Source organism: Vombatus ursinus, unplaced genomic scaffold, assembly GCF_900497805.2.
Source record: "Vombatus ursinus unplaced genomic scaffold, bare-nosed wombat genome assembly UNPS02014909.1, whole genome shotgun sequence".
Classification (NCBI taxonomy): domain Eukaryota; kingdom Metazoa; phylum Chordata; class Mammalia; order Diprotodontia; family Vombatidae; genus Vombatus; species Vombatus ursinus.
The window spans coordinates 17,927,505-18,071,683 of NW_020954687.1; the positions used below are offsets into that span (position 1 = coordinate 17,927,505).

General features: G+C 36.5%; 1 protein-coding gene and 1 pseudogene across 1 annotated transcript; both read left to right on the forward strand.

The window, feature by feature from the left end:
• Positions 1–52,505: 52,505 nt before the first annotated feature.
• Positions 52,506–92,206, forward strand: LOC114029082 (pyruvate dehydrogenase E1 component subunit alpha, mitochondrial-like). Its single transcript, XM_027843420.1, has 3 exons — positions 52,506–52,712; positions 53,151–53,285; positions 90,857–92,206. Exons 1-3 carry the CDS (start codon positions 52,506–52,508, stop codon positions 92,204–92,206), a joined length of 1,692 nt encoding a protein of 563 aa, XP_027699221.1.
• A 50,805-nt stretch (positions 92,207–143,011) lies between these two features.
• On the forward strand, positions 143,012–143,632 carry LOC114029083 (annotated as a pseudogene).
• The last annotated feature ends 547 nt before the right edge of the window (positions 143,633–144,179 follow it).

Here is a 144,179-nt window from a genome sequence, read left to right on the forward strand (position 1 = left end):
AAAATGAATAAATACAGAATACTATTGAAAGTACTTGAAGATGTTTTAAAAAAACAAACAAACCACAAAGGAAAAATTGTTCTCATTCAACTTGGTGCAATACACTTTAAGGTTGGAAGACATACCTTTAAGTTAGAAAATGACTATAGAATGAAAAATAATTTTTAAATATAGAATTTCTGAACCAACCATTTAGATCAGCCATCTTGCTCTTAAAGAAAACAATGTGCCAAAAGGCTAAATTATTGGAATATAATGAATAACGTAAATTACACATTAAACATTACTTTATAATTGCTGAGCCAGTATTATTAAAACAGGATGGAAATTAGTGAAGTCTTAAGTAGGGAATGAATATGCAATGTCTCAAATTTTGCTGGTGCCACAAAAATCTAAATATTTTTCTTAAGATCACTGCTTTCAGAAATGCCAATTTTAAAATATTGTATATTTCATAGTTTTCATGAGATATTACTTTATGACTGATTCAGAAGAATAATTTTTATTTTAATCCTAACTACATTTCATAGTATGTGAATTATGAATTTGAAAATGGAATCATGCTACCAGCAATAGATAGTATTGTTGAATATACCAATAAGGAACAATCCCCTGTTCCAGGAATAACTTTTAAATCCTAAACTAAAATTATTGGTACAGTAGTAATCACAAATTTGGTTTCTTTTAATATTTTTTTAATCCTGTAAAGAATGTTTTTATAAACATCCTTTTTATTAATAGTTAATCATAACATGGAAAATGTTGTGTAGTTGCTGTATCTGAAAAGTGTTCCATAGTCTACACCCACAGATCATGAAAAATTCTTACAGAATTTTGTATTGAGTATACGTGTTGGGTTAAAGAAATTTTATAGTGATGATGGAGTGCCATGAAATTAATACTTGCAATCCAGATTGCTGTAGTTTACACTTTTCTGTATATCAAACCAGGTGTGTACCATTTGTATTGAGCACACCACAGTATGAGAATTATCCAAAGTTCATCGATTTTAATGTGTTTTGGTTTGTAAATAAAATTATAGTAATTTCTTGCACATTTTTGGAAAATAATTGTATAAGAACTTATATATCTGCTTCTAAATATAATGTGTAAATAAAAATTTCATTCACAAAAAAAAAAGTCAGTCCTTGGATCAAATTATAATAGGATGATAGAGCTTAAAGACTAGCAAGTCAAACCCCCTCTTTTTACAGATGCCATTGTCACAGCAAAAATAGAGAACTCAGATGGCCAATCCATTATTTCTTACTCTACGTAATTCAGTGATATCCCTTATACTATTTCATAACACAGATCATTACTGGAAATATGCCATAGCTTCCTGTACTCATCATAAGTCTATCCATTCAACTTTGGATCACCTGCAACTATCAGTCCTTGAAGATGGAAGTGTTCCAAGATTCATGCACATTTAGCAATGTCTACTGAAAATATAGGTCTTTGCACTAGAGAATAATTGGTGGTTGCTTAAAATATTACACAATTTCCTCAAATGCAACATAACACATTCTTTTTCTCCTTTTAAATTCTGAGCCCTATTAAGTATCCATTAGCATTGTTTCTTCATATGTGTATGTGTTCATTATCTATACTAAATATGTTATAATTTTAGCTATGAGCTCTTTTTATCAATTAAGTTTTTTTTCTACATGGACTAATAGGCCAATATATTTTTAATAATCATGAATCTCACTAAACCCATGTTATTTTAAGGCATGATGTCATTACTCAAAATGGAGAATCTGGAGGACTTTATCACCTACAGGGAATATTATAGAGGGTATTCATAGTCAGATATAGGTTGGCCTATGATGACTCTTGGGTCTCTTTTAATGCTGTGATATTAGATGATACCATGGACTTATGACCTTTAAATTAAATCTCACAAATTTACTATTTAATTCTCAATTTATCAAAATGACTTCCTAAATGCAATCTTAAAATGTTTAATCACAGGGGAAATTAAGAAAAAATACATATTCCTTCATATCATATTTCTCCTGTGGTAGTTCTTTTATTTTTGCAAAAATGTAGGGATTGTATTTGGAATTTTTATGCAACCCTATATATTTTAACATTCTGATATATTAAGTACATATCTCCAAGAACAATGTAAATAGTACTAAGAGTACTAATCATTCAGACTGAATGTCAGCAACCATATACTATAGGATGTATTAAAATCTGCAAATAGTTTGGGATATATTTCTGAAACATAAAATTCCCTGAATGTTTTTATTTACAAATACTTATTCATTTATGCTATTCTTTTCCACACTCACAAGAAAACTATGCCATGGCTGTTATTACTGCATTATGGGGAAAAAGAGTCTGCAACAAAAAATGTATTACCAAAATATTTTAATGAATATATCTATTCATTGCGTTTAGTGAAAATAATATAAATTTCAACATTAAAGAAAAGTAAATATAGCAGTCCCAAGGAAAAACAAAGAAATGCACAAAAGAAGCCTCTTAGCTACATGAACAGATGTCACAAAGTTTATACAATAAAACTTATGCACTTGATTCAGAGAAGAGTCCTTCTGTACCAAGCTCAGACTGTGTTTACTCTGATTTTGCCCACTTCTAACAAGTTTAGACATCTGGTTTTCAAGCATACGGTACATTCAACCACAAATTACAAGAGGGAAGAAGAGTTTCTATAGGCAGTTACATCAAGATATAATAGCTTATAACCTGACAGGAAAGGAAAATGCAGGGGGAAAAATGCTACAAAATGCATAAGAATTCAAAAGGCAGAAAAGCATCATGTCATTTAATATAATGACAAACAACACTATAAGCTTAATGACCACTGAGGTCACTGCTGAAGTATCAGGGAGCTCATAATTGATGTTCATAATGATTACCTGAGCTATCAAGAAAAGGTTAAATTGCATTTGTAATATTCTATTTAAGGAGGCTTAAAAATATGCAACACATTTTAAATAGATTTCCATCCTAAACACTTAAAAACATTTTATTTTGCCGTTTAAAGGGGGTAAATTCTCAGTTACACAAAAAAGATGACTATTTAAAACAGCTAAATCTGCTATGTATCTGGTTAACTGATATTCCTCACATTTCCCTTTAAGTTGTCAGTGGTCACTTTCACATTATCATAGATTATCAGAGATCAAAGAGAAGTTAAGCAAGACAGAGGTAGACAGACAGACTGACAGAGAGACAGAGACAGAGACAGAGAGACAGAGACAGAGAGACAGCGACAGATAGAGACACAGAAAGAGACAGAGAGAGAGATCCAGAAATAGAGACAGAGACAGAAACAGAGAGATAGAGACTGAGACATAAACAGAGTGACAGAGACACAGATCCCTTTATGTTATGTCCAACATATGGTCACCCAGTTCAATTTTCTACTTGTTAAAAATCTTTTCGAATCTTGACTCTGTTATCCAATGTGTTAGCTATACTCTTCAGGTTTGACAACATGACAAGTAAGTTCTTTTTTGCATTTATCCAAGTTACCGATGAAAAGGTCAAACAGTACGGAACTAAGCACAGATGCCAAGAATATGCCACTAGAGACTTCCTTCAAAGTTGACATGGAACAATTAATTAATGACTACGCTTTGCATTCAACTATTAAACCAGTTTGAAATCCGTCTAATTGTATTAGGTGATTTAGTCATCACCTTTTCATTTTGTCCACAAGAATAATATAGAAGAATTTGAAAATAAACAAACAAAATAACTGTAAATATATAGTTAAATTTTATAGCATTTCCCTGACCTATCAATTTAGTAAAATTATCCAAAAATGACATTATCTAACATGATGTATCCTTCATAAAGCTATTCTGATCCTTTGTGATCACCATTTTCTTTTCTAGCTATTCTAAAACCATTCATTTAATAATTGGTTAACAATTTTTGTCCAGAATTTAAATCAAGCTTATTCGCCTATTGTTTGCAGACTCCATACTATTTCTGCAAAAAAAAAATAATAATAATAACATTGACTCTTCTTTGATCATATGATCATAGATTTAGAGCTCAAAGAGACCACAGAGGACATTTATTTCAGCCCCCAATTTTATAGATGAGGAAACAGACTCTGAAAATGTAAGTGGCTTGTCCAGCATCACACAGGTAGTAAGCATCAAAAGAAAGATGGGAACTCAGGTTTCTTTACGCAGGATTCAGTGCTCACTCTACTGTACCACATGACTTTCTTGTTCTCCAGCCCTTCAGGACTTCTCCCAGTTGCTGCGGTCTTTTAAAAATCATTGAAAGTGATTCAGCAATTGCATTTGCCAGTTCCTTCCATAGACAAGGATATTATTTTACATCTGTCCAAAGTGAGAAACAAAAATATATAATTTTAATGATCAAAGCAAATAAAATATAATTTTATCCTAATAAATATGACTGCAGGCTGAATCCAGTGATTTTTTTTCCACTCTGTTCATTTGATAACAGCCGTTTGAAAGGATGTAATGGAATTCAATGGTTTAATTCTAAGCTTTTCCTATCTGTCATTGAAGTTGAATGGTTACCCTTGTCTAACAAACAAGCCCTATCTACTTAAAGTTCTCTCAACTCTTCAAAAATACAGGCTTCAAAATGTGCCTTTGTGAATTGACAGATGATCTTTGTGAGTTTTTGTAGCCAAAATTTTCATCATCCTAGGGCCTAACTAGTAATGAATTTCTCCAATATTACCTAGGGTTAACCTCCAATAGTAGGCATATATTATCACTAGAGTCATTCTTTAAATCTATCTAGCCTGGTAAAATCTGTAGATGTTAGTCCCTGTTGGTATAAACTTAAGGACCTCAATGTTTCCTCCATATCATGGTGAGGTTGTCTGTCTTAATAAACTTATTCATAAGCTGTTCTTTTTGAGCTTTACTGTAGCATTTGAGGGTTACATCAACAATACTTTGAGCCATGTTTCAAATATTTTATTACAAACGTATTGCTATTTCACAAAGCTTCGATAAAAGGGAGAAAAGTATGGTGTTTCAGAATTGTTCCCAACACTCTACCTCACATTTGTCTTTTACATTGCTCTTGCATCTATTAGACTCTAATTGCATTTTGTTTTTCCACAGAGTAATTTTTTTCCCTCATCGGGTTTAACAAAATCTAACTATCCGCTCTACAGTAAAATGTTAACAATTTTGTTTTTAAATGAATACTTTTCATATGGACTACTAATTTTAGTAGTTCCCAAATTCTGTGTTTGAGCAAAAAAATTAACATTTTTTTTCATGGATTTATTATTCACACTTGCAATCACACTTCAGTTACTGCTTTTGGAAGTCTCTATCCATAATGACAATGGTTAAGTTTATTAGATGTGCCTCTTTCATATTTACATATTCAGAAAAACTCCATTTCTATTTTCACAATTAAAATTCTTCTTCTGTTTTTCATGTTAATTGTTATTTAACTATCCAAAATGCTTGCTGATAAAACTATATTCACTTTCTAGTAAGATCATCAAATTCCCTTATTAAGATTAATAGTTTTGTCTTTCTTCTTTTTTCAGATTCAATATAATTTTCCTTTAAATACTACTGACATATTTCCTTCTAAATTTTAATATTCTATAATAATTAACACAATAACCATTTCATAAGTGTCTATTATGTACCAGGAACAGTATTAGGTAATGGAAATAAAAAGGAAAAAAGGAAATAGACTCTTATTCAAGTAGCTTCCATTCTTATCAGAGGGATACAATATGAACAAAGATAAATACTAACATAAACAAAAAGATATGTTTTAATTGTTTTGATTAAATTCTGGCTCAAAAATGATAGACCAATTGTACTGCCAAACTGATCAATAGCAATTTTTTAAAAATAATTTTCAGGTAAGAACACTTACAGAATGAATATCAGGAAAGTTCTTGGGTAGCAATTAATGCCCAAGCAATGTTTTGTATGTACCACCTTTCCCCTCTGTCTCTTAGAATCCTTTGTTTCCTTTCATGATAGCTCAAACACTACCTTCTTCATGAAACCTTTCCTGTTCTCCCAGTTCTTATGGCCCTCCCTCCCAAATGTTCCTTGTATTTATTTCATATATTTATATTTATGTACATATCATCTCTACCTTTAGAATGAAGTTCCTTAAGGGCATTCTATTTGTACACTCCTCACCTAACGCAAATACTGGCACATAGTTGCATAGTAACTGCTTTTTGATTGATTGATTGCTTTGATGAAAGATAGGAATTCTCCAGTGTGAAGGTGAAGAATGAATGTATTTTGGACATGGAAAATAATATTATGCATTGGAAACACCTAGCATATAAGTATGAATTGAACAGAATGTGTGAAGTGAGAGTAACTTGAAATCAAACTACAAAGTCAGATGGGATACTGGCAAATGTACCCATACTCCCAGTCTCTGAATTTGGGATCATTTCATACTTTTTTTTTAATTTATGATTTCTTTTCCAAAGACTTTCCCTAATTGTCCTACTTTGTTATAGGTACTCTTTAGCAGTTTCCAAAGGAGAGGCAGACTAGCCAATGATAATAAAAGCAGGAAACTTTTATTTGGCTCATTTTCATTCACAAATAGGTACAAAGCCTATTTTGATACATATGGAGAATGAGAAGGGAACATGGGGAGAGGAGGTAAGGACTGGATCACAGACACTAAAGAGACAAGAAAACAGCTGGATTTCTGTAAGGAACAAGATACACCTGCTACTTAGCCAACAGTGCAGAACTAGAACTTAGGTGAGATAATCTTTAGGCTACAGTATGAAGAAGTGATTCAGCAAGGTTTATCTTCCTGCCATAATAACCTAGATTATGTCAGGTGTTCATTAACCCTATAAATATGGTACAGCAACATCTTGCCCTCTGACACTACAGGACATCATGGAGATTTGCACAAGGATGAGAGGATTTATAACAAGGCATGTGGTCCCTATCAGGTATGTATGATAAATTCTCCACCTCTGCTGTCATCGGCAGGAAGTCACCAGAGATTCAGCAAGCTGAAAGTGTCCAACATGAAATATTCCACATATAGGGCTTTCAGAAAAATAGACAAGTGTATCAGGAAAAAGGAGGGAGAATGGATAAAGAGAACATAGCAGAGTAGAATCCAAAACAAAAACAAACCCCACCAGGTTTTTTTTAAGATTACCATAGTGCCTGATTTATTCTTTTGATACTGGGTTAATGTGAAAGATTTGAAATATATGTAATAATTAACATGGATTTGGTATTGAGTTAATTTGAAATGTGAAAATTGAAGATTTGCCGTAAGTTCAGAAAAGAGAAAATCATACCTTTAAAATCTATCTTTAAGATTTTAAGTTGTAAACTGAATGTTACTATTAAGGACTATAATGAGATTTAAGTTGCTTTTGCATATAAATTCAGTAAAACAGAATGAAGGACATTTTTTGTCAGAACAGTTTGATAAATTATAGACTGACTTACAAAATCAATCAACAAGCATTTATTATGTTGTATCAGACTTTATGCTGAGTGCTTGAGATACAAAAGAAAAAGTGAAAACAAATCCTTATCCTATTGAATACTTTATGTTGTATATTATAGTATTTGCAAAAATTATTAAAATATAATACATACCTATTAAGAAAAAATCTTAATTTAACAAAAGAGTTTACTCAATTTTAACAAAAGAGTTTACTCAATTTTCTATTAATCTAGACAACTTATGTTAAATATTATGAGCAGTACAAACAAAAAAGGTATAAAATTTCATAGGAGGGATAGTGAGCACTTCTGCCTGTGGTGATCAAGAATGAATTCCTGCAGCAAGTTACTTAACCCCAATGCCTAGCAAAAAAAAAAAAAATTCTTGGAGGAAGTGGCATTGTACATAGATTCTAAAGAATAGGTACAAATTCAAACAAATGAAGTAGTGGAAGATATTTCTGGGTGTAGAGATGGCATAAGCAAAGGCATGGAGGGATAAAAATGAAAGTTACATATGAGGAAAAAACACACCAACCAATAAATAAATCAAATATTTATGAATTGTTTATTCCAGTATCAGGCACTAGAATGCAAAGACAAAAGTAAAGTAGCCCCTGGTCTCAAGGAGCTTACACTGTGTTCAGGGGAGACAATATGCACATATATAACTATATATAAAAGAGGAATGAAATAATTTGACAGGAAGGCACTATCAGCTAGGGATGTTCATGAAAGAGGAAGACAGACCATGTAAATGTACAGAGCTAGAAGATAGAATGCCAGGTATGAGGAATAGTTACAAAAAAAGCCAGGTTATCAGGACCATAGTGTGTGGGTGTATGTATGTATGTATGTGTATGTATGTATGTATATGTATATATGTGTACATATGTATGTATGTATGTATACATGTATGTGTGTATAGTGTGTGTGTGTATATATTTATATATATATATATATATATATATATATATATATAAATCTGGAAATGCAGGCTGACACCAGATGGTGAAGGACTTTAAATACCTAAAAGAAGATACCTAATCCTAGTGTAATAGGAGCTGTACTATACATGCAGACCTCAAAGTTTATCTGATGCAACTTCTCAGGTGGAAGATGCTAGAGAGTTTGTTTCTAGTAGAATTATGATGATTTGTAAAGGGAACTCCTTGAAGACACTGGAATATGCATAGAAATTCCAACCTAGTACCATTGGCTAACTATATGATGAAGGAGTGACATTTTGCTGGGCTTTGAAGGCAATCAAAAGTCCTGATGGCATCAACTACAACTTTTCTTTGCCCTCTCTTCATTTCACTCAGTGATTCCTCCTCTCACAATACCAGCGAGAGAACATGCTATGAGGGTAAAGGTCTTAAAGCCTTCTCCCCTCCCTCTGATGTCATATAATCCTAAGAAGTAGATCTCACTTCTTGGTCTTTCTTTTTCTTTTAGTTTTTATATTCTAGGTGAAGAGAATAGAGCCTCACTACAGAAAGAGTGCTCTGCCATCCTCTCATTCCAGAGTCTGGTCTGCAGAGCCAGGGTGGCATGAATGCCCTGAGGAGCAAGGAGCAATCTTTAGCAGTAACCTCTGGGTTCCCAAACCAGTGAAAGGCTTCTCCTGGATATGAAACTGGTGGAACCAATGCAGGAACTGAGCTAAGTTACGAGACTAATATGCTTGACTATCTCCCCACCCCCCCCCACACACATACCATTGCCTGCAAAGATTGAAGTGATATAAAGAAAATTTCCCCAAAGTATTGAGGAAAATGTTTTTACTTTGGTCTTGCTATACCTTCAAAGAAAATATTTCTTCAGTGTTAAGTGGTTCAATGTAACAGGGGTATTATTTATCAAGGGTAGCTAGGCGGCACAATGGATAGAGTACCAGGCTTAAAAAGACTCTGAGAGAGAGGGAGACAGAGACAAAGACAGGGAGAGATAGAGACAGAGAGACAGAGACAGATAGAGACAGACAGGGACAGAGAAAGACAGGGACAGAGACAGAGGGAGAGAGACAGACAGAGACAGACAGAGACACACAAAGACAGACGGAGAGACAAAGACAGAGGGACAGAGAAAAAGAGAAGAGAGAGAAATAAAGTGAAAAATTCTAGGAGTGTGTGCGTGGGGGGCGATTTTCCAACTTCTATCCCAATACTGGACTCTGTCAAGAAAAATGTTTCCACTGGTCTTCAAAAGGAAAGAGCCTCAAAGATAGTGTCCATAAGCACTGGGGTAGAGTGGGGTGGGGAGGGAAGTGTAAAAGGTGAGTTTGGATTTTCTATGCTTGTACGAACTGGGCAGTCTATGGATAAGAGACTATTTTTTTCCGGGGTCTGAGGGGGGAAAAATGCTAGTACATGTGTGATGTGTGTAATTTTTAGGTTGGGAAGGCTGAGGCTGATGAATCACTTGAGCTCAGGAGCTCTAAAATGTGATAAGTTTAAAGCTGATCAGATTGGCACCAATATCATGGGCCCACAGGAGTCAGGGGTCACCAAGCTGCCAAAGAAGGGGTGAACCAGTTCACAGAATAAATTTTTATTGTTCATTCATTTCAGTAGTGTCTGACTCTTTGTGACCTCATTTGGGATTTTCTGGGCAAAGATAATGGAGTGGTTTACATTCCTTCTCCAGTTCATTTTACAGATGAGGAATTGAGATAAACTGGATTAAATGACCAGCCTAGGGTCCTACAGCTAGTAGGTGTCTCAGGCCAGATTTGAGCTCAGGAAGATGAGCCTTCCTAATTACAAGCCCAGTCCTCTATTCACTGTGCCACCTAGCTGCAAGTCAAAGCTTCCATGTTGATCATCAGTGGGATGGGGTATGTGAAGACAATCATCCCTTCCACATCATAAGAGTTAGTGGGACTGCACCCACCACCACCACCACCATCACCACCACTATAACCACCCCACGATCTGAAAAATTTACATAAAATTTTTTGTTCCACCTTTGATACCAGAGGAAAAGATCTGAAGTCTTTTTTTTCCTTATTATAAAATTTGAGTTGATATTATACAACACTATGCATATATTTTATGCATTTTTGAGTTTCTAAACTTCTTTGTATCTTCTGCTGGCCTTCCTGTGTCAGCTGCAGTTTCTGCAAAAGTCCCAAAAAATTCCCATTGAATTTCTTATGCCAACCCACGATATATCAAAACCATGATGGGGAAAATCTTGATGTGGAAGGGATAACTGTAGTTGGTACATTTAAAGTCTTGGTGAGACAAAGAGACCCAATCTCAAAAAAATAAAAGAGAAAGAGAGAGGGAGAGAGAGAGAGAGACAGAGAGATAGAGACAGAGAGAGACAGAGATACAGAGACAGACAGAGTAAGAGCTAGAAACAGAAAGGGGAGATTTAATTCTTGCCTCTGACACATATTTTCTAGGTAACTCTGCTCAAGTCATTTTTGCCTGTTAGTACCCCCAAACAACTCTGTAAGACTAGAAATTAGAGTAAGTGCTGATTTGCACAAGTAAAATAAATTCCAGGGGTGAAATACAGATAAACCAAACATAGATAACTACATATATGTGTACATGCAGGTACATACACACATACATGATACTGTAATTGGAAAAATAATATTTCAATAATTTTGAGTTAATTTGAAGCTGTTTCCACTCTGACTTGGAAGCTGAAACAGCAGACAAGAGCAATTAGCTATTGGTACTGACTTTTTACTAGAAGAATGGCCTATGAGAACTATGACCTCTCCTTTTTACATAAGCTGTTCAGTTTGATTTGGCTCAACTACAAGTTAACAATGAAACCTTCTGGCAAGTCACACATCATGCATATTTGTGAAAGCCCACCAGTTTAGTTTGAACTATGTGGTAATTTGTGCGTGACTCTGAGAAAATACCAAATTAATTAACAGGGAAAATGGCTCCAAAACGCGTTTAGATTAAGTCAAGGTAAAATTCTGCTTTCATTGTGTTAACAATTTTGTTCAACTATAGAGTACAATTTCCATCTCATTTGGATGTAAAAAAAAATGAAATGTAGGAATATATTCACTCAGCCATCATCGTGAAAAGAATAGCAGGAACTGTCTCCTTCACCTCTTGCTGTCCTTTTATGAAAAGGACAAAGGCATAATAAATAAGTATTGATCTACATCCAAGACTGCAGATACACGTAATCCTGATATCATAACAATTAACACCTTGGCTGGCAGACCTACACCTGCTAAAGAGTGAACACACATACAAATTAAACCACTCTCACCTTGCCTACCACCAACAGAGTTTTATCTTTGAGATTTTATTCTCCAAAACAGTTAATCTGGTAACTCTCATGAAAATCTTATTAACTAAAGCAGGTCAATTTAACAAATTTTAATAATAAAAAGAGTGATTTTCCCAAAATTGGGTTCATCATTTATAAAGACCATACATGTATAACTACTTAGAGCAACGGAAAGGTTACTGGATTTAAAGTCAGAAATTCTAGGCTAGAATCATAATTCTGCTACTCATTACCTTTGTCTGCCAAGTCACCATTCTGTGTTCCTCATCTCTCAAATGAAAGAATTGAATTGGGTGATCTATAAAATACCTTCTAAAGTCAATGATTCCTATAAACATTTATTTTTTTTTCAAATTGCAGTATAAATCAACAAGATGAAGATGCATTTTTGAATAACACATTCATATTTATATAGCACCTGTCTTCTAAGGTCATAATTGTCTTGCTTAAGTATTAGAACATCACCCTTTTGAGGATCCATGTTTTAAAAATATGACAGGGACTGATTTTTTGCAGGTGCAGAAATTAGTAGATTATAGAATGGTTTAGTAAGTTAAAAAGAAAAGTCACTCTACAAGTGAATAGAAGAACTTGGCAAAGGAACCTGTTATCTGAATTTCAGTCTATTATTTGAGACCCTATAGTCTTTCTATATGGCATTCTGGTTGGAAATTTTACACTTAAATTGTGCAGATGATATAGAGATTGACTACACTTCTTTGTCTATAACTATACTTTTCTTTGTAAAGAGAGTGGGAAAATATTTACATGTACTGTCATTTATTTTTTTTTATTATTAACCTTAACATCAACAATTATGTTTAGGATTTATATGAAGACCTTTAAGGTTCCGAAGTGCTTTAAGCTTGCAAAGTACTTTACATATGTGATCTCACATTGTTCCCCAACAACTTTTTGAGGTAGGTTCTTTTATCATCCCCATTTTATATATGAGAAAAAAAATGAAGCTGAAAAAGGTTAAATTAATTCCTCAGGTTCACACAGCTAGTCATGGTCTGAGGCAGGATTTGGACTCAAATCTTCTTGACTCCAGGTCCAGTTCTCATGTTATTAAGCCAAAGGTGTCAAATAGAGAGCAGGCAGCACTTGGTCCACAACAGTACTGAGTGCTGTTAGAGCCAGATTAATATGGAATTGGAAAGTATTTTTTTAAAATAAATAAAAACACAATAGAAATAAATGATGCTAATATGTGGTTTAATGGTACCTGTTTCTATTGGAGTATGACATCACTGCTCTAAGCCACTTAGTTACCTCTTAATATATTCTGATTAGTGTTATGACTAATAAGCAGCTGTTGAAAATAACACTCATTTTTATTGATGAGACCTAAGAGCCTAATGGCAAAAACAGTAGGAATTTATAAAGCACTTCAGGGTTGCAAAACATTATCTCAGTTGTGTTTATAACAATCTTATCAGATAAATGCTAAAGTAATTATCATCCCCATTTGACTGATGAGGAAACTGAGGAATAGAGATGTTAAGTGACTGACAAATAGTTACAAAACTTGAAACTATCAGAGGCAGGATATGAACCTGGGTCTCTCCTATCTCCAGATCTGATCCTCTTTCATACTACCCCATGCTACCCTCCAAATTAGTGCTATTTCAGGTCCAAAGTGAGAATAAATATAAACAATTAATTTCTCCTGCCCATATTCCCCTACTGCTTAGCAGCAGATATTGTTCTAAATTAGTGGAGCTTTTTGTCTGTTTGGTTTGTTAAATCTGGGCCTACAACATGATGGAAGCAAGCAAGCCCAATAACAAAACTTAAATTCCCAAATGAGATATATTAGAGAATATGTGTATATATATATATATATATATATATACACACATATATATATACACATATGTGTGACTATGTATATATGTATAAACATATATACATACACACAATTGTGTACACACATGCACACACTCATATACACACATATATATAAAACAGAGATCCTAGGTAGGCTGAAGACAAGAAATAGTGCAAACTGTCAAGTCTGGCATCTATGGGGTAAGGAGGGGAACTACACTAGCTTTCTGGGCTCAAATATCAGATCATTTTGAGATCAATTTAATATATATGCATATATATATACACATACATCTGTGCAGGCATTCAAGCTGTCTCCTTCATTAGAATGTAAGATCCTCAGTTTTTAATGGTTTATTATTAAAATTATGGACTTTTCATCACTTGAATGCTATTGTGTGGTTGAGAAACATTCATATTGTTCCTTTTGTGATCAGTCATAAAGTATGTTTTGTCATGAGGTCTTCGTGCCCATCAAATTCATAAAGTAAAGTTTCCCTGTGTTCTTGTAAATCTCAAGGAAGCAATGGATAGCACTTGGTTTCTTTTCTTTAAAGTCTTGCCATTCTCTGGACTTCCTTGATGTGTTTGTTGTTGTTGTTGTTGTTTTTCCCTAACTGAGCCTTTTTTTGAGTTTGCAACATTTTCATTAGACTTGAGATTTGCAGGGATCCATTGGGGAAATGTTTGGATTCCATTTGGAATTGAGACCTAGAAAGAATTTGTCTGTCTAAGGGAATTGCCTATGATATGGGGAATCCCAGAGAAATTTTTGCATTCCCTATGTAGATTGAACATTTAGAAAATTTTATCTAGACTTTTTGCAAAATGGGTGATCTTACGCACTGAGGTAATCATGTTAGTGTTTTCACCCAGGACAGTAGGTTTCTCAACAGAAGGTGAGGGGGGTAACTTAGAGTTGTCCACCCAAGGTCCATAAGCCCTGTGTGGAAAATACCATGTGCTCCAGGATTGAGGTAGTGACCCCGTTTTCCTAAGAAACTTCCTTATGTGGTGAATGATTGAACCATTTGAGCCAACAAGTGCAGTGTGGGTGAGAAGGAGGGAGTTCTCCAGTGGAACACAAAAAGTGACATGCTCTAGCCCCCAAGATACAGAGCAGTTTGTAGAAACCAAGCCCAGTTGATTTGGTTTATTGCTGAAGGGTTGGTATTTGGTTGAACCCAGCTTATAAATCCCTGTTGGGATAGTGCCAAATGGTCTGGTAAACTCTGTATTGAAAAGTCAATTTTCTTTTTGTTTTGTTTTGTTTTGTTTTGTTTTGTTTTGTTTTGTTTTGTTTTGTTTTGTTTTTAAGTTGAGGAAGGCCACTGGAGGACCATATCAAGCATTTCTTGATAAGTAAGCAAGCAGGGATATTTGGTAAACTTTATGAAAACGTTGTTTGCTGAATAAGAAAACCTTGTATTTTGCATAATTGTGATTTTCACCTGTGTATATGGGACTATAACATACGACTTTTGAGACTCTTTCTTATAGCACACTGAGGAAACACATGAAAGCACAATGCTTATTTACTCCAGAAGAATGTTCTAGATTGGATACATGGACAATGTGTTCAAAATGCACCCCAGTCTATTTTGCAGAGTTGGTTAAGTTTTTAAATAGGGTGGAGGGAGTGTATTTAAAGTCTTTTGCATATGTCAGACCCTATGAGCTTTCACAGATGGTATCGCTCCACCTGGAGAATAGTAGGAAACAATTTCTGGAAGAATCATGATGATCAGTAAAGGATGGGCTTTAGAGAGACTACAGCATGTTTGTACATTCTATAACTCATTGTGGTCAGCTAACTATACATTGAAGAATATGTTCTTGGATTGGCTGTCAGAGTATTAAAAAATTCTCGTCAGATTCGGATGTTCTTTGCCTCATTTGCTTCTAGGGAATCTCAGTCACTCCTTTATTTATGGTATCCAGTGAAGAGAGTGAAGTTTCTGCCCTTCAAAAGGTCAAGAAGGTGAGCCATGGGAATCTGAATATCAGAGCATAGGACAAGCCAATTCAATATTAATACCCTAGGAGCAAGAAGCAACCTTCAAAGCAATTGCTGGCTCTCTACCCTGTGGAAACTGAGACAATAATTGATCTGATAGAGATACAGCCTTTGAACATGAACTAGGTTGATCTTATTCCCCTTCAAAGAGTGAGGTGGTATAGGATAGAAAATGTCTCAGAAGCATTGCAGAAAGTATTTACATCCTTGTTTTTGCTAGGTCTTTAAAGTAAATATTCTTTTATAAAAACTAAGTAGTGTTAAATGAATAAACATAACTAGGATGATAGTCACTGACCCATTAACAATGAATAGGACACAGCTGTTTTGAGACCATATCAAGACTACTAGACAAAATGACACCCCAAGCCCTTCAGTATACATTGGAACCTTGAAGGGAAATGTAGCCCATCGGTCTTCGAGAGAGTGAACTGGAGCATACATACTACAAATAAATACTTTTTGATTATTTTTTTGATCAGTTTGCAGAGTGTGCGGAGCTGAGGGCTTCCCAAATTTGCTTTGTCATAAACAAAATTTCTTAGATCAGTGGTATTTCACTAGTTATTCCCAATTTCCAGGGTTCCAGGGCAGGAATTGGTGGGGAAGCAATTTGTTACTTCCACTCCCAGACCTATAATTTGTGATCTTTAAGCATCTGAATTGATTGAAAGGAAAAAAAAAAAGAAGGGGAAAAAAGAGGGAGGTTGATGAGGAATTCTGGCTTACCCCATAGCTAACTTTGATATTATTTTGTGTCTGGCTTCAAAGAGTCCTGGAATCCTGGGCTTTGATAAAAGAGTCACCCTGTCTTGAGTAGGACCAGGCCACCATACCACTTCTCATCCATTTCCAAACCAGATGCTCCACTTTCCAACTGTAGTTTCCCTTTTTTATGTTGTCTTTTCCTTGTTAGAATGTTAGAATGCTCTCAAAGAAAGCACGAACTATGCTGCTTGTTGTTTTTGCTTTTTTATCCATTTTTCATTCATTCATTCAACTATTCATTCTTTTTTTTTCTTCATTTACTATCTAGCAAGGCAGAAGTACTCAGACAAGTAAGAAAGTGAAAATGTATAGAAGAAAGTGACACAATCCCTGACTCTAAAGAGCTTACAGTATTATAAGAATATGTGACATGTATACACATATGTATGATAAAACATAGCCTGTGACAGTAGCAAGGGATTAATCCAGGCAAAAGGTTGTAAGAGATATTGAGAAAAGGTCTTTCATGTTTGGCTGAGTGGATCAAGGAGAAAGTGACATCTGAGCTGGATCTTGAATGAAGTGAATTATTCTTCCAGGTAGAGATAAGGAAGATAAGGAAGGAACTCATTCTAGGCATAAAGCACATGCAGCCTGCACAAATATATTGAAACAAGATCATTGAGAAGGAAGTCATGGAATAGAAAGTAATTCAGCTAGGCTAGAATGCAGATGTGAATATAGGACTCCACTTTTTATCTCACCCACATTAAAGTAATTTCCTCTATTATTTAAGAGCCTTTAAGATTTTAATCAATCAGAACCAAGTGTGGATGAGGTACATAAACTTCTCTGAATCAATCAAAGCCATTGTGTCAGAGAGTTGGTCTTGACCTAAGAAATCTCTATAAAAGAAAGGCACTATCTCAGAACTAGATAGGGCAGAATGAAGGGAATAGGAATTTATTAATCACCTACTATATGTCAGGCACTATGATAAATGCTTTCCAAATGCCTCATGTAATCCTCACAATAATCTTGGGAGATAAGAATTATTATTATCCCCATTTCACAGTTGAGGGAACTGAGGCAGAAGATTAAATGACTTGCCCAAGATCACTTGAGTAAATGTCTGTGATCATATTTGAACTCAAGTCTTCCCAAATTTACTCACAGTGCTCTATCTATTACACCACATAAATGATATTCCTAAAGTCTGACTTTAAGTGATTAGAACAAGTGTGGCTTTTGCATGGACAAGCAATGGTAAGAAAGAGTTGTGGGAAGGAAAGGGCTTAAGAGGATAGAGTCATTGGCTCTATAAGCATATTAGAGCAGAAGGACTTAAAAGAAATCTTTCAGAAAATCTCAGCAATTTCCTCACTTATATCTACAGACACTGTAATATAATGTTCTCTTTCATTTCCTGAATGAATCCAATAAACTACATTTTGTCTCAATCACAAAGAGGCCAAGGATTAATTAAAGATAGATATCAACATAAGGTTAGAGACCCTAACCTTTGGCTAAATATTATGATATTTTTAACTGGAAACCTGAGGTTATTGTGACTAAACTTATAAACTTCTCACCTAAAAGAAACTACTTAAAGCAAAAAAGGAGGGAACCACATAGACAGTTTTGTTTTGTTTTGGTTTGTTTTTGGGGGGGTATGTTAGCTCTTAGCTTTTAAATGAATTAATTATAATAATGTGTTATATACAGTACAAAAAGGGGAGCAGTGGAAATTACTAGAAACAGGTTGGAAACTTATACATTCCTTAAATGATAGACTAATTTCTATATGAAACTACATTATATGAAATCCTTTAGTTATTTGATGGCTCTCTGGGCTGCATTGATATAAAATGAATTCCACTTAATAAGGAGCATAACTTTGTCATAAGAACACCCTGTATGTATGTGGTATACCATATGCTACAATTTAAGGCTATTTATTTTTGCTCCTCCTTAGAATTAGGGAAGAGCTAGTTGTAATCTTATACAAAAGATTAGCAATCCTCCAGAAAAAGAAGCTACAAAGACATAAACATATGTTGACATTTTTAAGTAATATGCTTTTGAAGTAGGTACTGGATGATCTTTATTTGGGACGTGTTCTGTTTGGGTATATAGGTTGTACTAGTCTGTTAATGTTTCTTCAAATTCTGAGATTCTTTTGTGCCATATGAAATAATTTTTAAGTAATAAATAAAAATTATATGCAATATGTGTATTATATATTAATGTTTGCAGATGTTTTCCCTTTATTGACCTGTCTTGTTTCATACTTAAGTATTTTGTCACTGATGTTAATTGTGTCTCTCCTAAGACTTACTGTAAATGTGTTTTCCCTGTACACTCTCTCATTGTGCTATGAATCAACATTGTTTGCAATCTTCCATCATCTTCATTCATAATATTTTATAAGTAAGCTATATTCTCAATTGGTATTGCGCCTCACTGTCATATCATTCAGCTTGCTAATGAGATGAGGGTTCTTTTGTTCTCATGGTAGCAATTGATTTATACCAGTTTAAAGTATTTAAAAAATATTATAGAATGTGTTAATGTTTTCTGTTTGTTTACTATTGTTTGGCACAGACAGATCATTTAAATATTTCAGATTGTAGTTGTTTCAAGTACAATATGTTTTCCATTTCTATTCTTTTTCTAATTTGGTATAAATTTTTTAAATATCCAAAAGTGAAGTGGTACTGAACATTTGAAAAAAAAATCATGAATCTTATTCTTATTTTTTAAAGAAGGTATGTCAGTAACTATAAACTCATGGATTCATTTTCCTTCACATCTCAATAAAACATTTATGAGATTAATATCTATCTGTATGATGGTCATCCTTGATGAAGGTAGGAGGAGAGCAGCGATTTTCCAAATTGTTTTTTACAGTAGACTACTTTTTTTTACATTCATATAACCAATTGAAAGGTACAAAAATTACAAAATTCCACTGTGCTTCCTTGTTTGTTGAAAATAATAAAGGATTTCATTTAATGGAGCAAAACATATCTCAGATGACTCTCCTCTGGCACTGTCACCACCCTAGTATAGGTTCTCATCACTTCATGCTTAGTCTTCCCCTTGATATTAGGGTCATATATTCTTGCCACAACTATCTTTAGTGTAGCCCACAGAGGGCCTAAGTTTGAATTTTGTCACTAAGATACACAGATCCACAAACTGGTAGCAAAAGTAACTTTTTATTGAAGAGATAATTTCACATTACCAGCAGCAGGACTAAAGATCCTATGAAAATGGACACTTCTAATCAATCTTTCACTATCAAATTTCCACATAATCAAGATGGAGGCTTCAAAATTCCTAATTATGGTAGTCTTTTTTTAAATTAAAACTGTCCATAGATATGCCTTGTAGAGAGTCATAAATTTGTTGACAGTTACAGATAAGAGAATTCACCTTCTCATGTTCATGCCACTACCTGGTGGAGGTATTGCACATATTTCTTCATGTTGGAATCAAACAGCAATCATTGTAACTGAACCAAGAAAGACACTGCTCATTCTGTTTGTATAAGCTCTCCTGCAGATTTCTATTCTCCTATATTTGTTCACCATTTTTCTGGATAATATGGAGTTCAAATGACTGCCAATATTGTTCTTGAAAGAATTATGATTCAAAAAACCTCAAGAGGCTAGAGTGTTGGGCCAAATCTAATAAAAATGAAATATAATAAATATAACTATAAAAGCATGCTCCTGGATTTTAAAAAATCAACTGCATAAATATAGTTAGTATAGCATTTGGGAAACCTAAGTAAACAAATTCATGTGAAAAAAAAAAACAACTTTCAAGTTTCATTTACTATACAAGCTTCATTTGAAGATATAGTATGATATTTCAGGAATGTAAATGAAATAAATGTACTCCTAGGCTGCATTAACAGATGTGTGGCATCTGAGATTAAATATGTGTTAATTTCAATGTACTAAAATCTGGCCAGCCTACACTTCAAATGTTGCTTTCCATCCTGGATGCAACTTTTAAGAAGAAAGTTAACAAGCTAGAGTTTTCTAGTAGAAAACAATTAGAATGATGTGAGCACTAGAAAATGTGCCACATATAATATTGGTTGGCAAGAATAGTAATGATTACTTAGGAGGAGCGAAGATAGAAGGGAGTCATGATAGATAATGTATTTGAATGTCTTTCATGTGGAGAAAAAGATAATTAATTAATTATTCCTGACCACAGCCACTAGATCTTGGAGCCATGGGTAAAAATTGCTGAGAGGAAGATTTCCATTCAATATGATGAAAAACTTTTTAAACAAAACTGCCCAACTATCAAATGGACCATTTTCAATCACAGGATTTTGAAGTAGGTACTGGATGATCTTTATTTGGGACACGTTCTGTTTGGGTACAGGTTGTACTAGTCTGTTAACGTTCCTTCAAATTCTGAGATTCTTTTGTGCCATATGAAATAAGTGCCTGAGCAAAGGAGTTAAGGTGGATCATTGGGAATAGAAGTTCTAGGGGTGGGGTGGAGATTGTCTCAGAGCATCTATGTATGGAAATTAGAAGATGTAGAACAGCATTAGAAGGGAGACAAGAGACACCCACTTTCTTTGCGTTCTTATAGCTTCCAGGATTGAGAGAGAAGACACATGGGATTTCAACCTCTCTTTAGCATAATGAAGGCAGAAAGACTCTGGGAAGAAACCAATACATAGAACTTAAATCATATCTTTATTCTCAGCTTACTGCACTAGAAACTTCAGAGAATTTCCCCCTTGAGTGAGATCTAAGACTCTCTCACTTGGTTGAACTGAGATATATTGCTCCCAATGAGGGGGCTTTTCCAATCTGTATTAGCTGGCCTATATCCTCATACTTAAAGGTTTTCTGATTTCTGTTTTATTTCCTATGTGTGTTCATTGTGGAACAAATAACTGTTTGAAAGGCAGCCAGGCTTTGGTTTTAAAGTTTGGGGTCTGGAGTTGTGAAATGATCCAACCATTTTGGAGAGCAATTTGGAACTATGCCCAAAGGGCTATCAAAATGTGCATACCCTTTGACCTAGCAATAGCACTTCTAGGGTTATATACCAAAGAGATCATACAAATGGGAAAAGTACCCACATCTACAAAAATATTCATAGCAGCTCTTTTTGTAGTGGCAAAGAATTAGAAATTGAGAGGATGCCCATCAATTGGGGAATGGCTGAGCAAGTTGTGGTATATGAATGTAATGGAATGCTATTGTGCTATAAGAAATGATGAACAAACAGGCTGATTTCAGAAAAACCTGGAAAGACTTGTATGGTCTGATGCTGAGCGAAATGAGCAGAACCAAGAGAACAATGTACACAATAATAGCCACGTTGTGTGATAACTAATATTGATATACTTAACCCTTCCCAGCAATACAAGGATCTGAGACATCTCCAAAGGCCTCGTGATGGAAAATGCTATCCACATCCAAAGAAAGAACTATGGATGTTGAATTGCTATTTTTTTTTCTTCTGTTGAGTTTTGTTTCCTCTTTCTGGTGGTTCCTCCTATTGGTTCTAATTTTTACTTACAATATCACTAATGTGAAAATATGTTTAATAGGAATGTATACGTATAGCCTATATCAGATTGTGTACCGTCTTGGGGAGGGTGGTGGGGAGGAAGGGGGAGAAAAATTTTAAACTCAAAAGCATATGGAAGTGACTGTTGATAAATCAAAATAAATTAATACAAAAAATTACAAAAAAAATTAAAAAATAAAGTTTGGGGTCCTCCTTTATCTGCTAATTGTGACCAGAAGTTTGGCTTGAATCTAAAAACTTATATATCCCATGGGCAAATAATAATTTAGAAAACAGATAGAAATAATTCTGGCATAGCACCCCTGTCTCTGAGGAAATTAGAGTGGCCAAGATCAGAACTCAACTTCCTTCTTTTCCTTCTTTTCCTTCTTGCAGGAACTGAAGTCTCCCTTGGAGAAGGGTAAGGGGAGGAAATATTAGAGATATCTATCCTTTCCTCTATGTGAGCCACAAATGGCATGCCTTACTACTTAAGCAAATAAGAAAAGAACAAAAGTGAGAGCACTATTAACTATGCAAGAGATAGAGGCAATTAGAGAAGGGAAAATGGTTAATTTGAAATTTTAAAAATCTTCACAAAAGGAATCAATACAAATAGATTAAGAAGAAAAGCTGCCTAGTGCAGAAAAAAAATCTTTACTTAAAAATATCATTGATAAAAATCTACTATCTAAGCTATTTAGAGAATTAGAATAAATATAGGAGACCAAGAGACATTCTTCAATACATGCGTGGACAAAAATATAAACAAAAATTTCTCAAAAAAACTGAATGATGATTTGAGATCATACTTTACCAATTAAGTAGAAAATGCAAATTAAAACAAATTGTTTTCCATTTGAGCTCACATCCTTAAAATTGGCATTGATGATAGAATAGAGCAGTTAATTTCAGAAAGGGAAGACAAGAGTTCTAATATGCTAATAATGAACCTGTGGATTGGTCCAACTGTGCTCCATATCATTTCAAATTTACACAAAAAGGTGATTAAACTACGAATACTCTTTCGCCCATTGACCAATACACATACACACACTCTACATGGAAGGCAAAGACATAAAGATAACACTACCAAAATAACACTACCAACAATCTTTGTGGTAAAAAAGAATTGGAAATTTAGGGGTTGTCTATTGATAGGGTAATGGTTGGGTAGGTGAACCTTTTTATAACAGTATAATATAATATTACTGTGCAATAAACATTCCAAATAAGGATTTAGAAAAACATGGAAAATATGTATGAACTGATGATACACAAAGACATAATCAGAACTAAACATTAATGAAAATGACTCCAAATATATAGATGAGAAGATTTCTAAAAGAGATATATCTCTGAGTAATTAAAAAAAATCATTGTTTCAAAGAACAGATAATAAAGCATACTTCCTTTATCATGGTAAAGAGGCAGAGTCCTACTAGAGAAGAATACATTAAATTTTATAAGGTGAAATCACAGTAAATGGTGGTGTGGGTTAATATTTTTATTAATTTTATGTATTTATTTTTTGGTGAGGCGACTGAGGTTAAGTGACTTGAGTCACACAGCTAGTGAGTGTTATGTATCTGAGGTCGGATTTGAACTCAGGTTCTCCTGAGTCCAGTGCCGGTGCTCTATCCACTGTGCCAACTAGCTGCCCCCAGTTTGGGTTAATTCTTTTTTCCAATTAAATATCCAATTATAAGGTGACATAAAATGGAGACTTATTTGCTGACATAATTTGATATGAAAACAGAAGGTATTAATGAAACATTTTAAAATGTCCTCAACAATTTAATAACACTAGAAAGATGGGTATTATAAAAACCTTCCTCACTAACCTGTTTTGATGTTTGATCATCTTTGTAGATAGTTAATAACAAAAATAATAGTCTAGAAATGCTGTCTTCATCTAACCAAATTTTCTTCTGACGCAATTTGAATCTATTTCTTCTAGTTTTTTGCCTTTGTAGTTATGGAGAACAGCTGGCTATCCACTTGCTTAGAATAATTAGCCATTATTTTGAAAGTAGCTCTCCAGTTTTCTATACTACAAGTAAATAGCCTCATTTCTCTCACAATTCCTCGTAGATTCTGTTTTCTTATTCTTCATTTTTCTTCCCTATACTCTTTGAAATTTTCCCATGTTCTCATAAACCTGGAAAATTTTTCTAGTGGGAGAAGTTCCCAGTTCATCCAAGTTATACCCTTCCTGGATTTTTTTTAACAGTCTATTCAGAACATTACATCTTTCTCTCTTGCATAAACTAGTTTATTTAATAGTTCGTATTTATAAAGAGCTTTTAGGTTTGTGGAGTCTTTTCCTAATAACCACCTTGTGTTCAAAATAGATGGGGTCAATATGATTTTCTCCAATTTAAATATAATCTAATTAATATGCCAAAATATCTTAGAATATTAGCCCATTGTTCTAAAGAATTTCTCTCACTTTTTGTGTTCTATTATAGCAAAAGCTAGAAATTCTCTGTGAGCAGATGCTCTTTACAAGATGTGAAGCCAAGTTTCATAACTTGAAGAGAGGAGGAAGAAAATGTTTGGGGGTCCTTATATCTAAAAGGAAAATGTTGAATTTGATTTTTAGAATTTAATTTTTGCCTTCAGTTTTTGTGCCTGTGGCAGAACAACTGAAACTTTTTCAGGCTCTGAACTGCGCTGAATTATGAACATCTATTATTAATTGCTGGGAGAAGAAGAGTGGGCAGCTGGCAGGAAGAGTTCTAGACAAAAGAAAAAGTACATCATGGAAAAAGGAGGCTAAGAAAGACAACAGGTTAAGTTTCTTAGAAATACCTCAACAGAAACAATAGTTCTAATGGTGGATATATTTTTTGAAACTCAGGAACCAAAGAAGGGCGTTGGGGGCAGGTCACTGAAATTATCAGAACTCTTTCTTAAGAAGACTGTACTGGCAGTTGAATATGTGTCTGTATCACCTCCATGAATGAAGAAAGAACTGGAGAAAGGGAAAAACTTGTTGAAAGAAGTGCTGTCAGAAGAATATTAGAATAATTCATGGAAAGCATGTTGAATATGTAAACTAGAGTGGCAGTTGTATAAATATACTGTTCCTTATTCACTTACTTCAAAGGTCAACTATTCCATAAATCTATATGATTCCACCACTTGGAAGTAGTCTTTCCTTCTTCAAATTTTCAGTCAGCTCCATGAACAAGGACATCTGGGCATACTAGAATATTTCCGCTATTTGGATTCTACACAGGATACCTTTCGTGACAATGGTGAATACCTTGGAGAAGCATGAAATCCAAAATGTTAATAAATGAATACAGTTGCTTTATATGAAAGAACTAATATAGATACTATGATCTGTGTTAACTAGACACAATTTAGAACTTTCTGAGGGAAAAAGGAAAACCATTGAGGGAAGAAGGAAAACATTGAGGAAGGAGGAAGTCAAGAACCACAACTAATATATCTAGGATAATTGTCAATGATGTTTGGAAATGTTAATCACGTGAGCAAAATCAGTAAATTACAGTGATGTATAGAGAGATAATATATTGGAGTCTTCAGAAATGTTTTCCATGTTCTTTCCTTCCCTTTTCATCAAGGCTGACATAAGAAAATTAAAGCAATGCAAGGGCATCCCAATTGTTCTGGACTCACCTTCATGTAACCAAGACTCCAGCTAGGATAATAAAATGCAAATGACATGGTGAAACAGAAAAAGAAAGTTTGATATTTCATAGATTGAAGACTATAATAAATAGAATTTTTATCTGGAATATCTCTTGATCCTTGCTAGTTAGTCAGACAGTTCCCAACAAATGGTTGCAGATATATTATGTAGAATAAAAGAAGTAACTCAGTGTAGCAAAGAGAACTTCAGATTGAAGAGAAGACAGATATTTGGAATCAGGATTATGTCAGCATCCAGGATAATGTGTACTCTATGTAAGATTGTGAAAGGTCACTCAACCCCAGGAGCCTCCATTTTCTCATCTGGAAAATTAGCATAATACTTAAAATATGTCCTGCCTGTCAAGGTGGTTGTGAGAACTGAGCTTTGTAAAATTGAATATTATTATGATGATCATTTTATCTACAATGATATGAGGGTTTCTGCTAGACAAAAGTGAACCTCTCAGAAATCAAATGTTCTGAGACTCCTTCCCCTAAACCCATAGCACATATATTTCAAGCAATTACTAAAGTGCCACTTCTCTTTCTCAATATGTTCTTGCAATTTTACAGGAGATCAATCTTTAGAATATACTTGTGACTTAGATAGGAATCTGAAAATTCATCATTGCATATATTACTCTAACAGCAGTGTCAATTTTTTAATTTAAAAACCAACATGATTTTTATTTAACAACAAAGAAGAAGAATGTATAACTTGCCAGAATTTTAGACAATTGTGGTAGCAGGACAATTTTGCTTTTAGCAATCAATGTTTTTGTAAATGTCTAAGGAACAATAAAGGAAGAGAAGGAAGGAAATAAAAGAGGAAAGAAGGAAGGAGGGGATAGGGTTGGAGGGAAGGGAGCAAGGAAAGAAAAATCTTCATTATTTTTCTTCCTTGTTATGTTTGATCTAGTTGATGAATGATAGAAGAAGAGTTAGTAGTTCCATGGAATGTTACCTTTTTTCCCCTTGTATCTATTCAAAATGCACTTAAGAAAAAGACATTACAGCCAAGAAAATGGCATTCTTTCATAACATTTCCTAGCCATAAAAAAAATTGCCATTCATCCAAGTTACATATTTCAGACTGCTTTAATATACTACAAAATGTTCACCTGTCAACCAATCCCTGTATAAATTGATTCATCAGTCAATCACAACCCGGAAATACCTAGAAAAGATCATTTCATACCAGACAAGTCTGTGTATACAATTCTTGGCTTTATAAGATTCATAACATGATAATGAAACACAATACTTACAATCAGGGTGTTATTACAATTTTAGAAAAGAGAATTTTAGGTTCCATCATTGGTTTTGTTACCTTGCTATGGAAAAACTCCAAAATTTAGGAAATTATCTGATTGAAAATTGAAGGAAAAAATAGGAGAGTTGTAAGAATAAGTTAATTTTAAAAGAAACCTTTTTGGCCTTTGGATACTTAATTATCATGATTTTTTAAAAAACATTTTTCAGAAAATCCAAGGGAAGAAAAATGGGATTGAAATAGAATTGTTATAGATAATAGCTTCTCTTTATCTCTTTGTCCTGCTGAAATATCTTGATCTAATTTCTCTTTCCTCCTCCTCCTCCTCCTCCTCCTCCTTCTCTTCTTCCTCCCTACCTTTCACTTCCTCAGAGAGTTGTGAGAATTCCAAGAAAGGCATTTTTGTTTGGCTATCAGCTTTTTAGCTTTCCTGATATTTTATACAAATATAACAAAGCAGTCGGGAAAATTCTCATGATATTATAAATTGATAAATCATTGCTGGGAGTGGTAGGCCATAGTTTTTCCTTCTACAGCTCTGGACAAGTAAAAAAAAAAAAATCAAAGTATCTCTATGGAAATCAAATCTCAAAAAGAATTAACTTATTTATTGTATATGTATTGATTCATTTATTTGTTTATTTATCATCCATTTGTCTATCCATTCATTCATTTCTTTATTTGCTTAATATATTTGTTTGTTTCTTAAATAGCATGGAGGTTAAAATTTGAAGTGCCACTTTCATTACCTCTCCTCAATTCCACATCAGCTGAAGGAAGAAATAAAACATCTACCTCAGAGATATTATGCATTTAAAATGCAATATGAGACATTTTAGAGATAGCTAATGTGGGAATTTGTTTTGCTGAATTAAACATATTTATATGTGTGTTGGTTTTCTTTTTTTCTTTTTTTTTAAATTGCTCAGTGGTTGTAGACAGTGAGAAATGAAGAGAATAAATGCTTGTAAATATAAATAATATATGTTTAAAAGAATGTCTCTATGACTAGCTAATATAATATACCATAGAGTTTCTAATATCTTTTCTAATGAAGTTGGTAGTCTGAATATTAGCAGGAAAATTATTTTATGATATCCAAGTTGCCTTAAAAAATGCCTTTCCTTACTCTGGAGGACAGAACCAAGATGGCAGAGTGAAAGCAGAGACTTGCCTGAGCACTCACCCAAATCTCTTCAAATACCTCTAAAAAGTGACTGAACAAACTCTAGAGTGGCAAAACCCACATAGAGACAGAGCGAGGCAGATTTCCAGCGCAAAACAACCTGAAAGGACAACAGGAAAGGTCTGTTGCACGGTCTGAGAGAGAAGTGTCCAGCATGCAAGACACAGCGTGGACCAAGTCTGAGCAAAGCCAGAGCAGGCTTCAGGGGACTGAATTACCAGCAGCAGTGGTGCTTTCCAGTTTTCTCAGCCCACAGACAACAGAGACAACTTAGAAGGTCATCTGGAAGGGTCTGTCAGAACTGGGTGAGAGAGAAGCAGTCCAGCACAGGACTGTAGGGTGTGCAATAGAGCCCCAGCACCAGAAAACCAGGAACGGGCTTTGGGAGTGACTGAATAAGGAGTAGTAGTGGTGGTATCAGCAGTAGCACTGCTCCTAAAGGTATTAGCCTACAGACTGCATGTTTGAAAGTCACCTATTTCAGGTGGAGCCAAGATGGTGGAAGGAAAGCAGTGACTGTCTTGAGCTCTCTCCCAAAGCCCTCCAAATACCTAAAAAAATGGCTCTAAACAAATTCTAAAGCAGCAGAACCCACAAAAAAGACAGAGTTAAACAAATTTCTAGCCCAAGACAGCCTGGATGGTTGATCAGAAAGGTATATCGCATGGGGCTGGGAGAGGAGCACAGTTCGGCGTGGGCGCACAGGCTGCAGTGACCCTGAAGCAGGCCTCAGAGGACTGAATTGCAGGCAGCTATGGCAGTTTCCAGACTTCTCAACCCCTGAATGCCAAAGATAACTTAGAAGGTCAATGGGAAAAGTCTGTGACTGCGGTGAGAGAGGAGCTAGGTCTCAGCTGCAAGTCTCGAATGTGGCCTCGGGCCGCGGCTTTTTCCAGAGCTTTTGGCCCACAGACTGAGGGGAAATTGAGTGGCTGATCAGAGGGGAATTGCAGGGATCTCTTTGCCAGTGCTGAGGCAGGAATCTCTTGCTTTATCGGTGCTTGGATCTGGGTCACAGTAGTGAGGGGTGGTCCTGGGGCGAGGAGAAATGCTAGTGTGGTGGAGCTTGTTGTGGTGGTAGAGAGAAAACACCTCACCCCTTATCATAGTATCTTGGAAAAACTGAAAATTCACAGGTCCCTAGAAGTGCCTCTGAAAACAGCTGTACAAACCCCTGAACCTTGGGACAGTACACTTTTCACATTGGAAGCAGACTTTTACCTTAACAAAGAGTTTAAAACTCAAGTAATTGGCCAAGATCATGAGTAAGCAGCGCAAAAAGAGTAAGACTATATTATCTTACTTTGGTGACAAAGACAATCAAAACATACAACCAGAAGAAGACAACAAAGCCAAAGGTGCCACAACCAAAGCCTCCAAGAAAATTGTGAATCAGTCCCAGGCCTTGGAAGAGCTCAAAAGGGATTTTGAGAAGCAAGTAAGAGAAGTAGAGGAAAAACTGAGAGTGATGCAAGAAAATCATGAAAAACAAGTCAACAGCTTGCTAAAGGAGACCCAAAAAAATACTGAAGAAAATAACACCTTAAAAAAATAGCCTAACCCAAATGGCAAAAGACGTCCAAAAAGCCAATGAGGAGAAGAATGCCCTCAAAAGCAAAATTGGTCAAATGGAAAAGGAAGTCCAAAAGATTACTGAAGAAAATACTTCCTTAAAAATTAGAATGGAGCAATTGGAAGCTAGTGACTTTATGAGAAATCAAGACACTGTAAAACTAATCCAAAAGAATGAAAAACTAGAAAACAATGTGAAATATCTCATTGGAAAAACAACTGACCTGGAAAATTGATCCAGGAGAGAGAATTTAAAAATTATTGGACTATCTGAAAGCCATGATCAAAAAAAAAGCCTAGATATCATCTTTCAAGAAATTATCAAGGAAAACTGCCCTGATATTTTAGAACCAGAGGGCTAAATAGAAATTGAAAGAATCTACTGATCTCCTCCTGAAAGAGATCCCCAAAGGAAAACTCCTAGGAATATTGTAGCCAAATTCCAGAGTTCCCAGGTCAAGAAGAAAATATTACAAGTAGCCAGAAAGAAACAATTCAAGTATTGTGGAAACACAATCAGGATAACACAAGATTTAGCTACTTCTACATTAAGGGACTGCAGGGCATGGAATATAATATTCCAGAGGGCAAAGGAGATAGGACTACAACCAAGAATCACCTACCCAGCAAAACTGAGTATAATACTGCAGGGGGAAAAAATGGTCATTCAGTGAAATAGAGGACTTTCAAGCATTCTTGATGAAAAGACCAGAGTTGAATAGAAAATTTGATTTTCAAATACAAGACTTGAGTGGAACATGAAGAGGTAAACAGGAAAGAGAAAATCATAAGAGACTTATTAAGGTTGAACTGTTTACATTCCTGCCTGGAAAGATGATATTTGTAACTCATGAGACCTTTGTCAGTATTAGGGTAGTTGGAGGGGAAAAAATTATATATACGTATATATAGAAATAAATAGATAGAGGGCACAGGGTGAGTTGAAAATGAAGGGGTCATATCTGGAGAATAAAATTAAGGGGTGAGAGAGGAATATACTAGGAGAAGGAGAAACGGAGAAGTAGAACAGGGTAAATTATCCCACAAAAAAAAAAAAAAAACCCAGAAAAGAAAAGGCTCTTCAGTGGAGGGGAAACAAGGGAAGGTGAGGGGGAGTGAGTGAATCTTATTCTCATAGGATTTGACTTAAGGAGGGAATAACATACACACTCAATTGGGTGTGGAAATCTGTCTTACCCTACAGGAAAATAGAGGGGGAAGGGGACAAGCGGGTAAGGGAATGATCGAGAGGGGGGCAGATTGGGAAAGGGAGTAATCAGAAGCAAATACTTCTGAGGAGGGACAGGGTCAAAAGAAAGAATAGAATAAATTGGAGGGCAGGATAGGATTAACAGAAATAGAGTTAGTTTTTCACAGCATGTCTACTATGGAAGTGTTTTGCAGAACTGCACATATATAACCTATATTTAGTTGCTTTCCTTATCAATGAGGGAGGGTGGGGAGAGAGGAAGGGAGAAAATTTGGAACCCAAAGTTTTAAAAACACATGTTTAAAAAAAATGTTTTCATATGCAACTGGGAAATAAGAAATACAGGAGATGGGGTACAGAAATCCATCCTGCCCTACAAGAAAATTGAAGGGGTAGAGTATAAGAGAAGTGGGGGGGGGGAGATAGAAGGGAAAGCATACTAGGGGAAGGGATATTTAGAATGTATGCCATCTTGGGGTGGGGGAAGGGGCGAGATAGGGTGAAAATTTGGAACTTAAAATCATGTGGAAGTAAATGTTGAAAACAAAAAAATAAATTAAAAAAAAAAGAAAGTCATCTAATTCAACTTCTGGTAGCCAAGATGGTGCAGAAAGCAGTAAGTAGCTCTCACCCTCCTTACTGACCTTGAAAAACCCAGAAAATACTGCCCCAAGAAAAGTTCTGAAATAGTAGAGTCAGCAGAAAGATTAGATACACAGTATTTTAGCTCCTGAGACTAGGGGGATTAACAGGAAAAGTCCCTCTTGCTGTGGCTGAAGGGAACCAGTATGGGAAGGGAGACATCCCAGTAAGCCAGTGACAGGCCCCACCTCAGCAAACCAGTAAACAGGCCCCTAACCCCCAGCACAAGAAGCCTAGGACAGTACCCTGTGTCCCAGAAGCAGAGATGAACTTTAAAAGCTAGAAAAAAGGCACACAATGTGAGCAAGAATCAACACAGAAAAACAATGACCATGGGAAAGAATCTTGGTGACAATGAAGATCAAAACACAAATTCAGGAGATGATAACATTGTCAATATACCCACATCTGAAACATCAGAGGGGAATATGAACTGGTCTCAAGCCCAAAAAGCCTTCTTATAAGAGTTCAAGAAAGAATTTTTTTTTGGCTAGGCCATGGAGTTAAGTGACTTGCCCAGGGTCACACAGCTAGTAAATGTTATGTATCTGAGGTCAGATTTGAACTCAGGTCCTCCTGAATCCAGGGCTGGTGCTATATCCACTGAGCCACCTAGCTGCCCTTTCAAAAAGGATTTTAAAAATCAAGTAAGAAAGGTAGAAGAAAAATTGGGAAAAGAAATGAGAGGTATGCAAGAGTCAATAGCTTGGAAAAGGAAGAACAAAAACTAATTGTAGAAAACAAGTTCTTAAAAAGTAAAATTTGCCAAATGGAAAAGGAGGTACAAAAGCTAACTGAACAAAACAATTCATTGAAAATTAGAATTGGGCAATTGGAAGCTAATGACTCTATGAGACATCAAGAATCAGTCAAACAAAATCAAAAGAATGAAAAAAATGAAGAAAATGTTAAATACCTTATTGGAAAAACAACTGACCTGGAAAATAGATCCATGAGAGATAACTTAAGAATTCTTGGTCTACCTGAAAGCCCTGATTAAAAAAAAAAAAAAGCCTGGAAAGCATCTTTCAGGAGATCATCAAGAAAAACTGCCCTGAGACCCTAGAACCAGAGGGTACAATGGTCATTGAAAGAATCCACTGATCATCACCTGAAAGAGGTCCCAAATTGAAAACGCCAAGGGATATTGTAGCCAAATTCCAGAATTATAAGGTCAAGGGGAAAATCCTACAAGCAGCCAGGAAAAAACAATTCAAATATTGTGGAACCAGTCAGGATTACACAGGACCTTGCAGCTTCTACATTAAAATATCTGAGGGCTTGGAATATGATATTCCATAAAGCAAAGGAGCTTGGATTACAACCAAGGATCAATTACTCAACAAAATTGAGCATAATCTTTCAGGGGAGGAGATGAACATTCAAAGAAATAGGGGATTTCCAAACTTTCTTGATGAAAAATTAAAAATCCTCAATTAAACACCAAATTAAAAATATTGAAAACTAAAGGAGAGATTAATAGAATTGAAATTAAGAAAACTATTGAACTAATAAATAAAACAAAGAACTGGTTTTATGAAAAAACAACAATAAAATAGATAAACCTTTAGTTAATTTAATTTTTAAAAAAGAAAGAAGAAAACCAAATTAACAGTATCAAAAAAAAATGAAAAGGGTGAATCCACCACCAATGAAGAGGAAGTTAAAACAATAATTAGAAACTATTTTGCCCAACTGTATGCCAATAAATTTGGCAATCTTAGTGAAATGAATAAATATTTACAAAAATATAAATTGCCCAGATTAACAGAAAAGGAAGTAAAATACTTAAATAACCCCATTTCAGAAAAAGAAATTGAACAAGCCATCAATGAACTCCCTAGGAAAAAATCTCCAGGGCCAAATGGATTTACAAGTGAACTCTATCAAACATTTAATTAACAATTAATTCCAATACTATACAGACTATTTGGAAAAATAGGCAAAGAAGGAGTCTTGCCAAATTCTTTTTTATGATACAAATATGATGCTGATACCTTAACTGGGAAGAGTCAAAACAGAGAAAGAAAATTATAGACCACTTTCTCTAATGAATATAGGTGCAAAAATTTTAAATAAAATATTAGCAAAAAGATTACAGAAAGTTATCATGAGAATAATACACTACTAGGTAGGATTTATACCAGGAATTCAGGGCTGGTTCAATATTAGGAAAACTATCAGCATAATGATCTTATCAACAATGAAACTGACAGAAATCACGTGGATTATCTCAATAGATGCAGAAAAAAACTTTTGACAAAATACTACATCCATTCCTCTTGAAAACATTAGAGAGCATAGGAATAAATAGAGTCTTCCTTAAAATAATGAATAACATCTACCTAAAACCTTCAGCATACATTATATGCAATGGGGATGAGCTACAAGCATTTCCAATAAGATCAGGGATGAAACAAGGATGTCCATTATCACCCCTGTTGTTCAGTATGGTACTAGAAACATTAGCTTTAGCAATAAGAGAAGAAAAAAGAAATTGAAGGTATTAGAATAGGCAAAAAAGAAACAAAGCTATCACTTTGCAGATGATATGATGATATACTTAGAAAATCCTAAACAATGAAGTAAACAACTGCTTGAAATAATAAACAACTTTAGCAAAGTTGCAGGATATAAAATAAACCCACATAAATCATCAACATTTCTATATATTACCAACAAAGCCCAACAGCAAGAGATAGAAAGAGAAATTCCATTTAAAGTTACTGTAGATATAATGAAATATTTAGGAGTCTACCTCCCAAAACAAACCCAGGAACTATATGAACACAATTACAATCCACTTTTCATAGAAATAAAGTCAGATCTAAATAATTGGAAAAACATCAGTTGCTCATGGGTAAACCTGAGCTAATATAATAAAAATGACAACTTTACCTAAGTTAATTTACTTTTTCAGTGCCATACCATTCAAACTACCAAAAAAATGTTTATAGAGCTAGAAAAAAATAGTAACAAGATTCATTTGGAAGAACAAAAGGTCCAGAATATCAAGGGAACTAATGAAAAGAAGTGCTGGGGAAGGTAGCCTAGCCGTATGAGATCTTAAATTTATTATAAATCAGGAATCATCAAAACAACTTGGTATTGCCCAAGAAATAGAGTGGTGGATCAGTGGAATAGGTTAGGTATGCAAGACACAGTAGTCAATGACTATAGTAATCTACTGTTTGATACACCCAAAGACCCCAGCTTCTGGGATAAGAACTCAGTATTTGACAAAAACTTCTGGGAAAACTGGAAAAAAAGTATGGCAGAAACTAGGCATAGACCAAAATCTTACACCATATACTAAAAAAAGTCAAAATGGGCACATATTTTAGATATAAAGTCTGATACTATAAGTAAACTGGGAGAGCAAGAAATAGTTTACCTGTCATATTTTTGGAGAATAGAACTGATGACCAAATAACAGTTAGAAACCATTATGAAATGAAAAATGGATAATTTTGATTACATTAAATTAAAAAGTTTTTGCACAAACAAAGCCAATGCAACCAAGATTAGGAGGGAAGTAGAAAACTGAGAAAGAATTTTTACAACCAGTGTCTCTGATAAGGGCCTCATTTCTAAAATATATAGAGAACTGAGTCAAATTTATAAGAATACAAACCACTCCCAAATTTATAAATAGTCAAAAGATATGAACAGGCAGTTTTCAGATGAAGAAATTAAAACTATCTATAGTCATATAAAAATGGTCTAAAGCATTACTGATTAGAGAAAAGCAAATCAAAACAATTCTGAGGTACCACACCACACCTATCAGATTGGCTAACATGACAAAACAGGAAATTGATAAATGTTGGAGAAGATGTGAGAAAATTGGAACACTAATGCATTATTGGTGGAGTTGTGAACTGATCCAACCATTTTGGAAAGCAATTTGGACCTATGCCCAAAGGGCTCTAAAGATGTGCATACCCTTTGACCCAGTAATAGCACGTCTAGGGCAAAGAGATCATAAAAATGGGAAAAGGACCCACATGTACAAAAATATTTATAGCAGTTCTTTCTGTGGTGGCAAAGAATTGGAAATTGAGGTGATGCCCATTAGTTGTGGAATGGCTGAACATGTTGTGGTATATGAATGTAATGGAATGTTATTATGCTATAAGAAATGACGAGCAGGCAGACTTCAGAAAATTTTGGAAAGACTTGTGTGGACTGGTGCTGAGTGAAGTGAGCAGAATCTGGTGAATGTTGTACATAGTAACAGCCACGTTGTGAGATGACTAATTTTGATAGACAGCTCTTCTCAGCAATACAAGGATCCAAGACATCTCCAAAAGTCTCATGATGGAAAATGCTACCCACATCCAGAGAAAGAATTATGGAGTTTGAATGCAGATCGAAGCATACTATTTGCTCTTTTTATTTTCTTCTGTTTTGTTTTGTTTCTTCTTTCTTGTAGTTCCTCTTAAGGTTTCTAATTATTTACAACATGACTAATGCGAAAATATGTTTAATGGGAATGTACATGTAGAGTTTACATCATATTTCTTTCTGTCTTGGGGAGGGAGGTGAAGAGGGAGGGGGAGAAAATTTAAAACTCCAAAACTTTTGGAAGTGATTGTTGAAAACTAAAAATAAATAAGGTAATTAAAAATAATTCCCTCCCTAATTTTTCCAAGATAAGGGGTAATTACATGCTCTTCCACTGCCACTAGTTGTACCACAAAGGAGGTAAAATGTATCTTGCTAATGTCTTTTCCCCCCACAAGAAATATAAGTAAATCAAACTGATATACTGAACAGCTTTCATAGGAAAAAAAATACGCTATTTCTTCCCAATAAAAATGCCTCTTTATAGCTGTAGTTCCTGCCAAATCAAATGTTTCTAAACCACCCAGAGAATCCTAAAACAGCTCCTTTACACAACATTTCTAGGATGGGTTTTGCACATAAAAGGCAATGCATTACATTGCGAATGAAAATTGTTTTTCACTTTGAGATGGCATACTCCATTTTATATCAATTACATATGGCAAAAAAATATTGTTGACAGTTTCAAACAGCCAAAAATTAAAAGTCAAAAAAAGACACCTCTTCAAGTCCATTTTTTAATCTTATTCATACTAATGAATTGACTTTGCATGGATTCTATATTCAAACTCTTTATAAACAAAACAAGAATAAAAATCCCCTGAAGACTGAATACTAATTATAAAATTCAAATGATAAACACTTATTGTTTGGGGATTTAGAAGCTTACAAGATTTTAATGTACTTTCAGGTTTAAACATAAAAAGTAAAGAATCATTACTAAGCCAGAACCTTTTCTCTAGAGAAATAATCTTATTTAATCAGTTAACAAAACCAGGCTAGAAATATGGATCACAGATTGGTTTGAAAGTTAATGATCTTTTTACATGACCATTATCTTTAATCCCTTTAAAATTCACTAATTAAAAATCATTTCTGGACCTCTTTAGAGGAGATCTTTCTCAATTTAAGTTTTAATTCAAGTTTATAGCTTGGTCTTTAAAAAAAATGTATTTCTTTTTTCCATTTGCATGTAAAACGGTTTTTTAACATTCATTTAAAAAAGAGTTCCAAATTCTCTCCCTCCCTCCCTCCCCTATTCTCTTATTGAAGAGGCAAGCAATTAGATATAGTTTATACATGCATAGTCAAGAAAAAACATATTTCAATTTTAGTCATTTTGTGAAAGAAAATGCTGAATAAAATAAGATGAAATAAAGTTAAAAAAAAGGATGCTCTATCTGCATTCAGTCATTCCATAAATACTTTCTCTGGAGATGGATAGTATTTTTAACTAAGTCCTTCTAAATTTTCTTAGATTATTTTATTGCTGAGAATAGCCAAGTCATTCACAGTTGCTGTTACAGTATTTACTGTTATGGTTCTGCTCACTTCACTTTACATCAGTTCATATAAGTTCAGGTTTTTCTGAAAGCATTCTGCTCATCATTTCTTATCCCACAATGGTATCCCATCACAATCATATAGCATAATTTGTTCAGCCATTCCCCAGTTGATGGGCATCCCCTCAATTTCCAGTTCTTTGCCATCACCAAAAGATCTGCTGTAAATATTTTTGTGCATATAGGTCCTTTTCTTCATTCCTTCTCATTCCTTCCTTCTTTCCTTTCTCTCTTTCTTTTTTCTTTCATCTCTTTGGGACACAGACCTGGTAGTGGTATTATTTGGTTAAAGGGTATATACAGTTTTATAGCCGTTTGAATATAACTGTTCCAAATTTCTCTCAAGAATGATTGGATCAGTTCACAAGTCCAACAGTGCTTTGGTGTTCCAAAATTCTCACATTCCCTCCAATATTTGTCAATTTTCTTTTCTGTCATATAACCCAATCTGATGGGCATGATGTGGTATGTCAGTTACTTTCATTTGCATTTCTCTAATCAATACTGACCTAGAGAATTTTTTTTCCCATATTACTGTAGATAGTTTTGATTTCTTCATCTAAAAACTGCCTGTTCATGATGCTGAGTGAATTGAGCAGAACCAGAACATTGTACACAGTAATAGCAACATTGTGCGATGGCCAGTTTTGATAGACTTATCTCTTCTCAGCAATGCTGTAATGTAAGACAACTCCAAAAGACTCATGATGGAAAAAATGGTATCTACATCCAGAGAAAGAACTATGGAGTCTGAATGCAGATCGAAGAATATTATTTCCTCTTTTTTTGTTTTTTGTTTTTTTTCTTTCTCTCGTTTTTTCACTTTTTATTCTGATTCTTCTTTTACAACATGACTAATGTGGAAATGTGTGTAATATGATGGTACATATATAGTTTCTATCTGATTGCATGTTGAAAACTGAAAAATAATTAATTTTAAAAAGAAAAAGGGAAAAAAAAGAAACACTACCTATTTAATCTTTTTACCATTGCTCATGAAAGACTTGTATTCTTATAAATTTGACTCAACTCATTGTATATTTGACAAATAAGGCCTTTATCAGAGAAAATTGCTGTAAATTTTTTCACAGTTATTATTAGTAATGTATTTCCCTCCATCCTATTTTCCCAATTTATTCTTTTCTCTTTCTTCTTTCACCCTGTCCCTCCTTAAGAGTTCTGACCACTGCCTCCTTCAATTTGTCCTCCCTTCTATCAGTCTTCACCTTCTCTTATACCTTTTCCCTGCTACTTCCTTTTAGGGTAAGATAGATTTCTATTCCCAAGGGAGTGGGTATGTTATTCCCTCTTTGAGCCATTTCCAATGAGAGTAAGATTCAATTGTTGAATGTCACCCCTCCCCAACTTCCCCTCCACTGTAAAAGCTCTTTTACATCTCTTTTATGTGAAATAATTTACCTCATTCTACCTCTCTCTTCCCCATTCTTCCAAATGCATCCCTCTTTCTCACCCCTTAATTTTATTTTTCAGATATCATCCAATCATATTCAACCTACATCCAGGCCCTCTGACTATGTATATTCCTCCTAACTTCACTAATAATGACAAAGTTCTTAGGAGTTGCAAGTATCAAACTCTCATCTAGGAATGTATCCTTATTTAATTTTATCCTTATTGAATTCCTTATGATTTCTCTTTCACGTTCACCTTTTTATACTTCTCTTGAGTCTTGCATTCAAAGTCACATTTTCTATTTAGCTCTTGTCTTTTCATCAGAAATGCTTGAAAGTTCTCTATTTTATTAACTATCTATGTTTTTCCCTTGAAGGATTAGACACAGTTTTTGGTTGTAATCCTAGCTCCGTTGCCCTTTGGAACATCATCTTTCAAGCCCTCTGATCCTTCAGTATCTTGACTGTGGCTCCATTTTATTTGAATTGTTTCCCTTTGGCAACTTGCAATATATTTTCATTGATCTAGAAGCTCTGGAATTTGGCTACATTAATCCTGGAAGTTTTCATTTTGAGATTTCTTTTAAGAGGGAATCAGTGGTTTCATTCAATTTCTCTTTTATCCTCTGGTTATAGGATATAAGGGCAGTTTTCCGTGATAAACTCTTATAATATGATGCTGGGGCTCTTTTTTTTTTATTTTTTTTTTTTGGTTAAATCTTGGCCTTCAGGTACTGCAATAATTCTTAAATTATCTTTCCTTGATATATGTTTCCAGGTCGGTTGTTTTCCATTGAGAAATTTCACGGCCTTTTATTTTTTTTTTCATTCTTTTGATTTTGTTTTATTTTTTTCTTGATGTCTCATGAGTCCTTACTTCCACAATTCTGATTTTTAAGAAATTATTTTCTTCAGTGAGCTTTTGCACCTCCTTTTCCCCTTGGCCAATTCTTCATTTTAAGGAGTTCTCTTCAGTGGATTTTTGTGCCTCTTTTACCATTTGGCCTATCCTGTTTTTAAGGTGTTATTTTCTTTAGCATTTTTTGTGTGCTTCCTTTACCAAATTGTTGACTCTTTTTTCGTGATTTTTTCACATCACTCTCATTTCTTTTCCCAATTTTTCCTCTACTTCTCTTATCTGTTTATTTTTTTCAAATCCTTTTTGAGCTCTTCCAAAAAAAGATTTTTGGGGGGTGCTGAGATGAATCTACCTTTTTCTTTGAGGCTTTGGATGCAGCAATTTTCACTCTGTTTTCTTTTTCTTAGTGTGTTTTGATCTCTCCAGTCACCATTGTAACTTCCTGTAGTCAGATTCTTTTGTTGTTGTTGTTTGGTCACTTTTCCAGCCTATTTCTTGACTTTTAAATTGAAATTAAAGATGGGCTCTGCTGCTGCTGTGGAGAGAGCATTGCCCGAAGTGTCAAGTGTCTCGTGCTGCTGTTTTTAGTGCTGGTTCTGGGAGTCTGTAAGTTTCATTTCTTCCAAGGTAGTACAGCATAAGGAGAGATGTGGTCTCTGTTCTCCTAGCCTGTACTCTGCTCTGTAAGTGACCACAAACCCTCATTTTCACCCTAGAACTATGACCAAGGTCCTCACTCCTGTTAGTGCTCCTCCTTGCTTTAGAACTGCATCCCAAAACCACGTATGGGCAATGCCACAGAGTCCTGTACCCAGTAGCACCCTTTAATCTCCTTCTGACTAATTGAGCAACCCCTTTAGCATCTGTGGCTCTGGGAACTGCCACTGCTGATTCAGCCATATATACACCCCCCACCCCCTACCCAAGACCTGCAGCTGGCTTGCCAGGACAGGGCCCACACTGCCAGAGCCTATGCTAGACTGTACTCCACTGTCACTGCAGTAAGATGATGTTTCTTGCCAAACTTCTTATTTTGGGCTGGAAAATTGTTATTGGAGATAATCGACAAAGGGAAGGCAGTGTTTTAGGCTCTGCAAATGCTAAAGCAAAGTTGAAAGATTCCCTTACCTTAAAGAGCTTACAATATCCTCAGTTAGTCAATGAGTATACAAGCATATATTAAGTGATATGTGCTATGTGCCAGCCATTGTGCTGAGTCCTGGGGATGTACATAAATGGATACATGCAAAAATAGAAAATAAGATCATTTAGGGGAGGATGCGTTAGCAGGCTAGAGGATAAAGAAAGATGAGCAGACACTTGAAGTAAAGAAGGCAGAGGTGAATAGGGAATATGTTCCAGACATAGGGAACGTACAGTGCAAAGGCAAAGAGATACAAAGGCACAAGGATAGAACAGTATGTAAGCTGGGTTTGCCTTGCCTGTATTGTGTATCAAGCAGAAGTATATATCATCAGGTTACGTATGTCAACATGGGCCTATGCTGTAAAGAGTTTTCATTTCCAAGCAGACAATTTTATATATGATCCTAGATGTAATAGGGAGCCACTAATGTTTAGTGAGTAGGAAGGTCACATAATTAGAGCCATGCTGTAGGAAAATCATTATGACACAGTTGCCTCTGCCTTGCACTGTAACAGATGTTTAAAGTTCATTCAGTTGGATCGAAAAACACTCTAGAGCCCACTCTAAAGCAACAGCTGTACAATGCTGGGAAATCATCACAGGCAAGAAGAGGTTATACAATGGGCCTTTTGTAGTAAAAATATCTCATAAAATAAAGATCCGGAACTCTGAAATGACTCTACAATCAGACAAAATCAGACCTCTCATTTGAAACCCTCTGAGAGTTAGTTAATAAGCATTTATTAAGTGCCTACTATGTTCCAAGCACTATGCTAAGAGCTGGATATACAAAAAAGGCAAAAATATAATCTCTACCTTCAAGGAGCGTACAATCTAATAGGGGAGACAAGCAAACATATGTACAAACAACCTATAAGTAGGATAAAAAGGGACTATGGAGGGAAGGCATTACAGTTAAGAGGGGCTAGGAAGGTTTTTCTGTAGAAAATGGGATTATATTTGGAACTTAAAGGAAGCTGGGAGGCAGAGGTCAGGAAGAAGAACATTCTAGGCATGAGGGACAGCCAGAAAAAAATGCCCAGAGTCAAGAGATACTAATGTCATTTGTGAAATAGCAAGGAATCCAGTGTTACTGGATCACTAATTACCGTAAGAGAACATAAGCAAGACGTTTGCATGAATAAGACCTTGAGAGTCAGTTAACATATTCCTTTAGCTATATGTCTAGTATGATTGTTAAAGGCAAGAGAAATTATCAGTTTGACTCCACAAGAACCTGGAAGTGAAAGTAAGCAAGTGGAAATATCTGACTGAAGTAGGGTCTACGTAGATAAAAAGAAAGGCAAAATTTGCTCAGCAGTGGAATGGACTGTCTGAGAAGGTATTAAGTTCCTCCTTACTATAGGTCTTCAAGTATAGGATAGGTGACCAGTTATTTGATATGTTATAGAGGTAATTATTTTTTCAAAAAATGATTATTTGGCCTTCGAGGGGTTTCCAAACTCTTAGACCCTATGTGATCTTGTGATTGGGGCAGCTAGTCAGCACATTGGATAGAGTGCTGGGCATGGAGTCAGGAAGACTCAACTTACCAAATTCAAATCTGGCTCCAAACACTTAATAGCAGCATGACCCTGGGCAAGTCACCTAACCCTGTTTGCCTCAGATTCTTCATCTGTAAAATGAGCTGGAGAAAGAAATGAAAAAACTATTCCATTATCTTTGCCAAGAAAACCCCAAATGGGATCACAAAGGGTCAAACATGACTGAAATGACTAAATAACAATCTTGCGATTCTGTGCTTGCTTTATGACTTGGACAAATCACTTCCCTCTCTACACCTCAGCTTTCTCGGCAATCATATTGGGATAATGATACTCCTATTATTTACCTAACAGGGAGGGTTGTTAGATGGAAAAGCACCATGATAACTGTAAAGTGATTTATTAATTTGAGCTTCATTATGATTCAATGATATGGTCACTTCAAGTGACTCTAAAATTGTATGATTGTATAATTAATGATCATAGCTAGCTATATCTCCCAAATTATCATCTCTTTTAATCTCCAATTCCTTGCAGTACCTAACCCATCTGGCTTCAGACATACATATGATCCTATGATCTGCTTCTTTTCTTGCTTATTTTTTAACTGAGGAGCATCAGGGAATCACTGTTTCATAAGGAACTAGTGGCAACAGTGACAGGATATTGAGGCACATGTAAAACAACAGGGAAGCAAATAAGTTTGCTCACCAATATCCAAATATATCATCTTTTCATCTTTTCTCTAGCTAGTTAGAATATATTGATTTCTTAATTGTGGAACAAATATGGGCTCACAGTTCCATGATAATATTTATTTGAGAGTTTCAAAAATGCTGAATTTTAATTTATTTAAAGTGAAGGATGTGATATAATTTTTGTGTGAAGTTAATACCTGCATAATTAAAAATAAAATTATTACACAACTTTCAGTTGCTAAACTTTAAGAAATAGCATTTCTATGGAGTAACAAATGTTTGTTCGTTAACCCAACATTTTAATAGTTTAGATATCAAGCTAAAGAGTAGTACTGCTATTAACAATAAATCAAGATGAAAATGCTGTGCTAATTATGGTAATTGAGTTTGTTTGTTTTTTTTCCTTCACACTAGATTTGTGAAGTGCCCTAAGTGTAGGGCACTTCCTTCCTAAAAAGAAGTTAAATTCATCTTGCAGAATAATGAGTTTCTATAAAGCATGAAATATAGGAGATCAGTTGGGTGGAAAGTGATGAGAGGAATTCTTTGGGTGGACTCCTGAAACAGGACTTGAAAGAGTTCCCTGATGTATGTCCTCTACCCTAACCAATCAGAGGGAGGGAAAGACCCTAAAGGCAATACGTGTGGAGGAGATGTGAGTTTCAAAGTTGATTTCATCTTGCAGAACAATGAATTTCTGGAGATTATAAAATCCAGAAGACACATGAGACTCCAGATTCTCTTCTTGGAGAGACTCATGAAGAGAAAGAGCAGACTTTGGAATTCAGATATTTGGGCTAGCTTCACAATTTATCCCTGAATTCCAGCATGAATCCTAGAGACTTTGGGGAATTTTTCTTAAGGTAAGATTTGGAACTCTCTCTAGTTTGAACTGAAATATCTCTTTGGATTGGAGTTGTTAGGGAAGTTCATTTATGTATTTTCTGATCTATATAAATGAATAAATGTATTTGCTCATTATTCACTATTTGAGATTTTTGTTCTTGTTATTGTTTAGAGAGAGGGTAAAATGTTTTGCCTAATCAAGTCTTTCATGTGAAGGTACAGCTACACCCTCCTAAAATGAGATGATTTACTTAATGTGAAAAGTGTTACATACTTTTTTTTTGGACATATCCAACAAAGGAATTTATTTTTCATGATTAAACAGATTTGTTATAAGGTTTTTCTTTTTCTTTTTATCCTTTCTCAAAGGGGATTGAAAGGTTTAAGGGAGAGAAAGCAAATGCTTTTTAATTGAAAAAATGCATCACCAACTTCTAGAAAGGCTACACACAATATCATTCCTTAGAAATATCAATTGATAATTTACATGAGCATCCATCTTCATGTGTTGTGGAATTTTATAGGTGAGATTCTATTTACATGTCAGCTCATGCTAAGCACCATGATGCATTCCAGTTGGGTGTTGAAAAGTATTAAGCCTTGGGCCAGCCAAGGAGAATTGAGTTCAAATGTGACCTTAAACACTTATTAGCTATGTGAGCCTGGGTAAGTCACTTAGCCTCTGTTTGCATCAGTTTCATCATATGTAAAGTAAGGAGAATAGTAGCACCTACCCCCCTCCAATTGTTATGATGATCAAATGAAATAATGAAGCGCTTAGCACAGTTTCTAGCTCATAGCCAACACTATGTAAATGTTAGCTATTAGTGTTGTTACAAAAGCTGGAGCCAGCTCATCCAGTCTATTGAGAACAATTGTTCAATTTTCAGTAAGAACATTTAAACCTCAAAAATCGGCAAATATTACAGGTCTAGATGTATTGTTCTGTTAAATATGTATACATACACATACATATATATATAAAGTTATAGACAAATGCTAACATTACAGATTGAACTTAAAAGTGAGCTTTGAACATTTTGGAGGAAGGGAGGAGGAAAGTGCTTGTTATACATTTACCAGCATACTGTTAATATGTATATAACACAATTACAAGATTATTTAAAAGTAAGGCCCTATTATAGGAGAGGGAGATCATCCAATTTACCAATCAATCAATCATCTCTTATTAAGCCCTATGTTCTACATACTCTGCTAAGTGCTGGGGATATAAACACAATCAATGAAACAATTCCTACTTACAAAAACTTTAAAGCTTCATCTAAATTAACATGGTGCTTAGACTCAACCTTAAAAGGAAACAAACAAAAACCTTAAGAATTTAAGAGATGTTCTATCTTGGACCTGACCACCTTTACACAGGTCACTCTCCTTACTAGCATCTGTCCTAGTCCATCCTATCTCCTGCATAAGATCTTTCCTGATTCCCCTAGTTGCTAATTCACAGATGTCCTCCTTCAAATTTATTTCCAGACCATTCCTTTGACTGAGGCTACTCCTAAAACCAAATCACTCTAGCTCTCATTGATTGACCAACAATAGGTCACAGGCCAAGCCCCATTTAGTCATTATTTGGGCCCAGATTGGCTCAGAGTGAATATGAATAGCAACTGTTTCTGTTTTGGCCAGAAACCCTGAGGGGTTTCCTCTCCCAGATATTTTTGTTTTTGTTTTTGTTTTTGACTAGGAAAAAGGCCATTCTCTGCCTCACTTCTTACCTAGCTTAATTACTGAATGGGTTGCCTCAATCAAACTGAGACCAGTTAAAGACCTTAGTTTAAAAAGGTCAAGATCTCCTACTACATCCAGAGCTATCTCCAGTTATCCCAATCTGTATCTTGCCACTGGATCCAGGTAGCTCTGGAAGAGAAAGTGAGGCTGGTGACTTTGCACAGCCCTCCCTCACTTAAATCAATTCACTTGAATGTCCAGGCACTACCTTCCTGAAGTCATGGTCCTCTTCCAGAATGAAGGACAAACAGCAACAGTAAGGACCAACGGATCTTAAAAGGTAGGGATAGAATTTGGAACTCAAAACTTTAAATAAAAATCTTTAAAAAATTGAAAAAAAACCTACAATAAAATTAAAGTCTCTTCATGTGTCTCAATTACAAATGCATTTCTTTTTTAGAGTTGTATGAATGATTTATGTAATAAATCTGAAATAGATACTAGTTCATATTACCCTTCTCTCTGACTAGTCTAGCTCACCAATTCTGAGAGGCATGCTTGTAGATCAAAGTTTTTTTTTTTTAATTTTACACTTTGTCATTAATGAGATTTCCCTGAAGTTGATATATTCATGTGTTCTAGAAATTCCAGAGTCTCTTAGCTGGTACTTACTTAGCTGTGTGAGGAGTGAAAAACAGCAAGGGCAACAGTAACCTTAGAGTTTTTAAACTGCCCATTGGATATGTTTAGAATAAGGAGTGTTTTTTTCTTTCCTTTTTAAAATTTAAAAATGGTAAATTTGCTCACTGGGAAATAATGGGAAAAGGGTAGTATTTTGAGAAAATGGCATCCCTTAGATGTTCATTTTGTTCCTATTTGGAAATGATGTGGTGCTGGTGCTTGGGCCCCAGACATGAAACCATGTCTCTGGAAGTAAATCAGCCCCTCTGTGAGAAAATCTTTCCCTGTTGCAGGCACACACAGACCTGACCCTGTAATTCCTCAGATAAAGGTTATTGGTACAGGCACAGGTGTGCCTGGCCCAAGGACTTTGTCTCTGCCATCTGGCCCTCAAGAACCATGCCTTGGGCAAAACCTTTATATAAACAGAACTTTCTTGTCCATGAAATAAAGCTATCTGTGTTGATTCCCCAAATTTTCCCATCCACCCTAGGATCCCAGATCACCAATTTCTGTTCCCAGGACATTTGGATTTCTTGCATATTCCTTTGAAGACCCCAAAACACCTAATTAGCATACTTGGCATTCTTTTCACCATCCCTTTTCTATATAAACTTTAGCTTTACTCTAGTTAGCTTGCAGGTTCTCTAAGAACTTTGGTCTCTTCTACAAGCATCACAATAAACTTTGCCACTTGACTAAGAAATGGCTTGAGTGCATGAATTCATTCTAGGTGACACTGTCCTGTACCCTGACATTTTGGGGGTCCCAGCACCCCTAAACTGCATCAGAAATATTCAGACCATGTGTAAAGGCTTCTATTAATGATCAAGCTGAATTAAATTGCTTATCAGATTGAATCATTATGTGTAGGTCTAGTTAGAAAATGCCAAAGAGAATTTAAAATATTTGGGAAGATAAAAAGCTATCATGATTTCAGCCAAAGGAAAAAAAAATACAGTGCCAAACAAGCAAACAACATTGGAAAAATGGGTTAAGAAAATAGGAAGTTGATCTGTTTCAGGCAGCTTTACATATCTTCAACAAGTGTTGCTGTTTGTCCTTCATTCTCAAAAAGCAATCAGGAAGGTTATGCCATGACTTGCAAGTGAATTGGATATAAGTAAGAGAAGGCTGTGCAAAATCACCAGCCTTACTTTCTCCTCTGGAACCATCTGGGTTCAGTGGCAAGATATAGATCAGGAAGAATGGACACGGCCTGCAACAAAAGCAGCTAAATTATGGAAAGATTATGAAAAATATTTGCAAAGAACATAAGCTATGTACTATTTATGTACTACTTACTATTTATGAAGATCAAATGAGATAGTTGTAAAGCTCTTAGCACAGCGGTGTTTGGCACGTAATAGATGCTATATAAATATTATTATTATTATAATTAAACAGTGGTATTGGGCAATAGAATATTGAGACAACAAGAAGATGACAAAAATACAGAGAGCAAGAGCATATGCCTTAACTGGAGAGAAAACATAATAGAGTTGATAGAAAAATGGACTTTGAGCTCAGAACACCTAGGTTTGAACCTTGCATCAGATGCTTACTAACGATGTAATCCTGAGCAAGTTGCTTAACCGCTCTGCAAATACTTGCAATGTTCCATACCCATGAATCTCTGACATCTACAAAAGACTACTTGGGGTAAGTGTGATAGACCCTCCGTTAGGGACCCAGGGGCACCACACCCCGGGGCCTCTGGCTCAGCTTCCCCTAACGGCTGTTGCAACATCCTGGGTGAGATCCTCAAGGGTGGGGTGCAACATCCTGTTCTGTAAATAACCTGATCTGTCTTCCCGGCACCCCACCGGACCCTGTTCTCTTCCCGGCACCCCACCGGACCCTGTTTTGTAACCGGACAGTATAAATATTTCAGATAAAACCCTCGGCGGCGTGGCCCCTGGGATGCACGCCTGGGGTCCATTGCCGGCCGGCTCAAATAAACGTGCTCACAATTCATGTCAATCGGGTGCTGTGCTCTGATTTCTCTCGGTCGTCCAGTTCACTTGGAGGTCCCACCGAGATCGCCCTTTGGGCCAGCTGCTTCGGCGTTGCTGGAAGGCCGGGGTGGGACGTGTTCAGGGGATGGCCACCGGGAAGATGTGCCCAGGCCCCGAACACTGACTTATCCCGTGCGAACCAGCCCGCCCGTATTCTTCCTCTAAATTTCTTAATTGGGCACCGAGCGCTCTGGTCTCAGTCTGATCGGTGAGTACTCAACGGAAGTAAGTGGCCTGGCTGGATGCAGCTGTAACGCCCTTACTGACCTCCACAGGACGCTGTGTGAGAGTCCTGATTATCTGTAGTCTGGCTCTGCATGTTAATGTCTGGAGTGTTGTCTTAACTGTTTATGTCTGTCTTATATGTTTTTGTCCTAATTGATTCGCCTCTTCCCGTCCGTGATGGGTCAGGGGCCGTCAAGCCCCACACCGGGGACCCCTCTCTCAATTGTCCTACAGAACTTCAAACAGTTTCGGCGTATTGCCAAGGGATATGGGTTTCAAGTTACCAAAGAAAATTTGTCCACTTTTTGTCAACAAGAATGGCCTACATTTGGGGTTGGGTGGCCCCCGGAAGGGACATTTGACGTGACCATTACTGGGAGGGTCAGGAAGATTGCTTATGGGACCCCTGGCCATCCCGATCAGATCCCATATATAACTGCATGGATAGATTTTAAACCCCCATCAAAGCCACTCCGGGTTCAAGCTTTGTCCAAAGTCGGGGTGCACTCGGGGCCAACATCCGGCCAAAAGGTTCCCGGGACTACGCAAGTAGGAGCCAAGGTCTTACCCCCTTCCGATTCTGACCCCCTGGACCCGGCTGAGTCTCGACCCCCACCATATCCTGTTCAGGGGTCGAGCCACCCTTCGGCTCCTTGGAACACTCCCCTGTTGCCGGTCCGTAAACCCGGATCCGGAGATTTCCGCCCAGTCCAGGACTTGCGGGAGGTGAATGCCAGGGTGGAGACGGTCCATCCCACTGTGCCTAATCCGTATACCTTGTTGTCCTCTTTGACTCCAACCCGCTCATGGTACACTGTCTTGGACTTGAAGGACGCTTTCTTTTCCATCCCGCTGGCCCCTATCAGCCAGCCTATATTCGCTTTCACATGGACCGACCCCTCAACTGGAACGTCCTCCCAACTAACCTGGACTCGATTGCCTCAAGGGTACAAGAACTCTCCTACTCTTTTTGGCTCAGCCCTGGCCTCGGACCTAGCCAGGTTTCGCGTATCCCACCCCGAGGTCACACTCCTCCAGTATGTGGATGACCTGCTGTTGGCCGCTTCATCCGAGACGACCTGCCGAGATGCTACGCTGCACCTCCTGCAGCTATTGGACAAGTCGGGCTATCGGGTTTCGGGTAAGAAAGCTCAGCTGTGCTTACAATCTGTTATCTATCTAGGATTCACCCTGCAGTCTGGACAAAGGCTGCTTTCGCGGGAACGTGTGTCAGCTATCCTGGGCATGCCGGCCCCAGCAACCCGCCGCGGGCTCCGTGAATTTTTGGGAATGGCCGGGTACTGCCGACTGTGGATCTTAGGATTTGCGGAAATCGCTAAACCACTGTATGAGGCACTGTCAGGTGAGCCTGCCAAGTTCCTGTGGGGACCAAGGCAGGAGGAGGCTTTTAACAAACTGCGCGGAGCGTTAGCTAGTACCCCCGCTCTTGCCCTGCCGGACCTGACTAAGCCGTTCCGCCTCTATGTCTCAGAATCTCAGGCAGTGGCCAAGGGAGTGCTAACCCAGCCTTTGGGGCCCTGGAATCGCCCAGTGGCCTATCTTTCCAAGCAGCTTGACTCGGTCGCTGCTGGGTGGCCTACATGTCTTCGAACCGTTGCGGCTGTCGCGACCCTGGTCAGGGAGGCAACAAAGCTGACCTTCGGCCAGCCCCTTGAGATTTCTGCATCTCACCACCTGGAGCAGTTGCTGCACACCCCTCCCACTCGGTGGATCTCTAATTCTCGTCTGACTCACTACCAGTCCCTCCTGTTAGATCCAACCCGCATAACCTTCTCTGCGCCCGTGACCTTGAACCCCGCTACGCTGCTTCCCAACTCCCCGCCGGCATCACCGCTGCATGATTGCCTGGACGTCCTTGACGCCATCCACACCTCCCGGCCCGGCCTTACCGATGTACCTATGACCAGTCCTGACATGATCCTCTTCACAGATGGCAGCAGCTTCGTGGAGGATGGGATTCGGAGGGCCGGGGCCGCAGTGGTGACCCCAACCGAGACCCTCTGGGACGCAGCCCTGCCGCCTGGTTCTTCTGCCCAGCGGGCAGAGCTGGTTGCCTTGACGCAGGCATTCCGGCTCGCGAAGGGCAAGAGAGTCAATATCTACACTGACAGCAGGTATGCATTCGCGACTGTCCATGTTCACGGATTCGTGTACCAGCAGCGCGGCCTGCTAACCTCAGCAGGGAAGGAGATCAGGAATAAGAGGCAGATTCAGGATCTCCTGGATGCTGTCTGGCTTCCCAAAGAGGTGGCAGTCATCCAAGTCCCAGCTCACACCCGTGGGACGGACCCCCAGTCGCAGGGAAATGCAGCCGCAGATAGAGCCGCCCGTGCGGCCGCAAGGAGGACGCCTCTCCCCGCCTTCGCTGTCCAGACGGAAAACTTATTGCCCGCACGACCTTCTTACCAGTTCGGCGATCCGGATGGCGTGCCTGAAAAGGGGGGATGGAGAAGACACCCGAACGGTCTGTTAAATCTGCCCAAAGCCCTCCTGCCCCCTCTATTGATGACCCTCCATGACCTCACCCATTTAGGCGGAACCAGGCTCTACGACCTGGTGAGTAGGCATTTCTACAGCCCAGGGATGAAACAGGCAGCTGAGGAGGCGGCCAGGAGATGCAGTACATGTGCAAAGATCAACCCCCGGCTGGCGACGAGGGTGCCGGCTGATAGACCGCAGGGGACCTTCCCCGGGGATCACTGGGAAGTTGATTTCACCGATATGGGACCTGGACAGGGGGGGTACCGATTCCTCCTTGTATTCATAGACACGTTCTCCGGGTGTCCAGAAGCCAGTAAAAGCCGAAACCGTCACAGTAGTTGCAAAAAAACTGTTCTTTGAAATCATTCCCAGATTCGGCTTGCCAGCTTCGATAGGGTCCGACAATGGGCTGTCATTCGTATCTGCAACAATTCAGAATTTATCCAAGATGCTGGGACTGAAGTGGAAGCTACATTGTGCGTACCGGCTTCAGAGTTCAGGGCAAGTAGACAGGATGAATAGGACTTTGAAGGAGCACATTGCTAAGCTCAAACTGGAAACTGGCGATAACTGGGTTAGCCTCCTCCCTTTCGCTCTCCTTCGGGCTAGGTGTACTCCTAACTCTTCCACTCTCTCTCTCTCCCCGTATGAGATTCTTTATGGGGCGCCCCCACCTGTCCTACCAAAGGTAACGGGGGCAACCCCAGCCCCAGATTTTACTAACCCCACTCTTCTTAAGTCCTTTCAGGCACTCTGGGAGGTCCAAGACGCGGTACGATCGGTCCTAAAGGCTGCAGGGAGAAGTTCGGATCCTGCCGCTACCTCGGGGGCCTTGACACCTGGAGATTGGGTCCTCACCCGCAAACTGCCTGCCGGATCGGCTCTGGAACCGCGGTGGACTGGGCCCTACCAAGTGATCCTCTGCAACCCATCGGCCGTGAAAGTCGCGGGTCGAAAGGCTTGGATACATCGGTCACACGTCAAGAAGACTCCGGCGCCTGAGCCCGCGAAATGGAAAGCAGAGGCGGTGTCGGATCTAAGGCTCCGGCTCTCCAAAACTTGATTCTTTCGCTTCTCCTGTTTGCTTATAAGGAATATCCCGCAGTCTGTAACCCCTACCGCCCCACCCCACATAGGTGGATTCTATCCCGCACCAATGATGGCACCATCATACAGACCTTAACTTGCTATGGCCCACCTACCTTCAGGTTTGACCTCTGTGCCCTCTTAGGATTGGGATGGAATAGAGATAGGCACCTGCAGGACCCTGTGACGGGAGGGGGCGGGCACTGCCCTACTATTCCCATACCAGCCACCCAACATGGAGCAGGACAAGGTGAATATAATATCAGGGGCATCCAGTTCTATGCCTGTCCTGCCACCGGAAGCCCCTCTTGCCATGGAGGCGGCAGTTTCCACTGCGCAGAGTGGGGGTGTGAGACAGTGGCAGACTGGATTCCTGGGGGTGGAAAAGACCCGCTCATCACTTTGGAAAGACAGTCACCTCTCCCGTATTCCTGCTGGCCTGGAAAATGCAACCCCATGATCTTAACGGTCAAACAGTACACGGATGACTCATGGAATCTTGGGCATTCATGGGGGTTGAGGTCGTATATGACTGGATGGGACAACGGTGTCCTTTTCACAATACAAAAGGTCGCCTTACCCGTTCAGCCCCTTCCCATAGGCCCCAACCCTGTCCTCAACCCACGGGCCAAGATAGACCTGATTCCGTCTGCTGAGCCCTCGGCTACACCAGGATTGGCGACTCTAGAAACACCCGGTGCCCCTGGGGCCTCCATACTTGACACCCTTACTGCGGTCCATGCATTCTTGAATTCCTCCGACCCCAATGTCACTACCGCCTGCTGGCTGTGCCTAAACCCGGCTCCCCCATACTTTGTGGGGATCGCTTTGGAGTTAAACAGTTCATTTCTGGGGAACTTGTCCATGCAGAACCCCTCCTCCACAGCAATCCCCGCCCGCTGTAACCCAAATGGGCCTAAATTGACGTTGGATGACGTCCAGGACACAGGGACGTGCTTGCTTGGACCTGACTACCCGTTGAGAGCTTCCCCATTTAATTCAACCTGCACTTCTGTTATCTTAGTCACACCCTCGTCCAATAGGCCCGGCTTCCTGATAACCACCCCACCCGAGACTTGGTTCGCCTGCACTCTGGGCCTCACCACCTGTATACAAGATCGCCACTTCCTCAGCCCCACTGAGATCTGTGTGATAGTTAGGGTGTTCCCACAGGTGTATGTGTATTCCGAGGAGGGGGCCACCGAACACTTTGGCCTACCCCGCTCCAGAAGGGCAGCCCCTATCTTAGTGCCCTTGCTGGTGGGGCTCGGGGTGGCCGGGTCTGCAGCCGTGGGAACAACCGCCCTAGTGCAGGGAAAGGCAGATTATGCGGCCCTCAGTACCCAGGTGGATAAGGACCTACGAGCTCTGGAGGGACTAGTCTCCCACCTGGAGACTTCCCTGGATTCCCTAGCGGAGGTGGTGCTTCAGAACCGCCGCGCCCTTGACCTGTTATTCCTGAAACAGGGGGGGCTGTGTATGGCCCTGGGAGAGACCTGTTGTTTCTATACCAATCGTTCAGGTGTCATCCGGGAATCCCTGCAGGCATTAAGGCAGCGGTTAGATGATAGGGACCGAGCCCGAGCCCGCGGCTCCTCCTGGTACCAGAACTTGTATAACTGGTCCCCCTGGCTCACCACTCTACTTTCTGCTATAATGGGCCCCTTGGTTCTTCTCCTCCTAGGATTATTGGTCGCCCCTTGCATCATGAATTGTCTCTCCCGCTACATCCAGCAGCGTATACAGTCTCTGAAACTGTTTGTCCTACGCAAATCCTATACACCCCTGGATTCGGATGAGTCAGCGCCCCTGGACTCTGTTGAGTCCTCTGTATAACTTGCTCTTGAAAAGGGGGGAATGTGATAGACCCTCCGTTAGGGACCCAGGGGCACCACGCCCCGGGGCCTCTGGCTCAGCTTCCCCTAACGGCTGTTGCAACATCCTGGGTGAGATCTTCAAGGGTGGGGTGCAACATCCTGTTCTGTAAATAACCTGATCTGTCTTCCCGGCACCCCACCGGACCCTGTTCTCTTCCCGGCACCCCACCGGACCCTGTTTTGTAACCGGACAGTATAAATATTTCAGATAAAACCCTCGCCGGCGCGGCCCCTGGGATGCACGCCTGGGGTCCGTCGCCGGCCGGCTCAAATAAACGCGTTCACAATTCATGTCAATCGGGTGCTGTGCTCTGATTTCTCTCGGTCGTACAGTTCATAAGATAGGGGTGCTATTGTTTGTGTATCTTTCTTTGGGTCCATGTTTGTTCATTACAATTTTACAGCATTCACTTTCAATTCTTTTCTTTTATGTTGCTTTAATTATTGTGTATATTATTTTCTTGGCTCTTCTTATTTAACTTTGCATCAATTCATCTAAGTCTTCCAAGCTTCTTTATAGTTGTGTTTGTTATTTATTACAGCACAGTTTACATTCAACTACATTCATGTGTCACAATGTATTTAGCTGTTCCTCAATTATTGGGTATCTATTTCCTTTTCAATTCTTTACTACCACAAATAAATGCTACTATAAATATTTTGTTGTATATGGGAACTTTCTTTTTTATTAAAGACCTCCTTGGCATATATGCCCAGCAGGGAAAAGTCTGGGTCAAAGGATATACATGTTCCAGTCAATTTATTTCCCTACTTCAAAATTACTTTCAAAATATTTTACTGATTCATGGTTCTACTAATAATGCAGCAATGTGTCCACATTCTTGCGATCTTTCTCTATATAGGAAGTGAAACCTCAGGGTATTGACTTGCATGAACTTAATATTAATGATGTGGAGCTTTCTATCATATTAATTAATATAACATCAAATGAATAGTTAATATAATCATTGTATTAACAGTTAAAGTATATATCCATTGATCTGACATATTAGGGAATGACTTTTGGTTATATGGATATGTATTATGTAAATTAGTAATGCTTCCACAATTTGAGTAAGGAGAAAACTCTTATAATAGAAATTTGATTCAAAATTTATTTTTTTCCAATTGACCCACTTCTCTACTTATTCTGAATTCATTAATTTTGTTTGTGGAGAAGCTTTTCAATTGCAAGTATTTATTTTATCTTCTGCAATTACTTTTGTTTCTTCTGTGAATAAGAACACGTCTACTTCCTATACCTTTGCAAGGTATATAATTTACTTCTCTTCTAATTTGTTTTTATGGTAAGATCTTTCATATTCAGGTCATATATTTATTTAGAATTTATTGTGGATTGTTGTATAAAATATTTGTCTAATCCTAATTTCTATCAAATTGTTTTCCAGTTTTTCCAGTAGATATTTTTTCTAAATCAAATAGTTTGTTTCTCATCAATTTAAGTTTTAGCGTTTATCAACACTAAGTTATTGGATTCCATTGTTTTTGATTCTCCTTTTTCTAGTCTTGTTCCACTGATTTACTTTATTTTTTAACTGATATCAAGTGATTTTTATGACTACTGTTTTATAATGTAGTTCAAGGTCTCATTCTATTCTCTTCATTCCTACTTTTTTGTCATTATTTTTGTCATTATTTCTCTTGATATCATAGAACTTTTTTCAACAAAATAATCTTGTCATTTTATCAAGTTTTATATAATATCTCTTTTTAATTTGAATGATACAGCTTTAAAATGTAAATTAACTTTAGTAGTGTCATTTTTGTTATCCTGACCTGGCTGAGCAAACAGCACTGAATATTCTTCCTGCTATTTATGTTACTCTTTATTTGTTTAAGGAACTCTTTTTTTTCCCTTCCTTCCTTCCTTCCTTCCTTCCTTCGTGGTTTGTTTGTTTATCATGATTCAATCCAACCAATATTTATTAAGCACCTATTCTGTCTTGAGATTTTTTTAGAAGGTGAGTATATGAAGAAAGGAAAAAACTAAAAATAATCTTTGTCCTGGCCCTTACAGAAATTATACTCTTCTGTCTAAATGAAGTTGAACTAATAAAGAAACATTTTCCCTTGGCTGGAAAAGGTTGAAATATTTACAAGTCTCTCTCTTATTATCCCTTTTTATAAAAATCATGGAAGTGAAAAAAAAATCCCTATCCTAATCATATTACTTCTCCTACTCCCTGCTCACTCCCAACCCTACTTCATTCCCTCTATTAGGACAGGCAAAGAATAGACTAATAAAACTATTAAAATCCTGTGATCAATTTGTGTTTTTTTTATTCAATTTTATTATTTTCCCTACACTTTCAACAATGACTTTGTAAAATTTATGAAGAATATGATTAAGATGATAGATTTTATTTATCTCTGCTGGTTAACAAAGCTTAAGAGATACTTTGTAACTGAATTTACACAATAATGACACTCCCAAGGATTTTATGTAATTTGTATTTATTTTGAATAGAATTTCCCTTTCAATTATTGGCTCTTGGATATACATATATATATATATATATATACACATATATATATATGTGTGTGTGTGTGTGTGTATTTGTGTGTGTGTGTGTGTGTGTGTATATATATGGAAACTTTGTTGATTTTTTGTGGGTTTATTTTGTGTCATCTAACTTTACTGAAACTATTAGTGGTCTCATTTAACCTTTTTACTAATTCCCTAGAATATTATAAATAAAACATCATGCTATAGCTAACACAGATAGCATTATCTCCTTTTTGCCCATCTTAAATATTAAATGTCTTTCTCCTGTCTTTTTGCCATTGCTTGTATATCATCTGGTAAGAATATACATCCTAGTTTTACTCCTATATTTATTGGGAATGTGTCTAGTATATTTCCATTGCATATAAGGCTTAATCTGCTTTTTTATTTTAAATATAGTCTTTAATTTAAAAAATATTTCTAAATACTTATGCTTCATGGAGGTATATTATTTTTAACATAAATATTTATTTGATTTTGTTAAAAAATTCTATAGCAAAACAATTATGTAGTTTTGATTTTTTTACATAATTAGTTATGATTGCTCTCTCTATGTATATATTTATGCATGTGTGTATATATACATACATGCATACATACATACATACATACATATATACGTATCCCTGAATCCCTGGCATAAATTCAATTTGGTTGTAATGAAAGATTTCTTGGATCAGCTGTTGCAGTATGTTTGGGAGGTTTTTATTTCCACATTTTGAATCAATGTTAATGATATTGGTTGCTACTCTTCTTTTTTTTTTTTTTGCTTTTTCTTTCGCTGGTTTAGATAATAGTTTATCTTATAAAAAGATTCTGATAGAGTATTTTCTTAATTTGAGGAAGTAAATTGTCTAGGGTTGTGATTAATTATTCTTTTAAAGTTTAATAGAATTTTCATATGTATCCATCAGGACCAGGAGCAATATTGTGTTGTTGTTTTTATTGATGTTTTTTGTTGTTGCTCCCTTTGGTAGTTCCAGTATAGCTAATTCTGTTTTGTTTTGTTTTGTTTTTTATGAGAATGGATTCTTTATGATACCTTTTTGATCTTCTGTTGGCTTAGGTATTTTACTTTTTACATAGCAAAACACTAGTTATTTTGTTTTCTCAGATTTGTTTGCATATAACTGTGCATAGTAGATTATGATATTATTTTTATTTCTTCTCGTGGTGTTGTGATTTTACCTAGTTCCTTTGCTATCTTGTTGATTTCATTTTCTGCTTTATTCATTTTAATCAGGTGAAATAAAAGTTTAGCAATATTGTTAGTATTTTCAAAGAACAAACTTCCAGTTTTGTATGCCATTTAATATAATTATTTTTCTTTTCTACTTTTTTCTATTTCTAATTGAATTTTTAATATCTCTGCTTTTGTACTTATTTTGTATTTGTTTATTGTCTTTCTATTTTGCATGAATAGTATGTTCATTAATTGTTTCTTTTTCTAATTTTAATATGTGATCTAGAGATATAATTTTTCCTCTAAGAATTGCTTTAGTTTTATCTTAAAAACTTTTGTATGACATGTCATCATTATTATTTTCTTTTGCATAATTATCAATATTCTTATAATTTGTTCTTTGACCCTCTCGTTTTTTACAATGAATCATGTTACATTTGAAAATTAAGGTAAATAATGATCTGAGCATGATCAATTTATCAGCCTATCAGTAAATAAATTGGGTCAATGGCCTCTCTCAATGACCAAAGACCCCAATGTAAGGGACCCCAGTCTAAATATAGTTTGGGTAGTAAAAGATTGAGTAGGTGGGGAAAACAATACAATCAGCTACAGGGTGGACAGCATAGTGGGGATGAAACAACATGATTGGTTATTTTAAAGAAAGTGGGCTAACATATCCATTTGACACCCCTCACCCCTACAATTAAGGAATATTAATTGTTTTATGGTACCCATCAATATTGTGTAGACCTGAGTTAGACAACTCCCTCACTCCTAGAAGGAGTTGTTATGGAGAAAAGACTCAAGGACAGGTAAGTATGGGATGACTGATCATATGATCACAAAAAGTTGTCAAGGCAATTTGGACCTGTTAATACTTTTTAAAAAATAAGTATCTTCTAGAAGAGGAAGTGCACTTACTTTCTATGGCTACAGAGAGAGAACTAAAAATAATAGGTGACTGTTATAGAGAGGTAGATATTTGCTTTAACATAAAGAATTTCCAACTGTCACATTTCAGAATGAAATGTATTAATAATTTCCCCATTTTATCTCCAAGGTCTCTTTGTAGTTCAACGTTCTATAATTCTGTAAAGAACATGACTTTTGTTGCCTATAAGTTGTATCTTATGACTATCTCCTAACATTTTTGTCATGCTCTGGTTAAAATCTCTTGAAATCTGGTTGATGCGGTATTTCTAAATTTATCTGAACTTATTTTCACACATCAGAATTGTCTAATAATGATACTCTATTCACCATTTCCAGAGGAAATTAACACTCTGTAAGAAATGTGCATTCTCTAAAAACTGACAGTTTAAAATGTCAGTGAGAGCCATGCTGATGTAAATTGGATTAAAAAAAATAGCCATACTGTGATCAAAATGGCTATTTGAAATAATGTGGCATGTAGTTATTTTTAAATGATGCTTAAAAACATAAATGGGCCTAGTGTTGTTAAGCATTAAGGGATCTCACTTTCAGAAAGAGATATGTATTTTCCTTAACTTTCAGAATTAAATTTTTCCAAATATCAGTTATATCATTAGCATTTAAAATAGATGTCTGCTCTTGACTGATAATAGATAGGTCCCAAATGGTTCCTGTCACTTTGAAAATGTCCAGTATATTTAAGAATCTTTTTGTAATCACTATTTTTTTCATTCCTTTTAGATTTATATATCTATATACACACACATACATACAAATATACAAATGAAAGCAAAAGCATCTATTAAGTGATTCCTATGAAAAAGATTTATTAAACATTTCCTGTGTTCTAATGTGGCACAGTGGATAGTGCTTGGCCTGGAGTCAGGAGGACTCCTCTTCCTGAGTTCAAATTTGGCCTCAGATACTTACTAGCTATGTGACCCTGGACAAGTCACTTAACCTTGTTTGTCTTGGTTTCTCCATTTGTAAAATATGCCAGAGAAGGAAATGGCCTACTATTCCAGTATCTCTGCCTAGAAAACCCCAAATGGGATTATAAAGAGTCAGATAAGACTGAAAAATGGAGAAACAACAACGTTCCAAACAAAGTGTTAAGTGTAAGAATTCAAATACAAAATTATTTTGTCCTGTACCAAAACTTTACCTTCTAATGGAGGAGATAACTGTGGTATGCTGATAAATGTTTAACAAACATCTCCCCCCCCAAAAAAAAGCAAACAAACAGACAAACAAAAAACATATACAGATCATACTTTTAAGTTTTGTCTGTATTAGCATTTTTGAATCACTTTCATAAGGCTACACAATCAACAATCCATAAATCAAGCTCTGATTTGTCCAGTTTACAGATTTCTGAGGGGTAAATGCTCACAGTGAAAATTTAACAGTGAGATATCCATATCCTTTCTAATGGTTTTAGCATATTCCTAAATCACAAAACAGATACAGAAGTGGTGGCCAGGAAAGTCCTCTTTGGTCTAGAAAGTTACAGGTATAGTAAGCGGGACCTTCTTGAATAGATTAACACACTTAATTCTGGAGCTAGGGTAGAGTTTATTTGGTCATTTGATGATGGTTCTCAAATTGAAGGTGTGTGACAGAGGGAGGAAGGAGGAAAGGATATTGGAAGGGCAGTAAAACAGCTATCCAGGGGGTTGTAAGGGAAGTAGCTAGAGAGGAGAAAGTAAAGTGAAGTTTGGCTGGGGCTTTATTAAAATAGTGGTCCAGGAATAGAATCCATTGATCTGAAGGATGGGGGCTCAGAATGGAAGTTTCCCCAGGGTCAATTCAAGTTAACAAGCATTTATTTACCACCTCTTACATGCCAGGCACAATGTTAAATGCTGGGCACACAAAGGAAGACAAAAATAATCCTTGTCCTGTGTAAATGTAAATCCTTGACCTTATGCAAACAATTATGTACAAATAAGATATATACAGGGTAATTTGGAGATAATCTTAGGGGAAGGCACTACTATTAAGGGTGATTGGAAAATCATGCAGAATGTGGAATTTTAACTGAGATTTGAAGAAACCAACAGAAACCCGGAGACCAGGAGGCAGGGAGGAGAAAGTAGTGAATTTCAGGCATGGAAGACAGCCAGTGAACATTAAGAGTCAGGGAGATAAAATGTCTTGTCAGCAGAGGTGAAGAGGTTGTCAGGAAGGGGGGAAAAATGTGGGAGAGAAAGATAGGGGTAGAGATAGAAATAGAGATAGGGAAACCGAGAGATAGACAGGCAATGTAGTATTGAGGTGCCTATTCTTATCTATTTTAAATTGGATGTACTATAGAAATCAGACTTAAGGTATCTTTAGAACATAAAGTCAAATTTTTTGTATTTATCTGTGCAATTTGCCTATTGAATCAGATATAACACAGACTATCCTGGCCTCTTCTTTCTGAAGGTCAGGTAAGTTAAATTTCACCTCTCTTTCCCCAAGTTTCTCTGATACCCTTATGAGGGTCCTGGTGTACTTGGAGGGCTGATCCCATGTACCCCAATTCAATAGCCACTGACAGTCAGATTAGCTTTTCACAGGTATATTTATTTCAAAGGTTCATTACAAATATACAGACATTTTATCTCAGTTCCCATAGTGCAAAGTTCTAAGTTCCAATTACCCACTCTCCCCAACCCCAACCCCCAGGAACCCTTATTTTTCAGGGTTTCTTTGCCAAGCTGTATGGCTGTAACATGCTGTCTAAAATCTTGATTCCTAAATTGGTATGGCTTTAGTCAGGTAGATCCGGTGGGGTTCCCCCTGATCACTGACAGCAGAAATGGAGAGAACAAATGAAACAGAACAGAAACGCACAAGAACTGTTTCTTAGGGCCAGCAGGATAAACATATTTCCCCCCCCCCCCCCCCCATTCTGGTTCAGTTCCTGGCATCCATGCTGTGGGTGATCTGTGTGGGAACTTCACCCTCTGGACAAAACAGGAAAGAGTACACAAGAAAGAGACTCTCTCAGTCTGGCTAGTTTTAAAGACTCAGCCTGCAAGCAATCAAAAGAGGCTTCCTAGTAGGTAAGGGGCAAGGAGTGTTCCTTCATCTTAGGAGATCTGGGCATACCCAGAGAAGTCATTTTACATACAGATGAGGAAAATGAAACCCAGAGAGATTAAAAGATTTGTCCACAGTCACTCAGAAAATAAATGACAGAGGCAAGACCTGACTGAAGGTTCTCTTCCTCCAAGCCCTAGATCATGGGTGGGAACCTGCAAACACAAGGCCACGTATGGCCCTCTAGGCCCTCAAGTGTGGCCCTTTGACTGAATCCAAACTTCACAGAGCAAATCCACACCCCTATCCTAGATCCCTTCTACTGTACCATACTGACTTTGTTGAGTATGTCTTCATGGGAATCAATCTTAGGGTATGGTTTATACTAGATTGTCCCTACTAATTCTGAAATTCTGTGGTTCTATGATTTGTCTCCCTCAGGATGCATTTACTCTAGCTTGACAATGTCCTTATTAAAGAGTATGACCTAGAGGTACTTCTCAGTTCCAATAGTTATTTATGCTTTCTAAAAAGTAGAAAATTTTCAAAAAGAAAATAGGGCTGCAAATTTGATTCTCCTCATGCCTATACATTGTTTTCTCTATCTTTCCACCTCAAGATATGAGGACTTAAAAACAGCAATAAAAAACTTATAATTTAATATCCATAGAAATCCAACTTGAATCTACTGATAGGATTTTCTCCAAATACTTCCTTTAGTACTAAATCCCCTACTTGATTTTTTCTGGAGCTTTTGGATGTTAACCTGTTACCTCAGGGCCACACTTTCTGTTCTTAAGTACTTCAAGAGATAAAGGAAGATTGACAAAGCTAGGAGGAAAAGGCTGCAGAGAAAATGAGGTCTTTGTTTTTTAGTTTTCATTTCTTACTTGACTTAATATTTTCGGTTTTGTTAATCTCAAACCTGAAATTTGAATCAAAATAAGAAAATGATAAATGTTAAAGGATAATAGAAATTGGCTTTCATTCTAATATAATCTACACTTTTCTTTAAATAAAATGACCTTGTATGCAACTCAAAATTCATAAAAAATTCTCAGTACAAAATTCAAGCATCCCCAGAACCAAACAGGGTATGTTTAGTGACCTTAATTTTCTTAATGAATTTTAGTCATGTCATTGTCCCAAAAATTGAAATAATGTATTGCTAAGAGATATAAACAGAAAGTCAGCTTAACTCCAAGTTTTTTTTTAAATTTGTGTGACTACTTGGTATTCACAAACTATTTGCAGATGGAGACACTAACTTTATTTCATGCATAGAAACAGAGTTTAAGGATCTGGCAAAACAAAAGTAGAACGCATTTCTATAACTAGACCCAATAAAACACAATATTTAGCTTTCTTGACTTTTCCACTGAACCTAGCATTTTGTCTTATATTTGTAATGCTGTCAGCAAATTCTGTACTACCAAATAAATTGTAAATGCTAGGATAAAGTCTGACCAGACAAGTTTCTAGAGTTGATCTGAAAAAAGCACTTTGTAAAATACAAAGGACTATATAAGCATAAGCTGTTATTGTTATAGTAAGGGTTATTATAATTTTATATACTATGTTCAGTAATAACTTCATATTAATTTTAACTATAAAAATAGTTCCTGCCTTGGCAATTCAGTGGATTTGTGACCTCTTGCTGATTCTAAAGCAGAATATTGCAAATCATTCATACCTACCCACTATGGGCAAATATTTAAAATAGAATACTATTGTAATTACACTGCCCAAAATCCCCCCAGCCACCATATTTCCACCTGCTCTGTCAATGAATCACTCTCCCTTCATAACAAAGAATTTTCTAAAAGAAGAAAATAATAAGAATAATAGTTAGCCTTTATATAGCACTTTAAAAGTTTGTAAAACAATATAGGTTATCTTATTTGTTTCTCACAATAACTCAGTGAGGCAGGTTATTATTATCACCATTTTATAGATGAGGAAAATGAACCTGACATTGTTAAATGATTTATTCAGGGTCACAAAACTAATAAGTAGTATTTGAAGCAAAATTTGAACCTCAGTCCTTTTGACATTGAATCTAGCATCCTTAGCCACTAAACCACCATTTAACCATTCCTATTCATCTTCTTCCTCTAAAAGCAGATCTGAAAATATTGGAGATTTCTGCTTCCAGAGGTGTCATAACAAATGGCCCAAAACTGGATTGTTGAAATCTTTTAGGTAAGTCCAATTAGGCTATATTAGTTTAGACAAAATTGGAACATTAAGTAACCTTTAGGTCAAGAGATTCAACAGCAACAGGTTTAGAAGAATATAAAACAAGCTAAAGAGACTGGAGAAGAGCTCCTTAGAGATTTTTACTTGAAAAGAGCTAATTATGGGCCACAAAACAAATCAATATTTTGTCAGATATACAAATTCATCAGCACATTTGTATTGAACTCTAGAGTCTTTAAAAAAGGATCTCATAATCTTGTTGTTAAAGTAATGACATTTTATAACTACCTTTTTAAAAACATTTTCTTACTTCTTCCATATGGAGACATCAAATGAACTATGTCCAATGAGACCATATTTAGTTGATCATTGGTTATTAACACATTATTTATTTTGTAGGTCTACATTTAATTGTAACTATAGACAAATGCCAATTTTAAAGTATTGAAGTGATAAAACAATGTGATAGCTTAATATATTCCTCCTTTTTAAAAGAACAATTTTTGGAATCATACACTTTTCCTAAGGATGCATGATTTTATGAGAACAATAGTTGCTATATTTATGGAAATTACATTTGAGATTTCCCCTTCTGGATCACTGTCTTCTCCTGGCAGAACAGCTTGCATAACTCAATGAAACTATGAGCTATTTCATACAGTGTTACTCAAGATGGATAAGTCATAGTGGAGAGTTCTGACAAAAGGTGATCCACTAGAGAAAGAAATTGCAGACTACTCCAGTACTTCGCAAAAAAAGAAAAAGGATAATATTAAAATGATAAAATAGATGACCTCGAAATTAAGCCCCTCAGGTCCAAAATTATACAATATGCTACTGGGGAAAAGTGAAAACCTACTACAAGTAACTCCACTGCTAATGAAGTGACTGAGCCAAAACCAAAAGGAAACTCAGCTACAGATACATCTGGTGACAAAATGAAAATCTAATGCGGTAAAGAACAATATTGCATAGGAACCTAGAATGTAAGCTCTATGAACCAAAATAAGGTGCATGTTGTCAAACAGGAGATGGAAAGATTAAACATCAACATTTTGGGTGTCAGTGACTTTAAATGGATGGGAATAGCAAATTTAATTTGTGTAAACATTACATATACTACTATTAGCAAGAATCCCTCAGAAGAAATGGAGTTGCCCTCATAGGTAATAAAAGGGTAAGAAAAGTAGTACTGGGGTATAATCTCAAAAATGACAGAACAATATCTATTTGAATACAAGGCAAACCATTCAACATCACAGTAATATAAGTCAATGTTCCAACCACTGATGCCACAGTTGTCATTCTATGAAGACCTACAAAATCTTCCAGAAATAACAAAAAAACCCCTCATATTCATCATAGGGGATTGGAATGCTAAAGTAGAAAATCAAAAGTTATTGGAATAATAGGAAACTTTGGCCTTGGAGTACAACATGAAGCAGGGCAAGGACTAATAGAGTTTTGTCACAATATCTCAATCATAGCAAACACTTGGTTTATCATATTTTGCCCGATCCACTCTAGTTAGTACTCTGCCAAAATTATTTTTGTGTGTATACACACATGATGATGATGAGGATGATGATGATGATGAGCATGAGCATGAGCAAGTGCATGATCATGATGGTAAAGCAGTATGACACTGAAGATAGAGAGAAGGCCTCACAGGAAGAAGCTAATTCAAGCTCCAACTCAGACATATTCTAGCTCTGTCCTCCCAGACAAGTAATTTAACCTTTCAGTGCTATGAGTAATACTTTAAGATAGTAAATTACATAAAAGGTGATAATATGCATTGGTAAAGAGAGTTTACTCACCTGAGAATTCCCCATACTAATAAAATGTGAAATCACTGGTAATTAGATAGATGATAGTTAGATAGATAGATAGATAGATGGATGAAAGAAAAAGAAAAAAGAAGGAAAGCATTTGTTTGTGTATGTATACACCTATGATATTTGTGTAAATATATATGTGTGCCTATACACATATGTGCATATATGTGTAATGTGTACACACATCTACATGCATATAGAACTGGAGAGAGTTTATATTCTACTGGAGGAAAGGGGCATAGGTGTGCATATATACATATACATATATGTATCTATGTAGCTACATAAGTCTGTGTGTATACATACATTCACATGCACTTTTCCTCCAACAGAATAAAAACCTTCTCCAGTGCTTTGGGGCTTTATATTACCAAAACCTAGCAGAGCACCTGCTAAATTGTAGGCACTTAATACATTATTTTTCTAAATTACTAAATATGTATATTAAATATTCAGAAATGATCACATGCTGACAATCTATTCACATGGTTGATAGTAGAAGACATAATATTTTCTCTTGCCCCCTTTGTCATTCTTTATTCCATGGCAAGGGAGTTGTCCCAAAGGATCATACTGTTTGTGTAGAGACTATGGAGGCAATTCTTCTGTCATGTTTCAATTTAATATTTTATAACAGCAAGACAAGTTGTAATCATTAGCATCAATTTTATTCCCAACATCCAAAGTAACTTTTAAGTAGCAGTTGGTTATCAAATAATTCTTCTTTATCAAAATTCAATAAATTTCTTATCATTCTTTTTACATTTTCATTGTCCTTAAACAATCTCTTCTTTAAATTTCTCTATGCTAAATAAAAATGATGAAATTAACTTTGAATTACTTACATGTCAAATGATTTGTCAAGAAATACAAGTTGTGATGTAGGCAAGTTTGCATCCCATATTTTATCTATCATACCTAAAAGTATATTTTTTTTTTCAGAGAAATCTTTCTATTTGAATCAGAAATGTAGAATGTTTTGCTGGAGCCTAAAGTGTCATGGGGGAAAGATGAAAAAGCGATATTTGATTAGAAGAATAAAAAGTAGACAGTAGGAAAGACAGCACAGAGGACAAAAGATTTATAGTAAAAAAAAAAAAGAAATTTGAATAACTTACCATCAAAAAGGAAAGAAGGTACCAGGAAGAATGGAGTTGTGTGTGTGTGTTGGGGGGGAACATTTTAAAGAAAGCAGAGAAATATATCTTTCTCATTAATTCATTTATCTGTACTCTCACTGCAAAATATTCTCTAGACATGAAACCAATCAGGAATCTTATTTAAAGCTATATCAAGAATGAGAAATACAGAAACTCACAAGTATCATAGATTTCAAAGGTAATGGTCATTAGAAATAGGCAATGGACAAAAATCTGGGGAATTATTACAAATGAATGAAAGTACCAATAATCTAGGCTAACAGTTGACTAAAAAAAAAAAAACCCAAAGAAAAACAACAAAAAACCAAACACCAAAAGGCTGATTATGGAGCAAAAGGTGTTTTCCCAAGGTATCTTTATGCTTTATTTTCTTTCTTTCAGGCAAAAGACCATGCTAAAAAAGAAAATATGAAGGCTAGGGCTATGGACTGGGGGTAAGAAGACATTGCTTCAAGTGCCTTCTTTGCTATTCTTTGTAAACTTTAGACTACATCTTGCACCTCTGGATTTCAGATTCAAGCATGATTTTACCTGAAAAACCTGCTATTTGAAGGTAGAGCAGAGGAAACATTTGGAATGTGCATTTTAGGAATCTGGGACAGAAAAGGGATCCAGAATTTAAAAAGCCACAATGCAAGGACAAAAGTCAATGGGTAACCATCATCAGAAAAAAAGAGGTGTCCAGAAAAATCACAGTAAGGATCAGAAACTTAAGCAGGAACAAAGATTAGGGATATATATGGAGTTGGGTATCGGAAAGGAATCTTGACAAGGATCAGGGAGTCCTATGTGGAAATCAATAAAGTTTTGATCAGGCCTAATTATTAATCAGGAATTAGTATAACGTTAATCATCTATTAAGATAAGTGCCAAATGAAGCTAGAAGCATGTGACCTTGCTCGAGTAAGTCATTTCATCTCTGACTTAATTTCCTCATCAGCAACATGTAGACACTTATTAAATACCAATTATGTGTGTGGAATTTTGCTAGTCTCTGGGGACCCAAAACCAAAAATGAATGGTCCCATAACCTCAAGAAGCTTACATTCTGTGGGGATACCCCTCAGGTTCTTTTGTAAAAGGAAGTAAAAGTTTAGGTAGGAGATTGTTTACCACCATATATAAATCTAGAGGATTAAAGACACATTTTATATAACTAAACTAGCTTGCTATTGTGTGTGTGTGTGTGTGTGTGTGTGTGTGTGTTTTAACCTTGCTCATTTGGCCTCTTTCAGAGGGATTTCTATGAATTCAAAAAGCCTACAAATTACATGATTTTGCACATTGGCTCAGTTATATGAGTATAATCAGTGTGAATTTCTTTCTGGGCTTTGACTTTCCCTAAATTGTTCTCACCTTTCCAGGATTTGTCATTGAGGTCTCTCTCTCACACACACAGACACACACACTCTAAAATTGCTTTAGAGTTCAATGAAAACATTCCTTTCAGATCCTTTAAATTGCTTCTCATGATGGCAAGCAAAAACCTGCCAAAGGATTTGCAATGATAAAGCTGAACAGCATTGAAGACATTTGCCAGGGTACAGCACTTTGTTTCTAAATGTGGGGATGGTACAGAAGCAGGCTTATCCTTTTTTCAATAAGAAAATGTCAACATAGCCTTTCTTGGAATTTACTTAGTCTTTTCATATGGTTCATCTTCAAGATTTTACATGTGACAATTATCTGAAGAACTAATGGAGTTCAAAGACTGTGTAATATGCTCTTATTTTCTTACATAAAATTTATCCTGAAGGCACAAATTGTCTCTGCTCTTCATGAGTCCCTATCCCATCCTATCCCATCTCTGCTTGTGGGTCCTATCTCAAGCTTTGGGAAACACTAGAGCCTTGTCCTTGGAAGAGAACCTAGTGTCATTGTTCAATTCTGGGAGAGATGATGTGTTTCTGATAATCCAAGTGTTAGAATGCTAAATAAATGTAGATAGATAGATTATATGTATGTATGTATGTATATATTCCCCATGTAAACATACATAAATATGGTACAGTTTCATAGTAATTTGTTCCATTTGGATTAAATACACTTTTGCAGGTCAAACAGGGTACCTAAGCATCATCTGTCACATATTATTTCTGTGGGAAAATGTGTTTCAAGTTTCAAACCATTGACTTTAAAATGGAATTTTGGAACTTAACCTGTTCCAATGTTGGAGGTTATAAGATAAATGCTATTATCTAGAAATGAATTGGAAATAGGTCCATGTCTCACAAGAGAATCTACTGTTCCTATTTCTCTTTCGTACTACTTGCAAAAAAGGGTAGCTGATACTCTTTGGTGGTCAACTGTCATTCCTGAGCAGGAGGCCAAAAGTAGCAATAACAGTACTCTCAGATTTTCTCAATTTCGCACAAGTACAAATGTTCTCCACGTCCCTAATCACTGAGGAATATGGTAGTATCCAATAATCTATAGACGTCCCAAAAGCCTGAACTGTTTCAAAATCTACACTTATCACATTGACTTACCGAATTACACAGGACCATGGCCCTCAGTATATATTATTTCAATTAGTTGCACTCTTCATTGCACTTCATATTATTTGAATCATTCCCAATTTTCCTGTTTGGCAAGAGCTTGAAGCTGCATTTCTAAATGCTGTTTTGTATGCTTTGATCTAATCTAGAAGCCTTATGGTGATTACTTGTTTGGCTCTCTTGCAGTTAAAACACCACATGTGTTCACCTCCTATGCATATTACCTCATCAACAGCACCTATAATATACCTGAAGAACATTGCTAGTGCTTTGTCTGCCTTATTCAAGATCTAAAATGCCGATGACTAAAACGCTTGAAATGCTTGATCTTTTGGTGATTTAAACCCCAGAGAAACCATTTTAAAATGATGATTTACTATATTACGATGAATAAAATCTATCTCTAACTGCTCATTTCTTAAAAGGGAGCTAGAATGCTTGAATTTTTTAAAAGAGAGTTTAGGAATCTATAACTGATTTTTTAAAATATTTATTCCTAATCTATGGGCAGCTAGGAGGCATAGGGAATAGAGAGCTGGGCCTGGAGTCAGGAAAACTTGTCTTCCTGAGTTCAAATTTAGCCTTAGACACTTACTATCAGTGTGATCCTGGGCAAGTCATTTAACCTCCTTTGCCTTAGTTTCTCACCTCTAAAATGAGCGAAGGAAATGGCAAACTACTCCAGTAACTTTAGCAAGAAAAGAAAAAAAAAACTATAGAGCATTTGTTATGCTAGAATTTGCTAAGCACTGGAAAAACAAATGCAAGCAAAGTATAGGACATTCCCTATGCTCAAGGGACTTACATTCAAATGGGGGAAGACAACAAATAAAATTTAAACTGAGAGGAGTAAGAAAGAGAAGAGAGGAGGAAGGTAACAATTAATCTAAGGAGTTATGGGCTGGACCATGATTGGAGTAAGGATGGCTGACAGATGCTTCCTCAAATGGAGTTTTGGGGCATGAATTCACCAATCAGAGAAAGAGTCCATAAAGGTGAAAGCAGTGGTAGATTGAAGAGGGGCCACTGGGTAAAGATGCAAAAGGAAAGCAGGGAGACATGGCCTGAATCAGGATAGTTTACATTTTCTTTTTTATACCAGCAGTGCCCAGCATTGTGTCTTGCAGGTAGATTGTACTTCATAAATGCTTGTCCAAATGGATTAAACTGAATGGAGTGGCACTGGTTTGGATTGTCTGATACCTGGCCTAAGTTTAGACAAACTCATCAACAGAATTTGGGTCACCAGGACCATATACGAAATAGCCAAGCATTGAAAAACAAACAAACAGTAAAACGAAACAAAACAAAAACACCGTCATCTTTTTAATGAAATGACAATACCTACAACATTTATTTGACCTTTGCCATTTCGTCACTCTTTAACAGGAACCCTTCCACCCACCAATAGTTCTACAAGTCGTGCCTTGCTTGCCCATTTCCATTATGCTCTCAGGACATCTACAGCTCTATTAGGCTTGCTAGCCTTCCCCCCATACCACTTTCTAGTCACACACAGTTGCATCCTAGGATAATTCCACCCAAGGCTTAACAGCTGTGTAAAGAATGATAACCTACTTGAACTCATTCTTAAATTATTAACATGTATCTATTCCATGACACCCTATCCAAATGATTCCGAACCTTCACTTGCCACTCTTCAAACACCATTTTTCATCTCAATTAACCATTCCTTTTTTCTCATCTCTCTGAACACAATTTCCTACTTTAATGCTACCCAACCCTTCCACGGTGCTCTCTGGAATGCCTGCTCCATAAATAACAAACTATATTTCCCTTTATTTTTTTTCCTTGCTTGCTTCCTCCATCTTCTTGCACCCATTGAGACTTGGTTTGGTACCTTTTCCAACACTGATTATATTTTTACTCATACCTCTAATCACTCCTTGCTTCCTATTGCCACTTCAAGGTTCTGCCTCTAGTGATGCCTCACCATCATTCTCCTTAAGTTTTACTCAGTCTATATTTATTATCCAATAAAGATTCTGGAAATTATAGTCTATGGGCCTCCTGCACACTCCTTTCTTCCTCAATGAATTCAATGCCAGAGTTACAGTCTTTTTCTCCTCATTTACCTTCAGACTACAGGACTTCATCATATATATCAATTCTCCTTCAAATAAACTAACCTCACAATTTCTCAAATTAATCATTTCCCATTACCTACTCCTCCATTCTTCCCATATCCATAAACATGATGATCAAATCCTTGATCTTGATATCACCCACAAACGTTGTATATGAATGCTCATGAATTCTGAAATTCCTTTATCTGATCATATTCTGTTGACATTCTACTTCTCCCTCTGCCTTGCAATTCCAAATACTATTTGTTCTCACCATGACCTCTAATTTGCCCATCCTTCATTTTTCCCTAGGTCATCAACCTTGCACTGGGTTGCACTCTTCCCATCCCCCTCTTGATCCCTTGGTGAATCAGTTAAAATATGTAATATCCTGTTCTCTTTAGTCTCTTGTTCCTTGATCCTATTGATATCTTGCCCTTCCTAAACCCCAACTCTGGATAATTCCCATTAGCTGGCTTTGTGCCTACTTACCTCTTATTGAACAAAGCTGGAGAAAATCACAAAATAGTGCTCAGTCCACCACAAATTTATTTTTCAGAACTGTGCCCTCTCTATACTGCAAGACACTTCCCAAATTGATTCACTATCTCACTCACCACATTTCCCTTTTCCAACATTTTTATCCTTTCTCAAAACTCTCATAGCTCTCCCTCCTCCCACACTCTCAGGTAACACTGAAAAAATTGAGACTATTCAGAGTTTCATCTTCTCCCCTCATCTCATATCATTAGAGGTCTTCTGCCTCTATTTCTTCTTTCACCCTTCTTTTAACATGAAGAGATGACCTTTCTCCTTGCCACGGTAAAAGTGTCTACATGGACCAGGGATCCCCTTCTATCCTGTCGTCTCCAGCAGATTCTCCATCTATCATCCTACTCTCTCACTAATCTTCAAGTGCTCCTTAGCTTCTGTTTTTTTTTTTTTGTTTACTGCTTAGAAACATGCCCATGTTCTTTCCTATCCTCAAAAAAAACCACCCCCCCAACAAAACAAACAAACAAACAAACAAAAAAAAAAACCAAACACCCTCACTTTTTTATCACAGCTAGTGATTGTGCTATATCTCTCCTGACTTTTGGCTAAATTCTACAAGAAGGCTATACCCTTCTTTGTCTTTCTTTCTCTTTTTAACTCTTTGAACTATGGTTTCCAATTAGCATTCAACTCAAACTGCTCTTTCCAAAGTTACTGATTATCTTGTAATTTCCAAAACTAATGCTTTTTCTTAATCCTCATCTTCTTTGACCTCTTTATAGCCTCTGACCCTGTTAATTATTCTCTTCTTGATATTCTCTTTTCTTCAGAGTTTTGTTTGTTTGTTTGTTTTGAGGTATAAGAAATTGAATTGGAATTTTTGAGAGTTTTGCAGAAGCCAGCAGATGACGTAGAAACAAAGTTTAGAAACTCAGAAATGCGTAAAATATACATATTGTATTATATAAAACCAACATGTTTTAACTTTTAATACAATAATAATTCAAACTTCTCCTCTGGTACAAAGGGAGGGCCAAAAAATTTTCCAGGGATTTTCCAGATGGGAGGTGGAGTGGGGAGGTAGGGGGGTACCATATCCCTAACCTTTGGATGTAGAAGAGATAACTGTATTTCCCATCATAAGTTCCCCACAGTCATCTCCATGCAGATGACACTCATGAGGATCCACTTGTTTAGTTGTAATGTCTATCCTGATTTACTGTCTCACATCTCCAGTGACCTTTTTTTTTTTTGCCTAGGCAATGGGGTTAAATGACTTGCCCAGGGTCACACAGCTAGTAAGTGTTATATGTCTGAGGCCAGTTTTGAACTCAGGTCCTCCTGAATCCAGGGCCAGTGGTCTATCCACTGCACCACCTAACTGCTCCTCCAGTGACCTTTTTGACATCCTAAATTGCATGTTCTGTAGACCAAGGCTTCTTAAACTTTTTCCACTCATGACCCCTTCAACACTTCTTAAACTGTGGGTCACAACCCTACATGGGAGTCAAGATGCACAGTTTAAGAAACCGGCTGTAGACATCTTAAAATACAACATAACAAAATTCAACTCATTATCTTCCCACAAAACTTTCCCCTATTTCTAACTTCCCAGACACATTAAGTATCATCTTCATCTTCTTACTCTCTCACCCCCAATACCCAATCAGCTGTTTCTACTTTCATAACTTCTCTTACATATGGCCCCCATCTCTCCTTTGATACTGCCAACCCTGGTGCAAGCCCTTATCATTTGACATCCAGACTACTGCTGGTTAATCTCTGTGCCTCATCAATCCACCCTCAGTCAAATTAATCTTAAAATGTAGGGGTTACCATATTCACCTCCATTTAAAAATCTACAGATTATCGCTATTACCTCCAGAGTCAAATATGAAATCTTGTTTGGCTTTTACATTCTTTCATAACCAGTCATTAGTACCTTTCCAATCTTTTTAAATCCCACTCCCTTCCACTTGCTCTGTGTTCCAGTAAGACCAGCCTCTTTGATCTTCCTCATATATAACACTCCATTGCCTTAAGCAAAGCGATGAACTGTAATTCTCTCCCTCCACATTTCTGCTTCCTACCTTCCCTGGCTTCCTTCAAGTTTTCAGTTAAAATCCCACTTCTACAAGCAGGCTTTACCAATTTTCTTTCATCTTAGTGTCTTTCCTTTGAACTACCCTCCATTTATCCTATTTCTGTATCTTGTTTTGTATAGTTTGCATGTTTTCTCCCTCAATGGATTGTAAGCTCCTTGAGAGCCAGGACTGTCTTTTGGTGCAGTGGATGGAGCTCTGGGCCTGGAGTCAGGAAGATGAGTTCAGATGTGGCCTTAAATATTTACTAGCCATGTGACCCTGGGCAAGTCACTTAACCTATTTGCCTCAATTTTCTCATCTGTAAAATGAGCTGGAGAAGGAAATGGAAAACCACTTTAATATCTTTACCAAGAAAACCCCAAACGAAGTCACAAAAAGTTGGACAAGTCTGAAACAACTAAACAACAAAAAGTATCCCTAGTGCTTATTACACTTCCTGGCACATAATAGGTACCTAATAGTTTCTAGTTTGCTAAATGTTAGTCATAAGCTATGCCAATGATCCAGAGTAAAGGCAATATAGTGGAAAGAACCCTGGCCTAGAATTCCAGAAACCTGGATTCTAATCTCTGTTCTGCCAAGAGTTATACAGTTTCATGATAATTGGAACTTCTCAAAACTTATTTTCTTCATCTGTCAAATGTCAAGGATGAGCAAGGCGATAGCTCATGTCCCTTCCAGGTCCAAATTTATGTGCTTCCAAATGAAACAGATATTTGTGATTCTATATTTTTTATTAAATTTTTCCCATTGGCTCATTATATTAATCAAGTAAAAGATAGTCACCTCTCTGCTTTCTGTTATATTGGTCAAAAAGCCATTAAGCACTTGAAAACACTGAAAAAAAAAGCCACCCATCTTAAAGTGATAGGACATCTTAAATGTAAGGAAATTGCACTCTCAACAATGAAACTTAATAAGCTTAAGGTTCATAAACTTGCTGGAAAAAAGCCTGTAGTCACCATGGGGCACTCAAGTTGGACTGTGAAAGCTATATTTGCTATAAATGCTAAGCAGGGACCAAACAAAGAAAATAATTATACAGTATAATAAAACTTTGCCAGTCTATAAAACACAATTCTTCTTATTCACTCAAACAGTAATTTTACCCTATTCACTAGATATTTATAGCAAGGGCCTGTTTTATGTTGCCATGAACACTTAAATGTAGGTTCTATGAAGCAGTTTTTTATCTTCTGAAACTACTTCTCTCTCAAAAGATAATATCAGTCAAAAATTGTTATGGATACTACTGAGAATGAAAGGTAGTTGTTATTTTCAGCTCTGTGGAAAGTTTTGGAACAAGAGATGCATTATCTCTGTCCTTCATGGCATGACATAATTGCATGTTACTCAGTTTAAAAAGACGGTAGGCCTGGGAGTCAGAAGATCAAGTTTTTACTAACTGAAAGATGATGATTCATTCATTCAAGCACCCATTCGATCAATTCAAGTCATTCTAGTCATCTTTTTGTTAAATGTTTACTATATGCCAGACACTATGCTAAGTGCTTGAAACACAAATAAGAATAAAAGAAATACAGTCTCTGGTCCCAAGAAACCATTGTAATGAGGGATGACAATGTATAAAACGGTGCTTGAAAAGTTGGGTAGGGAGTGTATAGTGAGAAGTAGCAGAAACCTAGGTAGTCAGAGGGTAGAGGAATGAAAGGTGGCTAGCCTAAGAATTTCTTCAAAATGAACATTCCAGCAAGAACTCATCAATAGGAAGATGGAGTCTTAGAAACAGAACAATTTTTCAGAATGAGAAAGCCTCAGGTGTGGAGAAATCTTCCAGGGTGACAAGACAGCTGAGGAATTAATTTATTTATGCATTCACTTTTGAACATTAAGTACTTACTTCCAAGCATCATGAGTCACTCATGCCTTTTCTACTGAGTAGTCATGTGACTGGACAAATAATTGAAATTCTCTGAATCTCAGCTTGCTCATTTATACAAATAGAAATAACACCTGCTCACAAGTTTATTCTGAGATTCATCTGAGATAAAGTTCATGAAAATGTCTTACAAAACTGAAAATACTAAATAATTATTGTTAATAATAATACTTAACATTTATATAGTATTTGCTACGTAGGTTCCCAAAGTGGGCAATACCGTCCCCTGGGAGACTCTGAAACAATGGTGGCTGGGCGGAGCAGTTGAGCCTCGGAAGTAATTGGGGGCATTGAATAAAAATAAGGAGGCAATGGAAGCATAAGGAAAGAAGATAAGAAAATTTTGAAAAATCATTTACACGTTTCACCTGTTGTGTAACAGAGTTAAAGTCATAGTGATTACATTATTTTCCAAGTAAAAACACAAATTGCAAGTTATAACCAATCAGTGGTCATGTCCACCGATGGGTCTTAACATACAAGTGTTGACAGGCGAGCATGTTGGAAAGTCCAGCATCCATAGACAGGAAGATATGCATGTAATGACTTGTTTACAATACGATAGTATACCATTACATTACTCAATATTGCATCATCAAAATTTCAATGCGGGAAAAAAAACCACAAACTTACAATAAATTATTAAATTTAAGATGTCATTTAAATTTTTTTTATTTTTTTAAAATGATGCAAATTAAAAATACATATATTAAAAGGTTAAAGAAAGTAAATTTCCAGGGGGGAGTTTAGTAATTTTTTTTAAAAGGAGGTGGTAGGCCAAGTAAGTTTAGGAACTTCTATACTAGGCATTGTACTAAGTACTTTATAATTATTATCTCATTTGATCCTTACAACAAATAACCTGGGAGGTAGGTGTTGTTATAATCCCTACTTTACAGATAAGGCAAACAGAGGTTAAGTGACTGAGGCTGGATCTGAATTCAGGTCTATATGACTGCAGTCCTAGTATTCTATACACTGTGCCATCTAGCTGTTCTCAATAAATAGTGATGGTGATGATGATGATGATGTGATGATGATGATGATGATGATGATGATGATGATGATGATGATGATGATGCTATGGGGTATATGAATCAATCTTCTTATTTACTCATGATTTCTTCACTGAGTATCAGATCACTAGTGTTAGTGTGTATATCCAATTTTCTCTGTATTCCAAGGTGGCATGGAATAATAGAATAAGCACTGGACTTGGAGTCAGAAGAACAGGCTCTATTTTTTTTTAATTTGAATTCAAATCCTAGCTTCATTAAGCTCATGCTGTATTAACTAAAACAACTTATTTTGCCTTTCTGTGTCATGATTCACTCCTTTATAATGTAGGGATAATTATTAACTATTTCAACCTCTTCATTGCAACTTCCACATTTGTGTATTTGTTCTATGAGCATTGTATATTTTACTGATTTTTTGTAACAAATCTGGTAAACAGCTAATTATTATCTGGTATATGTGAAGTCTAATCTGGCTTCTAGTCTAACATCTTGAAACAAAATGAGGACCTATTTTTTTATTCAAATAACACATCTATAATGCCAAAGACACTGCTCAATCAAGTACTGAGTTGCAATTAGATACATGAGTATCTGATGCAGAGAGATATAATTATATTCAAATAGGTTGAGAATTCACTAATACCCAAATCACTCATCCTACATGAAATGAATTGAGGATAAATAAGATGATGTGCAAAACTCTTTTAGTTCTCTAGAAAAAGCATAATAAATATCCAAAATATCATCATTTCTAACATGTATTATATCTAAAATAGCATCTTCTTTCCTGTGATCACTTATCATCGTGGACAAAGAAAGGAGTTTTATTCACAGGATGCTTCATGCAATTCAGTATTCTCTTTCTATATAAAGATAAACTTCCAACAACATTGAAAATTACTACCTTGACTACCTAAATATTATATATAAGATAAATCTGAAAAGCCTTATATGATGTCCTATTATGAAGATAAGACCATGTAGCTTTGTAAATCAAAGAGGATGGTAATGACTAGAAGGTATTCCATGGGAAAATCAATTAATGAAATAATTTATTAAGCACTGAGTATCTATCAAGCATCATATTGAGTGTGGAGGTTACAGATACAAAAAATAATAGTCATCTCTTAAAAGACCTTACTTTCTAATAGGGAAAGATAATGCAAACCAAGGAAATATAGTTGGAAAAGGGAAAGAGGGTTTGTGGTTTGTTTTGAGGTTGGCAAAGAGATGACATGATGAACTTGTTCCAAGAAAGATAAGAAGAAAAACATCACCTGTAAAAGCCCAGGGTTCCAGGGAAAGGAGTTTTGAGATATGGTAGTTGGAGATGATTAAATACAGCCTAAGTACAGGAAGGATGCTTTGGAGATTGCCGGGAAATTTGTTTTGGAATATTATTGTTTTGGTATGCCTGATTCACATCAAAGGCAGGAATTGTCTTAGAGGTAGGCCTACATAGAAGAAGTAATTTCTGAGCCCTGGACCATCCTCACCTGGCGTACAACTCTCCACTTATATACTTTCAAAAAGCTTTGGAAGCTGGCCAAGTCAGACAACTTTTACTTGATGGCTGTAATAATTGACCATTTTCATTAAATAAAAAGTAAATCAGTCATAGAGATAATGACTAAATAAGAGTTTCATTTTGAAATACATGTCCTTGATAGAGAAAGGATAAAGCCTAAAGTTAAAAGACTCTATCTCTGACCATTTTGTTAATTTACCTTTTAATTCAGTCTCTATTTTCAATTATTTACCTTCCCTGGCAGGAAACTAATAGCATTTGGTCATTATTAGGCTTAAAGTTTTTTAATGCTGAGAAAATAAATGCTCCTCCAATCAACAAACAATTTGCTAAAAAGAATAATGATACAAAATGCCAACAGTACTTTGTAATCTAGTCTACTTTTGGCTACACACTTCTTTTAAGTCTCATTCTTATAGAATAAGGAAAACATTTCATAGCACACTGCTCACAATTATCAAAAAAAATTATATCTTTAGCCTTATATCTTGTCTTGATACATTGATATCTTTTGTTTTTTAAACTACTTTTATTTTCCATTATAATACTCACTTCCCCATCCAAAGAATTATCCATTAAATCAAAGCATACGTAAGAAAGTAGAGAGGAAAATGTTCAGCAAAACTAATCAATACAGAAATCAAGTTAAAAGATATACACAGCATTCTTATGTCAATACTACCAAAATTTTAGCATTTTTGGCTTTCATAATGGCCAATTTCTATAGTGCTCTGCCTCTATCAATAGTTTATATATAGATATATTTTGCATCTTAGAATTTTGTAATCTAAAGTCCTATCCTTTTTCACCATGAGGAATATAGGTGAATTGATATTTATTACTGCAAAATATATGCAGATGCAATGTTAGTTTTCTCTGTGGCTCCTATGGGATCGATGCTATTCTCACTTTTCCTCCCTTCAGTTAACAGGGGGAAGTTTTAGCCTCTACGACCTGGGTTCACACCCTCAGAAGACCTATGCCCTAATATCTCATTTCTTTAGGAGAAATCTAAATGAGCCCTGAATTCAAGTCAATAGAGTACTGCTTAGAAAATTATTGGATCATTCATAAAACTACCCTGCAACTCAATAGCCAGCAGAGAGATCTTTTAACCTCCCACACTAGAATTGGAAGATCCTAGAACAGAATTTTGAATGCATTTTTTTTTATCTATCCCTCCATGTATACTCTTATATCAAATAATTAGATACTCCAAAACAAGGGAATGGACTCATTTATAAAAAAAAGAGAACCATACTTACAAAATATGACCAATACTGCTGCCAAATAGAGCACTTTCCCCCCTTCTGCTAACATTGGTGGAACAAGTAGAAAAAGGGAAGAGAAAGAGGATACCCTTCAGCCGCTCTATTTCACAAGTAGGGGTAGAATTAACAACCTCTCAAGACACTTCCTCTATCTGGGCTGCTGAAGTCCTACTTGCTATCGATGATGACAGTGATGGGAAACTGCATCACCTACATACCAAAATAGACACAGTTTTGTATGTCCACGGCATTCTACTGACATCTCCAGCTGACTGTACCGGATATAATTTAATCATTTTCTTTTGTTTCTATGTCTTTTACTTTCCCCTCCTTTTTGTGGATCCCAGACTGCCACAAAATGAAGTAATTGAAAGAAACTGCATTGAGAGAAACTGATAAAATGTCCCTTTGTTTTAAACCCACTGGACCTAGGAAACCCTCATTCTGATTGCTGCATTAAATGAACAGAATTTTCTTCCACATCTATTTCCCCAGATCTATGGAAAAGGAGAAAGATTCATTCTCTTATCTTTTCTTCAGAATCAAGCTTGGTCATTATAATTAAAGATAATTTCATTTTAATTGTGGTGTTGTTCTTTTCATTTAGATTGTTGTTGTTGCTTGTCCTTAGTTCTTGACAAGGACCAAAACATCAGGGAGGTGATACCATAACATGCAAGTGAATTGAATTTAAGTGAGGGAGGGCTGTGCAAAGTCACCATCAGTTATCTGACTTGCCTTGTTCAATACAATTATGTTTTAAAAAAAAGGTTTCTATGTACATTTTTTTCAATTCATCTTTTTTGTTATAAAAATCATCTATGTAAATCACTTCTTGTCTCTGACCTCTGAGGAGTCAAGTGATTTGGTTTGATATGCAAATGCTAGCTTTGCAAATTAAATCATAAATGGCTCAGTAACTTTGTCCTCAGTTTCCTTTTTAGTTCAGATAAATTTTAGCACAACTCCAATGACCTTTGAAACAAAGAATATAAAATTTGACACTGCTTCCATTTCTTCTCCTCTGTTGACCAGGAAGTGATAGGACCAGTTACCAAGATCTTAGTTTTCTTTTTTTTGTTTGTTTGTTTGGTTTTTTTTTATCTTAAGCTTCAGCTTTTACACTTTTCTTTCACGTCATCAAGAGGCTTCTTAATTTCTCTTCACTTTCTGCCATCAGAGTGGTATCATCTGTATATCTGAATTTGTTGATATTTCTCCCAGCAACCTTCATTTTGCCTTTTGATTCCCTGGCATTTCACATGATGTAGTCTGCATATAAATTATATAAGGTGACAACATACAACCTTGTCATACTCCTTTTCCAGTGTTAACCTAGTCCATTTTTCCATGTTTGGCTACAACTATTGCTTCTTGATCTGCATACAGGTTCCTTAGGAGACAAGTAAGATGATCTGGTATTCCCATCTCTTTGAGGACTTGCCACATATTGTTGTGATCTAGACAGTCAAATGCTTTATTGTAGTCAATGAAGCAGAAGTAGATGTTTTGCTGGAACTCCCTTACTTTCTCCATAATCCAGCCTCTTTGAAAACCAGTCTACTCTTCTTCTAATTCTCAGTTAACATATTGCTGAAGTCCTAGTTTTCAGAATCTTAAGCATAACTTTGCCGGCATGTGAAATGAGTGCAATTGTTCAGTAATATGAACATGCTTTGGCATTGTCCAATCCAATGACCACTGTTGAGTTATACAAATTTGCTAGCATATTGAGTGCAGCACGTTCACAGTATCATCTTTTAGATTTTAAATAGCTCAGTTGGAATTCTGTCACTTCCACTAGCCCAGAGGTGGTGAATCTACAGTCTCAAGGCCATATGCCACCCTCTAGGTCCTCAAGTGTGGCCCTTTGACTGAATCTAAACTTCACAGAAAAAATCCACTTAATAAAAAGATTTGTTCTGTAAAAGTCAATTCAGCCAAAAGGCCTCACCCAAGGACCTAGAAGGCCACAGGTTCCCCACCCCTGCAACTAGCCTTATTGTTAGCAATGCTTCTTGACTTGGTCTACTTGACGTCATTCTCCAGTATGTCTGGCTTTAGATCAGTAATTACACCATCATGGTTATCAGTGATATTAAGATTTTTCTTGTACAGTTCCTCTGTATATTCTTGCAACTTTTTTTCTTAATCCCTTCTACTTCTGTTAAGTCTCTACCATTTCTATCTTTTATCATGCCCATTTTTGCATGAAATGTTTCCTTGATATCTCTAATTTTCTAGAAGAGATTTTCTTTTATTTCTTTGCATTCCTTATTTAAGAAAACTTTCCTATTTCTCCTTGCTATTTTCTGGAATTCTGCATTCAGTTGACTATTTCTTTCCTTCTGTCCTTTCCCTTTTGCCTTCCTTCCGTCCTTGGCTATTTATAAAGCCTCACCAGACTGTCATTTTGCTTTCTTGCTCTTCTTTTTCTTTGAGATGTTTTCTGTTACTGCCTCCTGTTACAATACTGCAAACCTCTATCCATTGTTCTTCAGGCACTATACCTACCAGATCTGATCCCTTAAATCTAATCTATTCATCACTTCTACCTCATATTTATAAGGAATGTCAGGTAGGTCATACCTATATGGTCTAATGGCTTTCCCTACTTTTTTCAATTTAAGTCAGAATTTTGTAATAAGAATCTCATGATCTGAATCTTTGGCTGCAAAGTATATAACCAATCTGATTTTTATATTGACCATCTGGTGATGTCCATGTGTAGAGTTGCCTTTTGGGCTGTTGAAAAATCTTGTTTTGCTATGACTAGCAAGATATCTTGACAAAACTCTGTTAGTCTCTGCCCTGCTTCCCCACTCCATGGCCAAACTTGCCCATTATTGAAATAACTTTTTATTTCCTATTTTAGCAATCCAATCCCCTATAATGAATCAATGTCTTTTGTTTTTGTTTTGGTTTTTGGTTTTTGGTTTTTATTTCTAAAAGATGTTGTAGGTCATCATAGAATTGATCAACTTTGGGAGTACAGACCTGTATTACTGTGCTGTTGAAAGGTTTGCCTTAGATTCAAACAGATATCATTCTGTCATTATTTTTAGATTATACCCCAGTACTGTTTTTTTTTCCACTCTTTTATTGACTAAGAGGGCTACTCCATTTCTTCTAAGGATTTCTTGCCCACAGTAGTATTTGTAGTCATCACTTGAATTAAATTTACCCATTCTCATCATTTTAAGTTCACTGGCACCCAAGATATCAATGTTTAATTTTTCCAACTCCTATATGACTACATCCAGCTTACCTCGGTTCATAGATCTTACATTCCAGGTTCCTATGCAATATTGTTCTTTATAGCATCAGACTTTCCTTTTGTCTCCAGATGTATACACAGCTGAGCTTCTTTCTGGTTTTGGCCCAGCCTCTTCATTAGCCCTGGAAGTACTAATAGATGTATTCCATTTTTTCCCCAAAGAACACTTTTGGACCTGGGGCTCGTCTTCTGATGTCATCATTTTAAAATTTTGGTACTGTTTATAGAGTTTTCTTGGCAAAGGTACTGGAGTGGCTCGCCATTTTCTCCTCCAGTGGATCACCTTTTGTCACAACTCTCTACTCTGACCTGTCTTGGGTAACCCTAGACATTTTAGCTCTTAGCTTCATTGAACTACACACACTTCTCTTTCATAACAAGGCAATGATCCAGAAGGGTACAACCTCCTTAGTCTTGGACATTATGCCTTGACAGAATAAAGAACTGGGACAAATCTAATAAAATTGCATGTAATAAGGGTAAACATAAACTTTATACTTGGGTTTAATAAATCACTTACTGAACACAAGATGGGGAAACACAGTTGGACAAATTTATATAAAAAAATGTGGATATTTTTATAGATTCAACTTCAATATGTTACTAGGATTATTCTAGTGTTCCAGATTTGAAGCAAAGGTGATCTGGATTTAAGTCCTACCTCAGACCCTTACTACCTGTGACACAGCGGGCAACTCACTTAACTGCTCTTAGTTTCTGTATACTGTGAAAAATGAGAAAACCATAGTACTCATTCAAAAACATTCTTATGAGAGAGAAACAAGATAGTGTAGGAAAAAGGAATTTGTTCCCCATAAAGTTCTACATAAACACTAGCTGTCATTAATAGCAGTAATATTATAAGTAACCAGGAAATTATTTAATCTTTCAGTGCCCTCCAGAAACCCTCTAAGATTGCAATTTTCAGAGAAGTTGATGATTAGCATGGGTTGAAGGAATGTTTGTTTTTTTTTTTTAATTAGGAATCTCATACCTTAATGAAATAACACATCTAAATGAGATAATGGATAAGTAAATGAGAGGGAGAGCGAGAAAGAAAGAGAGAAAGAGAAAAACAGAGAATGTCAGAGATCACAGTTTTACATTCATCTTGAGAACAATGGTTCTTTCAATATTGCCCCAAAGCTAGATAATAGACCATTCAGTCAATTCACAGAGTCAGGGATAATTTGTGTTTTTTTTTTTTTAATTTTTGTTGTGTTTGGAAAATACACATGGCTGTATAGAAATAAGTATATATAAGTAGACTTATATATAAGCAGCTAGATGGCACAGTGGATAGAGCACTGGGCCTAGAGTCAGGAAGACCTGAGTTCAAATCAGCCTCAGACACTTATTAGCTGTGTGACCCTTGTAAATCACTTAATCTTGTTTGCCTCAGTTTCCTCAACTGTAAAATGAACTAGAGAAGGAAATGAAAAACCACTTTAAGAAAACCATGCCAAGAAAACTCCAAATGAGGTCATGAAGAGTCAGACACAACTGAAATGACTGAACAAATATATGTGTGTATATATATAAATATATATCACATATATCATATACACATACATACACAGTATATGGATATGTGTATATGAATATACACATATGTGTATATGAATATAATATATACACATCATTATCAGTTTGGCTCGCCATATTTTAGAAAGGACATTGAGGATGTTTGTCTATTGAAATATCAGCAGGATGATGAAGAATTCCAAGATAATTCCATGTGACAGTTAAAAGAAATTTGGGGCAGCTAGGTGGCGCAGTGGATAGAGCTCCAGCCTTGGAGTCAGGAGGACCTGAGTTCAAATCTGACCTTACACACATGACACTTACTAGCTGTGTGACCCTGGGGAAGTCACTTGACCCCAACTGCCTCACCAAAAGACAAATAAATAAATAAATAAACAAATAAAATAAAGGAAATGAGGGTGTTCAGCATACAAATAATACATAAATACATACACATACATATATATATACATACACACTTATATGTGTCTATATGTACTTGGGTGTAGATACATAGACACAGGTATATACATCTATATGCACACAGATTTGTTTGTGTGTGTATATATATATATATAGTATGTATTTGTGTATATAAGTGTATATGTTTATAACATACACACAAACAGAACATTGTAATCACTTTGGCTCATCATATTTTAGAAAGTTTGAGAAAGGTTGTACATTGAAACATCAAAAGGATGATGAAGTACTCCAAGATTACACTATATGACAATCAATTAAAGGAAATAGGGTTGTCCAACTTACAAAAAAAACAAAAACAAAAACAACTTAGAGAGAACATAATAGCCATCTTCAAATATTAAAGGGCTATGATTTGAAAGGGATTGGCATTGTTCTACCCTGCCTTAGAGGACAGAACTAGGGTCAATAGATACAAAATGATAATTGGAAATTAAATTTGACATAAGGAAATATTGTTGTCATAAGGTTTTATTTAAATCAACCATGGACTTAAAGCTTTTTTACATGTGAAACATAATTACATGTTAACTTGCACCAACTCTTGAGGCAAATTCCCTAAGGTTTCTCCCTATAAGGAAAAGAAACATTTCCTTTTTATTTATTCTAAATTTCATTTTCGTCAGGTTTCAAAGGGTGTAACTTTTTGTACTTGTCTTAATAATATTCATCAATAACTAGATGAATAAATCCATGTTCATCCTATCCACCAACTTCATGAATTTATAGACTTGGATCATTGTACTCTTAGAGTGAAGGGTCTGTCTTTGCCAAAATCCCTTCTGGAATCCTTCTTGTGACTTAGATTCATACTCATGCAGGGGATGATTATGATGACAGATTGCACATTCTAACCAATGGTTCCATAATTTCATCCATAAATTTTTTCAAAGCTCTTGGGGAGAAGCCATCTGGTCCCAATGATTTATCTATATCTGATTTGTCAGTTAATTCTAGAACATCCTATGCATTTATTACTGTTTGATCTACTACCTCTGACCCTTTTGGTTTGAAAGATAATTTGGGACCGAGGATATCCCTAATGCATTTCTTAGTAAAGAATGAGGCAAAGAATTCATTTAATCTGCAAGCTATCTGTTTTTTCATTTGTGAGTTTTTGTGCCTTGATCATCAAATGATCTCCTGGGTAGTTTTCAACCTCTGATGTATATAAAACTCCACTCATTACTGACTTTGTAGTATTTTATAAGCTGCTCCCTGAATTATCTTTTGGTTGGCCTGATTTGTTTTTTGCTCTTGATTTGAAATGCTTTGTGCAATTGCACTGTTTTTTTTTTTTAATTTGGAAATCTTCGTAGTTTTAAAATTTACCTTTGTTTCCTAAAATCTCCTTTAATTTTACCACTTGGAAATGCAAAGTTTATTTCTGTTTAATTTTATTTTGAGTATCTTATCTCTTTACTTTAGTGATTAAAAATAACCTTAGATCATCTTGTAATGTATTATAGCCTTCTCAAGTCAATTTCTTCCTAACACATGCCGTATTTTTCCTAAAAATGAATAATACTAGTTTGAAAGATTTTTAAGTTTTGTATTCCACTAGAATGAAAAAATCCATCATATTGTGTTGACTCTAGTGATGTGGCTTACTCTAATACTTGTGCACCAACTCCTCCTAACTAAGGACCAAGACCATAAAAATATTGTATTTTCTTATGTTAATAAAATTGCCTGTGCTAAAACGGTGTTCTTTGTTCCCTATAAACCTCGCTTTCGTATTTACTAATGAGACACTCTCTCTTTCTATGTGACAACAATAGGAGTCTTCAATTTATATTATTGCTGGTAATAGTTAGCAATTACAATAGAACATTTAGGTTTGAAAAAAAAACTTTACGAATGTTATTCCATTTGATCCTCACAACAACCCTGAGATGTAGGTGCTATTATTATTCCTATTTGATGGATAGACAAACTGACAGAGTTTAAGTGATTTGCTCAGGATTAGCATGTAAGTGTCTGAGAAAGCATTTGAACTCTCTTCTTCCTAACCTAAGGCTCAGCACTCCATCTACTGCCCCACCTAGCATCCCCCATTTTGTAGCTTTCCAAGTATAATTAACATAAAAAGGTATATTGTTGCCTTCTGTTTTGTATCACAGGCATTTATGGATTCATCACCACTATTAACCAGTAAGCCTTTCCTCCTAAAAAGGAAGCAGTTAAACAAAACCAACAGAAGTGGTTATTGAATCTGATTGCATATTCAATATTCCCCATTTATTATTGTTCCTCTAAGGAATGAGAGAGTCTTTCCTTATTTCTTCCCCAGTTCATAATTTCTCGTTGCTGTTACACTCCTGCATCATTTTTAGTCAAATTATGTTTTCAGTCAAATTAGATTGATAGATGAAGAGAGAAAGGGAAGTAGGTGGGGAGGGAGAGAACAGAGAGAGAGAGAGAGAGAGAGAGAGAGAGAGAGAAAGAGAAAGAGAAAGAGAGATGGTAGATAGATGTCAAGTGATAGGTATGTAGATATGATATATAGATAGATATTCCTCTCACCATACTACTAAATCATTGATGTTTGAATTCTTTTTGATTGATTTAAATCATTATGAAGACACAGTGTTTATGAGGAACATCTCAAATCTTACATAAGACAAATAGACTTGACTTAAACAAGGTCATACTACCTCAGAATCAGTTGTTATACACCTAAGCTATTTTTTTTCCTTTGAGTATAAGGATGATAAACTGCAAAGCAGAGAAAATAAGTGGTCCTGAAGGAATTGAGGTGCTAAGAAATATGTTATACTTATCCCTTCCATACAAAAAGATATGAAGATAAGTACTACATGGAATAGAAAATTAACAAACATTCCTAAATATAGTAAATATTTTAACAAGATGCCAGCTCTCCAACTCTCCCAGAATTTTGTTTGTGAATAAACAGCACATTCAGTGATTAGTGTAGAATGGTACTGGTATAATTCATAATCTGTTGACTGCTGATGTAAGTTGTTACAAAGTGAACTTTTTTATATTATGACACTAGCAATTGGGAGGAAGTGATCATGATACCAATTACTTTTTTTAGGTTGTTTAAACTTTTATTTATTACTATTTTTGTTCTCTTTCTTTTAAAAAAATACATTTTTTCTCCCTCCCACCCACCCTAAAGACAAAAGAAAGAAAAAAAGCTCCTTGTAACAAATATATATAGTTAAGAAAAAAAATCTCAATTGCCTCCATCCAAATACGTGTGTCTTATTCTGCATCTTTCATCCATCACCTTTTTGTCAGAAATAGGGAATCACGCTTCTTCATCAATGCCCAGGAATCATTATTGGTCATTGAATCAATCAAAATTTCTAAATCTTTCAAAGTTGTTGATATTTTTAATAGTATTGTGCAAATTGGTTCTGCTCATTTCACTCTGCATCAATTCATATAAGTCTTCTTAGATTTTTCTAAACCAAGCTAATCATGATAGTATTCCACTAAATCATTGTAATTTATTTAGCCGTTCCTTAACTGATATGTCCCCCTTTGTTTTACTGGTTTTTGTTAATTAAAAAAAGGATCTATTATAACTATTTTTATGTGTGTGTGTATGTGTGTGTGTGTGTATATATATATATATATATATATATATATCTTTTCTTCTTTCTTTGATCCTTTTGGGTTTTAGGCCTAGTGGTAAGATAACTGGGTCAAGAGGTATGTACATTTTGGTGACATTGGGGCATTAATTTCAAACTGATTTTCAGAATAACTAGAGTAATTCACAGCTATGTTAATGTGCCTCTTTTCCCACAGCTTTTTTAACATTTGTTATTTCCCATTTTTGTTAACTTGGCCAATCTATTAGGCATGATGTAGAACCTCAGAGTTGCTTTAATTTACTTTTCTCTGTTAGTGATCTGGCAATTTTTTTTTTCATATAACTTTTGGTAATTTGGATTTCTTCTTTTGAAAACTGCCTATTATCTCCTGATCATTTATTTATTGGGAAATTGTTTTTATTCATATAAATATAAACTAATTCCTTATGTATCTTAAAAATGAGAACATTATCAAACAAGTTTACTTAAGAGATTTTACTTCTGCACTTAACTGTTTCCTTTCTAATTCACCATTTCATTGACAACAGTGTGTGTGTATGTGTGTGTGTATGGATTTATGTAATGTAGTATTATGATGTAATGGATCAAGTTTGGGGCTTGTAATCACGAAGAACTATATTTTAATCCTGCCTCTGACCTATACTGTGTGACCTTGGTCATCATTTAATGTCTTCCTGCCTCAGACATATCTCTAGAACTCATCTACTAATTTATAGACAGGTTGCAACCTGCTAATTGGTGACAAATATTCCCATATTCTGAGTTACCTCTGCTGAGAAACATGAGGTTCTTCTTGTATCTAAACATTAGTGCAACTTCATTTGGAAGCTAAATGATAACCTATATTTCACCCTGCAGAAAGACTGTAAAACCATAAAGGGCTCACAGTAGTACAAAAGCTTGCAAGACATGTCTCCTTCCTTGTTTGCACAGGAGCACTAGTGACACCCTGTGGTTAAGACTATCTTTGAAGTGAAATTCAGTTGGGGCTGCTAAAGAGTCTTCTGCACTTCTCCAAGAAACCTGAATTCTCAAAATAACTCATGGGAATAGGACAAGGACCACATTAGCTCTTCCAGATGGTATTGCCCTTGATGTTCCTTTAACTTGATTGTGAACTCCTTGAGGGGAGGGACTGTCTTTTGCTCCCAGTGCTTAGCACACAGTAGGTACTGGATAAATAAATATTCATTGACTAAATTTATCTTCATCAATCAGCAAGCATATATTAAGCATCTACTGTATGCTAAGTACAAAGCTAAAGCTGGAGATGCAAGTATAAGGAATTAAACAATCCTTACTCTTCAGAGAATTACATTGAAATGGAGTGACATAACAAGTGTGTGTATATATATCTATATCTATAGCTATATCTATCTATCTATATATGTATATATATACTGTATACATAGAAACTAGATACAAAGGGAATAAATGTAAACAAAAAATAGGTAGTTAAGTATTGTAGTGAGGGAGAGAGGGTGCTAGAAATTAGGCAGATCCATGTGGAAGATACTATTTGAGTTGCATCTTGAAGAGATGTGATACAAAACAATTTTATGTTGTGTCAGTGAAGAAGGGGTATATTCTAGGCATGAAGATGACCAGTACAAAGGCACTGAGACAGGTGATGGAGTGCTGTCATCCATCTGTGTGGAAAAGAAAAGAGGACAATTTGGTTGAATTACAGAGTGCCTAAGAGAGATTGAGGTCCATTGATCTGGAAAGATACGTTGAAGCCAGACTGTGAGTGACTTAAAAATTAAATAGAATAGTTTACATTTTTATTTTAGAAGCAATAAGGAGTCCTGGGGTGGCATTTTATCAAATGCCTACTATGTGCTAAGCATTATGTTAAGATTTAGGCATACAGAGACAAAAGTGAAACCAGTCAATTAATCAAATGCTACCCTATTTCTCTAAATAGAAATAACCTCTGATTATAGGTCTCATTCCTAAAATCAGTTCTCTTTAAAAAGAGAGTTATATACTGAAAAACATACCTCCAAAAAAGTATAATTCTAGAACAAATTCAAATTTTATTTTATCCAGATTTATGGCGAAGTTGGGATTGGGGCAGAGAAAGACTGTCTAGATTCTGACCAGTGCAGGACTGGGCACCTGCCAAATGCAAGAGTTTGTGGCAATTATCACGAAAGATATAGGGATAATTAAAAGAGTTCTTTTAAAAGCTTTGTAAAGTTTCTTTAAAAGCTTATAACCAAATTGTGAAGACAAATGTACATGAAAAGGTTTTTTTTTTTTCCTCCTATATAGCTCAAAATAGCATATTCCACTTGCCAAATGAGGGCTGCAGCTAATATGTGCGTGATATTTTGAGAATAACTCTAGCTGTTGGCATCCTGGCCCTATTTCAAATTAAATTTCCACAGCCCCATCGAACCTAGGGGAGACTCCGCACCCCCGCTGGGCTCCAGAAAGGGTCTCGGGGCACGGTTCCCTTCTGCGCAATCCACCACCGGCCAACGGTCACCCCGAGGCCTCTGCTCACTCTCGGGGTACCGCTGCCTGCCGAAAATGCTCCCTGTGGCTTCCCGCGTGCTGAGGAGCGCCTCCCCAAAACCGCCGGGAAGAGAGCTGTTGGCAGCCCGTAACTTTGTAAACGAAGCTTCGTTTGATATTAAGAAATGCTCCCTTCATCGTCTGGAGGAGGGCCCTCCCGTCCAAGCAGTTCTCACTAGAGACGAAGGACTCAAGTACTACAAGAACATGCAGACTGTGCGTCGGATGGAACTGAAGGCAGACCAGCTGTACAAGCAAAAGATCATCCGTGGTTTCTGCCACTTGTACGACGGTCAGGAAGCGTGCTGTGTGGGGATCGAGGCCGCTATAAACCCTTCGGACCACGTGATTACAGCCTATCGCGCTCACGGCTTTACCTACGGCCGTGGACTTTCGGTCCGAGCAATCCTGGCCGAGCTCACGGGACGGAAAGGGGGCTGCGGGAAAGGCAAGGGAGGATCGATGCACATGTACGCCAAGAACTTCTACGGGGGCAACGGCATTGTCGGGGCTCAGGTGCCGGTGGGAGCTGGCGTTGCCCTGGCCTGTAAGTACACGGGAAAAGAGGAAGTCTGTTTCACTTTGTACGGAGACGGCGCCGCTAATCAGGGTCAGATATTTGAAACTTACAATATGGCCGCTTTGTGGAAGTTGCCTTGTATTTTTGTCTGTGAGAATAATCGATACGGAATGGGAACTTCTGTAGAGAGAGCAGCAGCCAACACTAACTATTACAAAAGAGGAGACTATATTCCAGGAATAAGGGTAGATGGTATGGACGTTTTGTGTGTCCGAGAGGCAGCAAAATTTGCAGCTGCCTACTCTAGATCCGGAAAGGGCCCCATACTGCTGGAACTACAGACATATCGTTATCATGGACACAGCATGAGTGACCCTGGTGTCACTTATCGTTCTCGGCAGGAAGTTCAGGAAGTGAGGAGTAAGAGTGACCCTATCATGCTTCACAAAGATAGGATGGTGCACAGCAACCTTGCCAGTGTTGAAGAATTAAAGGAAATTGATATTGAAGTAAGGAAAGAGATTGAGGATGCTGCCCAGTTTGCTACATCTGATCCAGAGCCACCTTTGGATGAATTAGGCCATCATATCTACTGCAGCCATCCACCCTTTGATATTCGTGGTGTGAATCAATGTATCAAGCACAAATCTGTAAGCTAAAAGGGATTATGTATCGAAATTTATATAAATCCTTTAGTGTTATGTTATCTGGTCAACTTGAAGAAACTAATTGTTAGGTTCAAGGAAGGGATGAAGCCTCCAAAAACAAAAACATTTTGAATTGTCATTACATGATACTAAATATATACCTTAAATCCAAGGGTACTACTAATTACATCCATGCTACATTTGTACGTTATGTTAATTGTTTTATTGAAGGAACTGAGCCAGTTAAAATTAATTTACATAACTTCATATATGTATATATATTTATATGTATTATATAGATTTAATAGCTTCATTGTATATATGCATGTCTCTATATATATGTATTTATACATGTGTACATGTATAGATAGATGAATGGGTGAATAGATAGACAAATTTGTTTTTAAAATGGACAGGATGCCAACAACTAGAGCTTATTCTCTAAAAATCAGGCAACATGTATGTTATATGCATGTACGTATATGCACATATGTGTGCATAAATACACTACATACATACTATATAAGCTATATATACAAACACTATGTATATATGTACATACTCACACATAGTCATAGATAATAGAGAGATAGCCAGATAGATAATTTATCAGTTTTATAAGTTGCCCCCTTCCTGCAAGAAACTTTTCTGAACCCCACCCCTGAACTTCTCCCCTCCCTCAAATAATCTTGTATTTATTTATCTGTGTCCATGCTATATCTCCCCCTGCACCTTCATACCCCCACTAAAATGTAAACTTCTTGAAGTCTGACACTATTCTTTTTTTTACACGCATAGCATTTAGAACAGTGCCTTACGTGTAAGTTAAACTTGACAAATGTTTATTGATTTGAATTAAATTAATTTGACCTATCCAACTGGATAATATTTTTTTTTAATGTTTCAAATGTTACCTTTTGTTGGAACATACTGACAAAAGATATATAGATAACTTAATGATTCCTGCTGGTTCATTCATAGAAATGGTGAAAAGGTTTTGGGGAAAACAGGCTTGTGATGTCTGTTAGAGTAATTCTCAAACTTCATTTCGCTTCTACAGGAACCATTTCTCTACCCAATCTCCACCTCCATTTGTACAACCCATAGATAGTCACTGTCCTAACTATTATTCGGTTAGTACCATGAACAAAAAAATAAAGGGTTAGAGCTGTGTGATAAGACAAACTGCATGAATTGGCAATGCTAAGGCAAAACTGTGCTCAGGGTCAGTAAAAGGATATCAGGCCCAGCAAAGTTGTAAAAGACCAGATTTTGGCAAACCATGCTGCAAATGTCCTTCTACCTCTCCATATTATAGTTTAGTCCTTGAAAAGTTGATAACTTGTCCCTATAGAGGTACGAAAAGAAATTAAGTAGAGAGCTTGTAATTTATCATACAGCCAATTGAAAGAGAATTGTGAATAAGGAGTTTTATAATTGACAGAGATATGGGAATGCTTGCAAGGGCAAATGACTGGGCAGGAGCAGAAAAAATATATATGAAGAACAATTAATACAAGGCCTACAATTTTTTTTTTCCTTCCTGGTATGCAGAGGTACTGGGGAAGTAAATCCTCCCTACACACACACACATGCGCACGCGCACACACACACCCACATGCACACACGCACACGCACTCCCTTACATGGACTTAATTTAAATTACTTACATTAATGGTTAGATTCAGATTTGCTGCCTAGGTCACCTTGGTTGCATCTTACTCTTTTGCTATTTAGGGATCTCATGGCTAAAATGTCTTGGCCATTGGTGTATACCCTATTTCAATTCCTGGTTTATCTGTGTAGAGTCAATAACTGAAAGAACCCTTAAGGTATACCAATGCTTTTTCTGTCAGCAAGGAGCTGAGGACCCACGGGTTACATTAGACAACTATGGAAACCTGGGGTAAAAATGGTGTCTATACATTTTATCGTTAACAATTAAAGACCCTGGGCAAACTACCTAGGGGAAGGATTTTGATTTCCTTAAAGGATATACTTCCTTCTCTTCCTCTAGGGATTTATGTTTATTTTCAGATTTCTTAGAGCTACTTTCCTTCATGGTTTCATATTCTAATTATCAATTAGCTTATCCCTGTCTCTGTTTTCCTGTCTCTTTCTCTCATTCTCTCTGTCTCTGTCTTTCTTTGTCACTGTATCTCTCTCCCTCTTGTCTCTGTCTCTGAATTTTTCTGTCTCTCTTCTTCATGATGCTTAACTTAGTGTGTCTTCCCTCTTCTAGAGTACTTTTACTTGTATCTGTTGCCTGAGTTTTAAAGAAAAGTTATTCGAATTGATATCCTAATGAGAAGCAGTTATATGACTGAGGTAATCCACAACTTTGGTGTACAACAGTTTATATATTTCTACTGCATTAAAATATATTCACATTGAAAAATCAATATCAGTTTTCCTTTTCTGTATTTGATGAGTACACCTCTCTCTTTAAAAAAAGTTAGAATGTGCCAGGATATATCTGTCACAGCTATCACAAAATGCAAAGTTTATCAGTCTTGGATCCTATATGAGAGATTTTCATATCTCTAAGAGGTTTTGCACTGTGATAGAGCTTTTCTTGTTTCATGAGATGAGTTTGATTTCTATAAAAAACAGTGAGAGATTCAAACAACAAAAACTATCACATCACAAAGCCTTATTTTGTGGCCACAAACTTCTTTCACATAGGATCCTGGAGTCTGCCAAGTTTAGATCCTTAAAAAAGCAGTGTAGTGAATTTGTATTTTAGCAAATGACATTAAAACAAGGTGTTCTTCAGCAGACAATTTTATTGAGTTCACCAATATCCATGACCTTAAATTTAGGTGGATTCCATAATGAGAAAAGTCACACAGAGAGAAAAGAAAATGCACTATAGACCTTCTAAAGAAAGCTTTAGCATAATCTGTATCCTACTTGGCCTGCTAAGAGGAGGTTATGGAACCAAAAGCATGTTGGGGAGGGGAGCTACAGCAATACAGACCACATGAAATCAGGAATGAGTGGAAGCAGAGGATTATGTAGCATATGGTTGAGTTACCATACTGGGATCCTAACAATTTCCTTTCATCTACAAATTGAGCAAAAGGCTCTTTATTACCTACCCAAACATTTATTTCTTAGTTCCCCTCCCTCCGTGGCAAAAGAATGAAAAAGATAAAAGCCTATACTGTGTCCTATCATTTGCATACTGGGAAGAATGACTATTTTGTTATTAGTGACAAATTTTATATATGGAACCCAAATATCCTCTTTTTGATTATTAATAACCAATTATTAGTAGGTTAATTATTAGTAGGTGTTTTTGTTGTTGTTGTTGTTGTTGTTTTCTCTTTTTACTTCCCCATTCGAGGCCCAGTCCTCTTGTAAAGGACAGGGCTGACAATGAGACATTCTCCTCAATCTTGGGCGGGATCCCACCCAACTGGGAGAGCATATTTCTGATTAAAGAGTAAAAAGAGGGGGCAGCTAGGTGGCGCAGTGAATACAGCGCCGGCCCTGAAGTCAGGAGGACCAGACTTCAGACCAAACACTTGACTAGCACTAGCTGTGTGACCCTGGGCAAGTCACTTAACCCCAATTGCCAAAAAAAAAAAAAGAAAAAGAAAGAAAAAAGAGTAAAACGAATCTGAATTATGGCCCATTGTTCAACAATTTAAGTGGTCTGGGTGGAGATGTGGAGATGGATCCCTTTGTCAAGATAGCTTGAGGCAGCCAAGTCCCATTAAGCCACTTCCTCAGCACAAGCAGCAGAGGACTTTTTGCCCACCTCCTCAGTTATATGTCCACCTTCCCATTAATTGTTAATCAATTAGAGTTTATTTTCACCCCTAGGGACATCCCCTTTTCCAAAGGTATTTAAACATTCATGTGGGGTCTTAGATTAGGAGAGGAAACCACAGACCTCAATTTATTATTTGCTAGCCTAATTAATAAATTATTAATTACCCAGAAACTTTGTTTCTCAGGTTTTTCATTCATTTCAATAATCAGGTAGCCTTTAATCCAAGAAATCTGTTCTCTAATGATTTCTTTTTAAAATTTTATTTATAAAAATTTTCCCATTGATATTTTTGAAAGCGGATTGTCACCAACCCTGAATGATGTGGTAAATGGTATAGTCAGGACATGTTTGAGAGCAAGGAAGAAAGATGCCATTTACCTTGGAGTTAAAGTGAAAAGAAAGATTTTTTCCCCTTCAGAAGAAGTTGGGGGCGGAGCTGGGAGAGGCTCCGCCTCTCATATAATCTCCTGGAGAGATTATATGAATTCTTCTTACCCTATAGACAAAGATAGAAAGACCAATAAGGAAAACAGAGCCAAGGAAAAGTATGTTTTGAATGAGAGTTTGGGTAGTGGTGGCACAACTGCTGGAAGCTTATTGGCTTTGGAATTACTGGATCTGGCTAGGGACTCTCACTGAATTTGTGGTGATAATTCTCTCAATACCAAACACAAACCCACCAAACTCCGTAAGTGAATACCTGATTCTCTCATAACCTGTGGACTATTATGACATATAAGTGCCACATTAGATGAGGGATTCATATATTGATTTGTTGGTAGGAAGAGATATTAGCATACACAAATGTGCAAACTACTATCCCCTTAAGAAAGAATTATCTCTATTAAAACATTTTCAGGGGCAGCTAAGTGGTGCAGTGGATAGAGCACCTGTGCTGGAGTCAGGAGGACCTGAGTTCAAATTTGACCTCATACACATAACACTCACTAGCTATGTAACTTTGGGCAAGTCACTTAAAAAAAATTACTTTTCCTGTTAAGATCAGTGTTACAAACTCAATTATATTTCCCATCATATTTACCTAGAGAAGTCACTTACAGGAAAAAGAGATACGCTGGGATAAGTCATGAAAAGGAGAAAATGTACAGAGAAAGAGACAGAGGCAGAGAGAAAACAGAGAGAATACTGGAACTTACATGATTTCATTTTCCTCAGAAGTAAGAGTAACTTAACCTAGTACAAAGTATGTGTATCCAACATGTTTTTTTTTTTTAAATGCTGTATCAGTAATATGATGATATACTTAGGGAATCCTGGAGAATAAAGTAAAAGACTACTTGAAATAATTAACAACTTTAGCAGAGTTGCAGGATATAAAATAAACCCACATAAACCATTGACATGTCTATATATTACTAGCAAAGCCCACCAGCAAGAGCTAGAAAGAGAAATTCCATTTAAAGTTACTGTAGACATTAAAAATATTTGGGAGTCTAATATGCCAAAACAAACTCAGGAACAATATGAACACAATTACAAAATACTTTTCACACAAAGTCAGATCTAAATGATTGGAAAATATCAGTTGCTTGTGGGTAGGATGAGCTAATACAATAAAAATGACATTCTACCTAAATTAATTTACTTAATCAGTGCCATACCAATCAAACTACCAAAAAATTATTTTATAGAGCTAGAAAAAATAATAACAAGATTCATCTGGAAAAACAAAAGGTCCAGAATATCAAGGAAATTAATGAAAAGAAATGCAAGGGAAGGTGGTATAGACATACCCTATCTTAAATTGTATTATAAAGCAACAATCATGAAAACTACTTGGTACTGGCTAAGAAACAGAGTGGTAGATCAGTGGAATAGGTTAGGTACACAAGACACAGTAATCAATGACTATACCAATCTACTGTTTGATAAACCCAAAGACTTCAGCTTCTGGGATAAGAACTCACTATTTGACAAAAACTGTTGGGAAAGCTGGAAAATAGTACGGCAGAAACTAGGCATAGACCAATTTCTTATGCCATATGTCAAAATAAAATCAAAATGGGTACACAATTTAGATAGGAAAGGCTGATACTATAAGTAAACCGAGAGAGCAAAGAATAGTTTACCTTTCAAATTATGGAGAACAGAAGAATTTATGACCAAACTAGAGATAGAGAACATTATGAAATGCAAAATGGATAATTTTGATTACATTAAATTGAAAAGCTTTTGCACACAGACAAACCCAGTACACCGAAGATTACAAGGGAAGCAGAAAACTGGGAAAGAATTTTTATAACCAGTGTCTCTGGTAAGGGCCTCATTTCTAAATATATATAGAGAACTGAGTCAAATTTATAAGAATGCAAGTCATTTCCCAATTGATAAATGGTCAAAGGATATGAACAGGCAGTTTTCAGATGAAGGAATTAAAGGTATCTATGGTCATATGAAAAAAAATGCTCTAAATCACTCTTGATTAGAGAAATGCAAACCAAAACAACTCTGAGGTACCACATCACACCTATCAGATTGGCTAACATGACAAAACAAGAAAATGATAAATACTGGAGAAGATATGGGAAAATTGAACACTAATGCATTATTGGCGGAGTCGTGAACTGATCCCCCAACCATTCTGGAGAGCAGTTTGGAACTATGCCTAAAGGAGTATAAAAATGTGCATACCCTTTGACCCAGCAAATGCCACTTTTACATCTGTATTCCAAAGAGATCATAAAATGGGAAAAAGACCCACATGTACAAAGATATTTATAGCAGCTCTTTTGTGGTGAGAAAAAATTGAAAATTGAGGGGATGTCCATCAGTTGGGGAATGGCTGATCAAGTTGTGGTGTATGAATGTAATGGAATGCTATTGTGCCACAAGAAATGATAAGCAGGTGGAGTTCAGAAAAACTTGGAAAGACTTATATGAACTAATGCTGACTGAAGTGAGCAAAACCGGAAGAACATTGTACACATTAACAGCCACATTGTGGGATGACTAACTTTGATAGACTTATCTCTTCTTAGCAACGATCTAAGACAACTCCAAAAGACTCATGATGGAAAATGCTGTTCACGTCCAGAAAAAGAGCAATGGAGTCTGAATGCAGATTGAAACATATTATTTGCTCTCTCTCTCTTTTTTTCTTTTTGTTTCTTATTTCTTATGGTTCCTCCCATTAGTTCTAATTCTTCTTTATAACATGTCTAATGTGAAAATAGGTTTAATATGAATGTATATTTAGAGCCTATATCAAATTACACGCCATCTTGGGGTGAGGGGAGGGGAGAGATGGGGAGAAAAGTTGGAACTCGAAATCTTATTGAAGTGAATGTTGAAAACTAAAAATAAATTAATTTAAAAAACAAACAAAAAAATTACTATATCAAGAACTTTCAATGTCTCAGAGCCATCATTTATCAAATATGATTATAAATAATGGACATGTGTAAATTATAAGAAATGGGACTGAATTTCTTTTGGCTCCAGAACACTAATTAAAAAAAAACAAAGAAATTTCCTAGATTAGCAGAATATTTGATAACTTGCCTTTTCCCAAAGTCTACAAACATATTATATGTTAGTTGGTTTCTCATTGAGACTTTGGGGCAGCTAGATGGTGCAGTGGATGGAATGCCTGGATGGAAGTCAGAAAGACTCATCTTCCTGAGTTTAAATACAGAAATCATAGGTAATGTGAATTGGGTGCTTGGGTAAAGTATGTACCTTGTTAGGGAGCACAGTGGATAGAGCTCTGGGCCTGGAGTCAGGAGGACCTGAGTTTAAATCCAGCCTCAGCCACTTACTAGTTGTGTGACCCTGGGCAAGTCACTTAACCCTCTTTGCCTTAGCTCCTCATCTGTAAAATGAGCTGAAGAAGGAAATGGTAAACCACTTCAGTATCTTTGCCAAGAAAACCCAAAATGGGGTCATGAAGAATTGGACATAACTGAAGAACAACTCATCTGTTAGGAAGATCAAATGAGTAAATATTTGTAAAGTACTTTGTAAAGTACTTTATAAAGTACCTGGCACATATTAAACACTTAGAGAAATGCATATTTCCTTCTTCCCCTATGTTCAGCCTATTGATATGACTTTCTGAACATTCTTGATTCCATGTTGAGCTTAATTATTTTTCTCACATAATTGTAGGATCATAAGAACATAGATTTAGAATGGGAAGTGACCATAGAAGCCATCTAGTCTAACCCAATAATTTTATAATTAAGGAAACAATTGTAGAGTGATAAGGTGACTTGCCGAAGGTCATAAGGAGAATATGTGGTCAAGTAAAATGAACAAGCATTTATTAACCACCTGCTACATGCCAGGCACTGTGCTAAGCAGTGGAGGATACAAAAAAAGACAAAAACAGTCCCTGCCCTCAAAGTACACAAGAGCAAATTTCTACTTTAATCCATACCCCCTGAATCGTCAGTGTTATCATTCTATAGATTTCATGTAATAAAACTACTCCCACTTTTAATGACTTACTGGCTTGTTTGTTTTTTTGTTTTGTTTTGTTTTGAAAAAAAGCTATGTTACACTTAAGCACCACTTTATGGAACAGTGTCTCAATATAAATAATTACTTTTCATTCCCTTTTCACTTCCTACCTACTTACCTTACAGATAATTTTCATTCACAACACATAGGCAGTGTTCTATAAACAAAGTGTCCCTACTAGCTCATAGTTAGGAAAAATGTTCTAAGAAAATGTTTGTGAAATCTGGTCTTCTATGGAACATAATGTTTTCAACATTTAAATGTACTACTTAAAAATGTGTTACTTAGTTTTTATGTCTTCTACTTTATTTTCTTTCCTTTTACTGCTCTATTTTAAAGGGAAAAAATTATGTTTTTGTTATTAGAGAAGGGCCTGAAGGCTATTACACACTTGCTGTTTTACTTTAAAGCCATTTTTTTTCTTCTTGCAAAATATATTAGCCAAAACACTGAAAAGCCCAATACTTTCAATGGAGATGTGTGGAGCAAATAACATAAAATATCCTAGTAAAATACAGCTTATTCACCATTATTTTTTGTTGGGGGGGGGAGCCTTAATTTAAATACATTTTCAGACTCCAAAATTTATAAATGCTTTTTTAATTTACTAGTTAAATATTGTTTGTACCATTTTTTTTGCCTTGTATAACATTACCATGGATTTTGAACTTCTATAGAAATGAATGCCTTAAATAATGACTTTGTATCTATGTTATACCAAAATAATTACTATTGAATTTTGTCAATTAAGTCAAACTGATTGGTTTGGTGGGGTATGGAGGAGAGTCTCTTATGGTATCTAAATGTCACATTCACTGAAAAACAAAATTAAAAATAAATTTTTATAAATAACCTTCATCAGTTAAAGAGGTATAATGTTTCAGATTTATTGGATTACAATAGGAAAACATCAAGTAAACATAAGAAATATAACTTTTATTAAGGTACTGGTGTTTCATAAAACTTTCAGAAATGGATAAATTATGTTTTATGCCTAGTACCTTAAGAATATATATCACTTGATTACTCATTTCCTGGTTTCTAAGGCAAATCTGATAATGAGAAGTTAAGTAAGTAAGAGGTTTAAATTGTGATTCTGTCAATAGTTTATGAAAAATGAAGTAAGTTCTCTAGTGAGGTAACTTCTCTGAAAATCAATTTTGAAAGACCTTAAATAGTCTTCTTTGAAGCTAAAAGTCTAATATTCCTAAATATTCCAGTGGATGTTTGATCTCATCCGTGCCTCCCCATTCTTATTACCAATGTAGAGCACAATTGGTCCTTGTCACTTTCTAAATCAGGGGTGGGCAACTTGTGGCCTCAAGGTCACATGCGGCTTTCTAGGTCCTAAGGTGTGGCCTTTTGAGTCCAAGTTTTACAGAACAAGTCCTTTTATTAAGGGAGTTTGTTCTGTGAAGTTTGGATTCAGTCAAAGGGCCACATTTGAGGACATAGAGGCCACATGTGACTTCAAGTCCACAGGTTCCCCAGCCCTATTCTAAATCCTGCATCAGGAAATCTAGATGGTGCAAACTTCCTGACGTCAGGAAGACTCACCTTTCTGAGTTCAAATATGGCCTCAGACACTCAGTACCTGTGTGACCCCGGGCAAGCTATTTAACTCTGTTTGCCTCAGCTCCTCATCTGTAAAATGATCTAGAGAAGGAAATGGCAAACCACTTTAATATCTTTGCCAAGGACATCTCAAATGGGGTCATGAAGAGCTGGACATAACTGAAACAACTCAACAACGACAAATCCTCCATAGTGGGAATACTCAGAGTAACAGAGGTCCTCCTTTCATTCCTCTGACGTTACACGGATAGATAGGGAATAAAGTGGAGAAGCAAATGGTAGATGTTGGGTTGGCCATGTGTCTGTGAGTTCCTTGAAAAAAAGGAACTGTTGTTTTCCTTTTTTTCTATCCTTGGTACTTAGCATAGTGCCTGGTACTGAACCAGCCTCTAACTAATAGATGACCAGAGCCTAACAGAGCAGCCTAGAGACAGGAGAGTCAGGAACCAAACAGAAGTTTAATTCCACAGTGAGAGAAATGGCTTGCCAGCAAGGAAGGAAATTAGACATACGTGCCGTGGCCCTGCCCCTAGTGGGGGAAACCTGCTTTAGCGTAGGCAGATCTCAATACTTACACTAATGTCTACGCAGTGAACTGTGGCCCTGACAATGAGGCATAACAGCAACAATGTGACAAGTTTGATTCCCAGAAGGGCTTCATGACTGCAACTTGTCTGAGCTCAGAGAACGTCTGGTGCTGGTCAAAGCAATACAGTAATTATGTGAGATTTTGCCAGAGGGTGAGATCATCCGGAGGGTGAGCACAAAGGATTGTTGTTATGCCACTCTCAGGGCACAACTTGCTTGCTGTGCCTTAGGTCTGGAAAACAGGGTGTCTCCTCATATCTTAACATTTCCCCCTTGGTGAAAGGTAAGGGATCTGAAAAAAATCCCTATCCTTCTGGCCAGTAAAGGCCAGGCCGGAATAAGCCAACATGCCACGAGAGGCCAGTTGGGCCGGGATGAGATGTGGAGTTGAATAGGTTTTGTCTAGTTATTGTTTGCTTGCAAGCCGAAAAGCAGGGAAGGCAAAAATGTAGAAGGAGAAGATGCCAACACAGGGTCGAATTAGGGCCATGGTGGTTGGGTACATAACAAAAGGAAAGAGGGAAACAAATCAACAAACAAACTAGTATAGTATATTCCACCCTGGTCCAGAATCTTGGGACAGCTGTCGCATGTGGATGTTGACTGCTTCTGGGTCCATACTAGATGAACCCTGAGGTCCCTGGAAAGTTCCGCCTTGCACAGAAAAGCAGGGGCTTTCTTCAGATGATCCAGGAGTACACACCCACAAGCTTGACAACTGTGGGAGTAGTCAGAAGGACCTGGTAGGACCCCTTAGAAGACATCCAGGTTGACAATTGTGAGAAAACTCAAATCAATCTGCATCTGCAGCACATACCATTTTCTACTATTGGCTTCATGACAATTCAGACAATTATACCTACAATCAAAGTTCAAAGCAATTGTAAATAACAGTCCCAAGAATTTTTAATGACAAAATTTCACTAACCACAATTTAGCGCTTGAATATCTTTCTTGATGTTTCCCTAACGCTTAACATTTTATTTATCCTTTACTTATAAATTAAAACTACCAATATTCTGGGGCTTTAGACATACAGCAAATACCTTACAGTTAACTCATTATTAATATGTTGAGGCTACAACTTAAACCACCATATACACTTTCATAATAGCCAAAAATTTCAAATGAAAATTTGCTATTATGTTATTATTATCTGTTTATAACAAAATATACCTCATGAAATATTTAAAAGTTTTCAAATACTTATTTTTTATCACATCCTTTTAAAAGCCCAATTCATGTGTAACAGCATCCAGATTCAAAAGTTGTTTTGTCTAACAGCATTTCTGTTACAATTGTCTCACATTTCACGATATAAAAGAATTTAGAAATATAATAATAACATAAACGATATCACTAACTTCAGTTGACATCACTTGCATTTCCAAATTATCACACGTAAAAATCAATGATCTTATTACCTTTGGCATTTGAAATCTGCATTAGAGTTACCAGGCATGGAATAATTACATTTAATTAAAGAAATAATGCAGTGCTTGGCATATGCTAGTCACTGTGTTAAGCATTTTACAATCATTATAACATTTTGATCCTCACAACAGCCCTGGGAGGTGGATACCATTATTATTTTTCTCTGTACAGATCAGGAAACTGGGGCAAACAGAGATAAGATAACTTACTTAAGATTACTCAGTTAATAATTTTTTTTTTTTGCAATTGGAATATAATTCAAGTTTCCCTGCTTTTTTTCTACCACTTGTATTTGGGAATCTGATCTGAGAAGACAGGGGTTGACAGGGACAGGGAAAGGGTCTCAGAACTGGGGGAGTCAAAGAGGATCTTTGGTTTAAACAGTTATTCAAGGAAGGGTTAACCAGATGTTGCTATAAAGTGTGAACAGTTTACCTATTTTTTTTTTCTTTCTTCACTCTGGGGTTACTTCAAGCTAACTGCCTTCCTTTATTGCCCTAGAACAACGAGGCTATTAATCTTGCCATTAACTTTCAAAATTTTTATAGAATTTAACCCTTATTTTTTTCTAAAAACAATTTCTACAAAATGATACTCCCAAACTTACTAAGATACTTCAGAAGGGAATGAGTTACTGGAATTACCCCAAAGTCTTAGAAATTCTCCTCTGCAATCTTAAAATGATTGATCTTCAAACTCCTTAATCTGCTAAGATCTTTTTAGAAATTATAAAATAATAAAATAAATACAAATATAAAATAAAAACAGATTATCTGACTCTATTTCTATAATTCCAACAGAACAAAAGCTGAAATGACAGGAAAAAAAATACCTAACAAGTTGTTGGTTTTTTTTTCTCTTTTCTTATAATCTAATCTCCCAGAGAAAGCCTAAAGTGGGAGTTAGTCCTGCTTATTGGGACAATTTCTTCAACTATGAAAGTTCATTAATTTTTCCCAGTGTTCTAAATTCTCTGGCTACAGCCTTTAGTAGTAGTAGTAGTAGTAGCAGTAGTAGTAGTGGTAGTAGTAGTAGTAGTAGTAGTAGTAGTAGTAGTAGTAGTAGTAGTAGTAGTTGTTGTTGTTGTTGTTGTTATTGTTGTTTTTCCTGACTGGCTGCATTTAAAATTTTTCAAGGTAATAGAATCTACAAATGACACAAACATGACGTAGACATTTTACATTTTGCAAAGACAGAAACACAGACAAAATGACAAGACAGATACAAACAGACACACACAATTCTAACACAGCACACAATTACAATTCTAATTTTAACCAGTTGAGCTGAGGCACACGGTACTGAGGTGTGAATGAAATTGCAAGTTTTACAAAGGTGTGCAGTAAAGGAACAGGGGCATGTAGAAAGGTTGATTAGCAAGAGGTGTGTAGTTAAGAAAGGATATCCTTATGAGAGTGATCTGGGATGAACCAGTTCATGGGAGGGGCCCTGTAGTTTTCCTCACAAAGAATGGCGAGCTCAGCCAAGGTAAGAACTCAGAGACTGGGGCAAGAACAACAGCAGAGGACTCATCGGACGAGGGCAGGGAGTCAGACTCCAGAGAAGTAAATCTCTAGTAGTGCCAAGTCCATGCCCACTGGCACCGGAGAGTCCAATGGCTGGGTTCCATATCCAGTCCCACTTATGACATCAGTTAATGTCAACCAGAGGGAACCAGCCTCTGACCTGTGGGTGGCCAGAGCTGAACAAAGCAGGCTAGAGACAAGAGAGTCAGGAATCAAATGGAAGTTCAATTTTGGAGTGAGGGAAATGGCTTACAAGCAAGGACACATGTGCTGGAGCCCCAGCTCTAGTGGGGGGGACCCTCTTTAGTGTGGAGAGATCTCAATACTTATACCAATATCTGCACAGTGAGCTGTAGCCCCGACAATGAGGTGTAATAGCAACGATGTGACAAGTTTGAGTCATAACAGGGCTTCGTGACCAGAAACAATTCCAGGATTTTGCTGTGGCTGAGATCATCCAGAAGGTAAGTGCAAAGAATTGTTATTATGCCAAGTTCAGGGCACAGGTTGGAAAACAGGGTGTCTCCTAATATTTTTACAATAGTAGTCATTTAATAAATGTTTATAGACTGACTGTCTGATTGGCTGCCTGACTCTTCTGATCTCATCTTGATGTGGAAAAAGTCAGTATAGCCCTCATCATATTAAGTGGATCCTCTACAGTAGGATAAAGACAAGACTAAGAGTAGGAGACCATAAATGGATTGCTAACGCATGGAGCATCCAAATGGGTGAAATCATAAATGCATTTGAGCTTTTTGATTAATTGATTCTAATTAAATAATTGGACTAGATAATTGTTAATATTTATTAGGAAGTACAGGGGTCAATGCTGTCATCAAATTCTAACTTATGTTGCTTATATTTAGTTATGGAAATCCATCTTTTACTCTTTTGACAATTGCTGGGCATGTTAGAGTAAGGATTCTCATTGTTAGGCTGACGGTGCCTAATTACAGTGAACTGGTGCAGAAAATGTATCTCCAAAATTTATACAGCTAATCAACTTCAAACAATTATTTGAGGAGCTGCAGTCATTATGGCCAATGTTTAATTTAATAACAAAAATATTAACTTTTTTGGTGCATGTGTTTTACAAGTAGAGGTTGTAATTTTCATGTGACAGCAATAACCAAGTAGCCAATTGTACAGTGTGAAACTCTTAAACTACACCTATCCTATTTTTTTCTATTTTCGTTAGAAATTCAGGTTTTCTATAATTAAAGGATCACAAAGGAGGTAGTCATTACATTTGAATGAACCTTCAAATTAGGAAAATATTATTTCCCTATATTTGCAAATTTTTCTATATTACAAAGTCTGTTATTATCAAAGTCACACTTATGGTTCTCATTAGCAAGACAAAATCCATAAAGGAGAATTAGCAGTCTGCTTCTACAAAAAGAAGTGTTTCCTATAGAGCTGCAATCCTTAGCTTCCCCTTTTTTTCCTGAAATAGCTTCAGTTTCTAAGGAAACATCATTCCTGACAGCACCAGATTAAGTTTAAAATCATGGTGAAAACTGAAGGACCCAAAAATATACCTTGTTATTGATTTTATTGGTGGCATAACCTTGCACATAATGAAGTCACCTACAATTTTGAGGGTCTTATATAGAAAGACACTTGTTCTTAAAGTATAATTTTATTAAGTCTGTTGCGTTGGTTCAGTTGCCTACTTTTTTTTTTTAAATAATTGCAAGTCCAGTTTCAAGGTTTCTTGACTGAATTAAGAATAATGAGTGAGGAAGATCTATCAAGTAATGTTAGTGAGAGAAATTATTTTTCTAATATATTAATAACCAATTGTTAAATTAGGATCCAGGTTTTTGTTTTTTTTTTTTTAAATTTCTTTATTCAGGAACCAACCCCTGTAGGTCAGTCAGTCTACTCAGGACAAGGCTGATTGATAGATGAGATTGCCCAGATCCTCTGAGAACATGCTCCTAGATCTTGGACAGGACCCTACCCAACTAGGAGAACTTACTTCTGTTCAGAGTATAAATAGAATCTATTCTAGGTGAATTCCAGTCCCAAAGCAAGCTCATGTCCTTGTACCACTCCACTGGAGTTTAGGGCAACTCAGCTCATGAAGGAGAAAACCAGAGTGGATTGGGTAGAGATGGATTCCTTTATCCAGATTGCTGGAGGTGGCTGTGTCTCATGATCAAGCCACATTCTCAGCAGGAGGAGCCAAAGACTTATTTACCCAACTCCTCATTGATATGACTGCACCCTCATTAATTGTTGACCAATCAACATTGATTTTCACCTGTCAGGGACACTGCCTTTTGCAAAGGTATTTAAGCATTTGGTGATCTCCATGGTTTTTTCTTTGGTTTCCAAAAGAAACCATTGACCATCAGTTTATTGATTATCAGCTAGTCTAATTAATAAATTGATTAATAATTACCCAGGAACTCTGTCTCTTAGGTTTTTCATTCATCTCATTAGTCTCTATAAAGTAGTTGTCTCTTTTGGGTTGGATGAGTCATTGTTTGGCTCATTGCTTTACAAGGAAATTGATGTTTTTGTCTCTGTTGGGGTGACCTAAATGTATGTGTATATTCATATATATACATATCCACATACCTATATGTATACATTATGCCTGTATAAATATGTATTAATGTAATACATAATAAATATGTATTAATACATGAAGGATTTGTGATTTCATAAACATGGAAATCTTTTATCAGAGTCAAATTTCAATGTATATATGACTTAGTAAATAAATTCTCATATTAACTCTTGGTCCACTTTATCTCTCTTATAATCCTACCATTAGTAAATTTTAACACATTCAGTAGCAAAATCTCTGGGTCAGAAGATATTCTTCCCATCTGTACACTATCAGTCCCCAACTCCATTAGCGTTAATTACCTTTTCCCCTATGGCATCTCTAAATCCATAAACTACTCTCCTGTCTTCAAGGTGTAGTCTTTAAAATTCAAAAATATATTTACTTTTGCTTTTAGTTGCTGAGTATGTAAATATAACTTATTTTCATTTTATGTTGATGATCCTGCTTTTCTAAAAGAGTTAATAAGAGCCAGGGGATTATCAATCTTGTAATTTTTCCGCACTCCCTGTCAATCTCATTAAGTACCTATTGTGCTAATCCTTTAAAGTTAGTAGAGGTTTCTTCCTCATCCCATGGAGATGATTCAGATATGTCTAAAATTGTTGTCACCAGACCATTCAAAGCTCCTGTCTCTAGCTGTCCAAATACTTGAAGCAACTTTTCTTCCAAACCATCCTTACCTATATGTCAACAGTGAAATTAGCCTTTATAACAACCCCCATAGGCTACAATAAATATTTTAGGCCAGGCCTAGCTTAGATCAGTTCAAGAATTAAAATGAAATGGTGTCTTCATGGACCATAAAATTTAACAAAAACAATTTTATTCATAATAAGATTAAAAAGTATCCAATTCTTGATTAAATTTAGATTTTACCTTTTCCCTCCACCTCTGCATTCACCATGCAAACTGGCAATACTAGGTCAGAAAAGTAGGGCGATGGGAATTCTGTTAAAATGTCCAGAGCCCAATCTCCATATGAGTTGAACTTTTTGCATTGTGGGAAAACTTTATTGAATTGTTTGAAAATAGCCCTTTTGGATTGGAGAACAGAATCGTTTAATGTTTAACTCAGGCTGTGCAGGTGATACTGCTTCTAAAGACCCTTCATAGAAGCAGAAGATTATTGCAAAAAATGTAAGGTTTTTCCTTCTATTGTATATTTCAAACAACCTCTATATCTTATCTTATTCAGAAACTGCCTATGTGTGGCAATCAGCTATAGTTTTTTTTTTGTTTGTTTTGTTGTTGTTGTTGTTCCTTTATTTGAACATTAGATGATGTAAAATTTACAGAGATTAGGGGAGTAGGCCAAACTCTTTCCAGTCCTCTGCCAGACAAGTTAATAACTTCTTTCTTAAACTTTTTTTCCCCCAATTCTGTGTCTGTTCTCAACAGTATCCTTGGACCTCAGGATTAACTGGGTTCTGGATATGGCCTCCTTGCTTCCTTAGGGAGAAACCGTATCAGCGTATATCAGACAAATATGTTCCTATTGATCCGTACCCTTTGCTTCCAGGCGTATGTCACAAGGAGAAAAACAATAATAAGAAATGTCCCATGTATACCAAGATATTTATGTCAACATGTTTGGAATTGTTGGAATTATAAGCAAAGTAGCTATGCACTGATTTGGGAATGGTTAAACAAAAACTACATCAGTTCATATATGTCATCCAAAGTTTCTCTGAAGGCATCCATCTAATCCTTTTATTTTTTAGAGCACAATAGCATTTAATTACATCCATATACCAAGGTTTGTTCATCCGTTCACCAAATGATGTTCATTTAGTTTACAGTTCTTTAACACCACAAAAAAAGGGCTGCTATAGATGTTTAACTACACATAGGTCCTTTTCAGTCAGTCAGACAACAAATGTTTACTAAGCACCTACTGTAAGCCAGGCACTGTGCTAAATGTTGGAGATACAAAAAAGAAGCAAAACCTTCCCTTTAGGGAGCTCATAATCTAATAGGTGAGGAAACAAGAAATTGGATATATACAACAAGCTATGTAGAGGATAATTAGGAGGTAAATAAGGGAGGGGAGGCACCAAGTAAGATGGGTTAGGAAAGGCTTCTATAGAAGATGGGATTTTAACTGGGACTTGAAGGAAGCCAGGGAAGCCATTAGGCAAAGCTTCCTCAGCTTAGGAAGGAGGCCATTCCAGACATGGGTTACAGGCAGAGAACATTCACAGAGCTGAGAGGTGGAGTATCTTTTTTGAGGAGTAGCAAGGAAGCCAGTGTCACTGGATCTAAAAGTATGGCTGGGAGTAGGGTAAAAATGTCAGGGAGTGAGGTATAAGAAGACTGGGAAGATAAGAAAGGAAATTGTTATGAAGGGCTTTGAATGCCAAACAGAGAATTATGTATTTGATCCTGGAGGCAATAAAGAGCCACTGGAGTTCGTTGAGTAGAGAATGGTAACGTGGTTGGACCTACACTTTAGGAAGATCAGTTTGGAAGCTGAATGGAGGATGGATTGGAGTGGGGAGAGATTTGAAGCAGGCAGAACCTACAATAGTCATGAACGGATGAATACCTGCTTCAGAGTGGTGGCAGTGTTAGAAGAGAGAAAGGCACATATATAAGAGAGGTTGCAAAGGTAAAATTGACAAGTTTTGGCAAAAGATTGGATGGAAGGGGGTGAGAGACAGTGAGGAATAGAGGATGACACCTTTGATTTCAAGCCTGAGGGACTAATAATATGGTGTTGCTTTCTACAGTAATAAGAAAGGTGTGTCTGTGTGTGGCGGGGGGAGAATTTAGGGAGAAGATAATGAGTTCTGTTTTGGACATGTTGAGTTTGAGATATGTGAAAGGCTGTTGGAAATATGAAATTGGAGATCAGCAGAGAGGTTAGGACATGGTAGGTATATATGAGAATCATCAGCATGGGGTTGATAATTAATATTACTATTAATAAACATGTGCTATGTTAAAATACAAATATGATGCTGCTGACCTAATAACAAGTAGATATGAACTTTCCCTTTTTTCCCTATCAGTAATGATAGATTTTTTTTTATCCACCACATTTTGCCTTAGGAATAATGACACAATTTTATGAGAGGGTAAGTTAGGGTTGAGGTAGCTATCTATCACCATAAAACATAAGAAGACGAAACAGCCCATGCAGGCACCAAATCCCAGACCTTAGTCTTGTTCCCATTGTGCTCTAAGCACTTGAAGATCAACAGTTAAATAAAAATCATAATAAATACTCTCAGAACATTTATACCCTAAAAAACATAGGAAATATCACTGAATCTTTAAGTTGCTATATGAACAACACCATTAAAACCACTCAATTTTCTAAGGGCTTATCTTCCTATGATAGTCTATATAAGCAAAATAGAAAGCTTAAGTATTTTAGAAATCTGAATAGAATTGAGAAGTGTTTAAAGTCTACCTTGAATGAGACAAGCTTTGGAAATAACAAAGAAAGGTCACTAATACTAGTGCAACTTGCTACGTAAATGTGACATTATGAAAAATACCCTCATTAAAATCATCTTGAAACTTGATCTACTATTCATATTTTCATAAATCAATGTCTTCAATATGAGAAAAATCTGGAGCATTTCACATTAATTCACTAGGTAACCAAAATCTAAAATAAATGTCACAAAATATACTTTGCATATTCATTAAAAGACAAACGAGCTTTATAATATCCAGAGCCACTTTCTCAAAAAAAAAAAAAACAACAACCTATTCCAAAACAAAGAATAAAATCATATATTAATAAACTAATGGGCCTTATCCTACCACTGAAAAGTGATAGCTTAGTTCACTATGAGAGGTAATTTGCTAAATTAGACCAACTGGCCAAAAGAATTAATGGACCTTCCTAAAGGGAACAATGAATCATTTCCCAATAAGAGTCTTTATTTCTTATCTGTCTATGTATCCTCTTTTATTATACTGATATCAGGGAATATCATCAAGAAGTGTATTATAAGCTAACTATGTTTTCTTACATTTTATTACTAAACTTTTTTCAGAGAATATTGGTTATAAATTACCAGAATCCATATAAAATGAGCTCTATCTCTGTGTTTTTTCTTGATTTACATGTAAATATAGCTATATCTATAAGCAGATATAAATATATATATGCATACATCATATATACAAACACATTTTTTTGTACATACATATGATTGTAGTTCTTGCTTCAAATGCATACAATGTATAATTCAAATTCATAATACATAGACAAAATAATAATTCAGTCTTCATCAAATCGAATCAACAACAATCATTTATTAAGCACTAGGTGTCAGGAATTGGTCACACAAATACAAGTAGGAAAATAGTTCCTACCCTCAAGGAGATGAGATTCTAATAAGGGAAAACAATACATTAAAGGACTGAGCACTTTCCTTAAACTGAAGGCCCTGGGAAGAGCTCACTAATCAGAGGAAGGGACCATAGGAAATAAGCAACTTCTAGGGTAAGAAGGCCAAGGGTGAAGTGAACTTCCAAGAGAAAAGGCCATGGTGGAGAGGGTAAACTTCTCTCGTGAGAAAGCTGCTGAGGCAAAAAGAAAAATTCTAAGCAGCCATAAGTCCTCGTGACCCCCTAATGAAAAATGGTAATAACAGAACCCGCTAATTTTAAATGAAATTCTGAATTACAATGTTACTTCCATTCTTTGGTGAATGGTCCACAGTAATAATACACGATTGATCTAAGAACAAAATGTTCTGCTGTACAATGAATGTTTCTCTGGCTCCTTGAGTGTATGACAGTTATTCTTAATAAAGAAATTACCCAAATGAGGGCTATTTACATGGGAATAATTGGAAAGAATGAAGAAAAAGAATTGGTTTGGTGTGGATAAAAGAGTGGGAGAGGCAGAGAAAAATAGATTGCATAGAATTTCAGTGTTCAACATCCTTGAAAGAGGATAAGGTGTAAAGTGTGACATATCAATGGAATGAGATAAATGAGGAAGTAAATGGAGTCAGAGAGGTTGAGAAACCTTGATCAGAATATATGTGAGGTTTTCAATATAAATAATGAAGTGCTACAAAGATTCATGTTGTGGTACAGAAGACAACTCTGAGCTGGGTACTAAAGGCACTAAAGAATTTGAACATTTTCTCTGGAGGTCAGCAAATGAAAGTAACAAGGATGGGGAGAAGATGGTGATCTCGAAACGTAATCTAATGCTAGTATAATAAATTAGTCAAAAACAGAATTTGTAATGAATGTCCAAATGTAGGGAGTACTTCCCTCAGCCTCATCCCAGGTCTGATTATCTCCAATTCAGCACTTGTATAAGAGAATTATACCACAATTAGAATACTTTGTAATCACCTTTGTCTTATATTTATGTATTTTAATAGTTTAAATATCATAAATCCCTTTCCTCCAAATTCTACTGATATAAAATACATATAGTTCCTAAGAACATAGATTGTCAGATTAGGAGGAATAAAACAATAGTGAAAGTGACAAAGACAAATATGTCATAATACAATTTTTACTCATCAACAAATGTTTGTTAAATACATATTGATTGTAGGTAAGATACTAGGTACTTAGTAAAATGTTCAATAAAACATTTTAATTGAATTAAAATGTAAAGTAATTCACAATATGTATGTTTGTAATAATTTTTAATTATAAACTTATATATTTTATCCTTCCAAAGAAAATACATTTTAAGGTGGTTGTTTCCATTCATTTAGACAAATATAGCATTTTGGCACAAGAACTTTTAATTGAACTAAGACTGAATTTAAATATATATGCACATATACACACATTATTTATGTGTATATATACATGCATATATATATGTTTATGATCTAGTGTGTATAGAGAATAAATGACAAATATCCATGTAAATATTACCCACAAAGGTAAAGCCCAAAATGAATTGAGCTTTGGACAATTAAGCATGAACCAAAAATAAAGTAGAAAAAGAGCTGATTGAAGCAGATGACATAATTTAAAGTAGATGACAAGGAAAAAGCATAACTGTTCAACTCCAAAGGATTACCATTTGCTTTTCTGAAAATCATCTGTTCAAAAATCTGTTAGAGTATTTCCCCAGGGATTGATATGAAAATATCACATTTTATAATTTATAGAATTTTTTTTTTTTTAATCAGGAAAGGATTTGCTCCTCTTCAATTTTATGGCACCTCTCTCATTCTCCATAACTCTTCAAAGTTCATATCTGAAATGTACCAATATCAGGGACATCTTTTTTACAGTATGGTTACTTGAATTACTTTAAAGCAGATAAATATATTCTTATTACTTCCTTACCTAAATTGGACTTCAATGCTCTGTGGAATGTATTTATTCTACCTTTTACATTTGGAAGTCTATTCTCTATAACCATTTTCATCACAGTGACTCACACAGACCATCTACTAAAATATGAAGGGGTTGAAATTTTTATCAATGCAGAAAGCAGACACAGGAATTATATTGGATCATTGGCATATGCATCTATATACATATATGTGTGTATGCACACACACCTACACTTGTATATGCATATGTGTATAGTAGACATATGCATACACACATACGGATGTATAATATATACAGATACATATATAAAACCAGTAACTTTGTTATATCAGCAATATGAATACTCTCTCCAGGGGTATAGATTGCAGCTCTTCCATTGAATCTTCCTTTCCTAGTATATGGTTAATAAGGGCAGGGCGTATAGGGTAGGGAGGACTAGCACCTCTGGTGTGAGGGATTGCTGAGCCCTTTTCAGGGCTGCTTATCCACCGTTGGTGTCTACCTGGCACTCAAGTCTCACCTCTGTCTCCAAGGCGCTATAGCATGAACAATGGCCATAGCCTGGTAAACCATCTTGGCAGATGGGCTAAACTTGGTTGAAGGTAACTGATAGGCCTCAAACTCAATGGTGAGTTAGAGGGTGTCTACCTCTGGTGGAATGGGTAGATGAGAAAAATTTGTCCTAAACAGCCATGAAATGCTGTGGAGTACTTAGAACTTGGTCAGATATTGAAGACACAAAGTTATCCACTACATCCCAGTCTATCACCAGTGTCTTGACTTTTGTCTTACCACTGGACTTTGATGACTCTGGAAGAGAGAGTGAAGCTGACAACATTGTGCAACTCTTTCACACTTAAATCCAATTCACTCATGAGTCAAGAAATCGCTTGGTAATGTCAATAGTTCTCTTTGAAAACAAAGGACAAAACAGTAACAATAACAAAACAACAACAATATGGTTAATTTTTTTTTAAAAGGAAATCATATAATTGATGCCAGGTCAAAGGCTTTCTTTTCCTGGAGAGAGGAATAATCACAACTTTTATGACACTAATCATTTAACATATAATGATATCAAAAATTTAAAACCCATGTTTCAAATTGTATTTAAAATGTATTATTGATATAAAAATAGGTATCAGAATGAGAAATGTAATTTTGAGGAAGAGTGATAATTTAGGAATTTAGTGATCAACAAAAAGAGATACCCTGGAGCTTAGGAGAGAGGGCTGGGCCTTATAAATGGCCTCTAAAGTCATCTGCTTAGAAGGAATAATTGAAATATTGGAGATGGATGAGAATGTTAAGAGAAAAAGAAGGGTACAAAAGACAGAACCTTGAGATAGATAGAGGAAGTAATAGAGAAACAACAGTCAAGAAGTTTGGGAGAGAATTGGGAGAATGTAGTTTCATGAAAGCAAAAGGACAAAGTTTCCAGAAGGAAAGAAAAAAATGGCCAGTAATTTTAAATGATTCAGAGTGGCCAAGGAGAATGTGGTACTTCTGGAGCTCTCAAACATACTCTAAGGTTGATGAGATGGTCTTTAGACAGTGGTCATCTCCACCCAGCAGTCTACACAATCTCTGAAAGGTCTTAACATAATACATTTGCCAGACAAGAAGGCTGACCTCATCAACCTTTGGAGAGAGGTGATAGCAAACATTGCTTGAAGGGGAGCTCAACTGGTAATTTCCCCTGTTACTTACCATTTTATCTGAGTATATCAAGATCATAGCTTTAGGGCTAGAAAGGACTTCAAAAGCTGAAGTCCAAGAAGCTTAAGTGAATTGCCTAGTCTTAACAGGTAATAGGAATCAGTAAACAGATTTGAACCCTGGTTCTCTTACTCCAGAGTGAGTTCCCTTTCTCACACATAATGCCTCTTCCAAAAAAAGCCTAAACTTCCTAGTTTTCTCAGGCAGTGTTCCTCCTAGTACTATGTAGGTCAAAACATGATTAGATCCCAAAATTAGACAAGACATCACATTCAAGGTGTGATGCCCAAAGGCTTAGGAGAGATACTCAGAAACAAACCCCTGTAAATGAATTTTCCAGAGGATTCCAAATAATACAATCATACCTTTCAGTGTAGCTATCTGTTATCAACAGAGACTGATATGAGTGCATAGGGAAGTCATCAATAGATTTTTAAAAAGAGATTTATAGAAGATGGAAGCAGACAGAGGATATAAAAGCATGTTGTGATTCTGTAAGAATGAATCTAGAAGGCTAAAATTCAAAATAAACTGAGGCTAGCAAGGAGAAACTCAGACCAGCAAAAATGATTTTTGTCTGTTTCTTTGTTTTAGCTATACTCAGGAAAATATGAGGCCACTGAGTGGCATGGTTAACAAAGCCCTGAGACTTACAGTCAAGAAGACCTGAGTTAAAATCCAGCTCAGACATTTTACTAGTTTTATGATCCTGGACCTGTCACTTAACCCTGTTTGCCTCCATTTCCTCCTCTGTAAAATGAGCTGGAGGAGGAAATGGTAAACCACTCCAAAGGTACTGATCTTTGCCAGGAAAACCCCAAATGGGGTCGTCAAGAGTTGAACATGATTGAAACAACTGAACAACAACAGGAAAATATGAGGACCATCAAAGGGATAGTGATGGGGTATGGGCCCAAACCAAGTCCTTCGCCCCTTGACCCAAAAAGAACTTGGCTCTCATTTGTCGGTGGGCCCCAGAAAGTCCTTAAACTTTTCTTACTCTGGTCTCAAGCTTCAAAGCCCTAGCCCCACCTTTTGATCTTATTCAGATGCCTTTCAAACTTTTTCCTTCAAGTTTCTCTCATTATCTATTCCCATTGTCTATTCAATCTCTTAGACATTCCAACTGGAATTCTCACCTTGACTCTTTTCCCAGCCCCTTCCCTGGTCACCCAAAGTTACTTTCATGTATGTAAGATCCACCCTGGCCCCCATTTAAATGCTGAGACTTTCTCATGCCAACTTGTCCCTAGGGGCGTTACTAATGTTCAGATTCCTTAAGAATCTGGCCTGTATGGTTTATCTCTAATAAACTTTTCCTATGGCTGAAAGAAGATTTGGGTCTAATTCATTCAGGCAGGGCTGGCGTGTCGTGATCTTGGGCTTCCAGCACCCCTAAACCTCTAGACCTCACCAACAGGACTGCTCTTCAAAGTGTTCTTCAAATGACAACCAACAAAAAAGGGCAGGTAGATCAACTCTTCTTTCATTTCTATTTTCTCTTCCAAGGAAAATAATTACTGGAATTACCATACCAAAAATGAGAGATAGAGAACTGATACCCATAACAACTATAGATGGTACAGGAACACCTAACTGCTATTAATGAGTTCAAGTTCATAGAATTGTAGATCTTGTCAACCAGGTGAAGCTCACCTCTCAAAATGCAGAGGAGTCCAAGCTGAGTTGAAAGTAGGTAAGTTTTATTAGGAGGAAAATCAAACTAGTTGAAAGTAGGTAAGTTTTATTAGGAGGAAAATCAAACTAGGTCCCCAGTAGAGGAGACAAAGGATTCCACAGCCTAGGAGAGGCAGGGGAGATTTACACTTGAAAACCACAGAGGGGAGGTTCAGGGAGGAGTTGGGAAAAAAGAATGGACCATCTTTCCCAGGAATAGGTGAACATTAAAGCAGGATGTTTTGCAGGAACAGTTGACTGCAAGGCTAGTTTGGGCCATTAGGGGGTGGGAAGGTGGGGCACAGATCAGTAAGGTAGGCCAGGGAGCACCATCAAAGATGTTTAAGCAACATTGGCTTACTCTAGGCTCAGGACTGGCTCCGTTCAGCAAACAGGCTTACTCTGTGTACAATGCATGTACCTGGCAAGGTAACTCATAGAAAACAGACATAGAAATCTCAGGGGTACTTCCACACTTGTATTTCTAACATAGTTGCTACATGGTCAATAGTTTCCCCTGGCAACAATGGTGACCAGAAGAGCAGAGGAATGTCCATTGGATTTTGTAACTTCTAAGTCAGTGTAAATCTTTAAGAAAACAATTTGAGTAGGGTGGCAGTAGATGGAGGCAGCAGCCTGATTGCAAGATGATGAAAGATTGAATGGGAAGAAGGTAATAAATGCAGAAAGAAATGAAATGTATTATTATTATTAGCTCTAAGGAGTACTGTGATCAAGGAAATGCTTTTTTAGGCTAAAGAATATTTGAGCATGTCAGTAATGGGGAGGTGCCAATGGAAAGTGGGCGAGAGACAGGAACAGAGAGAAAGAGAGAGACAGAAGACTGACAGAATGAAAATCTGTGTGGAGTACAAAATTAAGTGAAGATTTGACAATGACCCAATAAAAATGATCAATTAGTAACACATTCTAATATCTCAATTTCAAACTGATTTTGGTAAGGGGCTGTTGCTTAATTTGTTACTCTATATTGCTTTGAATTTCTGACTAAATTCTCATGCCTATGAACACACACAAATAAGATAGAATTTTCTGTTTGGTTTGTGACTTGTATATATAGTTATATCACTCAGTGAGGACATGATAATTTTTATTCTATTACTCACATACTTCTCAGATAAAAATATATTCCTCCTATTGGCTCTAATTCTTACTTACAATATCACTAATGTGAAAATATGTTTAATAGGAATATATATGTATGGCCTATCAGATTGCGCACCATCTTGGGTCTGCAGGGGGAGACAAATTTTAAACTCAAAACTTATGGAAGTGATTGTTGATAAATCAAAATAAATTAATTTAAAAAAATAAAATAAGATAAAAATATAATCAGAATCAAAAACTATTTTCCAACTCATTCAAAATTACTATGGTCATATGGACATTTTATACAATGAAGATATGTTAGTATTTTTACAAAAATTAAAACCTTGATATTTAAGAATGAGAATACTGAAGAATTATGGTTTTTCAAATTTAAATACTTATTTTTATTCTATGAATTGAAATGATGTTGCATATTTAACAGGCATATCTTTCCTCAGATCAGAGGCTTTGAAAGACCCTTAAAAAGTAATCAGGCCTGTACTCTGACATAAAAAAAAAAAAAAGGCAACTTGGTACCTAATTATTGAGGAGTGGATGTTCCTTGTTTTCACTGTATGATGTTTTGTTTATTTAGGATTTTAGTATGTATTATTTCAATATATTGATAATACACACACACACACACATTTTACTTTCCTATTGTCTACCTTAACAAAGAGATTTTTTTTGCAAAGTGCCACACCCCCACTGCCCATGCTTATTCCCCTTAAGTCACAGAAAGTAAATTATTCTAAAATGAAGTGGAATTAGGAAATCTACTTTCAGACTATTAAAAAATTTACATGAGCAAAATTGAACACTTTTGAGTCACTTTTAAACCTTCTTGAAAAAGAGATTATGAGTGCTGGTTCATAGACCAAGGGGCTAGGGGCTAGGGGCTAGGGTGTGAAGCAAGGCCGAGAAAAATACTCGGCTATTAGATTACCATAACAGTGTGGTAAGAAATGCAGAAAGCATTCAAATGCATTACAAGTTAAGAAAACTCATTCTAATGAGAAACATCCATCATCTTTTCCTTTTCTATTTAAAAAAAAAAATTACTCCTTGACCATATAGAATTATAATAATAATAAGAAAGGTCCATAGAGTTTCAATGATAAGCAATTATGTAAACCATGCTTTAAGGTTGTTGTTTTTTTTCCCTCTCTCTAGAATAAATGAATAGAAAGATTTGCAGTGCATTTACATTTATCACATTATTTTTTTTTTAATACTCTTTACTTTCCAGAGAGTGGTTTTGTATACATCTACCATTGCTGGTCTGGTACTGATTTCCTATGCACAATTTGAAGAAAATGCTAAAATAGACCCTCTCCTTGTTTTGCAATCTAAATGCAGTGCAGGATAGTTTTAATACTCATTTTGAATTCATTGTCTCTTTACCCTGTTGAAAGTTCAGATCAATTTTCTATATAAGGTATATATGAAAATATAAGCTACATATTTGTACATATGATAAAATAGATATGAAAATCTAGGCTATATGTGAAGAAATGAAACTATATATAAGTAAACAGAAGCATTAAAACAATATGTTCAAATTGGATTTTTTTTTTGTTGGACAGATGACCTGTGATAAAGAACAACAAGGCTAGAAAAAGCTTGCTATGGCCAGATTTTACAAGTTTCTCTAATATCATGTTATAGTTTCCCATTCTCTCTGATCCCCTCCACTCCCAACTCTCTCTGGCTAATTTTCTTGCATATTACTGGAAATTTTTCTGTGTGGCATGGTTAACACAGAAATCATAGGTAATGTGAACTGGATGCTTGGGTATAAACTTTACTAAGGAGCATAGTGGATAGAGCACTAGGCCTGGAGTCAGGAGGACCTGAGTTTAAATGCAGCCTCAGACACTTACTAGTTATGTTACTGGGCAAGTCACTTAACTCTGTTTCCCTGAGTTTCCTCATCTGTAAAATGACCTGGACAAGGAAATGGCAAGCCACTCCAGTATATTTGCCAATGGGGTCACAAAGACTTGGACGTGATTGAAAAGACTGAACGACAACAACAAAAATACTAGGTAGCAAATGTGTAGATTCCCTTGGGTGTTGCCCTAATTTTTATGACCTTGCTTATATTTAAAAAATAAGAGTGAGGAGACTGCCACTAGCAGTAGGACAGACATGTGCTGCAAATTGGATTGAGCTGGAGAGTAGCATTCAAACTGTTTCCGTCATATCAAAGTTGACTTACTCAGCAGTAAGCTTCTCATGAGAAAATGGATTGTATGGAGTCAGCTGGTGATGAATTAGAAAAACAACAGGTGTTTTATGTAGTAATACCTAATGACTTACTTTGGAAAAGGTCGTGGTGATCCAAAAGGATTGAGAAATCAAATTAGTGAGAAAGGAAGAAAGGAAGGAAGGAAGGAAGGAAGGAAGGAAGGAAAGAGGGACAGGGAAAGGAAGGAAAAATTTCCTGATGACAAGAAAATATTTTCCTTTTCCTTTCAGCTCCACAGATTTTGTGACTTATATTAAATACCATTTTGATTTTTTGGTACACTAAATAAAAACAAACATAAATGATGCATGCTATTTCCTATCCAATTCATTTTCTTTTTTTTCTTTTTTTCAAATTTATTTTTAGTTTTCAACATTCACTTCCTCAAGATTTTGAGTTCCAAATTTTCACCACATCTTGCCCCTCCCCCCACCCCAAGATGGCATGCATTCTGAAAACTCCTTCCCCTAGTCTGCCCTCCCTTCTATATCTCCACTCCCCCTTTGCTTATCCCCTTCCCCTTCTATTTTCCTGTAGGGCAATATAAATTTTTGTACCCCATTTCCTGTATTTCTTATTTCCCAGTTGCATGTGAAAACATTTTTTTTAAACATGTGTTTTTAAAACTTTGGGTTCCAAATTTTCTCCCTTCCTCCCTCCCCACCCACCCTCATTGAAAAGGCAAGCAACTCAACATAGGTTATACGTGTGTAGTTATGCAAAACACTTCCATAGAAGTCATATTGTGAAAAACTGACTCTATTTCCCTTAATCCTATCCCTCCCCCCCATTTATTCTATTCTTACTTTTGACCCTGTCCCTCCTCAGAAGTGTTTGCTTCTGATTACCCCCTCCCCCAATCTACCCTTCCCTCTATCATCCCCCTGCTCGCTTGCCCCCTTCCCCCCTATTTTTCTGTAGGGTAAGACATATTTCCATACCCAATTGAGTGTGTATGTTATTCCCTCCTTAAGCCAAATCCTATGAGAATAAGATTCACTCATTCCCTCTTACTTTCCTGTTTCACCTCCACTGTAAGAGCCTTTTCTTTTCTGTTTTTTTTGTGAGATAATTTACTCCGTTCCACCTCTCCCTTTTTCCTTCTCCCAGTATAATCCTCTCTCACCCCTTAATTTTATTCTCCAGATATGACCCCTTCATATACATACATATAATTTTTTCCCTCCAACTTCTCTAATACTGACAAAGGTCTCATGAGTTATAAATATCATCTTTCTATGCAGGAATGTAAACAGTTCAATCTTAATAAGTCTCTTATGATTTCTCTTTCCTGTTTACCTCTTCATGTTCCACTTGAGTCTTGTATTTGAAAGTCAAATTTTCTATTCAGCTCTGGTCTTTTCATCAAGAATGCTTGAAAGTCCTCTATTTCACTGAACGACCATTTTTTCCCCTGAAGGATTATACTCAGTTTTGCAGGGTAGGTGATTCTTGGTTGTAATCCTATCTCCTTTGACCTCCAGAATATTATATTCCACGCCCTGTGGTCCCTTAATGTAGAAGCTGCTAAATCTTGTGTTATCCTGATTGTGTTTCCACAATACTTGAATTGTTTCTTTCTGGCTGCTTGTAATATTTTATCCTTGACCTGGGAACTCTGGAATTTGGCTAAAATATTCCTAGGAGTTTTCCTTTGGGGATCTCTTTAAGGAGGAGATCAATGGATTCTTTCAATTTCCATTTTGCCCTCTGGTTTTAAAATATCAGGACAGTTTTCCTGGATGATTTCTTGAAAGATGATGTCTAGGCTCTTTTTTTTGATCATGTCTTTCAGATAGTCCAATAATTTTTAAATTATCTCTCCTGGATCTATTTTCCAGGTCAATTGTTTTTCCAATGAGATATTTCACATTGTTTTTTAATTTTTCATTCTTTTGGATTTGTTTTATAGTGTCTTGATTTCTCATAAAGTTACTAGCTTCCAATTGCTCTATTCTAATTTTTAAAGAAGTATTTTCTTTGGTAAGCTTTTGGACTTCCTTTTCCATTTGTCCAATTTTGCTTTTTAGGGCATTCTTCTCCTCATTGGCTTTTTGGACCTCTTTTGCCATTTGGGTTAAGCTATTTTTTAAGATGTTATTTTCTTCAGTATTTTTTTTGGGTCTCCTTTATCAAGCTATTGACTTGTTTTCATGATTTTCTTGCATCACTCTCATTTCTCTTCTCAGTTTTTCCTCTACTTCTCTTACCTGCTTCTCAAAATCCTTTTTGAGCCCTTCCAAGGCCTGGGATTGATTCATATTTTTCTTGGAGGCTTTAGATGTAGGAGCTTTGACTTTGTTGTGTTCTGGTTGTATATTTTGATCTTCTTTGTTACCAAAAAAAGATTCTATGGTCTGACTCTTTTCGCAAGGTTTGTTCATGATCCCAGACAATTACTCGAGTTTTAAAATCTTTGTTAAGGTAGGAGTCTGCTTCCAATGTGGAGAATAAACTGTCCCATGCTTTGGGGGTTTGTACAGTTGTTTTCAGAGATACTTCTGGGGACCTGTAAATTTTCAGTTCTTCCAAGGTGGTATGAGAAGGGGCAAGGTGTTTACTCCTTTCCTGGCCTGTGCTCTGGTCTATGGGTGACCACAAGCACTCTTTTCTGTCTTGGAAATATGAGAAGGATTTCCTCTCCACCACCACTACAAGCTTCTTCATGCCACCACTCCTCCTAGCCCCAGGATCACCACCCAGGACTGTGACCCAGATCCAAGTACGGACAAAGCAAGAGATTCCTTCCTCAGCACTGGCAAAGAGATCCCTGTAATCTCCCTCTGATCAGCCACCAGATTCCCCTTCAGTCTGTGGGCTGAAAGTTCAGCAAGCAGCCACCACCCTGGGGCTGTGCTGGGGAACTGGGGCTGGGACCTAGCTTCTCTCTCTCACCTCAAAAGCAGACTTTTCCCACTGACCTTCTAAGTTGTCTTTGGCATTCGTGGGTTGAGAGGTCTGGAAACTGCCACAGCTGCCTGTGATTCAATCCTCTGAGTCCTGCTCTAGTTTTGCTGAGGCCTGCTTTGCCTACGCACCCAGGCCCAACTGTGCTCCTCTCCCTGCCTGGAGCAATATACCTTTCTAATCAACCATCCAGGTTGTCTTGGGCTGGAATTTTGTTTCACTCTGTCTTTTTGTGGGTTCTGCTGCTTTAAAATTTGTTTAGAGTCATTTATTTTACAGGTATTTGGAGGGGTTTGGGGGAGAGCTCAAGCAAGTCACTGCTTTCACTATGCCATCTTGGCTCTGCCCACACCCCCAATTAATTTTCTCAAGAAAGAATTTGCTGTATCAAATACTTTGTCCATCAATCCTAGAAAATAAACTCTTATTATTCCTTGAGAAATAGGTGGCACTATTTTATACTAGGAAGAATTTATAGGTCTTTTACTTGTTCTTAGGATTTTAGATAACACCTAGTTAGTCTTATGGAATTTTACAATCAACTTAACTTTTTGTCAGGTCTAACAGAGCTAAATATCCCTTTCTTGTGAATGAGACATTAAAAAAACAACAACAACAAGGTGTTGAATTAATTCCAAATGTATTATCTATATTAAGCAGAAATTTAAGCACACAAATCTGACTAAAACTGGTTTTCTTATCTATTCTGCCCATCAAATATTTAGGGAGTAGGACTTTATTAAGCTAATTTTTAAGGCAAAAAGGGGGAAAATAACTGGATCAGTATTACACTGACTGGAAAGAGATGGGAAAGTCTGTGTGATTAATTTTCATTTATTTTCATATAAAACCTATTCTTTCATAAAACATACCTGATTGCAAATTACATTCTAATTAATAACTCAATAATGTGTTTTTTCCAAATGAAAACTAAATGTAACAGCTAATTGAGATGAATGCTTCCCTTACAAACTTTCATAATTATATGTCTTAGAACTATTGCTTATAGGTAATGCTGGCAAGCAGGCGCAGTTATCAGGCAAAAATTATGACTAGAAGATTTTCTTATCTATTCCCTGATTTTCTTTCTTCTCTTCCCTATCCTTTCTACCTTTCCAATCTTAATAAACCTTATCCTCCATCTCCTCCCTACCATGTATTCTGAGATCCAATGATACTGTCCTCTTTCCTCTTCTTAGTACAGGACACCCTACCTGCCAATTCCATTTATTTTTGCTTGCTGACCTCCATGCCTGTAATTCTCTTCTCATATCCCCCTTCCTGCTTCCTTGACTTCCTTGAAGCCTTAGCTAAAGCCCCACCTTTAGCACAAGGACTTTCCCAATCCCCCTTAATGCTAGTTCCTTCCTTCTATTGTCTCCACTTTATCTCACATATATCTTGTTTGTACACCATTGTTTGCATGTTTTCTTCCCTTTTCCACTGTGAGTTCCTTGAGAGCAAAGAATGTCTTTTGACTTTCTTTTTAACCCCAGCACTTTGCACATAGTCTATCACATACTAAGTACTTAAAATATTTACTGACTGGCATGAAGATGGCTATCAGGTTACCCATCATTCTTCTTTATCTAAATATCTGCAATTCTTTCAACTAATCATGTATCCTTTCACCATCTTATTCGCCATTCTCTGAATGTTCTTTGTTCTGGGCCAAGGTTGACTCAGACCAGTCTGTCGGGCTAGACTTGGGATCAAATGAGACACTCATATACCACATAACATTTTACACAAAACAGTTAACTTATCATTAACCTTGAAAATATATTTAGCAAATATTCAGTCCTGGTTGAATAGATACCCTTATCTCATCAAAGATGCTTCTGTTCAGAAGATTATGTTGACTCACCAAGCAATGAGATATCCAACAAGTCTGAGAAGCTGAAACCCCTCATAGACTTTTTTTTTCTTTTTCTTTTCTTTCTTTTTTCCCCCCTTTTTCTTTTTTGCTTCAGGCAATGGAGAAGCTGTAAAAAGATTCAATACCTAGCTCTTGAACAACCAAAGTCTGGGGACAGCTTTCCTGCTTTTTAGGTAAAAAATTGGCCAAGTCTACATGACAGGCACCCTAGGAAATGTTACTTATCCCACATTCTTAGTTTTTGCTATGTTCTTCCTGAAATGTGATGCATAGAACTGACCACAATAGTGCAAGTGCCATTCGATCAGAGCAGAGTACATTAGGGTCATTACCTCCATATTGCATTAGCTTTTTTTTTCTACCATATCTCTGGTTAACCTATGATGTTTTTGAGAAATTATTACCTCTCATTTCACTTTTCCCATTGAAATATCAATTTTAAAAATAAGTATTTTAACTATTACAAAATGTAACTAGCTCAGATAGTAAACACTTATTTTAGATAATATTTTACTATACTCTCCTTATAATTGAATAGAACTTATACCAAATAATATGTTATTAATGACCCAATTGTTTTAGTGCTTTTTAAAAACCTAATATTATGATATATTTTCTTCCACTGATGCTTCTTCTAATGCGACAGTGAGGGATTCTTGAAGGTTCCAGCAAAATACAAATCTGAGCCTTTGGAAAGATTATTTTCTAGTGTCTCAGGACCAGGTTCCCTAACTATGGAGGGATTCAAAACTAGCAAATATCCACCAGAGTCACAGAAAATCACATTGTTTGAGTTGGAAGAGACCTTACAAATCTGTTCCAAATCTTTCCTTTTAGAGATAAAGTAAATGAGATTGAAAGGAGAACTGACTTGCTCAAGGCCATATAGCCAGTAAGTGTTTATGGCTTTGTAATACTTTGGGATTTTTCTAAGAATTCCTTTGTTGGAGGGGGAGGAGAAGTGCAGAGCCAAGATGGTGGAGTAAAAGCAGTGACTTACATGAGCTCTCCCCCAAACCCCTCCAAATACTTGTAAAAAATGACTCTAAACAAATTTTGGAGCAGCATAACCCACAAAAAGACACAGTGAAACAAGTTTACAGCCCAAGAAAACCTGGATAGTTGATTGGAAAGGTCTATTGCACAGGGCTGGAAGAGGAGTGGAGTTCAGCGTGGGTGCACAGGGAAAGACTAGGCCTCAGTGAACCTGGAGCAGGCCTCAAGGGACTGAATCACAGGCAGCTATGGCAATTTCCAGACTTCTCAACCCACAAAAGTCAAAGACAATTTAGAAGGTCAGTAGGAAAGGTCTGTGACCTAGGTGAGAGAGAAGCTCGATCCCAGTCCAGGTGCAGCTCCAAGGTGGAGGCTGCTTCTTGAGGGAGATTGTAGGGATCTCTTTCCGGTGCTGAGGCAGGAATCTCTTGCTTTGTCTGTGCTTGGATCTGGGTCACCATTCTGGGTGGCAGTCCTGGGGCTACATGAAAATAGGGAGAAAGGGGATAAGAGAGTGGGGGGATGATAGAGGGAAGGGAAGATTGGGGGAGAGGGTAATCAGAAGCAAACACTTATGAGGAGGGACAGGGTCAAAAGAGAGAATAGAATAAATGGGGGACAGGATAGGATAAAAGGAAATATACTTAGTTTTCCACAACATGACTGCCATAGAAGTGTTTTGCATGACTACAAATGTGTAACCTATATCAAGTTACTTGCCTTCTCAATGAGGGTGGGTGGGGAGGGAGGAAAGGAGAAAATTTGGAGCCCAAAGTTTTAAAAACAAATGTTAAAAATTGTTTTCACATGCAACTGGGAAATAAGATATACAGGCAATGGGGTATAGAAATTTATGCTGCCTTACAGGAAAATTGAAGGGGAAGGGGATAAGAGAATGAGGGGAGATAGAAGGGAGGGCAGATTAGGGGAAGGGGTATTCAGAATGTATGCCATCTCGGGGTGGTGGAAGGGATGAGATGAGGGGAAAATTTGGAACTCAAAATCTTGTGTAAGTGAATGTTGAAAACTAAAAATAAATAAATTCATCATTTATAAAAAAAATTAAAAATACAAAATAAAATAGAAAAAAGATCCAGAAAAATGTCTTTGTTTCAGTATCATTAGTAAATCATCAGTCAAATGTAGTGGCTACCTAGCTTAATGGGTCTTGGGGAGCTTATCACCACATCTGGACACTGGCATAGGACTGCTCTGCATGAAGTGCTCACATCAGAGAAGGTGCTGTGTTCTAGGAACAAGAACTGAAATAGCTCAGGAGAAATGCAAGATGTGAAAACTTAGAGAATCCACCCCAAAAGTTCATACACCAACCTGTGGTAGGACATTCCAAGCTCCTATTGGTTGGATCAGCCACAGTCGGGCACACTAAAACTTGACTCTAACATGGCAATGTCATTTTGGTCCTCTTCGAAAGTGAAAGGCAATAACCAACCATCCTATATGCAACAAGGAAGACATTGAAAACTTTCAATTGGCCATATTGGATTAACATAAGGACATATTTTTACTCTTACACCTGAAATTACCTTCAATTTACTGTGGATATGTGTTGTGTGCAAACAAGTGTTTGCGTACTAGTTGTCCCATTATTTTGAGAGCAGATGTTGAGGTTTAGAGGTTATGGGGTACTGGCACCCCAAAATAGCAATTCAGGTCCTGCCCAAATGAATTCAACCCAAGCCTTCTTTCAGTGGAAGACAAGGTTTATTAAATATTGGCCAGACTCTTAAGGAATCTGAACATTTGTGATGCTTGTATTGACAGTTGGGCTGGATTGAATCTGAGCCCTAAACCAGATTGAATCTCAGCGACTTAATGAGGCCAAGATGGATCTTATATACAGAAAGACAATGGGAGGGATCTAGGAGCAGCCAAATAGTTTGAGGTGACTGTGAGGTTATAGAGAAGGACGGGGAATGCACCATGTAGCCAAGGGAGACTGTGTAGATAGAATGCAGATAATGAAAGGGCAGTTAATTAATTGGGAAGGGTTGATGCCTCAGGGGAACACCAGAGACTTGACCATGTGGGGAAATTCAAGGAGAATTCAAGGAGGGATCTTCCAGAGCCTGTATTCTATCATTCCCTCCTCAAACAAGTGGACCCAAATTCTTTTATAAAAAGGGTCAAAGGTCTCAGTTTGGGCCCATGCCCCATTACAGGGACTGTTTTTGCCTTTCTTTTCATCCCCAGCACTTTGATCACACCTTTTTACCTTCTTTTGTGTGTTATCTTTCCCCATTGCATTATAAGTTCCTTGAAGACAGGTATTGTCTTTTTTTTCCCTGCATATTTCTATATAGTGCTTAACTCAGTACCTAGAACATAGTAGGAACTTAAAAATATTTACTGACTGACTGCTAAGCCATAAAAATCCTAATTGTATTCCATGGAGGTTGATATCCTATTTCTTCCTCAAAATGTTATGCACCTTCTGAAGGAAGAGTCAAATGTCCATTATACAACTCCAGTAATTCCGCAGTTCTCCCCTTCTGTTTAGGGCTGCTTATCTACCTTTGGCATCCCACCTGTCACCTAATTTTTCCCCTGCGGCTCTGAAAAGCTATAGCAGGCACAATGGCTACTTCCAGTAAAACTTCTCCGCTAACCAGGTTGAGAGTAACTGAGGGGTCTCAAAACCTTTGGTGAATTAGGGAGATATCTACCCAAAGCATGTGAAGACTTTCCCTAGCATAATGGACGAATGAGAACAATTTGTTCCAACAGCGATGAAGGAAACTAAAGAAGGCACTGTGGAGCACTTAGAGCTTGGTCCGACACCAAAGATGCCAGGTCATCCACTGCATCTTGGGCCATCACCAGTCATCTTGATTTTTATACTGCCACTGGATTTCAATGATTCACAAAGAGAGAATGAGGTTGATAACTTTGTACGACTGCCTCATTTAAATCCAATTTATGCACAAGTCAAGACATTTGTTGTGATGTCATTTGTCATTTTCTAAATGTAGGACAAATAACAACAAGGTTCCCCACAACGTCTTCACAGTCTTTTTCCTTTGGGGATCACTGAAAGATCAATTATTTGATCCTGTCTAGGAACCCTGAATCCTCTCAATTATGCTAAAGTGTAGACAGGAATTTCTTTAGACCTTGGCCTTCTCTACTAGCAGCAAGAATATTATGCATTTATACAAACATGACACAATTACTCAGACTTGAAACAATTTTTTTGTTCTCTATTCCTGATTCGTTAATCCTAAAATCTCTGTAATCCCCAGTGACTACTACTGCTATGATGTAATTTGTTGACATGGTAGAGTTGGGACCTGCAATGAGGTGTTCTGATTTCAAATTCACTGATCTTTCTACCTCTCATTTTTCTACCAGATCTGGGTAGCTTTATTAAATTAGACTATACTATACTGAGTCAATGATTATGAAATAGAAGTGATAGAATATGAGAGTTCCAATGATAGCAACAGGAATGATCCAAGGTGATTCCGTGATTCATACGGTAATGCTGGAATGAGATGCTAGGACAGAGTTTGTTTGTTTTTGTTTTTGTTTTTTTTTAATAGAAAGTTTATTAGATATAGAAGACTTCTGCCTCTGGAGGAGATGGTGCAGTTTATAACTATGGAAGTGTCTTAAAAGCCCTAGGAAATCTGAAGACCTCCTGAGGAGTAGAGTTGTTGTGACTTGTGTCCATAGAGGGAATGCCTGTATGGATGAAATTGTGATTCCTTGAAGTATGGAAGTGAGGCATACATGCATACATACTTGTGCATATGTATCTATATATATTTACACACACACATATATACACAAATATATATACATATATGTATGTATGAGTGTATGTGTGTGTGAGTATGTATAGTTAGTCAATCCTCAACATTCCTGTGTTTCACTTTTGTGACTTCAAGAATTTGCCTGTTTTTATTAGTAACCACATTTTGACTTTTGCGTTGGTAACTGCACATGCACACTCATGAGGCAGCAGAGAAAAAAAAAAGAGAGAGATGAGATGCATACAAGTTTATGGAATGCCTGGTATCCTATTAGGTGCTTCACTGGTCTTGTTCATCCTGCCTTGTAAAGAGTTCTCTGTGCATTTGTTGCATCTTTTCCCTGTTTGTTTTTAAAACTCAAGTTTTGTGTTACAATTATATTCCTCAAAGCATAGTACAAGTCCTTTGGGCTCCAATCCCAAGTTTGCAAATTCAGTGATGTGACTTAGTAAGAAAAAAAATGTGTTAAATAAGCTTATTGTCAAGATGTTTGCAGCCCTTTTGGCCACAACTTTGGGGTAAATGATTCAATGATTTATATCCACAAAAAAGAGGAAAGAATTCTTAAAAAGTATTTGTGAATCTGCTCCAGAGAGTGCTAAAGTAACTTCTCAACTGTGCGATAAGGGAATTGAAAAGATGGAAAAGTGGCTAAATTTATGAGTAATTGAGATGGTGATCACCCCACCCTCTTGTATAGCCAAGCAAGCGCTTGTCTCCCCTGCTGCCCTTGCCTCCACGCTCTAAGTATCTTGGCTAGTGCTGCCCAGAGTGGTGGAGTCTTGCTAGTCAGGCTGGGTCTAACTGCCTTAGAAGGGAGTTCTGAGCTCTGACCTGGAGCTGGGGACTCATCCTAAGGCATGTGCTTTTCATGAGAATCAGTTCAACTCCCCAGCTGAAAGGGAGATTAGAGATAGCAGGTTCCTCCTTTCCCTTTTTTTATGTAGGGGTTCTTCTGCCATCATTGCCCCTGGCCCTGCCCTTCTAGTCCATCTTTGCCTCTCCTTTCCAGTGCATTTTATGGATTATTTCATGGTTTCTGTGTTAGGAAAAGTACATATTACCAGAATTAATGTTTTGTTATAAAGAATTGTGTGCAGAAAAGTGTATTTTCAGCAATCTCTAGCAAAAGATTACAGTTTTTGATGGTTTTGGGAACCTAACCCTTTATTTTCCATAGATTAAATATCAACATTTGCATTTTTTACTTTTGTGCCTTTTTGTAGGAACATTAACTCTATGCATATTGAGAATTAATGGTATGCACATATGCATATGTAATAACAGGTAATCCATTAATATGTAAAGTTACTCATGGTCACTTTTTACCATATGTTACTTGTTTCTCAGTCTCTGTGTTTCTGTGTTGGTCTCTGTCTCTCTCCAACTCCCCTTCCATACTCAACATAATCTACTTCATTATTATATTCTCTTATCCATTTCTTATCTTATCTATCTCATCTATATTCTTATCTTATCTATCTTATCCAATTCTTATCTTTTCTTCTGCCAGTCCATTTCTATTTCATTTTACTTTTTTTTCTCTTTTCTCTGATATTATCTTTATTTTTATTCTCGAATCAGTAAAACATTCAGATTTTTAAATTGAGAGGAAAAAAAGTGTTGAGGGGCAAAATAAAAGTATATATATATATATATATTTTTCCTAGTAGCCCAAACTAGTGTCAGGAGAGGTTACTTCCTGGCTGTGAGGTAAATCCCTTGTGTTCAGTTATTAGTGCTCTTCCTATTAAGAGAATACTGGAAGCCCCTTTGCCTCTTTCTCTATACAGTACTTTAGTACTTCTACCCATTCCGTCTCTTTTTTACCCAAGAGAACCTTTTGCATACAAATAAAGTTATAATATACATAAAGACTGAATCAAGAAAGTAATTGTTCTATGAAATAATAGAATAATGGCTAAGCCTGATAAACATATTTGTTTTAAAGAGTTCTCTCTCCTCTCCCTCCCAGGAGATCCTTTGAAAACAGATGAACAAAGTATCATTATTATTTTTAGGTGAGCCCAAGGGCTTATAAATTGTTTTGCCAAGTTGACACCTAATTCACAATGATAATCGTTGAGATTACAACAACTCTATGTAGATGATGGAGATATCTAAATTATCCTGTCTTTTTTGAAAAATATGTGTCAAGAAATTCCCAAAGGGGACCCAGGCACAAAAAAAGATTTATGTAGTTAATTCTTTCATTCTTTCAAAAGTAGTTTTGAGTTCCTACTATGTTTCATGGTACCATTTGGTACTATTAGGTTTACAGAAGAAGTATAAAGCCCCAGCCTGACAGTGGAGAACTGATTATTTCTTTGAGAATACAGGGCATATGTATGTGTGATAATTAATGATCTTAGGTAGTGTAAGATTAAATTCTAGAATCACTCAAGTAGATAATAAAAGTTTATAGATGTTCAGTGATAAAAAGAGCCAAGTACTCCTCAGGTGTGCTCAGTACTTAGGATAGTGTTTGGTACAGATACAAGTAATCTCTGGATGAGGCCTGTGAAATAGCTAAAATTCCAGAGTGAAATCTAAATGTGCTCCGTTAGTGAAATCCAGTAAATGCAATTAAAATATGTTGACAGATAAGCCTCAAACAAATAACTTAGCAACACTGACTTGCTTATAGAAATGAAGGAGTTTATGATCACAATTCAGTATTAGGTGATTGCCACTAGAAATTTAGAGTACTGGTCTGGGAGTCAGGAAGACCATCTTTGTGAGTTCAAATCTGGCCTTAGACACTAACTAGCTGTGTGACCCTCGGCAAGTCACTTAACTGTGTTTGCCTCAGTTTCCTTATCTGTAAAATGAGTTGGAGAAAGAAATGACAAACCACTCCAGGATCACTGCCAAGAAAATCTCGAATGGCGTCATGAAGAGTCAGACATGACTGAAATGACTCAACAACATACCCTTAAAAAGCATGATCTTATTGACCAATGCAGATTTTGCAGTGGAATAGAAACTATAACATATTGCTGGTGGTTTCAGTATCATCTATAGTCTAGCTAAAAAGAAATTATCAAGTGTCAAGAATTATACACCAGAAGCTCACAATTCATTGTAAACTAACAAGAAAATCTTAGATTACAAAACATATTCCAATATATCTTTGAAAATTCGATAAACTATAGTGAAACTGGGGTATTATTATAGGCAGAATTGTTGAGGTATAGATGCTAGAGATGCCGAAATCACAACATGCAGATCCTGCCTGAATGAATTCAACCCAAGTCTTCTTTCAGTCAAAGACAAAGTTTATTAGAGATGAACCTTACAAGCCAGACTCTTAAGGAATCTGAACATTAGTGACACGTGGAAGGACGTGCAGGCATGAGGAAATCTCAGTGTTTAAATGGGGGCCAGGATGGATCTTATATACAGCCAAGTAATTTTGGGGGATAGAAGGAGGAGTTGGGAAGAGGAGCTGGGGTGAGTGGGGGAGGAGTTTAAGGAGAATCCCCATGGGAGTGTCTGGAAGGTTGACTGGGGTCGTCTGAGAATAGACAATGGAGGGTTAGGCTCCATCAGGGTAACAAAGAACTGGAAGACAGAGAAGGCAAAGGTTGAATGGGGTCTGGATAAGTTCAAAGATCAGAGATATTCTAGGCTTCATTGGGGTATCAAAGACTAGGCTTCATTAGGGTATCAAAGGGAGATAGGGCCTAGGAGATAAGACCAGTTGATAGGAATAAGAATAAGAGATAAGGAAAGGCCAGTTGAGTGGATTACGAGACTTCTTTGATTGTTCAAAGAAAATTTAAGAGTTTTCTGGGGCCATAAATAGGACCCAAATGGGACCCAAATTCTTTTTGGGGTGAGGGGCAAAGGTCTCAACTTGGGCCAATACCCCATTTCCCTTAATCATCCAAACATGACATTAATCCGTAAAAATTAAGAACAACATTTAATAGGTAATGCCATACTATGTATAATCAATCTTCAAACTACATGAAATTAAAAAAAAAACTTTTAAAATATTAAGGTTTAGTGGAAGAAATTAAAATCACAGGGGAACAGAATGAGATTTTATGCCATAGTTGTCATCCTGTTTGCTACTTGAGTTGCCCTGAAGGTGCTTTCAGTAAGTATGCACTAGATGGGTTTATATCCCAATACTCTTATTCAATTAGGGAATGTGAAGGGGAAGAGTATAAACATTTATATAGCACCTCTTATGAATCAGGCACTCTGTTAGATGCTTTTTACAAATATTATATCATTGGATCAATCAAAAAAACAGAATATCAAATATACAACAATAATAATACAGGAATTTTCTTTGGACCATTTCTATCTCAACTCCTTCAGAAAGATGTAAAGGACCATATAACAATGATTATGATATATCTGTTCAGATTTTTATAGCCATTTAAGGTTTTCACAGTGCTTTACATGTACTATCTCATCTTCAGCTGTTAGGTTTACTTCCCAATTAGGTGACCACAGGATTTTTTCTTTCCTGCTTTCTTTCTTCATTGCTGCTATTGAGGATTTCCTTCCCTCCTTACTTTCACTATCAGTACTTCCTATGACAATAATACTCCATTCCTGATTGCTACTTCACATTTTATGGACTATTCAGTTCGGGACATCAGGTGTAAAATGTTTACAAGAAGAAAAGGCTGTGGAGAAAGAAGCATCAATCCTTGAGTGCTACCTTCATTTTCCCACTTTTTCCACTGTTGAACTTTTAAATGAGTGCTCTATTTCTTTGGCATTGATTCATTTTCATCTCAGTTCCTCAATACTGGCCTTAGAGATCCCTTCTTATTCCTCCTTCTAGAGGTCTTGGAAATAGTGGGAATATCTCTTGGTACCAGAACAACTAGAATCTATTTCCAGCTTTATCATCATCTGGAGAGGTCACTTTGTGCAGCTCACTTCTCTGCATCTCAGGTTGTTCTGCAAAATTAGAGGGATGTCTTTTGAAGTCTCTTTCAACTCTGATATTTTATGACTCAAAGACCTTTCTATGGGTCCTGTTGGTATGATCTTTCCTCTGATGTGTAAAAGAATCCTCCTTTAATCCTTTGTGTTCCCATTAGAGACAGAACATGCCTGGCCTTTGTCTTTCCCTGTAAGATCTAAATGGAAAGAGGGAGAGAGAGAGAGAGAGAAGAGAAAGAGAGAGAGAAGGGGAGGAGGATGGAATGAGGTAAGAAGAGGGGGCCTTGGGGACTTCCTGTATATCTTATCTTTTATTTCATAATAACTAGGTAGATTTTTTTAAAAAAAAATGTGTTTCTTTTAGGAAGGCCACATGAACTTGTTTCTTAAATTTCTTAAAAGGTTGGTAAGTAGGGAACCAGTCCTAATTGGAGGCACTTAATACATGTTTGTTGGAACTGGGCTAGTGAAACAGTCTTATAACTGAAATAAGAATAGACTAGAGATACTTGAGACCTGGTCCAGTCAAGGTTTTCCAGGCTGTTCATAGACTGTAGAAAAACTTCTAATACTCTGAACAAGACACTCCAACTCTTGGCTCCAGACATTTTCTCTGACTATCCTCCCATGCCTAGAATCCTCTTCCTCTTCATCTCTGTTTACTATCTTCCCTGGCTTCCTTCAAGTCCCAGGTAAAATACCATCTTCTTCATGAAACTTTTCTTAATCTTTGTTAATTCTAGTGTCTTCTCTTTCTTAGTTATATCTCATTTATTCTGTATATAGTTTGTTCAAACATACACACACACACACACACACACATACACACATATATATGTATGTACATATATATATATACACATACATACATATGTGTATGTTTGTTTCTCCATCAGATTGTGAGTTCTTTGAGGTCAGAGGACTGTCTTTTTCCCTTTTTTGGTATCCTCAGTGCTTATCACAGTGCTTGGAATATGGTAGATGCTTAATAAATGCTTATTGACTGACTGAAGTCTCTATCAATAATCAAGTTCTTGCCTCAAGCTACAGAAGCCCTCAGTTCATCCTCATAGACTTACAGGGGCAATTGGAGGAAAGAAGCTGCTACACATTTCACAGCAGGATAGAGATATTGTTCTGGTCTCCAGATTATAATTCTGGGCACATTTTTTTTTTTTTGTGGAAATCTTTGAATACTCTGACCGTGAAAGACTCTTAGCTACTCTTTACTACCCTTAGCTACTCTTTTCCCTTTACTTTATGACTTAGGTCAAATTCTACCTTCTGTAGAAGGTCCTTTCTGGTCCTCCGAGATTCTAAAGCCTTTCAAGTTACAATCCATCTACACTGTATATATTATATGTAGTTAATCAGTTACTTTATTATACATTGGAATATACTGCCCTTGAAGGCAGGAATTTGTTTTTTCCTTTCTTTATATTCTAGTGTTTTAGCACATATTAGGCACTTTATAAGTAAATGTTTGTTGAGTTACTCAAATGGTGACTATGTTCTATAGTACTTTGATATGTTTCAGTTTGTACAAGTGAATTTGTGTTTGAGCTCCCCAATTATCTAGGTAACTGAGAAGGGCTGTATGAGGACTGACTGTATTAGCTAAGATACAGAATGACTTGACATAGCAATAATCCTTTGCAATAACAGAATAAACCTGGCTGGACATGTAGCAAATCGGCAACTCTGAATCAAATTAAGCTCTAGCCAGCTTTGAAGCAGAGCCTGAATCATTTGGTGGTTTGTGGACCTTCAAGAGATATCCTTATCATCAGAGACTCTCCTAATTGTTGGTTATGGGGCTCTCAGATATATCTTATTTTACAGTTTTTGAAGATATCCCCTTATCTAATTGTTTGTTCTCAAACCTTGAATTTCCAGGCCTGTTTATCACGAAAAATGCCTTGTGATTTGTATATCAAAGGTATCAAAAGACCTTTAAATTATTTCAAATTGTTTTTCATAATGATTGATCATATTGAATCTATAGGCAATATATTGGTGTGTTTCTTTTCATTAACCCCCTCAAACATGGACTTTTTCCATTTAAAATCTTTCTGCCAATAAATATTTTTGAATGAACAGACAGATGAATTAAAGAGTGGATGAATGAGTGAGTGAATAAAGTTGGTTGGTACACATGATTTGAATCATAAGTGTGTATATTAATCAAACAATGAACAAATATTTATTAAGTGCCTACTATGTAACAAACACTGTGCTAATTGCTAATAATACACAAAGTTGCAAAATACAGTCCCTCTCCTCAAGGAGATTACAGTCTAATGGAGGATAAAACATATAAACAAATATGTATATATGAAGGAAGCTATAGACAGGATAAGTAGGAAATAATTAATAGTTGGAATACACTAGAATTAAAGAGGGTTTGGGGAAAGCTTTCAGTAAAAGATGGGATCTTAGTTGGGACTTAGAGGAAGACAAGGAGGCCAGGAGTCAGAGAAGAGGAGGGAGAACATTATATGCACGTGAGAAGGCCACAAGTGTGTATACATATATATGTATACACACATATATGTGTGTGTACATGAATGTGTGTATACATAGACATAGATGATATAGATGTATATAGTGAAAGCTGAGTATACTTGTGTTGACATGCTTTTAGGAACAACATTTTCATTGACTCTTGTCCAGGGGTGAAATGGAAGGAGGAATAGGAATATTTTCTCCAGGCACATAAGTACAACCGTGCTACACTCTATGCACACCTGTTATTGGAAGCATATTTGTGGGATTATAAACTCTTTAGAATATAATTCCTGAATTTTGAATCAAAGTTCACACACACACATACAAAAACACAGTCTTTGTTTCTGTCTCTGACTCTGTCCTTCTTTTTCTCATAAACACAGAAACATAGGCTAAAGAAATTGTATTCCATCAATGCAGCAAATTTTCTTAAAGTGAATTTGAACTTCTAGCTTTTATTCACTTGTTAATTCGAAAATAATTTCTCGGAATTGTAGGAAAAAAATAGCATTTAAATATTCCCTAGTGTCAGCTGCTCTGGTGTAGGTTGTAAGGTTAATTTATATATTGTAGACATAATTCTATTATTTTTTAAGAAAAGATCATAAGTTGTACATGATGAGTCAGATTTAGTGCACACTGTTGAGGTGGATAAGTAAAACAATGTATTCATCATCTTAAAATATGACACCTAACTGCTCTCATTGTGTGATGAGAAAGAATAACATGATAAATGGAGAATTTTTAAAAAATATATGATAATGGCACAATATTATTTCATATTCCCATTTAGGGTTTTCTTGGCAAAGATACTGGAATAGTTTACCATTTCTTTCTCCAATTCATTTTACAAATAAGGAAACTGAGACAAGTAGGGTTAAGTGACTTGCCCAGGGTCACTGGGCAATAGTAAGTGTCTGAGGCCAGATTTGAATTCACAAAGTTGAGTCTTCCTGACTCCAGACTTGGTGCTCTATCCACTGCATCACCTCACTGCCCACTTTAATGTTTACAAAATAATTTAAAATATTATCTCATTTTTTCTCATAAAACACTGGGTGGTAGATGCTATAAATTGTATTAATTATCTTCATTTACAGATGAGGGAACCAAGGAAGGAAGAGGTTAAGTGACTTGTCCAGGGTCACACAGTTAATAAATATCTAAGCCTAGATTTAAATTCAATCTTCCGTATTCTAATTCCAGTGACTTTTTTTGCATAGAACGTAAATATAAAGAATACTCATTAAATCATCATAAGTGATTAGCAGCTCTGCTTCTTAACCTGATTTAGGACAAAAACCCTTTTAGAATTTTGAAACACAATTGAATGCACATGCCATTCTACATTGTTTCCTTAAAGTCTCAGTAAGCTAATCTCAAATGCTTATTAATGAAATTATGAGGCTCACCTGAAAAACAACTAGTTATCATGATCACCATTTATTATTATTATTATTATTATTATCATTATCATTATTATTTAGAGTATATGGATTTTATGGGTGCTAAAAGGAAATATTGAAAATTAATGGTAAGAGTCCTTTGATAAATGAATAAAACATTTTTAAAGTTTCCTCTGTTCAATACTTTTTAATCAACAAGTAATTTTTGAGTTATGTCTATATGCCACCCATTATGCTCTATTATCATGAAATAATATTGAGATGTAGGAAATTCTCTTTTAAATCAGAACCAAAGCAAAACCTAGAGCAAGTTTTAAGGATAGCATTCACCTGAGAAACACTCATCCAGAAGCAGCAAATTTCAGACATAGGAGGGACCTTAGAGGCAATCTAACTCAACTCCTTCATTTTGCACATGACATTTTGACCACTCAGGAGCAGAGCCAGGGCTCAGAACTCTAATATAGTGGCCCCAAATTATTATATTTATTCTCTTCATACATTTTGTTGAAATTCATTTTATATGCTAATACACATATATTCAAGTATAAACATGCCAAAAAAAGTTTAAGTTTAATTTTAAATTATTAAGGATATGCTTGATATGCTCATAAATAATGTAAGTATAACCCTATTTCCTGTTTTGTACCTCCCACTATGTAGCAAAGTCTAGATTAGACTTCATAGTTACAACTAGCCAGAGAACTCACCCAAAGTTAGAGAGATTCCATCATTACCATATCACATGATTCTCTTGTAAATTAGAACAACTATCTTTTTCTACCTATCTTACCTGCAGCTCTATATATTATGGTGGGACAGAACTTGGTAAGAAGGTTCTTAAACTCCTTATATCTTTAAAAACAAGATATTTGACTTAGTTTAACTATTAGGTAAACTGTTCCTAAAATTTTGCATGTCCCAAGGGTCCCCTTTCCTCCTTGGATAGCTTATTTTCATTTCATAAGAGATAATCTGATCTCTTAGGGTATAATGGTATCTCTTACTTTCTCAAATAACTCCCAGGCCTGTTGGCAACAAGCCATTCACATTTCCTCAACACCCTCTACCCCTAGACCCCCTGAATGTAGGGTGAAGAGCTGAACTCTCCTTCCAGAACTTCCACTTAAAGAAAGAGCCCAATCCAACCATTTCTTCATTTCCCACACACTCCTTTGAAGTTTCTTATCATGCTTCTAAGCCAGACACCTTCCCTCTTGCCAAATGTCTTTTGCTTCTTGATTACATTACTTTACCTAGCTGTTATTCCAGATCTCTTCCACTTCATGACCAAACTTCAAAATGTTAGGTCTCTTTACTTCCTCACCAGCCACTTTCTACTCAATTTCTTGAAAACTAAATTTCTTCCCTCCTATTCTACTAAAACTGTTTTCTCAAAGTCTACCAATGGCCTTTTTTATTTAATATATTCATATTGACCTCTTTTACTTTTGCATTTCTCAGATTCTTCTGTATCCTCTCCCCAGACTTCCAGAGAATCAAGACTTAAGGAAAAGTTACATTATACACAATCCTTGAAATCTACCTCTACAAAAAAGGGGTGGGCAATATCTTCTTATATCTCTTTTTTTGGGTCATGTTAGTTCTTTATAACTTCGCAACATTCATTGTAGATGGAGTGTTGAGCCTAGAGTAGGGAAGAGTTGAGTTCCAATTTGACATCAGACAATATCTGTGTGATGTTGGACAGGTCACTTTAATTTCTCTTTGCCTCACTTTCCTCAATTCTAAAATGGGGATAAAAATATGAGTTACCTTCAAGAGTTTTGGTGAGGAACAAAGATAATATTTGTAAAGCACTGAACACAGTACTTGACATAGTAAGCTCTACATAAATGCTAATTATCACCACAATCATCATCATTATTGTTTTGTGGTTGTTGCTTTTTTTTTAATACCAGTGATGTAATCATTGTGTATATTATTTTCCTGGATCTGCGTACTTCACTGTGCCTCTATTCATGTAAATGTTTTTACGCTTCTCTGTGTTCATCATTAAATTCTTTATTTCTTACATCACTTCTTTCCATTCATATACCACAATTTATTTAACCATGACCCAGTCTCAGGCATCTGCTTTGTTTCCAGTTGTTTGCTAACACAAAATGTTGCTATCAATATTTTGCTTCACATGGGAGTCTTCTTTTTTTTTTTGGCAATGACCTTCTTGAGGTACATGCCAAGCAGTGCAATCTCTGCTAAACTCATTCACAGCTCCAATAAAAATACTCAAGCGGGCTGGTGTTTGAATACCAGATTGTTCCCATCTATTGTTTTCTTTGCCTATTTTCTGGACATAAAGTAAAAACTCAAGGTTGCGTTGATTTGCATTTCTGTTATTGTTAATGATGCATAGCATTCTTTCGTGCTTTCAGTGATTTTTTTTCTGAATCACCAAGTACAAAAGCTTTTTTTCCTAGTTCTTCTCTCTGACCTTTCTGCAATATTAGACATTATTGAACACACTGTTGAATATTCTCTTCTTCCTTGACTTCTCTAGGCAGGGAATCCTGGTTGTTCTCTTAGCTGTCTACTAACCACACATTCTCAATCTCCTTTTCTGATCCTTTGCCTCTTTGTAAGCCCCTAAAGGTAAGTGAGTGTTCCCCTAGATTCAATCCAATATCCTCGTCTCATCTCATTACACTCTCTTCCTTGGTAATTCTTTTCATTCCCATGATGATAACTTCTATCTTAATAAATTCAAAATCTTTACCCTCATTGTTGATATCTTTCCAAGGTTCCAGATCAACATCATCAACATTTTATAAGACATAAGACACCAGTCAATGTGTTACAAAGTTAATGTAATATCTTTGCCCATAGACTACTCTCCTTCTAATTCTATTATTTTATTGGTGACATCACCATTAAACCTATCTTCTACATCCTTAATCTTGATGTTATCTTTATTCTTCCCTCTCTTTCATCTCTCAGGTTCATTCAGTTACTAATCATGTCAATTTCACCTCTGTGACATCTTTTCTGTTCCCAGAGAAATTAAAGACCAAACACTAGTTGAGATAGACTGTGACAAATAGAAGTTGGAGGGGAGGGGAAATGATTCACTGTCTTATGTGCCTACTTTTCCTGACTGCCAGGAATTTAAGTGCACGAAGGGTGGGGCCATTTACTTCACTCTTAACCAGTTCTATGGCCATTAGAGAACAATAGACTCTATTTCAGAAAAATTATCATTAGAGGAGCCAGGAACCTTTCTTCATCCCTTCTCTTAGTCCCCTCCCACCTGCCTGAGGCTTAACCCAGCCCAGCCCAGCCCCTCTCAGCTCCTTGCAGCTCAGTTCAGAGCAGCCCAGAGGATTGGGTCCAGTGCTTCACAGCACATCCCCAGCCCAGCCCAGGCCAGCCCAGCCCAGCCTGGCCTCCTCTAGCCTAACATCATGGCAGATGCTTTGGTTGGCACCTGGAAGCTGGCTGACAACAAGAACCTCAATGACTACATGAAGTCAATTGGTGTTGGCTTTGCCACAAGACAGGTGACCAGCATGACCAAGCCCACAACCATCATCGAGGTCAGTGAGGACACTGTCAACTGTCAAGACTCAGAGCACTTTCATGAACATGGAGATCTCCTTCAAGCTGGGAACAGAGTTTAATGAGACAACAACTGACAACAGGAAGGTCAAGTTTATTGTCACACTGGACAGAGGAAAACTTGCCCATGTCCAGAAATGGGATGGGACGGGGAGCTCCAGGATGGAAAGCTCCTTCTGACACTAACTCATGACAGTGTAATCTGCGTTAAGACTTTTGAGAGGCAAACAGCTGGAAGGCAGCCCACCTGTTCACTGTCAACTCCACTGCTGATGGCTACCACTGAACTCAACACCAGATTGCCTTATTTCTTCACTCCACCCCCCTCCCCACTCCAATGTTTTGTACCAATTGACTCTGTTCAAGGAACCCTCCAGAAATGGAAAACATATGGTGCTGCCCTGGACCTGGGGGAGGGGGGAACAAAAGAAAAAAATGAAAGTATTACTTGTGATAAGAACCCATAGGAATATACTCCACATCATTGCCACTTGCATCCCAGCTCAAGTGAAGCAAGAAATTTCAATTCAGTTGGAATTTATGGGAGAGGGCCCATGGGGATGTTAGAGTAAGCTCAGATGCAGGTAGGAAGCAAGTCTTTCTGCCACCATCCTTTCTTTCAAATCTAATCACATACTACTTCCTAGGCCAATACTATGTTATAGACAAATTGGATTTGTAATTGGATTTATTACTTTTCTGTACAAGTCCCATAATTTTCTGTCACCAAGCTTTAGCTCACTCTATTTTCTGCATTTTTACTTCCTTTCTCTTCTCTTCTTCCCTGCTGACTGAATTTCTTTCCTTTAAAACTCAGGTAAATTGCTCTTTCCCTGAGAAGTCTTCCCTGCACTCCATAGTCAATAATGACGTTGTCTTCTTGGTCCTTAGATAGCATATGTTTAGAGTACTAAATTTGGAGTCAGGAAGACCTGAGTTCCAATCCTCTAAAGGACATTTACTAGCTATGAGATCCTGCATAAACTCCTTAACTGTTTGGTTTTTCAGTTTCCC

Bases quoted from the DNA above. Each gene is read 5' to 3' on its own strand.
- LOC114029082 (XM_027843420.1), top strand. From the start codon at position 52,506: ATGACTGGATGGGACAACGGTGTCCTTTTCACAATACAAAAGGTCGCC. The intron at 52,713-53,150 runs GTCCATGCATTC...GTGTTCCCACAG, and splicing joins TACTTGACACCCTTACTGCG to GTGTATGTGTATTCCGAGGA. The intron at 53,286-90,856 runs GTGCAGGGAAAG...GAATAACTCTAG, and splicing joins CCGTGGGAACAACCGCCCTA to CTGTTGGCATCCTGGCCCTA.